This window comes from Micropterus salmoides, unplaced genomic scaffold (genome assembly GCF_014851395.1).
Source record: "Micropterus salmoides isolate LMB-PRFRI ecotype aquatic unplaced genomic scaffold, ASM1485139v1 Ms_hic_scaffold_20, whole genome shotgun sequence".
NCBI lineage: Eukaryota > Metazoa > Chordata > Actinopteri > Centrarchiformes > Centrarchidae > Micropterus > Micropterus salmoides.
In genome coordinates, this window is record NW_024041151.1 from 12,576,989 (window position 1) to 12,719,960 (window position 142,972).

At 39.2% G+C, this 142,972-nt stretch overlaps 9 protein-coding genes and 3 long non-coding RNA genes across 20 annotated transcripts in view; 9 read left to right on the top strand and 3 right to left on the bottom strand.

The window, feature by feature from the left end:
* The window catches only part of lman1 (lectin, mannose-binding, 1), an 11,647-nt gene extending 5,715 nt beyond the window's left edge, over positions 1–5,932 (top strand). Inside the window, exons 8-13 of the mRNA XM_038734009.1 lie at positions 1–109; positions 378–565; positions 925–1,004; positions 4,938–5,100; positions 5,191–5,315; positions 5,410–5,932. The exon at positions 1–109 is cut by the window's left edge and continues 24 nt beyond it. Coding sequence (XP_038589937.1) covers positions 1–109; positions 378–565; positions 925–1,004; positions 4,938–5,100; positions 5,191–5,315; positions 5,410–5,446 — 702 coding nt within the window. The 3' untranslated portion in view covers positions 5,447–5,932. The remainder of the gene's footprint in view (positions 110–377; positions 566–924; positions 1,005–4,937; positions 5,101–5,190; positions 5,316–5,409) is intronic.
* A 4,859-nt stretch (positions 5,933–10,791) lies between these two features.
* cplx4a (complexin 4a) lies at positions 10,792–16,951 on the top strand. The gene is made up of 3 exons (XM_038734375.1): positions 10,792–11,073; positions 13,392–13,479; positions 15,819–16,951. The coding sequence occupies exons 1-3, from the start codon at positions 10,910–10,912 to the stop codon at positions 16,044–16,046; spliced, it is 480 nt and encodes a 159-aa protein (XP_038590303.1). The 5' UTR covers positions 10,792–10,909; the 3' UTR covers positions 16,047–16,951.
* Positions 16,952–19,791: 2,840 nt separating this feature from the next.
* Positions 19,792–22,916, top strand: rx3 (retinal homeobox gene 3). The gene is made up of 3 exons (XM_038734278.1): positions 19,792–20,198; positions 20,559–20,794; positions 21,710–22,916. Exons 1-3 carry the CDS (start codon positions 19,940–19,942, stop codon positions 22,151–22,153), a joined length of 939 nt encoding a protein of 312 aa, XP_038590206.1. The 5' UTR covers positions 19,792–19,939; the 3' UTR covers positions 22,154–22,916.
* Positions 22,917–24,130: 1,214 nt separating this feature from the next.
* Positions 24,131–25,926, bottom strand: LOC119914769 (gastrin-releasing peptide). The gene is made up of 3 exons (XM_038734266.1): positions 25,232–25,926; positions 24,552–24,787; positions 24,131–24,421 (listed from the first exon to the last, which is right to left on the bottom strand). The coding sequence occupies exons 1-3, from the start codon at positions 25,383–25,385 to the stop codon at positions 24,368–24,370; spliced, it is 444 nt and encodes a 147-aa protein (XP_038590194.1). The 5' UTR covers positions 25,386–25,926; the 3' UTR covers positions 24,131–24,367.
* Positions 25,927–31,019: 5,093 nt separating this feature from the next.
* znf532 (zinc finger protein 532) lies at positions 31,020–46,940 on the top strand. Of its 3 annotated transcripts, XM_038734104.1 has the most exons (11): positions 31,020–31,288; positions 32,382–32,717; positions 34,044–34,104; positions 37,269–39,602; positions 40,510–40,691; positions 41,638–41,814; positions 42,610–42,772; positions 42,957–43,271; positions 44,276–44,388; positions 45,295–45,433; positions 45,563–46,940. In XM_038734104.1, exons 4-11 carry the CDS (start codon positions 37,299–37,301, stop codon positions 46,058–46,060), a joined length of 3,891 nt encoding a protein of 1,296 aa, XP_038590032.1. In that variant the 5' UTR covers positions 31,020–31,288; positions 32,382–32,717; positions 34,044–34,104; positions 37,269–37,298; the 3' UTR covers positions 46,061–46,940. The 3 variants fall into 3 exon arrangements, with proteins under 3 accessions (XP_038590032.1, XP_038590031.1, XP_038590033.1); XM_038734103.1 differs by having other exon boundaries at positions 32,382–34,104; XM_038734105.1 differs by lacking the exon at positions 34,044–34,104.
* A 2,465-nt stretch (positions 46,941–49,405) lies between these two features.
* Positions 49,406–59,962, top strand: LOC119915043 (O-acyltransferase like protein-like). Its single transcript, XM_038734600.1, has 15 exons — positions 49,406–49,517; positions 51,613–51,746; positions 51,827–51,905; positions 51,992–52,127; positions 52,272–52,469; positions 52,671–52,873; positions 52,960–53,062; positions 53,165–53,266; positions 53,402–53,567; positions 53,662–53,741; positions 53,899–54,009; positions 54,178–54,301; positions 54,480–54,666; positions 59,458–59,600; positions 59,742–59,962. Exons 1-15 carry the CDS (start codon positions 49,451–49,453, stop codon positions 59,844–59,846), a joined length of 1,938 nt encoding a protein of 645 aa, XP_038590528.1. The 5' UTR covers positions 49,406–49,450; the 3' UTR covers positions 59,847–59,962.
* Positions 59,963–67,482: 7,520 nt separating this feature from the next.
* Positions 67,483–76,162, top strand: LOC119914745 (O-acyltransferase like protein-like). Its single transcript, XM_038734229.1, has 16 exons — positions 67,483–67,548; positions 69,671–69,761; positions 70,240–70,373; positions 70,454–70,532; positions 70,619–70,754; positions 70,907–71,109; positions 71,308–71,517; positions 71,604–71,706; positions 71,812–71,913; positions 72,041–72,206; positions 72,301–72,380; positions 72,538–72,648; positions 72,840–72,963; positions 73,122–73,308; positions 75,363–75,505; positions 75,635–76,162. Exons 1-16 carry the CDS (start codon positions 67,483–67,485, stop codon positions 75,722–75,724), a joined length of 2,025 nt encoding a protein of 674 aa, XP_038590157.1. The 3' UTR covers positions 75,725–76,162.
* A 3,171-nt stretch (positions 76,163–79,333) lies between these two features.
* LOC119915139 lies at positions 79,334–93,644 on the top strand. Of its 3 annotated transcripts, XR_005446899.1 has the most exons (5): positions 79,334–79,674; positions 84,876–85,207; positions 91,506–91,704; positions 91,792–91,955; positions 93,213–93,644. It is a non-coding gene; the product is annotated as an uncharacterized LOC119915139 (long non-coding RNA). The 3 variants fall into 3 exon arrangements; XR_005446898.1 differs by having other exon boundaries at positions 91,792–93,644; XR_005446900.1 differs by lacking the exon at positions 84,876–85,207 and having other exon boundaries at positions 91,792–93,644.
* Positions 93,645–102,713: 9,069 nt separating this feature from the next.
* Positions 102,714–105,896, top strand: LOC119914763. Its single transcript, XR_005446839.1, has 5 exons — positions 102,714–102,782; positions 102,941–103,053; positions 104,296–104,406; positions 104,785–104,831; positions 105,036–105,896. It is a non-coding gene; the product is annotated as an uncharacterized LOC119914763 (long non-coding RNA).
* Positions 105,897–109,719: 3,823 nt separating this feature from the next.
* LOC119914536 lies at positions 109,720–129,153 on the bottom strand. Its single transcript, XR_005446789.1, has 3 exons — positions 128,866–129,153; positions 118,589–118,718; positions 109,720–110,447 (listed from the first exon to the last, which is right to left on the bottom strand). It is a non-coding gene; the product is annotated as an uncharacterized LOC119914536 (long non-coding RNA).
* Positions 110,870–128,009, top strand: alpk2 (alpha-kinase 2). Of its 2 annotated transcripts, XM_038733886.1 has the most exons (11): positions 110,870–111,815; positions 113,593–115,661; positions 116,915–118,445; positions 118,587–118,734; positions 124,247–124,374; positions 124,468–124,512; positions 124,621–124,919; positions 125,381–125,469; positions 125,575–125,792; positions 125,894–125,942; positions 126,026–128,009. In XM_038733886.1, the coding sequence occupies exons 2-11, from the start codon at positions 113,769–113,771 to the stop codon at positions 126,231–126,233; spliced, it is 4,608 nt and encodes a 1,535-aa protein (XP_038589814.1). In that variant the 5' UTR covers positions 110,870–111,815; positions 113,593–113,768; the 3' UTR covers positions 126,234–128,009. The 2 variants fall into 2 exon arrangements, with proteins under 2 accessions (XP_038589814.1, XP_038589815.1); XM_038733887.1 differs by lacking the exon at positions 110,870–111,815 and having other exon boundaries at positions 113,165–115,661.
* A 1,909-nt stretch (positions 129,154–131,062) lies between the features above and the next one.
* Positions 131,063–142,972, bottom strand: part of nedd4l (NEDD4 like E3 ubiquitin protein ligase) — a 48,833-nt gene continuing 36,923 nt past the window's right edge. For all 4 annotated transcript variants that reach the window (XM_038733090.1, XM_038733089.1, XM_038733088.1 and 1 more), the window contains 14 exons: positions 141,279–141,333; positions 140,624–140,682; positions 140,157–140,222; positions 139,081–139,310; positions 136,351–136,472; positions 136,095–136,165; positions 135,711–135,806; positions 135,513–135,586; positions 135,333–135,393; positions 135,094–135,153; positions 134,784–134,891; positions 134,104–134,200; positions 133,577–133,649; positions 131,063–132,987 (listed from right to left, as the gene is read on the bottom strand). In XM_038733090.1, coding sequence (XP_038589018.1) covers positions 132,885–132,987; positions 133,577–133,649; positions 134,104–134,200; positions 134,784–134,891; positions 135,094–135,153; positions 135,333–135,393; positions 135,513–135,586; positions 135,711–135,806; positions 136,095–136,165; positions 136,351–136,472; positions 139,081–139,310; positions 140,157–140,222; positions 140,624–140,682; positions 141,279–141,333 — 1,275 coding nt within the window. In that variant the 3' untranslated portion in view covers positions 131,063–132,884. The remainder of the gene's footprint in view (positions 132,988–133,576; positions 133,650–134,103; positions 134,201–134,783; positions 134,892–135,093; positions 135,154–135,332; positions 135,394–135,512; positions 135,587–135,710; positions 135,807–136,094; positions 136,166–136,350; positions 136,473–139,080; positions 139,311–140,156; positions 140,223–140,623; positions 140,683–141,278; positions 141,334–142,972) is intronic.

Consider the following 142,972-nt stretch of genomic DNA (forward strand, 5'->3'; position numbering starts at 1 on the left):
AAAGAAGAGAAGGACAAGTACCAAGAGGAATTTCAGAACTTCCAGCAAGAGCTCGACAAAAAGAAAGAGGAGTTTCAGAAAGAGCACCCAGATGTCCAAGGAGAGCCAAGTTAGTTTTCTGAAACCAAATGCCCCAATCATAAAGTGATCATTAAACATAAAATTGTTGTTTTTATTTTAAGTGTTTATTATCAGATTTATATTATCTGAATAAACCAAGTTAGTTTGTGTGGAAAATAATAATATGAATAAAAATATCCTAATATACTCAAAGAGACACGAGCATGCCCAAATTTTACATTTGGAATACCTCATGATAGGTTTGTAGGTTTTTATCTTAATTGTGTTTTAATCTTGGATGTTTGTATCCTCTGCAGCTGAGGACTTGTATGAGAGCGTGAATGACCGGGAGATCCGTCAGGTGTTTGAAGGCCAGAACCGGATCCACCTGGAGATCAAACAGCTGCACCGGCAGCTCGCTATGATCCTGGATGAGCAGAGGCGATATGTTTCGGTCATCACCGACGAGGTCGCCAAGAAAGGGATGAACGCTGAGTCAGGACAGGTGAGCACGTTACTGCCAAGAGACGAGTTCACACCAGAATGCACATAGTTATGGGTACACGATTAATAAATTAGAATTGCATGTTTAACACAAGCATAATTGTAGGAATCTGAATAATAGAGGGTCCGTCTACAAAATTATATCTAGTCAGTTGATTTTAAAAATGTATTCAAATCATAAGAGACCACTTGCAACCTGCTCAGATTTATGTTTGTTCCGTTCAGTGTAATTTCTTACTCTAGTTGAAGTTAAGTTTATGACATTTATGAGAACTATTAAACCTTTTTAATGACTGCTTTATCAAATGTCAACACTGGAGTGTTTAACATTCAGACCGTTATGTTATATTTCTCCTTTAGCTGGACACTGCCGGTCAACAACAGTTGAGCTCTGTTGTAGCCACCCAGCAGGAGGTTCTCAAAAACCTGAATGAGTTGAGGTAAGTAACGACAGTGTCCGTTGTTGTTGACGTTTGCTCAGTGTTAAAAACTAGTTGTTGTTTTTGCAACAAACATAAAGACGGATCCGTGATACTTCAGAAAAACAAGGGAAATCCTGGCGGTTAAATCCCTCAAATCATATTTAATCTCGGGATGCAGTCGCCACACAGGTGTGCTGCCAGCCCGATAATCCAGCTGCAGTAACAAGTCCCTCCACAGTCAGTCACGTGCATGTGCGCGCGCGCACACACACGCACGCTTAAAAGCCTCATCCCTAAATGGGATAATCATCACACTGTAAGCTCTAAACCATTTTACTCATTTGTTTGATAAAATAAATAGATTAATTACATTTTAGGAGTTAAGCAGTTGCATACTGTAAATTAGACCTGCTGTAAATACAGGACTTCTTTGCAGAAAATTGGACATATTCTCAAACTTTTTATCAGCAGCCTAAAGACCGGGGCCATGTGGGGAAACCCAAAAGATGACTGAGTTAGAGGGTCTGTTTTGAAAGATCTCTGTGAACAAGAATTGTGTCATTGCTGAGGCATACAGTAATTACTGCATGATAGGCATAGTAGTAGTCTTCTTCTCCTTTTTCTTCCTCAAGTTTAAAAATGGTCTCTCCTTGCCACTCTCAGATGACAGAGTGCACAGATAACACAGCTTAAGAGATTTCATTATGTTGTGCCTTCCACGGCAAAAGATTCAAATGATTCACAATATTTTTATGTTTAGAGCTTGCATTTAGTCCATAACATATATGAGCTTTTGTATTGCTTTTCTAAGGTGCCTGTGGACTTATTGTGAGCATGCAACAGAAAAGCATGACCTTTTTAGAATTTCCAGATTTGTATTCATTATTTCTCAATTACACTAATGGTTAAGTTATGAATTATGTAACTAGTCTGCTTATGTCAACGTTTCTGACTTGTGCGTTTAGCTGTTAATTGAAAAAAACTTACAAATCAACTGTTCGGACAGAGAAATAATGGCATATTTTTGGGCTGTTGCTGCAGTTTGATTGTGTGTCTTAATTTGAACACACCATCTGCATTAAGAATTAATCAGAATCACACGATATTAAAGATTTTATTTTATGTAACATTAATCTCTTAGTCGCATGTATCATAAAAGAACCAAGCTGTTTATATGCCCTAAATCCAGCAGGACATTCATCCTCAAAATTATTTTGCATACATGATTTTCTTTATTATATTGTTGACCCATAAGTCAGATGAACCCAGACTCTCACTTACACATGTCTCAATTTCTAATTCCACCCAAACGCTTCTGTAAGTGAATTATGTTGTGTAGATGGCAGGGAAAGACAGAGTTTCTTTAATGATTAAATTTTAAGAAAGCACATTATCAGAGTGGTGCACGGGAGTAAGATGATTTGACACAGTGAATAAGTTCAGACCCTGGCAAAAGGCTGCAGCTGCTCCCTCGAATGTGCTAATGTGTGCGACTGATCTGTATTACTTTGTAGATTAAGCACTCAGTTTATCCTGACCCATCTTTTAAACACAGAGTTTATGATAGGACCTCATCTCAGACTCTCCAAATATCCAAGGAGGGCTTTCTGCTCATAAATGGGTCACTTGTAGAAGATGAAGATTAGATGTAGGGTTTAATAAATGCTCATTTGCTTTCTCAAGGGAGATTTTTTTCCCTCCCTCTCCGTGAAACAAATTAGATTTTGTTTATATGTCATCCCTGTCCATCCTTTCAGACCTCAGCCATGTGGCCGAGCAAGAAAAGGCCAAATCTTAGCACCATTTTGTCCTTATGAGATTAGGAGTCTTTAAATACATCTGTCATATGCAGGAAAAACATGGGTTACCTCCAATTGAGTTCTTGTCACAATCCCTTCTTTATTTGTCAAGTCACTTTTTTCTTTATAATCGTCTTAGATGTGTTTAAGATGATAAGGGAAACTTATTGCTTTCTCCCTGTAAGTAATCAACTTTCAGAAATTGCATTTTGTTGAGAAATATGATCCAGGCTCAGACGTCTTCATTCTCTTCTGAGAATGGTTTAAACTGTAGTTTTACTTCATTTACTGATGAAATTGAAAGTGAAGATACAGATTTACGGACTTCACATTTTCTGACTGGTGAGCCGTAATGGTCTTGGATTTTATATTTTGATGTCTTTTTGAGGGAGTGATGTATGGAAATTTCTGACACTACCATCTGTAACTAAAAGAAAGGCACACACACCCAGATGGATGCAGTGAACCAGGAAAAAACAGCACCTATCGTCCGTCTGAATGTGTCAATATCTGAAATGACTTTTTGGCCCCTCACACTGCTCAGGTTTAGTGTGAAATGGTAAACGCATACAAACTTAACAGGATTTCTCTACCCCGTTAGCAGGATGTGGTATAGATGTTAGGGCAGTGACTTTTAACCCTCTCGACCATGAACTCTGCTCTTTTTAATCTTTAGGATACTTAAAGGAATAGTTTGACATTTTGGGAAATACGCTGGAGTCTCAACTGGGTGCCTTCAATGACAAAGAAATAACCCAGAAAATAACCATAAGTTGTTTTTAAACTTTTTGGTATGGATTAAACAAATAGAACAGATGTAATGGGTTAATTAGTGAGCATTAGAGGTGCTGGTAGGATTTTTATACCTTTGCACAGAGCCAGTCCAGCCACGTTTTCAGTCTTTATGCTAAGCAAAGCTAACTGGCTGCTGGCTGTAGCTTCATCTTTAGCGTACCGACTTGAGATACATCTTCTTATCTAACTCTCAACAAGAAAGCGCAAATGTCTTTCCCAAAACTCTCGAGCAATTCCTTTAAACTTGTAAGAAAGTGAGTTGTTACAAGAAAGTTCTAAAAAGACAATAAAGAACAAAGCCAATCTAAGGTAACCTTTCATGTCATTATGTCAGCTCACCAGTCTAAATATTATAACAACCACCATAAATTAGACAAAAACGTAATACAGTGTTTATACTGGATTAAGTCTGGTATTTCTGGTAAATGTTGGCCGATAACTAACGAGGTACTGCAGCACAGAAATGTCTAAATATATTTAAGCTAATGTATAAAATGACTCCATTACATAGTTTGGCAATCAGAAAGTTTATTTTTCAACTGCAAAACGTTAAAACTGTTAAAATAACAAAACACTTATACGGGATCCTTCTAAAAATCCAAGATGTTTGTTTGTTTATGTTAGATATTTATGAAAAGCAAGGTGTTGGAAAGGAGTAGGTGGTGGTCTCAATAATACAGTATTGATTTGGCTATACTGCATATTAAACTGGTTCACTAGTTTATTTAACAGCAGTTGTTATTCTTCTTTAGTCCACAATCAAAACCCAGCACAGACAGAATGAATGTACATGTGTTTATTCATTCTCACCCATCACACCACCCTCTGCACGCTGTTTCCTGTTCTTATTAAAGGATAGGTTCACTCTTTTTGTATTTTTTTTTATCTGTCTCTGGATTCCATATTGCAGAGAGCGTTCCTCTGTTGTCTGTTTCTTAACCTCCTGTACTTGTAATCTGTTGTAAGAACATGTTTTTATAAGGGATTAATTTAGCAATCATGACCTCTTTTATCAGATGGTAATTTTCTGTTTTTCAAACTTTGTGAATATGTAGCCTCAAGCAAATAGGGATTAAAAGATTTACTTTGGACAATTTGTATTACTGTAAATAAATGACACCCCACAGCATATTTACTGGACATCATGTTTCCCAACATGAATTCTTGAAATTGTATGAAATTGTGTGCTGAGGAAATATTTTGATTAAATTGTGAGGTATTTATTTGGTATTAAAAGGCTGTTGCAATATAGATGATTTGTATCAGTCCTTTGGGGAGCCAGTTGCAGTATTAATGTATATTGCGCATTGCTCTTACAGGGACTGTCACTAAGTGTGTCTTCTTTTTATTACTGCAGAAACTCTTTCTACGAGTCACTGAAACAGATCGGCTCAGCCCAACACCAGGGTAATGCAGTCGGTATGGGAACGTATGAGACCATTCAGCACTTCAACGAAATTAAGGAACACCTGCACACAGTCAAAAGGGACGTGGAGCACCTGGTCCAGCGTAACGTTCAGGTGCAGATCAGAGCATGCAATCTCTCTTTGAGCGGTTTATAAAATAGATCTGCTGACTGAACTCTCTCTTCTGTGTATGTCCACACACAGAATCCTGCTGAGAAGGTTATGAAGTGCCCTGAGGTTCCTCCCATGCCTACCTGCTTATCCACTGTTCACTTTGTGATCTTCATAGTGGTCCAGTCGGTCCTGTTCTTCTGCTACATCATGTACAAGTAAGACATCACTGTTTGTATTTGGCCCATACGTGTGCGTGTGGATTTAAACAACTCTCTAATGCTTTGCGTCACTCCTTCTTTTCTTTTGTAGGAGTCAACAAGAAGCAGCAGCAAAGAAGTTCTTTTGATTAAATTAATTTCTGAAATGAAAGTGTGTAAATGAGGGAATGTCCCTTTTGGTAATTTGTTTTTTTTTGGTCGGATTATTTTCAGATTGTAAATTATTGTACTTGGAAAAATTAGTTTTGTTAAAGAAGTCCGTTTTAATTAATTGCAGACTTTTAATTTGATCATTAAATCGTTGTGTATGAATGCTAGTGTGGATTTCAAACGTGATGTAATATGTTCCTTACAGTATTTTTGGTTGGTCAGATTCTTTAGATTTTGTGTTCAAAAGTTGAAATCTGCCACTGTCCCATTTCAGGAAACTGAACTGACAGAAAAAAACAACAAACCTGTGTTTTGACATGTGCAATTTTGTATAAAATAATGCTGAACTATTGGTGATGAAAACTCAGAGCAGATGTCTGCTTCTGTTTATCTGTTCTGATTAAGTCAAACATGTCAGAATCTGACATATCCTCTACCTGAACAATTTACATAAACAGAAAACACAAATCACTCTGTGATGTCTGCTTATTTCATCACGTGAGATACACTCCACACAGGATGCATCTTCATTGAATAATATTTATCTTATATGAATCTCTCATGATTACAGTTTATTCCAGTTAGAAGCTACAGTTCAAAGATTTGTAGTTTGGAATTCATATTTACACAAAAGTAAAATTGTAGAAAAAAGAGCAGCCAAGTGATTTGACGATAACACAGTATATCTAATGGATCAAATGGTGACATAAAGGCAATAATAAATTCTTTCTTTCTTTCTGAAGTGTTTGGGCAGCAAAAACTGCTGGAAAACTCACCAAAATTGGCACGTAGGTTGCAAATTTCACCCACTACTCAGGCAAAAAAAATGGCCCTCATGGTGGCACTATAACGATCAACTTTACGTTTTTGGCAATTATCTCAAACAGCTTTGTTTAGAGTAAAACCTTTTTCATCATTTTAATCTCTGGATCTCTGCATCTTTGCTTCAATGGTCTTCTGCTCTAAAAATGTCAAAGTATGTGACTTTTTATCACTTTTCTCAAAAACCTAGTTTTGCAAACTCATCCTAGATGTCGCCAATTGATCTGAAACTTTGTCAGGATAATCTATGGACATAGCTGGTCAAAGTTATCAAAAGAATTTTGATACGTCAATCCATTTTTTTTTCATACATTTTTATTTTTGTGTCTTTACCTACAATTTTACATAACACTACATACACTAGGGGGTGCTACACTTGAAAAAAGTTTATACCTCGTAATTCGCAGGATGGATTCGTACAAAATTTGGTTTGTACAATCTAGCGTGACTATGCAGTTGATGTATAAAATTTGGTAATAATTGCGCAAAGTGGGCGTGGCTTATTACAAGAAATGTAAATTTCAAAACATTTCTCATTCCAAACATCAAAAAATCTAAGAATCACCCGTATGTCCTAGTATGTGTACATCCGTATGTGTCCACACATCCATGGATATGTGACAAATGTTTGCCTCACTGCAACCTATGATCATCTCAGAAGTCAGTCACTCTACATTTTTCAGAATATGTTAATTCAAGTCTTTCTTCAAATGCTACCAAAATCAACACAGACATTGTGTCTCAAAGGGTTTTTAAGATCGGTCAAATGGTGAGTCTGCAGTGATCTTCAAAATCTTGCTGTAACTTGTACAGTATGAACAACTTTTTGTTGTTTTCTAACAAATACCACCAAACTAATTGACAACACACACAAAACCAGCAGAATGATTTGTGATTTTTTTTCAGAATTTTCATACCAACATCTTGACTGTTGTAAGCTGTTTAAGTTTAACCTGACAAAACTATCCAGGTATGGTACATGTGACATCACTACCTCAACTTGTGAGGTGATGTGTAAAAATGGCCTCTCTAATGAGGAGTAGCTCAGTCAGTAAGTCACCTACTCTGCAGATCCAGGGTTCAAATCCCCAGGTAACCGTGAGACTTGCTGACCATAAGGGTTGTTCAGATCTCTATTTTATTTGGATCGAGTGATTTTCTCTGCCTGAAAGTGTTTGTGCAGCTTAAACTTTAAATCTTGGGAAAATGAGTTGAACATTTCACCCAGTAGTCAGGTACATATAATGACACTCTCTGATCTCAAGGCTATGCTGTAAAAATCAAATTTGTGTTTCTGCAATTATCTCAAAGGCCAAATTCTTTCATCACTTTAATCTCTCAAGTCATCTGCATCTCTTCTTCTCCTCTGAAAATGTCAGATGTTTCGTTTTTCACAACTTGCTTGGATCCCGATCATTGCCGCTTGCGCCTACATTTAATTATTTATTTGTAATTTCTGTGTACAGTCAAGTTTTAACCCCAAGGATTTGCAATTATAGGTAGGGGCCCTCAGTGGTAGCACTTTATTTTAAAGGTTCAGTGTTTAAGTTTTAGGCCCCATCCACACTCTGTTTTAGTTTACAAACGGAGAATTAAAACGAATACGATCTCCGTCCACACCAGCGTTTTAGCTGCGTTTTGGAGTTGATCTCCTTCTACATTAAAGCAACTGAAAACACACAGTTAGTGGCCTCTCAGGTACACTGGGTATGCGCGTGCCGATGTAAACATGAAGCAGATGTTAGTTCATAGTTACAGAAGATTTGGTGAAAGATTAAATACAGACAAAGAATCAGGTGCATGCACCAATAATGACCTGGGACTGCTACTGAATTTAACATGGGAGTGTGGCGTCAGAAAACAAACTGGGAGTCGTTGCAATGTAAACAGCGACATGCACAGTACAAGTGTAGGCAGATAAGTGTTATTTGCAAAGTACAGAATATTTTAATAAAAATACCATGTCAAAAACCTAGCCAGTAGCATAGTGTTTCTGCTTTGCATGACTTATAATGGTGCTTTCAGACCAAAAGTGAAGCAATCGTCGGGGGTGGTGAGTTTACATACAAAGTCAATGCAAAGACAAGTAGAGCTGCGATTTCCTGTCGGGCGGCGCTAAGCGTCGCTTCGTATGTCTCCGAGGTTTCAGAGCGTGTGGAGAAGGCCAGGCAGAGCGGGGGATTGAAAATCTGCTGGCCGGCTGAGAGCTGCTAAACTTGTTCGCGCTCGGTCCCTAAATATTTAATAAATATAAGGCAAAGTATTAGACAAATTAAAATCTTGGGCACCAAACTTTTACAAGTCATCCTGAGGGAAATGGAACAGAAATGTCTGAACCAGATTTGATGACAATCAATCCAATAATGGTTGAGGCATTTCACTAATTGCCAGAAATGTCAACCTCATGGTGGTGCTATCTCAGTAGGATTCAACCTCTGGGGAACATGAATGTCTGTACTAAATTACATGGAAATCCACTTGTTGCTGAGGTATATGAATCTGGGCCAAAGTGGTAGACAGACAGACCAACCAACTGACATTGCCATCAAACATTCAGTTTTTGCTCAGCTGACAATAAACAGTGATGGATGAAGTACACATCCTGTATTTAAAGTAAATGCACAAATACCCTTGTCAAAGTATCAAAAGTAAAATGTAGGCTGCTATTAGCATGGTTATGTTTGTCATTGGTTGGTGACATGACTAGGCCAATGACTAATTTAAAAATACAGTAGATAAACTATTTATTAAACAATGGCATTCATCATAAACAGGTTGCCCTGTTGTGTGTTTGTGTGTGTGTGTGTGTGTGTGTGTGTGTGTGTCAGTGATGAACGATGCATTCAGGTTCTTTACTCCTTTAATTAAAAGTATATATAGTAAAGTATATATTAAAAAAATGCTCATTGCAGAAAATAAATGTCCTGTGACTGCTACACTATTATGAAGGTTCTTAGATTAGTTCATTACAAATAACTTAAAATAATTAAAGGGAAAAGCAGCAAATCTTCACCTTTGTAATGGAAAAATGTCTTAAACAATCAAAGTTGTTGCCAGTTAATTTTAGTTTCCATCTAATAATCGTGTCAGCTGTACTTTTATAAACTGTTGGGTACTTTAATTTATCACAAAAGATAATTTTTTAAAAACAGTTTTTTTAGTAAAAATCTTACTTTGTAATGTTATTAGTAACTAAAACTATCATATAAATGTGAAGTAAAAAGTACAATATCTCTCTCTGGGATGTAGTGGTGCAGAAGTAAAAAGTGCCATGAAAAGAAAATACTCAAGTAAAGTACAAGTACCTTAAATTTGTACTTAAGTACAGTACTTGAGTAAATGTACTAAATTACTGTCCACCACTGGAAATGGCATTAATTTTATTAGGAATTATTATGAAGTGGTGCTGTGAATTGTGGCAATATGCTGTATATAACCAGCCAAAGGAAACCTGAAAGCTTATCAGAGATTATTAAGACACTGAGGCTTTCCTTCAGTGAAAAACACAGAACTGTTTGTCAATCCTGTAGCCCGGTACTAGGCAGGTACAGTGGATGGAATAGATGGTTATTTAAATTATGCATTTCACTGTCAAATAATTAAAAAAAATGTGGGCCTAACGATCTAAGATGAATTACCTGTAAGGTTCAAATCTATGCTGCATGTCATTCTTCTCATATATTCCCCACATTTCCTGTTGACTGCGCAATCAAATTATCTCAGTAATATATACTTTATTTTTCTCTATACTCAATAATCAAACCCCTAAGAGTTGAAGGAAAGAGCATTGTAGTGTAAAAGGAGTTATCTTAAAGAGAAAAACATGCATTTACATGTAACATAACCAAAGTTATTGCAAGACATATTTGATTGAAGATGAGCATTTCTGAAATGTTTCAATACTGGGGTAAATCTACGTGCTTCGCCAAGCTTGCAGATTGTGATGGAGTCGTGGGATGACATGAGAGCTGTCTCCTCTCCACCTCTCATCCTCCTGTGTCAATCATCCTCCCACTGAACAATAGCACGGCATGAACGATTGCTCCACTGGGGGATAAACAAGACTCTAATCCTGCTCCTCTCTCTCTCTCTCTCTCTCTCTCTGCTTGGTCTCAGCAGAATAAGCTGCGCACGAGCCGGCCCGTACTTTACTAATATGATTACGCACTAGTGGGCGGAAGCAGCATATGTGTTCCCAAACTGAGGACACCCATCTCCAAAACCATTTTTACGATGAGCGCTGCACCTCATTCCTCCAAAGAATGAACAAAGTGTCAAAATTAATAAAGAGAAACATCTACAAAGGTCTGCATGATTTAAAAATAGAAAGAAAACAGGCCATCTGCCTCTTAGCATAGTGGAGCAGGGAGGATTAAATCCAGATTATGGCCAAAGCAAAACGTTGTGTGTGTGTTTGTGTGTGTGTGTGTGTGTGTGTCTGTTGCTTGTCGTCAGTGTGTCCTTGGCTCCATAGTCAAGCAGCAGGTTAGCTAGAGAGCTACCACTGGATTTGACAGCTATAGGAAGGCGAATCGGACACCATAAAGGGGAGCAGCATCAGTTTCACCTACGAAAAAAACCTTCTCATCGTTGCAGAGTAAACCCTCACAAAACTCAAGATGGCTTTCTTGATCAAGAGCATGATTGGGAACCCCCTGTCAGGAATAGGTCTTGGTGGTGGAGGTGACAAAGAAGAGGAGGCCACCCCCTCAGATCCAGCCAAAGCAGCAGGGATGACACGGGAGGAGTATGAAGAGTACCAAAAACAGGTGGTGGAGGAGAAGTAAGTAGCAACATGGACAGTACTCCACTTTATATTGATGCCATTGGCCCATTGAAAACATTATGGCTGCAGAATGTACAATCTGACCTTGACAAGCATACAACCCTTCATTTCTTACCTTTTCCCTCTTTTCCATTACATTTATCCATATATTTTATTTTACTCAAAGCCTAAAAAAATGTAAACATGTATTTATCATTTTTATGAGTTCACAACTAGCAAGCTGTTTCTTAGAGATGCATCTGTTGCTGAAGGTCACAGCAGAGATAGCACAAGAGGATCTTTTCTTTTTTTCCAGAATTTTCCACACACTGAGGCTAAAGGTCATGCTGGGCCTGGATCAATAATCTCCCATAATCTGTTTATGCATCATGAGCAGTTAGGGGTAACATTTTGAGGTCCTTTCTAGTTTTGAATACAGCTGAGTAAGCAAATGTAAAACAGCTGTTTTATCACACCTCCAAAACATGGACTTCAGGGCAGTAAATGTTGCAATAGTTATGAGGAAACACTAAAAATCACGTGGTTAAGGATCTGTGCTCATGCAGCAGGGAAATCATTCACAATCACAAGCAAAATAACATTCATTTATTTGTCATATGAGGTTGCCTGAGTCTGCTTCGGAGGAGAGTCACTCTTCTTTTCTTGTCTCTGGAATATCTTCTGAATTTATTTTTTTTAAACTTTTAAAACTCTACAGTAATATGAGCTGCAGGTAGCTTGGTTTGGTCCACCACAGTGTTGTTGTCCATAGTGTATTATGATCAGTTTGTCTTAAATAAAATAAAATAAAGTTCCAGTTTCTTTCACTATATCAGACATGGAAATAATAAAATGTACACTTAGCAACAATGTGATTAATCCACTCTAAATTCAGTTGTAAAGCAAATTATATTTTCTTTTAAAAATGAGACAAATCTGGAATTTGCAACTCTGTGATACAAAGTAGATTTTGCAGCATCCCGCAGATTCAGGTCGGCCTGTATTACATAACAAGATGAATGCATCCTCTTCCCTCTCATGTTTGGAAAATGACTATTTGGAAGATGACATCAAATGATTGATTATAGGTCTTTAGTAATGTATTCAGATTTCCTGATCCGGCCAGATCAAGAATTTTAATGAATGTATAGTTTCATTATGGTTTTGTTAGATACCTAAGTCGACTGTGTTATTCTGTGTTTGTTTGTTGTTTCACTACAGTTCAAGTTGCGGCGTCTTGGCTTGATTGCAAATCTGCTGGACTCAGTCTGGCCTAATAATCCCACCTTTAATTAGCTGAGGGAAAGTCTGGCCTTGAAAATGCAGGGTCTGAAAAAGTGCAGGCTGCTGGTAAACTCATGTGTAATGAATGTTGAATTATTACCTTAAATCAAATTTAATGCCTAACACAGAATACAGCTTTGGTGTATTTTCTAAATGAATGGATCTAAAGCAAGTAAACTAACACTGGAATAACTGAAAGTACATTATTCATCATCATTATATTACTATGCCAAAACAATTTAGGGGATTTCAGATCTAAGTAATATTATATATTTACCAAAACTGCATATAACCTTGTTCAAACTCAAACTGAATGTCGAACCAAATGCTACATGTTTTGGATTGTTGCCAGATACGTTTATCCAAAAGTAAAATAGAGTCAATGTTTATAACAGTCATATAAGTAGACAACAAAACCCAGTTTGTGTATCTAGCATGTAAGTTTTAAAAAATATGTTTACAGCAGTTTTGGGAGGTTAATATTAGTTAATCTTGAATGAAAAGCCAATGACGATACACCTATTTTTGTATACAAAACCTTACTTTCTTTTAAAAATATATTTTTAATGTTTTCTTTATGAATCTGAATCTTAGTTGTCACCTCATTGGTTAAACTGAAATCTTTTTTTGCAGACATGATCTCCTGTATTAATGATATTCAGGTGAACTGGAGGATGTTGTGTTGAGCTAGACTGTCTCTGTTGTTTGTTATCTGATGTGGATGTGTGTACCATTCTGGATTAAGATACAGTAAAAGCAATACAGACTGAGCCATTGAGAAGAAACAATTTTTGTTATGAAAATCCAAATGCTGAAAAAATCTATTATGCTTCTCTTGAGCCGTTGAGACACAGATGGCAAACAAGACAGGCGCAAACACATGGTTATAAAATTCCATTTTGCTGGTATTTTCTTGTAGCTTTTCCCTTTATGTTTTACAGGAAAGAGATTAAAATTATTAATATTTTGTTTTAACTGACCTGGGATGTTCTTCAACTAACAAGACCAACAACAAAGGTTACAATGTTAATTATGTTTTTTTTATATTTCAGGATGGAGAGGGATGCAGATTTCTTACACAGGAAGGCAGAGAGGGCAACACTCAGGGTGTGTCTCAGAGACAAATACAGGCTGCCAAAGGTAAGGAGCGTTTATTCCTATACAGCTCTAGTGTAATTCCTATTTTATTTAAATTATTTTAAAGGTAACACTTTACTTTAAACCCCGCACTTATAAGCACTACACAGTATGAATATTTGTTATATGGTTTATAACACAATATAATGTAGCTGATATAAGGCAATTTTTAGAAGTGTTTATTAATGTACCACATTTGTCAACAACCATAACTTCTCCTATGAAGACATATTTCATATTATTATAACATTTTTTAATGTTAATGTTTCATTACTGTACTATTCATTATTATTCATCACTGTATATACAGCAGCCTTCCCTTGGGGATGCACACAGGAGGAGTTACAAAGACATTATAGTGTGTTTTAAATGATTTATTAAATGTTTATATACTACTTGCTAAATGCTAAACAGGCGACTTTAAAGTAGATTGTTACCAATTGCTTCAACTCTACCTATGATGCTGTTTCTTTATCAGTTTCCTTTTTCTTTCATCATATTAAATACTACTTTTCTCAGTCTTTTAATAAGGACTGGTAATTATAATCAACAGTCTTATTAAATGGCTTTTAAAGTGTCCTGACTGAGCAGGCAGAGCATCAACTAGCTGCTTCATGGTTGAGGTTTTCTTTAGCTCTTGGCAGCTACAGCTTGGACAACAGGAGGTGGAAGCCATGCCAGTAGATTAGTGAGAAAGACGTTCAACCAGTGTCCGGGAGATGTTAGCTTGTGTGTCCCATATTGCACCTTGAGTCTTATAAAGCCAAAGCTGAGCAGGTGTCCCAGGCTCATTAGAGAGCACCAGGCAGTGTGAACTGACTTTAAGAAAGAACAACATCTACTTTAGTGGATGTAAAACGAACAATTTGAAAGGATATTTTATTTGCTGTAATGGCAGGAGCACAAAAGGTATGTTGGGGTTTTATTTAAGCCATTTATAGATTAATACCAGTAGAGAGTCTTCAATGCCTGTAAATTAATCTGGAGGTGAAAACGTGCTTGTACTGAACTTTTTCTTATGGGAAATACTAAATCAATTTCTAATGCAGGTTTTCTTATAGCTGATTTTTATTCATCTGAATGCAGTGGTGACCTTGGCTGCTGGAGGCGTTTTTCTAATAGTCTGATGCAACAGACCCTCTATTGTTCAGTTTTCTGCTGTAAACAATGGGCACATTTCTTTTAATTGTTTGTCTTTTAAATTGAAACCGCATATATATAACGAGGACATGAGCAGGAGACTATCCATATAAATCTAATTATGTTTCATTCTTGCCAGCTTAAAAAAACAACAAGCAACAAAGGTCTAAGTGTCTTCATTAGAACTGAAATATGCATTTTAATTGGATTTTCAACAACAATAAGGCACCTGAAGGGATCCTGTTCTGATTATTTTCTTTCACTGGAGAAAAGTGAGGACAGATGTACATGCTTTCAGGTGTGAGATAGTAAAAAAAAAAAAAATATATATATATATATATATATTTAATGGTAGTATAAAGTATACAGTATGAGTAGTTGGTGCAGTTAGTCTAATGGCATTAGAGTCTCGTGAAATGCTATAGAAGATATCTTTAGCCTATCGTTGGGGTTCTGAGAGGAAAGGCTAAAGCAGGACTGAGATAATCCCACAGATTGACATTTAAAGTAGTCACAGTCTAACCTATTGCATGACTATTCTGCATCTATAAGTGATTAGACTGAGTTTGTTGGAAAAGCTTTAAACAGCACATGAAGCGCGGACATTAAAGTAAAGGAGATTCTGCTTCACAAAAATGTAGAAAACACAGACAGCAAAATATCCTCGAGTGCAGCTACTTGAATGGAGATTAAGATCCTGGAGTTCACCCGATTGTTTTTTTCCCTAGTTTGCTTGTTCGCTTGCTTATAATTTGAATTCAAAGCCAGACAATCTCATTTTTGAATTAATGGATTACATTACATGCACCTCTTATTTTATATTGTTATAATCATCATGTCTGTTACATAGTTCATATACAACCTGAAGTGACATTATGGAGAATTATGTTAAACTAATCTATTACTTTAATTAATTTAAGAGAAGAATGTGTGACTGTTTTTGAATAAGCGCTGTAAATCTAAAAATGTCTCAATTTAATTACCCATCATCTTTTAAAACCCTTTGTAAAAGAAGACTTTCGTGACCTGTTTCATGTTCTGAAGATATTGCAAACCAAATAAGGACAATTGTGTTACTTTATAGTAAAAAAAACTTGTCAATTTCAATATCAATAATCACACTGAATGTAAAATCCACTCCTGTCATAAGTCTGTGTTTCTGGCTTCTGACTTTGTTTTCCACCCGATGTTGTCGTCTGCAGAGCGAGCAGGATGAGAACATGATTGAGATGGCCGGGGACGACGTGGATGTGCCCGAGGAGCTGCTCAAGATGGTGGACGAGGACGCCACGGAGGAGGAGGGCAAGGACTCCCTCATGGGCCAGTTTCAAAACTTGCAGAACATGGACATGGACCAGCTGAAGGAGAAGGCCTCGGCCACCGTCACCGAGCTGAAGACCAAAGCAGAGGAGAAGTGCTCCGTCATGTGAATGGTCTGTGTTTTGAATAATGAAGAGGAAGAGGGAGGGAGACGAGAAGAACACAAGAGAATGAATTTCAACACTTTCTGTGAATCTGCAGTCTGGTTACAGTTTCACTATAAACAGCCTACAAAGCACTCATTTTTATTATAAGCACTAAAAAGGCAAATTGTCTTTCTGTAATAAAAACAACACTTATTATTACTGCTACCAGTCTGCATCTACTGAAGTATATAGTGTAAAAGTTTCCCTGTTAGCTTGTTACTGAATGGGTAGTCATTTACAACTTATCATCAAAATACTTTAAATGACAACCAGGGTGTCCCAACTCTCACTCATGCCCGTTTTCTTTAGATAAATTAAATAGAAAAGTGATTTCCCCAGCCAAGTATTGCTTTTCACACCACGCTCATGGCCACATTACATTCACAAAATCTAAAATGATGATTATTTGTGACACAGTGTTCACTTTTTTCTCTGTTTGTTGTGACATGAGACAGTACGGTCTCTAAAAGTGTGATTTTCAGTCAAATAAATAACTAAAATAAATAACTGCTTAAAATCTAACTGCTTAAAATCTTATTTAAGTTATAAATTCAATCCTGTCTGAGTGTTTCAACTTCCCTTTTGATCTGTTGGTTATTTTAGGGTTTTCTTTTGTATGTGGTGTGAATTAATCATGATGTTTAGATTTTTTTTTTGTTTCAGTGTTATCACCAAGCAGACAATCTTGACATGTCGATTTACATTCACCTTTTAATCGTAATGAGCCTGAAACATTTGCAGAGACATTTGCACAACTCATGATTTTAAAATATGGAATGATTTAGTCCATAGAAATAAAAAAAAACATGTACATAAATACTGATGAAACAAATGAAGGTACTTTGAAGTGAGAAAACAAATGTATTGTTCAAATAAAGATGTATATTGAATACATGAAATAAGTCTGCGTGTGTTGTGAAGCTGGGTTCCTGGAAAACTTGTTTCTTCATGTGTCCGTCAAATGCAGCTTTACAAATGTTCAATCTTCATGTCTTTACTAAGCTACATATGTAAGCCAAATGTGATCAATTAAAATTATCAAGGATCTTGATTCTGGAACAAGACACCTTGTTATTAACTGTAATGTTGCTGTATGGGGTATGATTTTGGATTTCTCATTCTGAAATCCTCAAAATGGTCAGTGACACAGAACAACCATTAAACATTTAAGATTAAGCAACAGTTAATAACCTGAATCAGGGTTAATGAATAAGTGAATAAAGAAATAGGTCTTAATTTAATTGGGCATTATCCAAACACTTGTTAGCAATGGTTAGGCGGGGGGGGGGGGGGGGGGGGTGTTGTACATGAACCGAAGTATAAACGGATGTGGATTTATAAAGTCTGGAGATTACCATCTAATAGGATCAGCATAGCCCAGGTTGTCAGCCAGTGTTCTCTCTCTCTCTCTCTCTCTCTCTCTCTCTCTCTCTCAGATGGGAATACCACAGAACAAACCAAAGTCTTACAATACCAGATATCTCATTCTTCTTTCTTTGGGAAAGGAAGTTGATTTACCATCATATTCTTCTTTGAATAGTCAACAATTGCATTTGTGTGTGGTGTTTTGGGGGTGCAAGGTTCAAGTATTGGCCAAAAAGACACCCTTTAAAAGGGCAGTTAGACATTATTTGCTTTCTTGCAGAGAGTCAGATGAGGAGATTAATGTCACTCTCATACAGTATCTGTGTGGTAAATACGAAGCTACAGCCCATGGACCGTTAGCTTAGCTTAGCACAAAGACTGGAATCATGGGGAAACAGCTAGCCTGGCTCTGTCTGAAGGTAACAAAATACACCTACCAGCCTTTGTTTTATCTTTACAAAAACAGAGTCACTGCTCTCAATACAGAAATGGTCTGAAACCTGTAAACACAAAATATTGTCATTTTTATGTTTAGTTTTTTGTGTGGCTTAAAATAAGATATAATGTTAATTAATGAGCTTGAGAGGTGCTGGCAGGTGGATTGTTTTTAACCTTTGGACAGTCACCACACAAATACAAGAGTGGCATCAATCTTCACATCTAACTTTACGCAAGAAGACAAAAAAGCATAGCTCCCAACATGTTGAACTGTTCCTTTAAAGCTTCAAACTCTTATGTAGAATGATCACTTTGCACATAGTTGGTCACTGCCATGATCTATCTCAGATTTGGAAAAGTTGTTTGGACTGAAGGACAAAGACTTTCAAATGAAGTTTGAGCTGAGATGATTTTACCACACATACTTTTGAATAAGTCTAAGAAACTTGCAAGATATTTTTTGTCTTTGTCTTTGTTGTCTCATCAGTTTCGGTATTGTTAACACTGGAGGTTATTATACTGAAGCTTCATTCAGCTTGTGTGTGGGATATTTTCAGGGCTAACTGGCAGCTGAGCACTGAATTAATGAGAAAGAAATCTCTAGATATTTTTTATATATGGGTTTCTCTTCTTAAAAAAAAGTTTTATGTGTACTGTCTGGTTTTTCTTTTGTTGCCAGAATGCTGCAGACAAATTTCCATTTTATGTAGGCCTACATTTAATGGACAATAAACTTTTCTTATCTCTATTTGACATGTTAACAATAAAACTGAATCACTTCAAACTTTTCCAAAATTATACAGCTTAAGCAATGATCATGCTCTGTGTGTGTGTGTGTGTGTGTGTGTGTGTGTGTGTGTGTGTTTGTGTGTGTTTGTGTGTGCCATAAATCATTATCTTCAGATGTAAACAAAAGAAAAGGAGAGTTTCTTTAAAGAGTTTTGCTGTAGACTATAAAAAAGTCAGCCTCACAACATTTCGGTGCTAATTAAAACAGTGCTCAGTTAGCATCTCTCATCTCTGACCTCCACCCCCACCCCACTGCCTCACTCAAACAAAGGATAAGGTCACCTTCTGTAATTAGGAAAAGCTAAATAGTTTTAGGGGTTTTTAACTCCTTTGAGTAAAATAATGTAATCCCCTTAAGCAGGATTACCACACTGCTGTCAATCTTTGTTTGCTGTTAAGTGGTTATAGCCCAAATTTGTTATTGTTTGGGCATTGTTACCCTCTTTGACTCAAGCCTATAAGAAACTGGTTTAAAAAACTCCTTGTGGTTTAAGTTTGTGACCAATTAGTAGGCTGCATGATGTAGCTAATTGATTTTTAATTCGCCTATAAATTTAAATTCCTTTCATTCAACATGTGTCAGGTCGGTGAATGATGTTGGTGACGCCAACCCGTCTTTCCCACGGACTTGGGAGATGGAATATTTCCTTTGGATTCATAAAACAAATAATTCTTCAACTAAGTGAAATGTCTATTCGGTTTTGCGACAATATCTCTGATTAAATATTAAGCTGTCATTTTGCAATCCGTGTCCTGACCAGAAATCTTGTAATTATGATTTTGTTGTACCTTAATCTGTGGGCCTAATCTTCCTCTTTTTTCCCAGACTGACATGAACGCGACATCTGGAGGAGTAGAAAGATGGTTTTAAGATTTATGTAAGTAGGTTTAGAGCCAGCACTGACTGATGCACTTGAGATGGGGAGGAGGAGTTAGGAAGGGTGTGCGCTTGTGCCTGCCAGCCCGGGCCCCTAAATCCAGGGCCAAATCCAACAGGACGGCCCCTCTCTGACGTGCAGCGGGGGTGCCGCACGAGGCAGGGGGGGTCTTAAAGCAGGCACTACTTTAAAAGCCCCCTCTGAAGATGCTCCACATCCACTAAGCGAGATCGGTCTTACTGGTGTGTATCTTGTGCGCAAGTTTTCCCGCAGCCCTCGGCTCTGATTTGACGTCTTCCAACTTTACCAAACAAAAGAGCGGCGACACATTTGAAAATAAGTTAGAGTGTGTGTACATTTGTCCATCTTTTTGGACTTCACCGATCAATGTGGCTTCTTGGATCAACTTCCCAAGTGATGATGATGATGGATGAGCGCGTGTCTCCCTCCGCACGCTCAGTCCAGAGCCTCGGGGACAACGCGTCCACCATCCACAGCATAGAAGCGATACTGGGATTTAAAGAGGACACCATCTATCACAAGTCAGCCTCCTACAGCATGACAGAAAAGGTCCTGGTCAAAAATGCTGAGCGGAATGTTATAGTGACCCCAATGAAGAAAAGTCACTCCTCAGAAAGTTTTGACAGTAAGTGAATTTAGTTTTCTGCAAATGTCAAAGTCAATTTAAGTGCAAACATTTTAAAACCTTTAGATAATATAACACTGTTTATTTTTTTCTCAAGAAAATCATCCAGTAGGCTAATTATTTTTCTTGAGTCAGGTGTCATTTTGAATTTTGCGCAAACTGTTTAATCGTTCAGCAGATTGACTGCCTATAAAAATCCTCAAATTAATAAATAAACACATTGATAGGCAAAATTGAAAAAAAGAGTAGTTTTACTTGAAATCGTCAGAATTTGATTTCAGGAAACATATTACAAACATATTAAAACTTGAAACTCGCAGGTCTCTTCTCTCGGTCCTCACTCCGGTCGTTTCTCCGCAGGTGTGTGTTGCGCCAGCACCACCGCTGAAGCCTCTGTCTGTCCGGACTCACCGGACAGAGACAGCAGGCTGTCCGATGATGAAAGCCCCAAGAAGAAACACCGTCGGAACCGGACAACATTCACCACCTTCCAGCTTCACGAACTGGAGAGAGCTTTCGAAAAGTCCCATTACCCGGACGTGTACAGCAGGGAGGAGCTCGCGCTGAAAGTCAACCTGCCGGAGGTCCGCGTGCAGGTATATGTCCCCAAAATATGACCACTTTCATTGCCTTTTTTCTCAGTGCGTACGCATATAATCGGCCCATAGGCCTGCAGGGCTGCATAACAAATGGCCATATTGCATTTCCATCAACACAAACACAAAAACGTCTGTAATATATTTAATAAAAAGGTCTACAACAATAGAAGAAAAAAATCTTTCCAAAATGACATCCTTATAGGTTTGCATTAAAAGTTTCTTCTGGGTAGATCTGCCAGTATGACAACATATTTATTAAGAGATAAATCAGAAATTTAGAGACACACATTGTAACGTATTAGTATTATAATTAATATAATTTATTGCTCACAAGAACTTGATTTGTATGGATATTTAACTTGACATGAAATTCTAAACATAAAACTGAATTACTTTTTTTCAGTAGAAGAGCCCATCATTCACACATTTTCACTGTGCAAGTCCACAGTTACTTAAATCCTTTAGCTCAGTGAAGACTTTTGGAGGAACTGCTCCTGAGATCAAAATTTTTTACAGAATGTTTTACTTGCTTCAGGTATGGCTCTTTTCACAGACATTGAACAAAACTGAACTTTTTTAAAATCAATTTCTTATAATATTATGTTTGTGACAATCACTAATTATTGATTATAGCTTTACAACTGAATGCAAAGTGCTTCATTTAATAGCTAAAATCCTCCATTATATATCTCATCCTCCACATTTCTATACATTTAAATACATGCAATATTATATTTTATATAATACATTAAAAATGCTACAGTTTGTTTTAAAGCTTAAAGCCTTTGATAGGTTTTAGCTTTAAGAGTGTTTTATTCACTTCTCTCCTGTCTATTGTGTGTGCACATAGTGTCATTGCAGGGATGTATTGAGTTGAACTGGAAATAACTAATTCCTTCTCTTTTTTTTCAGGTGTGGTTCCAAAACCGGCGGGCCAAGTGGCGTCGGCAAGAGAAGCTGGAAGTGGGCTCCATCAAGCTCCAAGACACCTCCACCTTGCTCTCCTTCAGCCGCTCTCCCACCAGCTCCCTGGGCTCCAGTCTGCAGCTGGATCCCTGGCTCTCCACCCCAATCACCACCTCCACCTCCCTGCAGTCCCTCCCGGGCTTCATCACTGGCTCCCAGGGCCTCCCGGGCACTTACACCCCTTCTCCTCCCCCCTCCATGCCCTCTTCCTTGCCGGCCTCCTTCCTCAACTCCCCGCCGCTGGGACATAGCCCTCACCTGCCCCACATGGGCTCTATATGCCCACCGCCCCAGGCATACCAGTGTTCAGCTGATCCAAGGAACTCCAGCATTGCCTCACTGAGGATGAAGGCCAAGGAACATATTCAGTCTATTGGGAAGACGTGGTGATGCTGAGTGGAGGTTAAGAACGGACATCAAAACCCAGAATACATCATTCCGCATCTTTTGAAAGACTGACTTCATCCTCATGCTGACGGGATTGTTACTTTGGAAATCTACAGTTGGCATCCAGGATTAGAGACATCCTCGTCACCTATAAGGGTAACTCTTTCCTTTAACTCCCTTTATTTAGCATTCATAAGCAGTAAACACACTACAATGTGGTTGTAAGTTGATATATGTTTGTTAAAAACTATAACTCCTCCTGTTAGCTCCCATAAGTGGAGGCTGCTGTATACACAGATAATGAATGACAATATGGTAAAATAATAATATAAATTATGTTGTTAGCAAGTACTGTACATTAATAAATGTATGACTACATTCTAATGTGTTATAACCCATCTATTAAATGTTTGGATACTGCTTATTAGTGCTAAATAAGGGGACTTAAAGTAAAGTTTTACCCTTATAAGCAACTATCTGAAAATCTGTGACACTAACTGTGAGATTCATGTAAAAATATGAAACTAATGAACACTGATTATATAGTGTTTTTTTTCTCCTTTATCTTCTCTGCAAGCTGTGTTTTACTGTAAAGTTTTACATTCATTCAGCCCAGTCTCATTCTTATCCAGTGTGATGTTGCCAGTCCATCAGTATGCATCAGTATTTATTCTACTTTTGTAAATGGAGCACTGCTCATTTGGATATTTCTTCTTCCACTGCTGGATTTTGATCTTCACTAATGAAAGATTTTAACAAATGTGAATGTTTTCTCTGTACAATAAACTTTATACGTAAAATCCTTGAACAAAATAGTGGCTGATCAAGTTTTAAGACAATTTGTCACAGTTGAGACAAATAAACATGTCGGAAATGTCTCACAGAATGGGAAGATATGTGTGTACATCAGGAATGATATAGCAGAAATATATCAGAATAGCATGATCTGTTTGCTGGGTCAAAGCTCAGCCCACATTAGTTGGGGTAAAATTTGAGTATAGCACCCCTCAGTGGTGGATTCCACTAACATTATCAGTTTGGGAAAAAAGCATTTTTCAGAAAGAGCAAGTAACTTAAATTCAACACTAAATGAAAAGCGGGTGATCAAGGGAAGCCTGCTGACATTTTCAGCTGTAATTTCTCAAGAATAATTATTTTATACTTAAGTAAAATTGGAAATGCAGTCTAATACACTCAAACAGAGCCACATCATACTGTAAATGCAACTTTGGATCATAAAATCCATTTACTGTCTTTATGGTTTCAAGTTTTACACAGCCATAACATTTAGTCATTTAATTAATGAGCATGAGTGTGATAAAGAAGAAGCTTAAACTCCCAGACTTCCTCCCTCTGTTTTACAGAATGAGTTTGTCAGCCCACTTATTTCCTCCTCATTAGCTCCTGTAAACTTTATCCCATTCGCTCCTGGGATTAGACTCATAATGACGGGGTGAAAGTGGCTTGTACCTCTATTGTTCGCCAATCATCCGTGACAAATGAGGGAAGAGGACAGAAGAGAGAACTTTCCTTTGGCTTTAAGAAAAACGATGTGTGTAACCAAATTGTTTCAATTAGCATTTCCTATTGTGTGCAACCCCTGAGGGCTAATAATAGTCCCCATCATCATCTATCCTACTGTCCTAAATACACACTTGGGGGTGTTTTGTGTTTGTGTTGTCCTGATGAGAAAAGACAGCACCAAAGCTCACTGAATGAAGCATAAACTGCGTTTGGTTATCTGTTTTCTTCTGTTATTATGATCATGTTCACTATTCATGCTTCACCTTACTGGTAAATTACTCAAAATGTCACATGCACTAAAGATGCTCTCGTAATGGATATTGTGCGCCATCTGGTGGTACAAACTGGTTCCTGTACAGGTGGAGTGAACTTCATGAGCGTCACATCCAAAAAATTAAATGAAAGGCCACTAGTGGCGTCCAAAGCACGATTAGACATTCACAATGCAGTTATCACAACGTTAAATTTATTCAGCATTCTCTGCTCATGTAGGCTACACCTTGTCATGTCAGGCTGTAATCAAACTCCCGCATGATATGCAAATTACACATTAGAAATTGCTGAGACAATAAACTTAGATAAGCTTAAATATTAGATTTCCAGTATATTCTTACAGCAGAAACAAAGTGAAGATATGTAATTACCGGAAATATGTTTATTAGATAATGATGACAAACATAATTCGTCTTGCATTCAGGTGGAGTCATTGTCTTGGAGTTTCAAAGCCAGAAGAAGCAGGTCTGACATCTGTAATGCAGTGATGAAATGGAGAAATAAATGTAACCATATAATGTTGTTTTTTTTTAAATGGTAACATCTGAAGGATTAGACATTAGACAATAATAAGATAACGGAGAGGTACAATCCACAAACTGACCTCTCTGAGATATTTGTCTCTGTCCTCTTCTCTCCAGCCGCTGCGCAGCCGGAACAGCCCGTCCGCAGTTTGAGGCATCATCTGTTTTTGGTTCTTTTGTTGCATCAGAGCCTCCATCAGACGCTCGTACAGGTCCGGCTCTGTGGGCCCAGCTGTTTCTGGGGGTGTGAGGTAGTCACTGTTTGTCTCCTGCAGTTCAGGCAGGCTCTCGATGCTCTTCTTCCCCATCAAATGACCTGGGGAGTTGGACATGATGGGATGAATAAATGAACTGGAATACATCTGGGGTTTAAACAACACTGAGACGATAGGCTCTGTAATTAAACTGTAAATTAAAACCTAATGCAATGTATTTAGTAGGCTATGTCTCTCATGAAACGGCTTTCTTATCTAAAAGAGGTGTGTTTGTTTGCTGTAATTTAATAATTCAGTTTTTCTCTATTAGTTATTAGAGCTGATCATTATTGTTATTAATGAGCAAATATGCTTTCAAACGAGCAGGATTTGATGGAGTTCTAAACATGTTTAAAATATTTGTTATAGCCTATGATTTGATCTAAATATTATCGCCAAACATGGAGCGTATTTCACAAATAAATTAAGCAAATGCACAATCAAATTTTCAAAAGGAATAATAATTTTCTTTACACATCCTACTAAACATGTTGAGTTTCTCTTACCTACTGCCCAGTGATTGCCGCGTGGATACATTTTGCCAACAACCGCTGCTGGACTATCTGAGCAGTACAACACACAAGGCATTGTAGCCAGAATAATAAAAACTGCCCACGCCGGTCTGCAAGTCCATGAAAAGCATATGCACGGTCTGCCCATGTTCTCAGGGGAAAATGTCAGATCTAAACAGCGGTATAATAATCCTTTGTTGCAATTAATCAGCTTGATCTAACTTTAGAAAAGCTCCACCATAGTCGAGTTTTATTTCTGTGAACCAATATCGCAGAAGGGGGACGGGCTGCAGTTGTAGACTTGTTGAAGTTTCACTCCCGATGCCTTTGATAGAAATGACTATTGATGAAAGTTAAATGCCCCTCCTGATACAGCTGCGCGTCAGCGGGTGTTTTTAAAAGTACCACGGTGCCGATACCAGGATGAGAAAGTCATGATGACAAATGATCATCCATCGCCTTTAATTATTATTATTGCTCGCTATTGTTGGTCCTGAGATTGCCGGGTGATTGCAGGAGGTGTCAACGTCATTTCACGATGACGGACGTAATTGGGTAATTGCTTCCGTCTCACCAGGCATGTGAGGGAAAGCTTGGCAATGGCAGTGAAAGAAGTAGCCTATTCAAATCCAGTGAATATGAAAAATCCTTATATTGTAAGTATTATCAGCAAAATGTTGGCTACTTAAAGTCGGCTGTCAGGAGTTAAAGCATGCATCATGCACAATAGTCCCTTTATATTATTATAGCATAGGGTAGGCCTACTATGATTTAATTATTACTACTGAGCTAACATGTAAGAAGCATTTTAATGTTGAAGATGGTTGAGGTTGAACAAGTTTACTAGTTTGGGCGGTTTAATCAATGGTAATACATCATATTTTATAAAGTGATAATTTTTTTTCAATGTTAAATCACAATCTACGAAGTAGCCAGAAACTACAGCTAAGATCCAGACTCAGATAAACCTAGTGGAGTAAAAAATTTTATATTTTATTCTAAAATGCAGTCAAGTATAAGTTTAAAGTAGCAGAAAATGGAAGTCAATGGCAAAAAAGTGTAGGCCTACTTAAAGGAGTACGCCACCGATTTAGCATTGCTCTCCTGTTACACTATTAAGCTCAGGAGGGATAGTTTAAAAAAAACAACAGGCATATAGTCGTTTATCTGCCATGCATTCTTTTTCCTTCACAAAACCCAGTGCCTATATTACCCACAATGCAACTCAAGCACTGACAGATTTGGGCTGTTATGCTAGTAGTGTCTAATGTAGCCTTGAGCCGCTAGCTTCAAGCAGAGCTAAGGAGGTGTACAGACTTCACTTCTTTCAAACTCCACACCCTCAGATTTGTTTTTCATTTTCACACTTGTAGTCATCAACTCCAACCACGCTGACTCAAGTGACATCACTTCAAGCAATTCATCAGGAGACACAAAATACTTTATACAACTTTTTTCACAAATGATGACCTGTTTAGTCAGGGTTAGCACGACTTAACATTGACAGTTTAAAATGGGAAACATACAGTGGTGTCCTGCTTTAAAGTATGTTTTCCATCCACCCCAAGCCACCTAACTCTGCAGACTTTTTTGCTGTGTAATAAATACCGTTACAAGTCCTATTAGAATTCTTACATGAGTAAAAGTACACAGGTGTTGTCAGCAAATAAAGTATCAAAAGCACCGTATTGTGTTATTATATATCATATTATGGGATTATATTTCGGATGCATTAACCTGTTACCAACATTTTTATTATGTACAATCTTGTGCTTCAAAGTAACTAGAAAGTACAGTTGTCAGTAAAACGTATAGTATTTGTCTGTGAAGTATATTGTAGCATAAATTGATTACAGTACAAGCACTAAGTAGTCAATGTTACCTTCTACTACTGGCTATAGTGTATATTTAACCAATAAATGTTTTAGTCAAAGGGGCTGGGGAAACCTGCAGATAAGGAGCCAATGAATCAGAAAAGAATAGAATAGAAAAGCCTTCTAGCGCAGATTAGACCCCAAAGACACCTCTTTTATTGTGATTTCATTGTGACATCCGCTGTGCTGCTACAAATAAGATATACTCACGTACTTGCACCACTGCAGTTTCCTAAACATCACCTTGTTTTCAGAACAGAGGATATGATGCAGAAGTAAAAACCAAACAAACAAACAAAAAAAAAACAGTGATTGTGGAGGAACACAAGTCAAACAAGATGCCATGATCGACGATGACAAATAATTTTGCTGCAGACAACACCTGTCGCTTGCTCAGTTACAAGAATTTGACAAAGCAGCATACCCCCTTGTAAGGCGTAGTCCACATCATTTATTGGTATAGTTTATTACAGTGTATTTATCCCTTTGGAAAGATCAACAGTGTGAATTAAGCAGTCCTTCAACACAGTAAGGCCCCCACGCATGTGCCTGTGTGAAATTGTCATACTTGACTGATCCCTTTCATGACAGTATTGACAGACAGATTGCTGGAGGAAGAGAATAGATGAGGAGAGATAAGGAGACCGTGCAAGTAAGTAACATTTGGAAATGTTTCCTTTGGGTATTTGTCAGGTCCCCCCCCCCACACACACACACACACACACACCCCAGCAGGATATTAGAGAGTATCTCTGGCTCGTAACGTATCATATCCTCGTACAAGGATGACCTTAACAAAACCAGATGAGTCACCTGTGGTCAAAAGGCAGTATCAGGTAGGACACACAGAGCAGTGCCATCTGAAATATTTGTTGGGTTATGGGTTATTTTTATGTGAGACAACAAGATACTGTTCATGTACCATGAAAATGTCTTGAGAATCCACTAAATTCCAGGAATATTAAATGTACCACTAAAATTAAAGATTGAAATAATTCATGCACACACTGATAAAGACTTATTTTATGTTTCATTTAAAACATGAGACCCTGGTATGACGATAATGGGGAAGTGAATTTCCACCTTGCACCCTTTACTTAACAATGAGTAAGACTTCAAACATGTCAAATCCGGGTTACCTACAAAATTTTTACTGAAAGTAATAGATTCTGTTGGGCCCCATTTGATCTCTGTTTTCAACAGCTCCCTATCTACTGGTTGTGTCCAAACAGCTGCTCACTGTGCTGGAAAATAACAAATTATTTGAAAAGTTTCAGTCTGGTTTTAGGAAGTACCACAGCACTGAGACTGCCCTGCTTAAAGTCACCAATGACCTTTTAATGTCTGCTGATGAAGGTATGTGCTCAGTCCTTGTACTCCTGGACCTTAGCGCTGCTTTTGACACCATTGATCACAACATCATGTTAGACAGACTGAGGCACTGGGTTGGGATCTCTGGTACTGCTCTGGTTTTCATCCTACCTGTCAAATAGGAAGTTTTGCGTGTCTGTAAACAACTATGTCTCTTCATTCTGTCCAGTTAAATATGGTGTGCCTCAGGGGTCGGTCTTAGGACCCATTTTGTTTTCCTTTTATCTGTTTCCCCTTGGACATATTATCCATAAACATGGCATTTCTTTTCATATTTATGCTGATGACACACAAATATACTTGCCCGTCAGATCCACAGACCCTGGAATGCTGAGTTCACTTAACAACTGCCTTTGTGAAGTTAAAAAATGGATGTCAAATAATTTCCTCCAGCTGAACTCAGACAAAACAGAAATCCTGGTCATGGGTCCCAGCAGATGGCAAATCAAATACTGCCATCTGCTGGTTCCCTAGTAAATCACATTAAGCCTGTGGCAAAGAACCTTGGTGTTTGGTTTGATAGTAATTTAAATTTCGAGCAGCACACCACAAAGCTTGTTCAATCATGTTTTTATCAACTTAGAAATATAGCTAAAATTCGATCTATGTTAACTTTTAAGGACACGAGACCATTTTACACGCCTTCATCTCATCACGCCTGGATTATTGCAACAGCCTTTTCACCTGTTTAACCCAAAAATCTATTGATCGACTCCAGACTGTCCAGAATTCAGCTGCCAGGCTTTTAACCAGAACAAAGAAATATGACCACATTACTCCTATTTTAGCTTCATTACACTGGCTCCCAGTATGTTTTAGAATTGACTTTAAAATTCTATTGATCACTTTTAAAGCTCTTCATGGCCTCTCGCCTTGTTATATTTCTGACCTTTTAGTCCCATACGCACCAGCACGTACCTTGAGATCCTCGGGCAGAGGTCTGTTGTCTGTTCCAGAGTCTCGACTGAAAACTAAAGGGGACAGAGCGTTTGCTGTCAGGGCCCCGAGGCTCTGGAACAGCCTGCCCGAGGAAATCAGGTCGGCTGAGTCAGTGAACTCTTTTAAGTCCCTTCTTAAAACATACTTTTATAGGAGAGCTTTTCCCGATCTTATTTGACTTTATTTTATCCCTTTTATTTTATTGTATTTTACTAATTTTACATTAAATTTTCATGCTCTTATCTTTTTTGTATTATTCTTTACACTTGTTAAAGCACTTTGTAACTTGTTTTTGAAAAGTGCTCTACAAATAAGGATTATTATTATTATTATTATTACCGCATACTGAGAGGCCAAGGAGTTTTTAATCATTCACCCTCTTAGTGAACTCATGCCACTCGTGTCTGATTGCCAGCCAACCCTTGATCAGTGAAATAATTTCATGCCACACAATTAAACAGTAATTATAGTGTTTGAATAGTGAGCTTTTCCAATTTAATATTCATTTTTTAAAAACTATTGTTCTCCATACATTGGTATCGCCTGCTATGTATAATCCATTAAAAGTAAGACAATGGTACAATAACTCCAACTGTAGAGTGGAAACAGCAGATGGCACTGTGCGGTGAATTTAGGGAGAACTCAGTCAGTGTTGTGTGTGTATACTCTATCTATCTATCTATCTATCTATCTATCTATCTATACATCTACAAATCTTTACAGTATTTTATGTTTTATTATCATCTTATCTTATAAAACAATATTAATACGTAATACAATAATTTTATAATGTTAATGTTTCTTCAGACTAATTTGATATATGTAATGGATGTCTAAGTGAACTTTAAGTGATCTCATGCTGAAAAGCTCTCTATTTTTGAGCTGTTAAAATAATGTCCTTTCTATTTTCTATTCTTTTCAAATGTCATGATACATTAAGTGTTCTGATGGTGGTGGCATGACTGTAATAATATTGTATTTATGAAAAGTAAAAGCCATTTAAGGAAGGCCTTTCAGTGGGAAAGTGTCAGTTAAAAAGGACAGATTGTCATTATGAAGTCTTTGCTCTTCGTCACAGTTTTGACTAATTCACCTGGCATCTGTCCAATCAGGGACCTCAAACGTAGAGCTGTGATTTAAAGAAACATATTGTTTTACTTACATATTGCGACACAGAGGAGAGAGCATGTAAATGATTACTTCTATTGTTTGCCAATGGGTTGATTTGACACAGAATGTTTAACTATAACCCCATAACTCCTTAAAATCCAGCTTTCCCACTTATATTTCCCCTTTAAGGTTTTTAAAAGCATCTTATTCCACATTGTGTGACAGTATCACATTTATATTCTGTAGCAGCTTGTTCCAATTCTTCATCAAAAGCTATGTGTGAAATATTCAAACCAAAGGTTCCATGCTTTTTCCCTTAAAAGTTTTATCTTGGCAGGAAACTGGAATTTGAGGGAAATGACATGCTTACACCAGCTCCTCTTTGTGTCCTGTAGCTGACATGACTGGAAACAACATGATGTCATGTGACTGTGTCTCTGTTCGGGGTGGGGAGCCCGGCAACCTCAGACTCCTCTACTGCACTGAAATCAGTCACACTGTAGAGAGGCAGGAGGCGCCATGAGGGCCTTTTATAATATATATGCACCAATCCAACTGCCTTACAGTGTGTAAAATGCATTTGTGTTGTCTAATCAGTAAATCTGGCAAGGTCCCTCATAATGAAGGCTAATTAGTATGCTGCAGCACTCATCTGGCTGCATTTGAAAGGTCTGCCAGATGTCAAGGACCGGTAGCAGGCCAAAGAGAGACAACCTTAAGCAGCTGAAAGTCTCTCTCTCTGTCTGCAGTCTCCCAGGTAGGTTATGAAATACTTCAATTGATCTTATGTTGTTTATCACATGCACTGTAATGTGATGCCATCTTGTTACTTTGTGATTGCTTTGTTGTTAGCGTGTTATTTCGATGTCTGTACATTGCTGTACACAAATTATCGAATCAGGATAATCCTGCATTTGTGTTTGCATTTGTGAAGTAGCTTTGGTATTGTCACAGCCTGGCTCATGGACTGGACAAAAACGGGAGACACACGGGTAAACCAAATAACAAAGTGATTTATTAATAAGAAAATAATCGAAAATGTGCTGCATGGATGTTGTGCTGTAAAAACAAAGACAAGAAACCAAACAAACAAAGGACACCATGAGATGAGGAGGTCCAACCCAAGACTGAGTGCTGCTCTGGCTTATATGCATGGGGCACACTGGGCCCAGGTGTGTCCCATGCCACTGATTAACCTGTCAATCAGGTCTGCAGCCCTGGAGACAGAAAGCACACCAACAGCAGTACAAACCCTACAGAGGGGCCGTCACAGTATGGCTTACAATTCTTCACGTGCAGGAGAAACTGATACCATTACTGTGTGTGTTATGTCATACAATCTTAGACTGAAACGTAGCCATATACTTTTACTTTGTGCTTTATATGCATGCATGTGGGTATTTGTCTTGTGCACTTGTGTGTAAAACAGGCAGCTGGATTGACATCAAAATTTACAAAACTTCCATCTTAAAAAACAGAACAGCAGACACAAGACTTGTTGACCTTGGCATACACAGCATGCAAGTGGCCACTTTGGTCTAAACAAAGGCCATGGCTATTTGTACATTATTTTATTAATATATAATATTATTATATTGATCCCTGAAGAAAATTGTGCAGGATTTTTTTTTTAATGCGCAGGATTGAAACTAGTTTATTCACACAATCCTGAACCAACATTTCCCACTCGATGGCACAGGCCTAAAATATGAGCTAAGTGTATATATTCAACCCCATTTCATACTCTTCTCCTGCTCATTTCCTTTTTTTCCTCTCTATCTCCCTTGCCTCCCTCTGCCTCCGTCTCCCTCTCTCTCACTCTCCCTCTCTCTCTCCTCTCTCTGCACCAGCTGCTGCTGCTTCTGCTCCAGAGCCAGAGTGAAGAGTCCCCTCACCCCCCTGCACAGACATAGACAAAAGGCCTGATTCGCCTGCTGAACACTGCCCCCTTTCTCCATCCGTCCCTTCATGCACGGCTGTAATGGTGGTGGTGGTGGTGGCGGGGGCTTCCGGAGAAAACGAGGCCTGGACTGGGACTAAAATCTAGGACTGACCCAGTGAAGGAGAGTGGGAAGAGGGGGAGGGGAGGAGGAGGATGGGGCTGGAATGGTTGGGGCTGAGTAAAGGCTGGTGCTGAGGCCTCGACAGGAAGACTGATTTTTCCTCTCTCAGAGTGGGAAAAAAGGGTATGCCACATTTACCTCTATATGTGCATGAGCATGCATGTTTATGTTTATGTTTGTGTCTGTGGTGGCATATGTGGGCATGGGTGGCATATGTTTGATGGAAATCTGTGGAGGGAGGTGCATGAATGGCCTGTGTTGCCCATGTCAGATTGTCTTTATATCACAGTGCTGGGTGTAATGCTGCTTGGAAGTTTTCAGTTTTCAGAGACTACCAGTGTGTCTGGGGGTGAAAGCACTGGGGGATCTGGTTGAGAAACAGGCCAAGGCACCGGACTGAGCTGCTTCTACCATCATGGTTACCTAAATTTGCTTCTTCTTTATGTATTATGTTGAATATCAGTTGCTGTCATCAGTCATCATTTTACTTTATGTGTTAAATTTTACCTCATGTAACCTATTTGTGTTTATATTGTTTGTATTATTTATCCCATTTTCTTTACTATTGTCCTGTTTTATTATGTGTCCAGGTAACTGTGCTCACCCAAACATCATCTTTTTGTGAATTTTTGTTGTTTGTTATTTGGCCTAATTTTATGGCACTGAGACCAACCAGAGTAGTGACTCTTCTTTAATCATCTTACCACCTGTCTATAAAATAATGTGTGTTCTTATTTCACCAAAACTATCTATGGCAATATACATGTAGTATGGAGGAAAATGTTGCAGTGTTTCCTGGGAGGTGAGCATACTGCTTCTGCCTGTGTGTTTCTGAGGCCATACTGCAGCACAGGGCTTTATGTTGGGTGACCGGAACCAGCTGAAACCGGTTTGAGGCAGCCGCGAGGGCTGACAGGAACAATACCGTCTCTGTGTTCCACTGAGGGATAGTGATAGCCCAGGCTGCTCCATGGCAGCCCTTCACTACTCAGCCACTGGCTACGATGGCACAGGCACAGACCCTGCTCCTGCTGCTGCTGCTGCTCCTGCTGCTGCTGCTAGAAGTCGGTACACAGCACGGCTCATAATGAGGGGGGCAGGGAGATTCGGGAAGGGACGAAGGCAGGGGGACGTGGCTGGCTGGGAGCCTGCCTCACACACACACACACACACACACACACAAACAAACACACACACACACACACACACACACACACACACAGAAGCATGATCTCTCTGTTTGTATGTCTGTGTGCTGCTAGTGGTGCACAGAATGACTAAGGAGGATCCTTACCAGGACCACCACCACTCACCAGATCCCTGGATGTAACCTGACCCTGTATTCTGGGCCTTTGCCTGGTTAGGAAGAAACAGGACTTTCCCCCCCAGGCAGGGTGGGTTGGATGTCTTCTTTGTGGGTTAGTGGTGTTGTGACTGTGTTTGTTACAGGATGGAAGGAAGGAAGGAAGGAAGGTTTGGCTAGTGGCTGGAGGGGGACGGAGGCAAGAGGGTGAGGAGTGGCTCTTGCATGTTTCCACCATTGTTATTTTACGTTCACTTTACTGAGATTGTAGCAGTCTTTTACACAGTGTGTGGATTTCAGCTGGTAATGATGCATGTTATTAAACTGCTGTTGCTGAGATTGGTTGTGTGTTGTGTATTTTTCATCTTTGTCTGTATTTAACATTCATTTACTTTCTACGTCAGGCTGCTAAGGCTGTGACTAGCTGTCTTTCCACCAGGCCTTTCTCTCTCTGCTGCAGCTTCACACAGCTCAGCAGCCATTTTTCCCCTCCTTGCATTTCTCGCCTGCCCTCTCTCTCCGTACCATGTTTCTCTCTGTCATTTTATGTTTACTTCATTGTAACAATCATCCCAACATCTGGATTAAGAATTTTGCTTTTTGAAACTAAAGACAGGACAAGATATGGGTCTCTGTGTGTGCAGATGCGTTTGCCATGCATTTCGATCAAAGAGCAGTACTGGTTTAACTGCATGTACTGTACAAGCAGAGCAGCTCCATGGCTGTGCCTTTTGTCCCCAACACCCTTAATACAATCAGACACAGTGCATATCAGTCCCATCATGTTTTATTTGCAGTGTTCACGATTAAAAAAATAAAGATTGTTTTTTTCAAGAGTTATAACCCACTGAAAGCAAAGTATTTCTGATGTTTAATAATACTGTACTACTAAAACATTTTGCTTATAGAATTCACAAACAAAAACATCTTGAATATTGGTTGTCTTTTGTTTACATGTTTTATTCACCCTCCAGCTGACGAGTGCCAGTCTGCTGAATGTAAAACTCATTGTGATGAGTTGTAATTTTAGTACTCAAAAAAAGTACTAAAATTACAACTCATCTTTTGTATTGTACTAATTATTTGGACCTGATCCATTCATCTCCTGAATCAGAAAATATACATAACTTAAATATACTTAACAGAGAAACTTATTGGTGTAGTCAGGACATGATGCAGGTCCTTGTCTTCCAGCAGCAACTTATAAAAATTGTAAAATACATTTAATTATCACATTTGTATACTGTCTCCTATTTAATGTCATCAAAATTTCACATCTACCACCCATGGGAACCAGCATGTGGGTTCCCAATAAAGTTAGCTAATATAAGGATGAATAAGGCATAACTAGGACTAATTGTACATTCTTGTATGTATGTAGGTCAACTAAACTTGCATAGTTTGATCTGAAGATGTAAAAGGAGGGAGCTCTAAGCTCAGTCTGCTAATGCATTGATAAAACATCATGCACTAGAAAGCAGTGAGGGTTAACATGGTAGTTCACACGGGTGTACTGCTTGTAGACACTGGCACACCATGTGGTGGAACATGAAATTGAAAAACAAAAGAAATATTTATGTGCTTAGACCCAAATCCACCAAAAAAACATACTGTAATTCACAAAATATAGGTACATATGTACATATTGCAATTAATTACCATTAAATATGACAATGAGCAAATATCTCCTAAAATTATGTCAAGTAAGTTGATCTTTCATTTTCCCACATTTCTAAAAAAAAAAATAGTTTTCCAGTATTGTTGAAAGGGACTTAACACAGAAACAGGACTGAAAATGAACATGTCGTATGCTTACCACCTCATCTTATTTAAAAATATAATGAGCAACAGCCAAAGCTGGTCACTCTTTCAAGCATATATACATTTGTAATACAGAAACATAGTGTAACTAGTGTATAGCCAGAAACCTCCCCACTCACAATAAATGAGAGACCACTTTCATGAACTCAAGTCTTTAATATAATGCCTATATGTTTTTTACTTTGTGACATTTTGCAAGTATAAAATTAATGCTTTTAATCAGAACAGATTTTTTTCATCACATTATTGTTTATCATTACTATAATTACCTTCCTTTCTTTTCCCTTTGCATGTTGAGCCATAAATGTGTACAATCGTCAGTAGGGGCGTGTCAGATATTTTATGTTTAATCACATAAATCACACAGGACATTTGGATCTTTTACATTTATCTGGACTATAATCTAACTCTTGTCCGTAATATAACATAAATCAATCAGACATATAGCCTAGATCTAATGCTCTGTGGTCATGCTTGGCAATATTGATAAGTATATAGGTACATACCTGTATATTGTGTTGTATTGGGCTTAAGACTTCTTTTATTTAAAATCCAACAGTACAGCGATAAACAGGACTTCTAAATAGCCTCATGCAATCAGTGTGTGATTAACTCAACTTTAAGAAACGTGTTTAAATGTAAAGGGCACTATTAATAATTTATGCTGACTGGAACATACATCCAGCCTACTTCATCATATCATCCCAGAAATTCAATTACATTTGTACCTTTGAAGAACTTTGCATGTTAATTTTCTTTTCTGGCTAAGACAGGATTATTTATACTTTTGTCATACAAAATGTAGGAATACAGATTTTTACATTGTTGCCAGTCACCCTACAACTTCATCAAAACTCAAAAGCTGAAATACTTATGAACACAGTTATATTACAGAAACATTAGTCTTTATTGTCGACCCTGTATGTAAATTCAGTATGAAAAGGTGTGCTTCCAAATTTTGAGAGAATTACATGGAATTGCCCTCAACAATTTATCACTTTTGAACCTAAGTAAATTCTGCTTTCAGTATGAATTGCCTAGTTATTGTCCATCCCCAAGAGAAAAAATGTCATTTGGGACTAAAGATGGACTTACCATGTCAGTCAGTAAAAAAAACAAATATCATACACACAAGACATCTCATAATCTAAAACAGATTGCCATGACTAGGATAATTTAACACCAGATCACAAGGGAACAGCAGTGTCAGTACACTGTGTTGATCTCTGATCTGCTATGCTGAATTTTGAAACACTGAGAAATAAGTAAACAATTTTTGTTTGCTCTCTTACCATCTCATACAAGACAGTATGTAAAAGCAGCAATAATAAGAACGTGATTATATTGAATTCTGTTTTTCATCACTACAATATTCTGATTCTAAATTAATCCAATACAAGTGTAACTACTACACAGACTATGAACAGTTTCATTGCTAAATGTGATCTCTTATAGCAGGTTGAAGAACACATCATTAAAAATTGTTAAAATCTGTAGAAAACATGTCTTACATTACTCATTATTCCTCCATTTAATCTGTGTTCCCCAAGTGATCTCCTCATCAGAAACGGAGCAGTACCATGGGAGATATGAAGACGCCAGACTTCGATGACCTGCTGGCAGCCTTTGACATCCCTGACATGGTGGATCCTAAAGCGGCTATTGAATCTGGCCACCATGATGATCATGACGGACAGCTAAAGCAATCCAGTGGTGCGGTGAATACAAATGAAGATGATCCCCACAACCCCTCAACAGGACATGACATTGGCGTTAGTGTCATTGTTAAGAACACCCAAAAAACAGACAGTAGTGAGCTTGGCAGAACAATGTCAGAGAAGAATGAACAATGCCCCTCCCTACCCCTTTCTGGCAATGGACTTTATAATGGACTCTTGCATGCAATATCACCAGGTACTCATTACACCAAGAATGGATGGAAAGCTCCCAGAGAGGAAGGACTGTCAGTTAACAACCAATCATCTACCTTTAATCAGTTTAGCCCCATCTCCAGTGCTGAAGAGTTCGATGATGATGATAAAATTGAGGTAGATAGCCCCATGGACAAACAGAGAGGTCAATCATTCTTTATGTCCACTACTAAGAGAGATGGCCAGAATCCCAAATCTCCTGTATCAGTGGACAATGTTTCTAAGCCCAGAGCAAACAGAGACCAAAAACAAGACCAAAACAAGAACAAGTCTAACGACCCCCCTGAATCAAGTTTGCCTAAGAACGAACTAAAGCAAACTGCCCTCAAGTCTGAAGGTCAGGAGTACAAGGAGGCTGGAGAGCCATCAGGGCTTGTTAATGTGTCCAGTATGTCTCAAGTCAAAGCCAAGTCCTCTGCAAAGCTTTCATCTTGTATAGCAGCCATAGCAGCCCTCAGTGCCAAAAAGGTTAGTCCTACAGACTTGGATTCTCCTACAACACAGAAAGAATCCATCCAGGCCAATGAAAATCCCAGAGCTCCAGAGAAGTCGCAAGAGCAGGATTCAGCCCTAGAATTTGCAAAGAGACTGCTAACAAGACAACCAGACAGCCCCTCTAGTGTCACCAGCGAGGTTAGCAGCAAAGGTTCCCCATCCTCAAGCACAGACACCACCGCGGTCATCCCAAAAGTCAGGATCAAAACAATCAAGACCTCATCCGGCCAGATCAAGCGTACTGTCACCCGAGTTCTACCACAGTTTGATGCTGAGGGTCTGAGAAAAGGAGAGAATAGCCCACCTGTCATGTCAACCCCAAGTGCAGCTTTTTCATCTCCAACAAGATCCTCTCAGTCAACCACAGTAGTGGCCACCACTGGAGGGCCTTCAATTGAAATAACCAAGCAAATGACTATTAAACCTGTGGCAACTGCCTTCCTGCCTGTCTCAGCAGTCAAGACAAGTGGATCCCAAGTCATCAACCTGAAGCTAGCTAACAACACCACCGTTAAAGCAACAGTAATCCCTGCTGCATCAGTGCAAAGTGCCAGCAGTGCCATCTTGAAAGCTGCTAATGCCATCCAGCAACAGACTGTCATGGTACCTGCCTCCAGTCTGGCTAATGCCAAAATTGTGCCAAAGACAGTCCATCTTAGTAACCTCAATCTTCTTCCTCAGACTGTATCCTCTGCTGTCTGTGATCTCCAACAGGCCCTGTCCTCTTCCAAACAACCACAGCATCAACAATCACAAATCAAACAGAAAACAATTCTCGCTGGCCGGGCCTCAAAGAAAGTCTCTAGGGTTCAAGTGTTCACTAGCACTCAAAGCTCTGTAGTGGACGCCTTCAATAAAGTCCTGAGTAGCATAAATCCTGTCCCTGTGTATGTCCCAAACCTCTCTCCACCAACTTCAGCTTGTATCTCTATACCCTCACGTGGCTACAAGTGCCTGGAGTGTGGAGATTCATTTGCTCTTGAGAAGAGTCTGGCACAGCACTACGAACGTCGCAGCGTGCGGATCGAGGTCACCTGCAACCACTGTGCCAAAAGTCTTGTGTTCTACAACAAATGCAGCCTCTTGTCTCATGCCAGGGGCCACAAAGATAAAGGGGTTGTTATGCAGTGCTCACATCTAATCCTAAAACCCATCCCTGCAGATCAGATGATAACCACATCGCCCTCTTCAGGCCCACTCAATATCACTAGCACCAGCTCCACATCCCAAGCGCAAGCACCCACTAGTCAAATCCCAGCAAGAGCTACTGGTGTTGGGTCCCAAACTGCAGTGATTTCAGCTCCAAGCAGTGCTCCTCTTGGGGCAGCCATGCCCTTGGAGGATGATGCATCAAAGCTTTGCAGGCACAGCCTCAAGTGCTTGGAGTGTAACGAAATATTTCAGGATGATAGCTCACTAGCTATGCATTATCAACAGCCACAGGAGTCCAGTGGGCAGGTATGTAATGTGTGAACTGACACATAAAATAGTTCAATTTAATTTCTGAAGGTGAAGTATATTGATTAACACAGTATCATGGGCTTTAAAGTTGGGAGGAGTTATTTTGAAAACCACTGGTTCCAGAAATAAATGTCCTATTTGTCTCCATGACAATGTTTTGTGACTCATAGTTCAAGCACTTCTGCAGCTTACATTGGCATGGAACTCAATAGGTTGAATCATCACTATAAAAGATTAACAACTGCAGTAGCAAATGTTCTTTGATAAAAAGTTCAAAGTACAAGATTGTGAAGATAAAAACTTGGAGGTGGGTATTTACTCCCAAGGTGTATTTCAGCAAGAAACATCCAATCACCAAGCATAGCTCCATTAACGGTGGGGGGGAAGCTAAAGATTATGTTGTCAAGAAACATTGAGGATTTAGTTAAAGAAAACTGAATGGGAGAAAACACCTCTGTGACCAGCGACCCTCAGTTCCCAAGCCAAGTCATGGACTGAGCTAATGCCACCCCTTTGTACAGTGTAAAGGTCCATTATTGCTTATTTTAAGTGCCAAAATTTTAACTTTTGAAATATCCAGGGCCGTTCCAAAGAAAACTGTTTATGTAACCAGGACTTTCTTTCTGAAAAGACATGTCACTGTTGAGTTTTTGTTAATGTAATTTCTCAGTTCTAAGGCGCACATATCCAAAATTATCCACGTGAGTAGACATCTCTAGATGTGACGATAGCTGTTGTTTTTTTTGTAATTTGGCTGATCCGACTCTTCACTGTATATTGGAGAGTGGATAACAGTATTGTTCATGCAACAATAACCCCTCATATTCTTGGTGCAATAATTGCAAGTGCTATGATAAAAACAATTAATGGTTTTCTTTATCTCCTCCTTTCTCTCTGTCTCTAGAAAACATGCACCATCTGCCAAATGCATCTCCCAAATCAGTGCAGCTTTCTGTCACACCAGCGTATCCACCAACACAAGTCTCCTTACATCTGCCCCGAGTGTGGTGCCAGCTGCCGTTCTGTCCACTTCCAGTCACATGTCACCAAGAACTGCCTGCATTACACCCGTAGAGTCGGCTACCGGTCAGTCTACTTCAACTAAATCATTACATTATTATTTGTTAGTCTTCCCTTGACCTGAGATATGGTTCCCAATGTTCTGAGATATCCCAATGTTCTGAGATATGGTTCCCAATGTTCAACTTTAATTTCCCAACTTTTTTCTCTGTTAATACCCTGATTTTTTGATTTGGAGCAGTGTTCGTTCATTGTAAGTGGCTATTCTCAGACTTAAAGGTCTCTTCCTCTTTATTCAAATTGTTACTTCTAATCACATTTATAATTACAGTTGTTACATTATGTTTGCCCTAGCTTGACAAGGAAGTGATGAAAGTTATGGGAGAAAATGTACAGTCATAGTATGAGTTACCCAAGATACAAGCCATTAAAACTAAAAACTCAGTATCTTACCAATTATGGTTTAATTATGAGTCTGGTCTATAAAAATGTTATGAAATTAACATCTTGTTTCAAAGTTAAAATCTGCAGTGTTGTCTGCAGAGTCTGCAGACTGTTTGCTTAGCTTATTAAGCTTGCCTGGCTCTGTTCAAAGGTAAAAATCATCCAAATACAAACAAGATAGTACGTCCTAATTAGTGAGCTTCACAGGTGTTGGTAGAACCAGACTAGCTGTTTCCCCTTGTTCCTAGTCTTTGTGCTAAGCTAAGCTAAGCTAACCATCTCTGTAACTTGATATTTAATGGACAGTCAAGGAAGTGGTCTCAGTCTTATTTATCTGACCCTCGACAATAAAGCGAATCTGAGTATTTCCCAAGAAAAGTCTCTCATAGTTTTGATCCCATCAGTCCTGTTCTGACCAGCATGCAAGACTCTCAAGTAAATTAAAACAGACAATCTTAAATTAGAAACACTAAAGCGCTTCCATCCAAAGGAAGTTAAACTGACTTTTACAGTTAAAATCTTATTGAAATCAGACTTTTTCAAACTCCTTTCCTATTCCTCCCTCCAGCTGTATCCACTGTAGTGTGATCTTCGCTGATGTTGCAACTGTAAAATCCCACATCCAGAGTACTCACTGTGAGGTCTTCTACAAATGTCCTCTCTGCCCCATGGCCTTCAAGTCTGCGCCTGGAACGCACTCCCATGCCAACACACAGCATCCAGGAATGAAGACAGGAGAGCCCAAGTAAGTCTTAACATGCTGCATCTACAATCAAAAACACTGTGGACAAGTTAGTTAAAATGCTAATTAATCCAAAATTATTTTAGTTTTATAATCTCTTAAAGACAGCAAAGTATATTGCTAATATTGTTGCAAGTGTATATGAAATACACAAAATTTGATTCAATGCTAATTTAAATTTAAATATTTACAATAAAAATGACATGCACATAATAATAAGCAAGCCTTTCCCTCAAAGAATTGTCGACCCCACACACACATCAACACACATTTAAACGCTCTTCCTTCCACACAGACACACATATAACCTAATACCTATGTCCAATTCATTTTTCTAAGAAAGATTATCCTTGCTGCTTCATCAGTAGCAGGATTTGTGGGTTTTAGACATGGTGGCTTAACTTGGGTTTGTTTTTTTCCACATGAGAACCTTTCACTGACTTACACACTGTCCATCATCAGCACTACTACAGGTGCTGAGGAGCAGGTGTTCTTGTACCATTGGGTAGGTTTGGCCCTTGCTGTTCCCCAAGCTTAAAGCTAAATAAACATCTGATGTGAAACAATATTCAAAGTACTGAACCGTCTGTTTCAGTATGATTGATTATGTGTATCTAAAATTACAGAGATAAAGATAATAGGTGAAACAATACAACTGAAACTTAATGTTTCATTTGCAATAACTGCTGGAATTCTCTTCATACACACTTTACATTTCATTTCTTTGTATTTAAATTAAGTCTCTTATATTTTGCAGTGAACCCAGTTTTAACGTCAGTTTTTTTTTCTGTCTTTCAGGGTGATATATAAGTGTTCCATGTGTGACACCGTGTTCACTTTGCAGTCCCTGCTCTGCACACACTTCGACCAGCACATTGTTAATCATAAAGTTTCAGTGTTCAAATGTCCAGACTGCTCCTTGCACTTTGCACAGAAACAGCTCATGTTGGACCATATCAAGGTGGGCATAATATGTAGTTATTTAAGGCATGCTTGATAATGATATACACTTTTTATGTATCCCGACTTATTTCAATATTCAAGGCTAATCTCATGAGTCATACTAATAAGTTTAGTCTAGAAATTTTCACATAGCAGTGCTTAATAAATCCTAACTTTCAATTCAATCTGTGAATCATTTCCAGGTCATCCATGGAACACTGAAGACCATCGAGGGTCCACCAAACTTGGGCATCAACCTCCCCCTCAGCACCAAGCCAACTAACTCCAACAGTACAAACAGCAACACCCCCAATAACAATACTAATAATAAAGATGGAGGAAATGTCATTGGTCAAGACAAGGGAGAAAAGAAGCCTTCACCAATAAAGAAAACAAACAGTAATTGCTCAGCAGACTTCAAGAACCCTGCGAGCTCAGGATACACATGTGAAGACTGCAATACCCTCTTCAGCTCCAGGGAGGTCTTCGTGGCTCACATGAGGCGCGAACATGGCAAGGTGAATACTTCTCATTAGGAAGTCTCCAATATGTCACACAGTAATTTTTTGGAGATTCTGCTTTCAGTTGCTAAGAGAGCACACATTAGGAAAATTTAGAGTCAATGCTTTATGTGTTTTTTTTTATTTAACCTTTATTTTAACAGGAAAGTCCCATTGAGACACAGTCTCCTTTACAAGGGAGTCCGGTATAGTGGTCGTGCAGTGATGGAGGAAGCATTTAGATGCTTTACTTAATTAAAATGACAAACACCACACTGTAAAATACTTCATTATAAGTAAAAGACTTGCATTAAAATGTTACATTAGTATAAACAGGAAAATGTACTGAAAATATCAAAAGTACTCAATGCAGAAAATTGCCGCTGTGATTGTTAGTATATATTATGTCATTAGATTATTATTACTGATGAATTATTGTGTAAGCAGCACTTCACTGTTGGTTGAAATGGAGCTCATTTTACCGGTTTTATATAAGGCTGCCAACTAATGATTATTTTTGTTATAGATTGATTGTTTAGTAAGTAAAAATGAAGAAAATAATGACACGTGTCCACCACAGGTGCCACCTAGAGCCCAAACTTGACATTGTTTGTTGTCCAACTATTTGACAAATAAATAAATGAAATAAGTAAAATTACTACAAGAAAAAGCTGCAAATCTTCACATTTGACAAGGTGGACCATTAAAAGTTTGACATTTCTGCATGAAAAACGACTTAACTGTTCATCTAAACTGTTTCTAAACATATTTTCTGTCAATCAACTAAGTAACTGATTAATCAACTTATTATTTCAGCTCCAATTATATAATACTGGATAGTTCAATCTTTAACAAGGTATCATATTTCATTTTTATTTTAGCTATAACTGTCAAATAATTGGAGTAAAAAGTAAAATAATTTCTTATAAAATGTAGTGGAGAGAAGTATAAAGTGGAATAAAAACTCTCACTTGAGTAGAAAGATCCATTGCTGCAAATATGAATTATGCTTTATATTGCAGATACTGAAGAAACACCCATGTCGACAGTGTGACAAATCCTTCAGCTCTTCCCACAGTCTTTGCCGACACAACCGTCTCAAACACAAAGGCCTGCGGAAGGTCTACACCTGCCCGTGAGTACTCACACCAACTGTGTTTTTGACAACAAGTCCTCCAAATTGAACTACAAAAAATGTTGTTGGTCCGTTCCCTACAGAACAACACATACAAGAGATTTGTGATCTAATGCCACTATTGACAAGACACTGTTTGTAAAACCATTGGTTAGGTTTTAGGGCTGTACCAAATATAATGCTTCACTGAAAACCTTAAATATAAAAAAATGACATTTAGTACAGCCCTATTAGGTTTGGGCACAAGAATAACTTAGTTAGGGAAATATCATGTTTGGGGTTAATGTAACCTTCTTGGTTAAGGATAGGAGACCTTTGCTATTATGGTGGTAACCACACGGTTAGCAAACAATAGCTGTCATGATTGGAAACCAACATTGACTGTAGGAAACGGGAAACAAACTTCAGTCTCCTGTGTTTTGCTAACCCATCCATCCACCCTAACCTCCTCCCTCGTTGTGGATTTTGTGGTTCCACTACTTCCTCTTATGCTCCTGACAGACAGACAGGGCTTTGTCGCTTTAAAGTACATGTGTTACTGTTTTAAGGAGGCAGAAGAGAAGGGGATTAGCTCGAGAGTACCACAGACCAATAAGCCAATTAACATTAAGGAGCCACACGCAGTCCACGCAGCTGCATACTGTGATGTATCAAATTTCAAGAGGCATGCCATGGGTCCATAGAACAGCCCCAATTACATAATTGTGAAGGTTTGGGGGAGCGAGTGCAAGTTTGCGAAGACCGGCATAAGAATCCTGCTTTACCTTGCTTACATACAGTCAAAGTGAAAACCCACAGTAGCCTTTAATAGTAATAAAAATAAAAGCAAATTGTATTTATGCAAATAACAGACAACAAAATCAGCTTGCAAGGGGTTATAATTGTTATTTTATTGTACTTTGACAGGCACTGTCCAACTCTCAGTCAGCCGTTCACTAAAAGAGTGCTGCTGGATCAGCACATTCAGCTGATGCACAGAGTCAAAGATCCAGAGGGGAATACTGTCAACTCTGATAATGTGAAGGCTTCAACTGACAAGAAAACGGTACTGCGACACAAGTTTGTGGACATACATTTATAAGGTGGAAGTGCTCCTTGTAAAGCTTTTCACCTTACAAGTCAATGTCATGGTTCTTCTGTCATTCCTAATCGATCATTTTAATCTCCTCTACAGACCCTTAGCCCCAAAAGGAAGCCAGAAGACGATGAGGGGTCTCCAGGCTTGAACACAAGGGGCCCCGACTCACAGCCGTTGAAGAGGCTCAAGGTAAACATCCTTAAAGTTCACAAGTGTGCTGTCTGTGGCATCACCACTGAGGACATTGCGGCTTTCCATGAACACATTCCCCAGCACAAGTCTGATGGCTCGTCCTACCAGTGTCAGGAATGCGGCCTGTGCTACACCTCCCATCGCTCGCTGGCCCGACACCTCTTTATCGTCCACCGGCTGAAGGAGCCACATGGTCTCACTCGAAACAACGGACTGGGCAAGGACGACGATGAGAGTCGGAGAGAGAACCAGCTAGATGTTACGGACGAGAACAATGACGGGACACCAAATACCAAGTGCAAAGTGTGTGGAAAGACGTTTGAAACGGAGGGAAACCTGAATACTCACATGAGGACACATGGGATGGCGTTCATAAAATCTAAGAGACTGGCTGAGAAGTGAGAGGAACACACTTTGAAACCATTCCATCTAAAGCAAACACTATTGTTTTAAACATATACAGTTTGTTAAATTGTTGCAGACAACCTACAGTATCTCACTTGGCTGTAGTCATGCATATACATAATGTACATGTAGGGTACTACCATATGTATCCAGTATACACACAAAGATATGTAATAAATGTTAAGTAAATTGAATAAGATAGTTTTTTGTACACACATAGATGTTTCTAGAGGCCTTGACTAGATCTTTTTTATAGAAGAGCTTTTTTATTTTAAACAGTCTCCATTGTTGTCTTCTCACTAGGACTAGATAATGTATGAATATATTGTTGTTATGGGATTAATCCTCATACAGTCAGCAGTGTTATGAATTTTCAATGCTGCTAATGTCCAACGAATGTCTGAAAGATGAAAACAAATACATAAAGTATATAAAACCACTGGAAGCCTAAGGTTTCCCCATTATAAAATATGTTACCCCTAACTGAGGTCTTCAATTTCAAGTTGAAAGATGAATAGAAGATTAGCATAAAACATTCTTATTTTGTTTTTATTTCATGGATAACTTATATTTCTCTCTGAGCCCGCCTTGGCTTCTTCAACAAACCCTGGCTCTGGTCTCCTTCCACTACATCATGAAACTACTGATCCTAAAACAAAATCTCTGCATTCATTTTGAGCTGAAATTACATGTAATAGCAGAAGATTGCAGACAATCAGACAAAGATGAAGCTTGATTTCAGCTGTTTCAGCAAACCACCATGTCGAGTTATTATCACTGACATATCAAATACATACACAATCAAAATTATTATAAAGCAAATTTTTTATAATTATCTCAAGCATTTAACATCAGAAAAAGGAGTCTTTTAAAGACAAATATAGGGCCAAATTAGAATTTTCTTTTAAAAATATTTTGTAAAGGATTGTGAAATTTTTTCATTCGTGTCTTAATATATATATGGCAGCTCTTTGTGATTACACTCCAAAAAAGTGTATTTACCTGAATATTTTAAATATATGATAAATAGCACTTGCCTTTTATTTAACAGTGGTCTTCTTTACAGCATAGTTCATCTGTTGTTGCAGCACAATAAAAATAAAATTGTAACGACCCTGTATTTCATAAAACATTATCATTTTCTGTCTTGTTTCTTCAGTTCAGTTCTTAATGAATGTTCACGATAGGAATAACACTGGGGAAAACATCATAACTGAAGAAAAATGTCTACGAATGTAAACTTGCTGTGAAACTGAATGATTTATACAAGACAACTAGTTTAATTGAATGAACAATAACTGTTTTCCATTACTTTCTTCGTTCCAAGCATTTCCAAAATATATCATTCAGCTTTGGACAGTAGTTTTTCTATTCCGACATTAAGACTTTAACTGTTTTGCGCTGTAAAACTGCATGTGAGAAACAGTCTGTGAATTGTTTGTTGAATTGAATGTGTTTTGCTGCTGCTGCTGTTTTTAGATATTTCTGATGTTGTGTACAAAGCTGTTCTTTATGTCAATAAATAATAAAACCTGCAGGGGCAAGATCTGATGTCGACTTGCACACGAGACATCAGCTCTTCTCTAAGGAAATATGTCAGGAATCCTCTCCTGATCGTTCAAACTCATGCTTTTGCTTAGAGCTGTTTGTGTCATGGATCATTATTACTATGAAGGTTGAAGTCTAAATACTTAAGAGAATTGATAAGATTTTATTAATACCAATGCCATTATCGGTTCTCCTTAATTCCTTGATCAATTTTCTGTGTGGAAAAAAGTAGGCAAGGCCTTGACAGATTTTCAGCATCAACGCAACTGTTGTATTATATTAGAGTCTGAACACTGTGTAGAAACAGAGTAGAAAACGGCCCGCATGTGACTCAGGTGTGCAAAAGCTCCACTGTTTTAACTGCTGTTTAATTTGGAACCGGTTCTCAACTGGAACCAGTCCTTGATTAAAGTCTCAATGGAGGTTTATACTTTGGTTTTAGTGTCTTTGTCATCTCCTTACAGATTTTGTTAATGAAATACTAAGCTGATTTGGATAGACTATCAACATGCAACTTGACAATCCTGATCTCATTTTAGCCCTCCATCCATCCATCCATCCAATCAGCTCTCACTGACCCAAAAAGGCTCTGATAAACCCACTGTACTCTACCTGGCCAGCACCAAACAGCCAACAGATCTGACACTGACACATATTTATAGATTCACTGTTGGCTTGCTCTTTCTGAGGACATCTTTACCTCTGTGATCCATAAATCTGCTTGGAAATCACAATGGTGGTAAAAGCTCCGTACAGCTCCAGAACTTGCCTGAGAATCATCACATATTTAAGTTTTCTTCTGTATTAAAATAATCCTCTGATAGTTACTGTCTGTACTTGAACTTTGCCATACCAACCTTATAAGGTAATACTATGTCAGTCAGTGTTGTGTTTAGAGCTGTGTGCCTCCAATTGGCCAAAAAAATCTTGACAAGGTAGAAAAAATTAATGTCACTTTAAGCAAAGTGTTTTACTAAACTACATGAGGGGAAACAAGACGTCTCTAGTGTTAAAAGTCCTGTGCTTTGTGCACCCACAATCAACCTCAACCACCTTCCACCTACATCTGTAATATAACACACCCTGGACTGCAAAACCTGCTCTTTAAGACAGAGACTCAATGTACAAATACTTTGTTCATCGTAAAATGGCTCATGGAGATGATCTCTCTGTAGCAGGAGCAAACATTAAATCAGAATTTAGATGCATCATGCTGAATATGTATAAATTGTTTCCCTCACATTGTGTAGGTTTTTAGGACAAGCTCACCCTCTAGCGGCCATTGCTGATTTATTCACATTACTGTCTGCAGGCGTTGCTTCTCCCTTATTTTAGCTTGAGAAAAATGGTTACAGTAAAAACTAATGTAAATGTTATAAATAAGTAAACATAAAAGTAATTGTAACTCACTAACTTGTAACTTTGTATACAAAATCAGACTGATACTACTAGGAAACATCTGCTGTTCCAGCGGTAAATGTTCCAGTGATGGGGCAACAACCTGACAATGACTTACTGCACTCCAGCCTAATTATATTGATCCTGTGTGGTGACATAATCACAGCCTCTCATCCTCATGTAACAGAATCCTGTTCACACCTGATATAGAATGCAGGTGGTGAAGACCCGTATTTGTTCAATCTATCCTGTGCAAGATGAATTTTACGCTACCTTCTTGATGATGATGTGTCCCTTCCTATGTTATTTAAACACCTTCTCCACTAACAAGATGTAGTCAGTCCTAAAAAAATGGCCCTGGGTTGGGTGGCATTCCTTCTGTTTGCAGCGTTTAGTGTAGTGCTGGAAAATATACAGGCCTTGAATGTGTCTCAAAGATGTATGGAGGATAACGATGCGTTCCTCTGGGAAATTAACCAGGACCGACCGAAGGAATATGCTGTTTCCAGTAAGTGTTGCTGACCTTTGAAAGGCTTTTTCTCACTGTTTTAAGTTGTAGAGACACTAGGGAGTCTACAGAGTCGAAACTGGAACCAGCTGTTCTTTTAGAGGGGCCAGTTATATTAAGTTGAAACTAAGCTCATTATAGCCATGGAGTGGATCAGAACCCAAGTCAAATCATGCCATCTAAAGAAAACAGCTATAAAACATTACAATAGCAGATTAGTACCTTTCGACTGTGGTGTAATGCAGCAAACAGCATTTTAACAGCTTTTAGATGAAAGACTTATGTTCACTTAAAATAAACAACAACAAAAAAAACAATGCACATATATTTTTTCTTCAATACAAAACATATACAGTTACATACTTAAAAGCTTAAAAAAATGTAAGTTCACATTCACATCAAAAAGTATCAAATACATGACTTACTGTGTCTTATCCATCTAGATGTAGGCCTACACAAATTGCCTACATAATAATAATAATAATAATAATATATTGCTAACTAAACCAATGATATTTAGTATTATAATTATTAATATGAATAATATTGTTCTATTCTTATTATTTGAATGTTTAAACTCTTTATTTTACATCCTTCCTCAGTTTAAAATGTATATTAATTATTCTTTAAATGGTCTGATTTTATTTTAGCTTTCTACAAGCACTTTGAGATACATTTTCTATATTAAAGTGCTATACAAATAAAGTACATCCTCATTATTAGTAGTATTATACAGAACAGCTTTACAAAAACTAAATTAATTAATTAATAATTAATTCTCAGAAGGAAGTAGCATAATTTCTCAAGCTTATTCACAAATTAGGCTACAAACACTATACAGGTAAACGAACAAACTGTCAGTTAACATTAAATGGAATAATTATTATAATATTTTGCAAGCTCTATCACTGTAACTGCACACTATAATAACACAGCTAAAGTGAAGATGAAATGAAATAAAATGAGACAGACAGCGGGTGTATCTGACTTACCATGAATATGAAGTACTCCACATCCATGTCATACACTGTAATGTCCTTTACACTTGTTGCTCAGATGGTCATTAAGTTTTTTGCTAACAGAACTCCTGGTCTCCTCTTTATCTAGCTGCTAGCTAACTTGTCTCCATAGACTGTATAAAACAAGCTTGTCTCACAAAAACACGGTAAAGTTAGCTAGCAATTATTAATTATTAAAAACAAGCGAACTTTTCGTTCATTTAAGTCTCTGCTGTTTGTTGTGAGGCCAGACCATAACTGCCTTCAATATTTACTTTTAACTTTTAAAGTTTATTTAACGGAGACCTGATATTTCACAGTTTTAAAATATAAAGTCATAGTGACCACATCTGATTGTTTCATACTTAAGCTAACTAGTGTTCAAATTATATGCCACCTTCACCTATCTGCCTTTCCGTATGGGTGCAACGCCGTTTTTGGCCACATTGGCTGGATTTCATAGACCGGCCGTTACAACCCATAGAGGCGCTGTTTCACTCAATTGAGGCGACTAGATGGAAAAAATCGGGAAGAAATAACGTGTGTGTTATGTGTCAATGACATTTTAAAATGTGAGTGGCAGTAACTGAAAGTGAAAACTTAATTTATGCTGCATGACATCTGGCCCTTGATTAGCCAATAGCCTGCAACAAGACACTTAACCCCTTGTTTCTCCAGAGGCGTGCAACCTCTGACATACATAGCAATTGTAATTGTAAATTGTAAATCGCTTTGGATAAAAGCTAATGACTAATTATCATTATCATTAATTATCACAACACATTGTCCCACTTATAGTCTAAAATAGTAAGTGCAAGGAGTTTGAATTTGTCTTAACTTTAAAAGGGTTAGAAAGAGTCACCAAAATTGATACTCTTGAACCAAGGAAAGTAGACAGCACCCTTGTTGTGCAATCACAATCAAGCATCAATATTAATTTGACATGTTTTATTTTAATAAGGCTCTCTTTTTATCCAAAGGGACTGTGTTGTGTTGTGTTGTGTTCTTTGCAAGTCTAAGTTGCATTGCTGTTTGGTGTGTGTGTGTGTGTGTGTGTGTGTGTGTGTGTGTGTGTGTGTGTGTGTGTGTATTTTCAGTGTATGATGCATTTGGAAAGATGGGTAGCAATGTTGAAGGAGGTAATGTCAACCGGCCTGGCTTGCTGCAGCTGTGTCGCTCTGCCCATGCTCCTACCTTCTCTGGACAGTACTGCCAGGTGTTCCTTAGACAGGTAACCAGAAAATATTTGTTTGTCATCCTGGCAGTTGGTTATAGTAGGTGATTTTGAACAAAGTGTTTTTACTACTGTAGGGAACAGTCCAGTACTTTGTGGGTGTTTGTGTTCCTGACTCCTGTGAAGAAGAGGAGGTGCAAATGCTGGTGCTGTACGGTCAGTGAAAATCTGTTTTTTCTGGACTCATTGCAGTATCATTCCAATACTACTTTGTTTAACTTGTTTTTCACCTTTTCTAACAGGGAGACTACAGTTTAGTCAGACGTCCCTCATTCCCCCTTTACCTCCCATCCTGGTCAATCAGTCCACTCAGGAGATGATCATGACTCACTGTTTGTCTGACACCATTGCCCCTGATGCATCAGATGTCACCTGCCTGTAAGTATAAGATTGGACTTCTTTTTTTTTTACCCTACTACTGTCTTATATGCATGTGCACTTGTAACTTAACTCACTCTGTTTTTGTCTTTAAAAAAAAAGGAATATTTGAGTCTCCTAAAACAGATCATTTTTCTCTGGCAGGTTTGTGTGTTGTGTAATGGTAGCAATTCCTCTTGTGGCTACCCTGTTTAGAGCTATGATGAGATGGCAACAGAAAAAAGAGGTCAAACCAACAGTAGAGTCATTCTGTTTAAACACTGGTCTCAACCTTTATGGGACCCTGAAGACCAACGGCTCCTCCAGCGAAATTAATAGTAGCACTTTAGAGGAAAATGGTAAGTATAATGTCCATCATATGTGAGTACATGGTACCCAAAATTTACTTTAAACTATTCAGTTCTGCTGTGATTGGAAGAAAAAATATAACTAAATAACTAAATGTTCAACACCGAAAAGTTATATACTCTACAAAAAAAAGTTATATGTGGAGTTTATATTCAGACATTGCTTAATTGAATATTGTCTCATAGACTGCACCAGGCACACGACACTGTGCTTTTCTCGAAGCTGTGTGTACCGGTACCTGCAGGTGTTCTCTCTACAAACTACCACCCAGGGCATCTTTAGCACCTCCTCATCCATCCCAGGAGGAGGCTACTCCTGCCTGAATGGCATCCGTGTTCTCAGCCTGCTGTGGATCATATGTGGACACTCTGCACAGTTCCCTGTAATAAACAACCTCGGTATGACAAGACTCACTGCCACTTGCTCACTCAATCTGCAAGACATTCACTTAATCACATATTACACTGTATTGCATCTATTACAGATAACTACAAAAACTGGAAGAACACAGTTGAAAGCAGCCCTCTGTATGTGCTTACCATCAGCGGACCTGTGTTTCTGGCTGTAGACACCTTTTTACTGCTCGGGTGAGAGTGACACAGGTTTAGGCTAAGTTTGAAACAATGATGGATTTACCATGGTGCGTCTGTAAAAAAAACAACCTCTTTACAGCAGATTGTGTGTTCTAGGGGTCTGCTTAGTGCAAGGTCTCTGCTGGGCTCCATCAACAGAGCTGAAGACAACCTGAGCACCAGTTTGGTGGCCAACTACCTCTTCAAGAGGATTAAAAGGTAATGCATGATGATCATTTCACCAAATTAAGTGATTTATTATTATAGTTAGAAACGGATTTAGAAGCTCTTCATTGTATGTGTGATCTACAATTAATATATATGTGAAATGTCTTTGTGCTTCCTTTGCTACAGGATTCAACCACTGCACATGTTTATTATGAGTCTAACCATTGGCCTTATCTCTCTGGTCCAGTGGGGACCCTACTGGTTCCCATTTATAGATACAGTGATGGATTGTAAGACTTACTGGTGGGCTAACTTACTATTGATAGGCAATCTCCTCCCAGTCCACGAGATAGTAAGTTAAACGGGTAATTTAGGCCTACATTCTATTTAGTAGCTTCAATTTATTTTGACATATTTGACCTATATCTTAACATTTACCTCCTCAGTGTATTCCTTGGACTTGGTACCTATCTCTGGACTTCCAGTGTTATGCCACCACTCCTTTGTTGGTCTATTTTTACAGACTGTACGTACTTTCATATGATTCGAAAACATTGCAACATTTTAGTCCTCAATCAGATTTCTACCTTGTCAAAAATACATTTTGAATCATGGCCACCACTGGGGCCATTTCACATTCTAACAATTTTTGTTCTACAATCTTCCTGTTGTTTGTTTATCAGAAACAGAGGTGTGTTTGCAGTTGTTTCTGGAGGTCTTCTGCTGATGACCACTGTGACCAGTGCTGTTATAACTGCACTTCTACAGCTGCCAGTCTTTCAACCGTCTACACTGTAAGACTTATATCGTGATGTAGTACTAATGCAAACTGCTAAGGAACCATGTGTATGAAATATAAGGTGACAAGTCAACTAATCTAATGCTAAAGAGAGCAAAGGCCAACTAGCCATTCCAATTGTTTTTTTTTTAATTGTTTTTTTATTTGTTTCTTTACTTTGCAGGAAATCTGAAAATTATGTCTTATATTACTATGTGAAACCCTACACAAGATATGGGCCATTTTTAATAGGTGTCTTGACTGGAATATACTTGACAACAAAGAAGCATCAGCTGTTAAAGCAAAAGGTGAGAACATCTGATAAGGTTGACAGAGATCCCAGCCAAACTCACTAGACACACCTTATTGTTTTAATAAATTTGAACATACAATGCTCTTCTGTGATACTATTGAGCCAGACAGACTCTGTACACATACAAGCTGCCATTATACGCATGTGCTTATTGTGTCTTGCTGTTGCTCCAGTGGCAGGCAATACTTGGTTGGTTCTGCTGTTTGTCACTCATGGCTGTGTTGGTTGGATTGGCATACATCCTGAGGGAAACCCCAGCCTACCCATCTGTGCCTCATGCCCTCTACCAGGGACTGCACAGACAGCTCTGGGCTCTGGCTGTGACCTGGATCATACTGGCTTGTGAGGAGGGTTACGGAGGTAAACAAATTTTTGGGATAAAACAATATAGAATTTAAAATAAACAAAAACTATTCACGTATTATACTAACAGCAATGACAGTTTAAGAGCTGGATACTGTACAATTTGGGGGATATTTTCATTTTTAGCCTTAGACATTTTTAACCCTCATCTACCTCTTTACATTATACAAAAACCAAATTAGTGATATTATCTACAATATGTTAGATATGGCTAGAATTTTAGTTTGACATTCAATAGACTGTAAAGAAGTAACAGTTATGATGTTATGTCAGAAACGTCTACATATTGTGTTGCAGAGATATATACTGAAGTTAGCATGCTAACACCTCCCAGAGGAAAAATCTTTTGTTCAGAATAGTCTTTTCTTTAACTCTTGAGAAAACAGATTGAGGTTTTGAGACTTAGGTAAAAACATATGGATACAGAATTGAGATTACAATAGGATAAATGGAAGTAACAGATGAGATCTCATCATTGTATCTTTTTGAGTTCATTAATGTCTTGCTTATTGCTCCTAAAAAGCGGTTGGGAGAACTGGGGAGATGTTTGTGAGCTTGATTGTATTACATTACTGTCTATGCATGGAGAACCGTGCTGCCCTGAACTGGATTTGAACCCGGCTCCTGCTGTTCAAAGGGCGACAACACTGCCGCTGCGCTAAAATTAACTGTAAAGGATTAACTGTCTTTAAATAGAGTACAATTTTCCTTTACTTAAAAGAGAAAAAATACCATATCCACAATTAAAGTCCTCAAAGTTCTACTCAAGTAAAAGGTATAAAGACAAGACAAATACATGTTGTATCTCAGTTCTTGCGTGCATTCGGTCCTTAATGAATTAATCTCTAAACATTATGTCAAAGTATTGGGTGTTCCAGTTATGCTGGCTGTGACCTTAACAAATTGGACATGAAATTTGAATGTCAAAATGTATTTTATTTTTCTCAGTAACTTTTAACAGATAATAAACAATAAATACAATAAGGATTTGAAATTAAGGCGAGTAAAAGTATAAACCCCCATAAAAAGAAAATCCTCAACCTCAACATTTGACGTAAGTAAAGTACTTGAGTAAAATAACCCCTCAATGGGGTTAAACTAAGAAATATGTTGGAGTTTTTTTTCTGATCCACATTCTAGAGACTGAAATTACACTTATTTAAGATACTGTAGAGATCTCATCTAAGACAGAGATGAGTTTTTTGCTCCTGAGGGGACTATGAGAAAACTAAGACATATTTGAGAAGAATCATGAGATCCCAGGAGTCATAGCTGAGTTTTCTTTGAGCTCTTTCTCTGATCTCATGGTCCAATGTTCAGGAGACTTCAATAAGACTTATTTAAGATAAGTTAGAGATCTCTTGTTTTGATCAGAGTCAGACAGAGATGAGTTTTTTGCTCCTGAGGCCAATATGAAAAAACTGAGACATATTTGAGCAGAATCATGAGATCCCAGGAGTCATAGCTGAGTTTTCTTTGAGCGCTCTCTGATCTCATGGTCCAATGTTCAGGAGACTTAAATTAGACTTATTTAAGATCAGTTAGAGATCTCTTGTTTTGATCAGAGTCAGACATAAATGAGATTTTATATTGTTGTTTCTCCTCAGATGAATTTGAGAAGTGGGAGAAAAGGCCTTTGGTCTCATCTTGGTATTAAAAGCAGCTCATTTGTGTCTAGGAGAAAAAAAGGAAACAACTATGAGATCTCATCTTGGATTTTGCTTTCCTATGGGCTAGCCCATTCCCATCCTGTCTCGTAATACCACTTGGGTCTTGAGAGGTGATAGTCCGATAGTATAGCTCAGGCTACCCCTGTCATTTCAGCTCTCTTAGTTTCAAAATGTCAAAAAAAGGAAATATTCTTACACCTATTTACTCAGCCCTCATCCATTGCTGAACCCCTTTAGGTGTGAGAGGGCGCTGGCGTGTCTGTCACCGCTTCTCATGCTCACTAAGAATACGCACAACTCCATCTACTCTGCGATTCTACTCCTGCAGCTTTTCTAAACTGGTTTTCTACGTTACGCTACTAGTTGGATTCACTTTCTCACACTCTGCAACTTTTTCTCTGTGTCCTCTGAGTACGCTACTGGATCTGCTAAACCAGTGGCTTTTTCCAGCTGCTACACTACCTTAAAGAGTGGTCAACAGGCTACTTCCAAACCTTGGCTTTATTTTGACGATCCCCAAACTGCCAACAGCTGTAATTACCACTGAAAAAGGCTTGATCCTCCACAGTAGTCTCTTTTGAAGCTTGGCCGTGATTCTCTGGTGGATGGCCTGTGGCTTGTAAGCTAACGCTAGCTAGCGTTGGACAAGGTAGTGGTCTCCTCCGGCGTCATGGCTTTCATAAGGTACTCCTCTTTGGAACTCAAGAATCTCACCTCGCACATCGTACCGAGTAATGTTAACCTTGAGGTGATTAGATCTCTCCGTCTCCTCCCTATGTGCACAGGGCTACCTGAAATAAGTTTGTTTACATGAAGACATCCCCGGCTACTCCAGCTATTCGGTGTATCACTCAGCGACAACGTCATCAGAGTAAGCCGTGCCTACATTCATTTAACCTACGGCCCTTGGAACAGGCTGTTGATGTCATCCCCCATGCCAATACATCTGTCCATAAGTCTGCCTCATTTATACTGCTGAACACTCGCTCACTAAATAATAAAGCGCCACTCATACACGACATCATAACTGACAGGAAACTGGATTTTCTGTGTCTGACTGAAACTTGGCAGAACCAAATGAACTTTCTTGTACTTAACCAAGCTACCCCCCAAGGCTATAGTTACGTTCAAAAGCCCCATAGTTCTGGACGTGGTGGGGGATGTCATACATCATGCAGATATCCAGATAAAATTTCCAGTACACGCCTCTTCATTTGAGTGCATTCACTTTGCTCTGTCTGTGTCTCTGCAGCTACAAGTGGTCCTTGTCTATTGCCCGCCTAGGGCATCTGCTGTTAAGAGCCAACAACATCAACCTAAACAGCTAATTTCTACTATCAACCGCCTACTCTGCCCACCTGACTCTCCACAACCATCTGACACTGCTGGCCTATGCTCCAGGTTCCTGGAATACTTCCATAAAAGGGTAGAAACCATCCACCAGCAACTGCAGTTGTCCAGCTCCTCCCACCCAACTACACTACCACTGCTGGACACAAACTCTTCAACTGTCTTTACACCGCAGGACTGCCTCTCCTCTTTCTCCCCACTCAAAACAGCTCAAGTTCTTGAGCTAGTGTCAAAAGCAAAGGCCACATCCAGGAAACAGGATCCTTGGTCAAGGCATGTCTTCCAACTCTGGTTCCCACACTGGTCAACATCATCAACACCGCGCTGTCTTCTAGGGTGGTCCCCACCAGCTTTAAAACTGCTGCGGTGATCCCTACACTTAAAAAACCTGGCCTGGACCCAAATGATCCAAACCACTACAGCCCAATCTCCAACCTACTTTTTATATGCAAGTTATTGGAAAGAGCTGTAGCTGCCCAACTCAACCACCATATGCTACATTACAACCTCTACGAGCCATTTCAATATGGTTTCAGGACACATCATAGCACAGAAACTGCCCTCATTAAAATCACAAATGACCTTCTCATGGCAGCTGATTCTGACCATGTCAGCATCTTAATTCTTCTCAACCTCTCTGCAGCCTTCAACACAGTCCCCCACTCCATTCTTCTCACTCGCCTCTCCGAACTCATTGGCCTCACTGGTACTGTGTATTCCTGGTTTCAATCCTATCTCACCAACAGTCAACAATACATCACCCTTAAGGGCATCTGCTCTGACTTGGTGCCAGTCTCACACGGCATGCCTCAAGAATCGGTGCCTGGCCCACTACTATTTAATGTCTACATGTTACCTCTTGGGATGATCATCCGGAAACATGGACTGCACTTCCACTGCTACGCTGATGACACCCAGCTCTACATCAGCACTAAAGCTCCTACTCCCCTTCCATTAGTGCCACTTATCAATTGCCTGAAGGACATAAAGAACAGGATGGACAGTAACCTCCTCAAACTGAACAAAAACAAAACAGAACTCATGGTGTTTACCCCGCAGTCACTTCTCAAAAAGGTTGGTGACATCACACTGGATGTGGATGACTGCTCAATCTCTGCATCCCCTCAAGTACGCAACCTGGGCGTCATCATGGACTCCACCCTCTCCTTCCATTATGTTCAGAACTCTGCGGCTAGGATGCTGACCCACACAAAACTTGGACTGCACATCACTCCCATCCTGAACAAGCTTCACTAGCTGCCAGTTAAGTCCCAGATCAAATATAAAATCCTCCTCCATCCCTACTCCATCCCTACACTCAGTCACGGTCCCTGCAGTCCTCTGACACTGTCCCTAATTCCAGACTCTGGACATTTGGTGACAGACCCTTCTGTGTCGGTGCACCATCACTCTGGAACAAGCTTCCTCTTGCAATCTGCTCTGCCTCCTCTCTAATAACCTTTAATATCCAGCTTAAAACATACCTCTTACTCACCAAAACTATCTTGGTTAGGATCAGGACCGCTGAGCTAACTAGTTAACAGTTGTTAGCAGCAGTTATGACCTGATATGCTGCACCCTATTTGTTTTTGTATGAATTCGACAGGTGGAGTGTAGTCTCAATTTTTACACATTGCACCTTTAACAAATGTGAATACAAATACAGTAGCAGCTTGCTACTTGCTAAATGAGTAAAAGCTAGACTTTTATACATGAATATGTTTTATTTTATTGTTTAAATCTTCTAAATCTCTCACTGTTTCTCCAGGTTTTATCAAGAGCCTGTTGTCATTGGGTGTCTGGGTTCCTCTTTCCAACATCAGTTTTGCCTGCTATCTGACACATCCTGTCTTCATCATCCTCTACATTGGCTTGCAAGAGACCCCACTCCACTACACAGACATCAACTTTGTAAGTACTTAGACAGCACATTTCATTCAATTTCATCAAGCCTGATTCTGAGGTACAGTATTTCAGATGTGACCACTATTTGGCTGTGTTTCTGCATGCCCTTTTTAATGTAATGTATGCTATTGTATGTCTCTTCTTTAGATGTACTTGTTCCTTGGCCACCTGGTGCTTACGCTGGTGATCAGCTATGTGTTAACTGTGCTGGTGGAGAAGCCCTACCTCCTCCTAAAATGGAGTAGTACATAGAAATAAATCCAAACTACTTGAAGGATCCAGTTAACGCCCCTTATTGTATATTTCCTTGTGCCTTGTAAGCTATGCCAGTGTGCTTGTTCAATTCCTCTTTTGTTAAAAATAAACCTGTTTGCTGAATGGTTACTATTTTTACAGTGTAACTGATGTTGTTCAAAAGTTTACAGAGGGCAACACACTGCAGATAACACAAAATTAAGTTGAGATTATCTTTGAAATCAACAGCATTCAGGGAGAGAATCAAAATCCATATTTTGTGAAACTGAATTGGTTTTCAGGTTTATGATTTCACAGATATAACATTATATCATCTGCATATAAAGATATTTTGTGTTGTCTTGTGTTTTTTTGGGTTGTCTATATTTTGCCCATCACCACTGAATCAAAGATAAGATTAAAAGGGCAAATAGTTGTGGAGAAATGTGGCAGGCCTGACCTCCTATTTTAACCAGTAGCAAAAAGCTTATTAAAATTCCTATTAAAATTTCGACATGTTATGTATATTATTTTGTAATTTATTAACTGCACAGATGATCTTGAGGAGTCTTTCAGAAGATCAGAATTACAACTATACATGCTGCTCTTGAATATATCTACATAAATGGTGGTGAAAACCTGTGCGCCTGAAAACTGACTCACACCATTCCCTATGTGACAAACTCTTCCGATAAGATACTGTATAGCAATGAGTACATTCATTCTTCTAACTTCTCAGTTTATGTTATACAGGTCAGAAACACGGTCTTGTCACTGTCATGGAGAGCATTAAAAATTATTCACATTAGAAGTTATGAAAAAAGGACTGAGATAGCAAAAAAGTTCTGCCCTCTTGCAGAGGACAAGACTAGTGTGACTGGTTTCCAGTTTATCATATTCCCTTGCCATGACCTAGGTGCATATGTGTCATGTCAAAATTTTTAATTATTATATAAAAACAGAAGCAATCATCCATTTTAATAACAACTAGGGCCAAGAAAGCAGAGGAATTAGAGCGAGCTGTATAATACGGCCCATTATACAGTTCAGGAACAGGACCACACCTCTCTCTCTCTCTCGGACAGCGATCTATACGAACATCAGTCTGATGGTCTCTGAATCGCCTCTGTCCATATCCACATCCACTCCTACTCATCAACGGAGACCACGCTCCGTTATCCAAGTTCCTCAGCACCGCATTGTCCACTATTCTTCATCCAGCAGCTCTAGAGCGACTCCACCTAGCACATACAGAGGACATATCACCCCATGTGCCTGCTCCCTCTGTGTGTGATTTTTCCCATTTGTTTTCCCGTTTTCTCTCATCCATGTCTCAGCAGGCTGCACACCCTACCCTTGCATATGCATCCCTCTATTCCAGCATCCTTTCTCCTCCCCTTCCCTCAGTTGTTGCTAAAATAGCTCCTTCAGCTTTCTCCACACCACAAACGTTGCCGTCCAATCTACATCAGCCACAACAAGCCATGGTGTACCACTAACTGGACTCACTCCATTTCCTCTTTTTCTAGCTAAAGAAGTCGCTGGCAGGGATAGGTCCCTTCATCATCCCCTTCCCCATTTACCGTATCAGCCCTATCAGCATTGCCACCTGAAATGACCTGCAAAAACTTAGTCTTATTACAGATTTTTCTTCCTCTCATTGCACCACCACTCCAAGCATCAACAGCCTCATCGCCAGTCCAGATTTTTCCAGGCATTATGCAACCATCTCACAGTGAGACAGTGAGCTGGACTTCATCAGTGGTGCTGAAGTTAACGTGTGTGGATTTGTTGTGAGATTTCTGCCTGATCAAAGGTATCAGTTACTTTTGGTTTCACATGCAGCATGCAGTCCCAAACTGTGTCGGTCAAACTACCAGCGGAGCAATAACATAATGCACAGCAGAGTAGGCCTATAGGGTAGGTAGATAATAATAGTAAAATAATATTCTCATTAAATGATGACATTAGTCTCGTAATATTCTGACTTTTTTCTGGACAGAAAACACAGATATGAGGGAGATATTCTGAATGTGCAGAAAGTTTTAAACATGTTGCAGAAAACCTGCTGAAACAAAGGTGCTATTAAAGTGAAGAGTAACTGAATTAAAATGAATTAATTTATCATTGAGGTGAAAATGTGACAAATTACTACAATAGCTACAGAATGCCTGAAAGCCTTACAGCTTTATATTCTTTTTTTATTTTTTATTTAGAATTGACCCTTCGCTAAGTTACTGTTGCTAAGTCCAACAAACTGTTGGCGCTGCCACTGTCTATTACTGCACTCCCCTGAGAAATATTGTCACATTTGTTGGAAAAAGCTTTCTCAGAAAGAACCAGACAGTTTTGCCGTTGCATTAAACATTTGAAGGTGGTATTCAGGCTGTCAAATTGACTCAAGCGGACGTGAAAAAAATGAAAAATAGAAGCTGAAGCCTACCGATCACATAGTACAAGTGAACCACCGCATCCCTCGATGACTGAGACAACAACAATGTTAAGGATCAACACTAAAGCTGGGTAGGCCTCTGTTCATTATTACAATCATTAAAAAGCAGAACAGTTGGGATTTATTACGTTACATTCAATAGGAAGTTAGCTAGCATTAGCTAACTAACATCATATTAGGAACAACCCACAGCCGACATTTTTCTGGATTTATTTTAGGTTTTGGAAAGAGAATAAATCATACTTCCCCTATCAATCATATCTTGGAAAAATACAGCAGAAGAAAGCTAGAAAACGACTCTTTTTGCATTAGAGCGCATCCATGAAAGTGTTGGACCACAGTTAGAGTGAGTCCTATACTGCGCTGTGATTGGCCTGCTGTGTATTTGGGGCATGGCTTAGCGGAGGGTCAATTGTCCCCTGCTACCTGAATATTGTTTCCCTTTATATAGATAAAGACATTTCCACCATAAATTGGTGCAGAAATTTTCACCAGAATGCAGGAAATTAAGTCTTTTCTGGGGAGGACCCCCAGACTCTCCTCTTTATTTTTGTCCCCTCCACCGTTGAAAATAATGGGGGTCGCCAATTAAAAATCTTGCCTAGGCTCCAACATTGTGCATCTTAAACTACCTCTTTGCCCACCAATGTACCAAGTGCCAGCTTTTCTCCCTTGTTGGAGACCTAAAATTCGCTATCCAAATCATCCCACAAGGCCAATCCTTCCTCTCCCACTTACTGTCCCTCACCACTGCAGTTCTGTCCCTTTGTGATCATGCTGTACTGGCCGACGATTCTAAAATGGAGCTGAGATTGTGGCACAACTTCCTTTCTTATTGGAACAGCATCTCTTTCTTTTATGATGACCACATAACCGAACCTGAATTGCAAATTTGGTGAAATGTTGTGGCGAAATGTTGTGGTGTTGCTCCACCTGCTCCTTTCATCACTCACCCCCACGTCCTCATGCTAATCAAAAGTCTTCAAAAAACAAAACCTCAGCTCACTCCAAAACCATTACCCCTGACATCGGACCTCCTCGCTTGTTGCATCCAAGATCTCTGCGCAGGATACTTATCTCCCTCTGTCGATTCAACCCTCAAAGCCATGTTTCTCCTTGCATTCTTTGGTTTCTTGCTCGGAATTCTATCTAAATCTAGTGTAGCTACTAATTATACTACTGTCAGCTGTTTCCCCCACCTTGTGTTGTAGTACTCGATACCGGTCTTAAGATCACTTTTTGATGGTCTTGGTCTCGTCTCGGACTCAACCGCATTTGTACTCGGTCTTGTCTCGGTCTCAGACATTGAGGACTATTATTTCAAAACCATAACTTTGGGAATATCAATAAATTGCTTTTGCATTGTCTGATTTATTTGTTAACATCTTAACTTTGATTGGATGAAAAACATATTGTTTCAAATGCAACCAATAACGCTAAGTAAAAATGTGTTGTTACTGTTAACATCTGTCCCCCCTTTACATAATGGTAAACATGGAAAAGGAGTATTGAATAAAGATGCTTGTGTTGATTTTTTTAGCTCTTAGTGTTTGTATGTGGGTGTTTTAATGGGAATGTGGATCTTTCAGATCAATTTGAGAAGTACGTTTTATCTCGTTCCACATTTTATCGTGGGTGATGTAATGTGGGGCACTGGTGTTGGTCTTGACTCTGTCTCTCCCTCCCTCGGTCTTGGTCTCAACTTGGTCTCAGCCCCTAAAATGGTCTTGGCCCTGTCTCGATAAACTCTAGTCTTGGTCTTGACTTGGTCTCGGTTAGGGTGGTCTTAATTACAACACTACCTCCACCTGCAGCCAAGGGCTCCCAGACCACATCATCAAAATCCTTGGTCCATCCATTGATATTCCCATGCCTACCTTAGCTATGTCCACAACAACCTCAGCGACATTCAAAGAGCCCATCTCCCTTTAGTCCAGTAACTCATTTTGGGGGATGATAAGCAAGCAACTTATCGAGATGAGCCCCCACTCTCAATCCCAACCCCTGGGTTCCTTGCCGCTCCAGCCACCAAAATCCTAAACAACCTCCTTCATTCCTTCTACTCTCGACCCCTCCTTCATAAATACTTCAAAGGAGGGGTCGAATTCATTGTGTTGAAGGCTGTGTTTGATGATTCAATTCATATTTAAATTAGGGCTCAATCAATTTAACCACAATTGCAATCGTGATGTCACCCTGTGTAATTAAATAACCACAAAAGGTTACGATTTAATTTTTAAAAAAGGTATGCCGTATATGTGACACTCTAGTCTTTGTGTACAAAAGTCGCTTAGTCACATAAATATTGACAGACTTGTTGTCACACTTTCTACAGTACTGCTAAAAACATGCCACCTTATTGAGGCTAACTGGCCCTCGGCCAGCAGACACTGTGGATTCACCCATAAAACAGCAGGGAGAGTAGAACTTGTAACTTTGGCAATGCACGTCCATGAACTGGCGGAGCACTGAATGGAGGGGTGTATTTGTTTGGCAGTTGAGTTCAAATATCAACAATCTTTCCGCAGAATCTCTTTTTATTCCTTTTTGGGCATACGCTGTACGTTTTGAGCCCTTTTCTGACTCTAATTTACTGTGCAGTGTACAAGGGGAAGTAAGGCCCCACCAAGTGCTCCCTGTCAGACATTGGACGGTCAGAAATTTTGGTTGACCGTCGTCAGGGTGTCGCACAGTTGAAGCAGACCCACAAGTCGATTCCCCATGATCAGTGCCTTTTTTCTCACAATCCCTGAACGAAATGGTAAACGCTAGCTATCAAGTTAATCTTTATAGTAAACATAGCTACCCTCCCTCTATTTCTCTCTGCAAAATGGAGAAGCCATACTGTCCGCATCTTCACAGCCACTTTTGGCCTTTCTCATTTCAGTTTGTACCTTCTCGACTACTTGCTTCGCATCTTAGTCCCTCCTACTCAAGATGCGAGAGGAGGTGTTGAGGAGGCAAGGAGAGAGGAGTCGAGGTAAAAGGCATTTAACGAAATGAGATGTCCTTGCCTCGGAACCGTCATTTTAAAGCGAAATCAAAAAAATATGACATTTTGCACAGTTGAATCATCTGTACATTATTTCAGCCTGTTGCTGTGATCTTTGTCAGATGAGCAGACCGGCTGTCAGCAATAATACATAAAGGCTACAGATCATATCTTTACGACCCAGAAACATGTACAGTATGTCAACCTTATGACATGTAGAAACATCTGGAAGTTGCAATAAACATTATATCGTATGTTGAAAACTGTCACAGATTACAGTATCCTACTATCATTCACTACACAGAAATCCAGTAACCTTTTTGGGAGGTGCGCCCTTTGTCTGTAAACAGGAGATTATTTCAGCCCTCATCTTGATGAGATGAGCGTTTAATCATCAGTCCCTGTAAGAAATGACACACAATTATCTGAATACTCATGTAGGCTACGCATAAATCATCCACACGCCCCCTACCAAACTAATTATTTTCTCAGATTTAGACACCAGCACTTGCATGGACATTTTACCCCACCTCCACCGGTCAATTTAGCTTTCCAGGAGTTATTGTGTCTTGTCTTGATGTGTGATGTGATTTACTTTATTAAGCGTATCCATGCGCGCACTATGTCACAGCAAATATCGTGTAACAAAACAAAAAAACGGCAGTAATAAATTTGACAGGACAGACAGAGGAAACTCTCCAGAAGAAGTCTATGAAGATTCTCAGTCATCCAGGTCATAGTTATCCAACGAAGGTTAAATGAAGGGCAACTGGACATCACTTTCATCACTTCCCAGGAAACTCAACAAACGTAACCTATTGGCCTCAGGTGAAGATACCAACGATGGTCGTTCAGTCTTGGCCTCAGGTAGTCTTAACGACTGTAACGACTGTCGTCACAGCAACAAGGAACACTAACGAACCAGCGGTATCGATGACCCGGGTTAACGACCCCACTGAGGTTAAATAGCTGAGTTTCCCTGCTAGTCAGTCAGAACTGAAGAAGTTCTTTGGATAAGGGACGAAACGTCTTCCATTAGCTTCAACCAAGTCCAGTTGCCCTTCATTTAACCTTCGTTGGATCTCCAGAAGAAACAGAACTATTAGCTTCCGAAACGTTTCGATGCTTTGAAGGAGCACAGGATTTATCAGGAGGACGGCTGCTTTACTTCAAACAGTTTCACTGTATGAATCTGGACTGTGTGTGAGACCTTTTGGATGTGTTGAAGAAGATTAACATTAGATACTGACTGATCCCGTTGGCGTGTCGGGAGATTTAAATGTTTTATGTAGCATTTATGTTGCTATGCCTCGTGTGTAATTGCGCACAGCATCTCTCTTAATGGGGAAATGCGTCACCCTATTTCACCCAGCCGCAGTGTTCATTTTAAGATCCTACCTGCCCATCTACACATTGCATTCCACATTAACAACATCAGTGAAAGTGAAATGACATTAAGGAATGTGGTTAGAACAGCGCTTAGTGACACGTTACACAAAAGGTTAAGGAAAGAGACTTTGATTGCAACAGGAACACTGTAGCTTTAAAGTCCAGTCACCTGTCACTGGGAGGCATTGACAAACTACCTACTGTGTTGTTTAGGTAGGAGGACAGGTTGGTTTGTCAACACTAAACCACAGAGATGTAGCTTACAGGCAGCTTTCAAGTGGCCTAGAGCATGGTGCTAATTCTGCTAATCCCCCAAATTGTGTTGAAGGCCTTAGTATTTGGTCAAATTAGCCTATTCCAATAGACATCTGATAAACAAATGTTAGTTTGGTGGCGACATCAGAAATAATTATACTAGGTCTAACAAACAGCAATGCTGATGCTTATAGAAGTAGCCTAGTCACTTTGTTCCTTGGTTTTATTCTTATTAATGATGAATTTAGGGTACCTTGCAGAATAGAATTGCACCAAAGAAACAGTTAAAGAATATATTTTTTAAACATTTTGGAGACTTTAATCGTTTTACCTTATTAATCAATATTGAAGTCTGTTGCCATTTATTGACACAGCCTAATAATAAATGAAGCTATGATAACAAATCATAGGCTAATACATCATATCAAGTATCAAGTAGTGAGCGACCATAGCAGCAGCAATACACCGACGCACGTTATGCAAATCAATGTATTTATTCCCCCCAGTCCCATCTCCCCCACTGTTATTTAAACACCTTCACTAAAAAGATGCAGTCAGTCCAAAAAATGTCTCTGGGTTGGGTGGCGTTCCTTCTGTTTGCAGGGTGTAGTGTGGCGCTGGAAAATACGCAGGCCTTGACTGTGTCTCAAGGATGTACGGAGGATACTCACACTCTCCGCTGGGAAAATAACCAGGACATGCCGAAGGAACAAAGTAAGTGTTTCTGACCTTTGAAAAAGGTCTCTACATACTGCATTGCAGGTTTATCTGATTGCTTAGGTACAATTTTTGAAACTATTGGCTATTTTTGCAAAACTCTACACACTAATCGCAAAACCTTTCAACAAAAAAACAAAACACATCAATACAATACATCTCTTGCAAAAGCAAATAATTCTTGAAAGGCTCTTCAAACTCTTTTGAAAATTGTCTTTTTGCAACAATACAGTAGGACTCAAATGTCTTTGAGTAAGCACACGAAGCAGCAAATACACACTCATAGTAAAAATGAAAATCACTTGAGGACACTTTTCTGTGTGTATGGCATTGCTGTTTGCAATAAAGTTTTGTCATGCATGTAGCGCTAAAAAAAACTGTAAATTATGAACTTTTATCTTAAAAGTTTGAATGATTATTCACATAAATTAGTATTTCATTATAGAATAAGAATAAAATATTTTCACTTTAGTGACTGTACTTAAGTATATGTCACAAGAATGAATCAGAAATTTGCTTACAGTTTTTTTTTTATTGCTTTGGTAGGCTACTATTATACTATTATTAGTATGTGATAAAATTTCACAACTCTTAGTACAAAACTCCAAACTCATCAGACTTGTAACACAGCCAGTCGCTCATTCAAACCACACAACGATTGATTCAAATTACAAGTTTCTCATGAAATGTCACGAGAACATATGGTTTAATCACCAAAACACAACATAATGTCATTTAGTCATTTAGTCTATCAGTGAATCTAATAACAAACAATGCAAGATACATGTTTCAAATCACCTTAGAAGTGCTGACAGAAGTATGCTACAGTATACTGTAAAAGACAGATTTTCACATTAAGCAATATATTTACATTATCCAACATTTACAGAATCTATCATTTCCATAATATCTATCCTATTGTACAAGTTGTGATCAATGAAGACATCCTCTACAATCACTGATGCAAGAAACAAACTTTTACTTTATTTTACTCTACTGCAACAGATAGGTTTGTCTATTCAAATGTAACTCTAAGCCTGTCCACAAGCTCTCTGATCAATTCCACTGCCTTGCTGTCTTTGCTGCTCCATGTTGAAAGGACATGAGAAAGTGTCCACATCCCCTTTTACAGTATGTGGTTACCAACTGAGTTTACCACCACGTGAAATTAGCAATGTAATTATGGATGGTAATCATGGAATGTATTTTACAGTACTGTATTGTACATACTGTAATTGTTGCAGTGGTCCTTTGTGGCTCTGTTTGTTACAAAGAGCACTAAGCTACTTGCACTAAGGTTGTAAGTTTCAATCCCAATGATGTCACATTCAGTGAAAATCTCAAACCTAGGGTGGTGACTTTGAATCTGACTATATCAGGCAAATGAAACAGACATGTATATTACTGTAAGCAATTGTTTCAGTGATGATTAATTAGGAACGATGAGCATAATGATAGTAAAAGGTGTTTTAACAACAGAGAAGAAAATCTCAACAAACATTCTGCTTTTACTTTGCATGAACATAATGTATTATGAATGTACTAAGAGTGGTGACATATTACCACATAGTTGTGTGAACAGTTCCATAGCGACAGAAAAAAAACTGTAAATATCCATTACAGTTTTATTTTGTATTTCTTTGAAAATAGGAAAACATAAAATGTACGTAAATATACTGCTACGGTTTTCCAATCATTTCAGTCTGCTGAAATGCAAGACAGTTGCCATAATTAAGTTTTGAATGTGTTTTTAACTGTTTTGAACACAGTGTGTTAGCAAAAAAAATGTGCAGCAAGTATATAGTGTTTTGCAGGTTGTGGAGTAAGAATGAGAAAAGAGTTCATGGATTTTGGAGAAAGTGGTCATTGAATGCATTTTATTTGAAAGCAATGAAAAGTTATTCACAATTTTGCCCAAATACTGTTTCGTTGACTGTGAGAAGATTTTTGATAATGTGACTTCAGTTTTGACCAGTGCATGTCAGCAATTTGGTGGCATTCCCTCTGTTTGCAGGGTGCAGTGTGGAAAATACGCAGGCCTTGAATGTGTCTCAAAGATGTATGAACGATACCAACAGGTTCCTCAGGGAAATTAACCAGGACTGGCCGAAGGAATATGCTGTTTCCAGTAAGTGTTGCTGACCTTTGAAAGGCATTTCTTACTGTGTTACGGTAAGTTGTAAAGTCACTAGATAGAGAGGCCACACTAGCCAACTGTTCACTATAAAACTAAGTGCTAATTTAACTAGAAAGGCCATCTATTAATCATGACTTGTACTGCAATATATCAGTATTTTATCGTCAAAAATAACTACCCATGTCCCACTTACGGGCTTAAATAGGAAGTATATGCTATTAATATCTGTTTGGATTTATAAGTAGGCTTTAGAATCCTTTAAAGAGTCACCAAATCATTATTCTTGAATCAGGGAAGCAAATAAAAACCTATATTGTGCAATCACAACCAATTATAAATATTACATTGTACAGGTTTTATTATATAAATTCAGGCTCTCTTTTTATTCAAAGGAACTATGTTGTGTTCTTTGCAAGTCTAAGTTGCATTGCTGTTTGGTGTGTGTGTGTGTGTGTGTGTGTATTTTCAGTGTATGATGCATTTGGAAAGATGGGTAGCAATGTTGAAGGAGGTAATGTCAACCGGCCTGGCTTGCTGCAGCTGTGTCGCTCTGCCCATGCTCCTACCTTCTCTGGACAGTACTGCCAGGTGTTCCTTAGACAGGTAACCAGAAAATATTTGTTTGTCATCCTGGCAGTTGGTTATAGTTGGTGATTTTGAACAAAGTGTTTTTACTACTGTAGGGAACAGTCCAGTACTTTGTGGGTGTTTGTGTTCCTGACTCCTGTGAAGAAGAGGAGGTGCAAATGCTGGTGCTGTACGGTCAGTGAAAATCTGTTTTCTCTGGACTCATTGCAGTATCATTCCAATACTACTTTGTTTAACTTATGTTTCACCTTTTCTAACAGGGAGGCTACAGTTTAGTCAGACGTCCCTCATTCCCCCTTTACCTCCCATCCTGGTCAATCAGTCCACTCAGGAGATGATCATGACTCACTGTTTGTCTGACACCATTGCCCCTGATGCATCAGATTTCACCTGCCTGTCAGTATATGATTGTACTTCTATTATTTTACCTTCTCTACTGTCTTACATGCATGTGTAGCCTACTTGTAACTAAACTCACTGTTTTTGTCTTGTTTTTAGGTAATATTTGTGAGTCTTCTGACCTAAAACAGATACATTTTCTCCTGCAGGTTTGTGTGTTGTGTCATGGTAGCAATTCCTCTTGCGGCTACCCTGTTTACAGCTATGATAAGGTGGCAACAGGACAGAGAGGTCAGCCCAACAGTAGAGTCTCCGTCTTTGAACACTGGTCTCAAACTTTATGGTACCCTGAAGACCAATGCCTCCTCCAGTAGCAAAATTAATAGCAATACTTCAGAGGAAAAAGGTAATAGTAAGTATAATGTCCATCATATGTGAGTACATGTTCCCCAAAATGTACAGAAAATATTCAGTTCTGCTGTCATTGGAAGATCTGTAGAGGGATGATAATAAGTAGATATAACAACGAAACTTGTACTCTGCAAAAATAAGATTTAGATTGTTTTTATATTCAGACATTGCTTTATTATTATTGAATATTGTCTCATAGACTGCACCAGGCACACAACACTGTGCTTTTCTCGAAGCTGTGTGTACCGGTACCTGCAGGTGTTCTCTCTACAAACTACCACCCAGGGCATTTTTAGCACCTCCTCATCCATCCCAGGAGGAGGCTACTCCTGCCTGAATGGCATCCGTGTTCTCAGCCTGCTGTGGATCATTTGTGGACACTCTGCAGAGTATACATTAAACAACCTCGGTATATCAAGACTCACTGCCACTTGCTCACTCAATCTGCAAGACATTCACTTAATCACATATTACACTGTATTGCATCTATAACAGATAACTACAAAAACTGGAAGAACACAGTTGAAAGCAGCCCTCTGTATGTGCTTACCATCAGCGGACCTGTGTTTCTGGCTGTAGACACCTTTTTACTGCTCGGGTGAGAGTGACACAGCATGAAGTTTGAAATAGTGTGTCTGTAAAAAAAAACAACTGTATTTTGAGTTTTACGTTGCCAGTTATAGCCACTAGCTTTTGTGTTTAGGGGTCTGCTTAGTGCAAGGTCTCTGCTGGGCTCCATCAACAGAGCTGAAGACAAACTGAGCACCAGTTTGGTGACCAACTACCTCTTCAAGAGGATTAAAAGGTAATGCATGATGATCATTTCACCAAATTAAGTGATAGCTATAAAAAGTTATTCAGGAGCTCTTCATTGTATGTGTGATTTACAACTAATGTTAAAGTGAATTCTCCTTGTGCTTCCTTTGTTACAGGATTCAACCACTGCATATGTTTTTTGTGTGTCTAACCACTGGCCTCATCTCTCTGGTCCAGTGGGGACCCTACTGGTTCCCATTTAAAGATACAGGGGTGGATTGTAAGACTTACTGGTGGGCTAACCTATTGTTGATAAGCAATGTCCTCCCAAGCAACAAGATAGTAAGTTTAAGGGGTAATTTAGACCTAAGAGCTGCATAGTAGCTTCAATTTATTTTGACATATTTGACCTATATCTTAACATTTACCTCCTCAGTGTATTCCTTGGACTTGGTACCTATCTCTGGACTTCCAGTGTTATGCCACCACTCCTTTGTTGGTCTATTTTTATAGACTGTACGTACTTTCATATGATTCTAAAACATAGCAACATTTCGGTCCTCAATCAGATTTCTACCTTGTCAAAAATACATTTTGAATCATGGCCACCACTGGGGCCATTTCACATTATAACAATTTTATTTCTACAATCTTCCTATTGTTTGTTTATCAGAAACAGAGGTGTGTTTGCAGTTGTTTCTGGAGGTCTTGTGCTGATGACCACTGTGACCAGTGCTGTTATAACTGCACTTCTACAGCTGCCAGTCGTTCATCCATCTACACTGTAAGACTTAGTGATGGTGATCTACTGTAGTAATAATAGTAGCAAACAGCTTAGGACCCAAATGCATGAAATATAAGGTGTTTGTTTTATTTTTTATAACGTGAAATCCAACACAAAATAGAGCAAAGGCCAGCTAGCCATTCTGGTTGTTTCCTAAAAATAAAAAATACAATTTTTTCTTTAATTTTCAGGCAATTTGAGAATTATGTCTTGTATTACTACAAGAAACCCTACACAAGATATGGGCCATTTTTAATAGGGGTCTTGACTGGAATATATTTGGCGACAAAGAAGAATCAGCTTTTAAAGCAAAAGGTGAGAACATCTGATAATGTTGACAAAACTGCCAAATTCACTAGACACACCTTATTCATTTAGTAAATGTGAATACATCGTGCTCTTCTGTGACATTATTGAGCCAAACTGACTCTGTACACATACAAGCTGCTTATTGTGTCTTTCTGTTGCTCCAGTGGCAGGCAATACTTGGTTGGTTCTGCTGTTTGTCACTCATGGCTGTGTTGGTTGGATTAGCATACATCTTGAGGGAGACCCCGGCCTACCCATCAGTGCCTCATGCCCTCTACCAGGGACTGCACAGACAGCTCTGGGCTCTGGCTGTAACCTGGATCATACTGGCTTGTGAGGAGGGTTATGGAGGTAAACAAATACCACATGGTGGAAAAAAACAACAAATTAAAATAAGCAACACATTTTCAAGTATTTGTTTCTTCTGCATTCAAAACTCTGATGTTAGTCAATGAATAAATACACTATAATACAGTAACTTGCCGTTATGTATAATAATAGCAATATCAGTATCCAAAACTTTTTAGAATACATTTTTAACCCAAACTACATCTTATATATTATGCTCAATTTCAGGTTCAAAATCTTATATAGGGGTTGTACCAGAACAGGTTTACATGGTTTAATTTTCAAAAACACCAAATTTTTTCAGCTCCTCTTTTCACCCTGTGTTGAAGGCTTTGTTTTAGCTATGGAGTGATACATCTTGTCTCTAAATGATCTTTGCTGGGAGTTGCACATGCGCAGTTCCTAGTTAAGGACTACTAGCCAATTAGAAGCTGAGAAGGGCAGGTCGACGCAAACACAGCTTCAGTTCAGCTTTACATGTTGCCGACCAGCTTGGCAACATAAACTGGAGCAACAGTTTCAGAGTGGTGAGTTATTAATCTGTAACAAATGTATCTTTCATCCATAAAGTTTTAACTGAGCTCTGTCTCTACATCACAGTAACAACTTTATGTATATTAGTCCAACATCGCCGAGCCTGCTAGCCACATTAGCAGCGCAATATGCTAAAGCCAAGTTAGCTAACTTTCAAAATAAACTGTAAAACAACACAAAACACGGCAACACTTACAGCTTCCAAATCGGGTCACGTACAGCCCATGGCGATCTATCCATGAACCATTACAGAGCTCGTTAGGCTTGTGGAATTTTTGAAGCAATAATTTATTATTTTAACACACACTGAAGTGTAAAGTATGACCATTGGAGTTGTTGCAGTGCTTGCCATCCTCTGCGGCAGGCTTGACCAATAGTGTGGTATTTCAATTTTGAGGTTATCGCGACAGCCCTAACCAAAACCATCTTGGTTAGTCTTTCCACTGTTCCAACAAACATCAACTGTGGTTTGGTCGAAATTATGGGTGTCATGAGTATAATACTTTGGTACCAAGTCAATACCAAAATTCTTGTAAAAATACTTGTTTTTCTAGGTATCATAAATAGCGGGGATCCAACTCGTATAGATGCCAACTAAGTGTAGCTGCAGCGACAGCTCTGACTCAACTCGTTGAAAAGAACAACAGTTAAGAATTGTAAATGGTTAGGTACGTTGCGATACCATTATTTTTGTTTGAGACAGCTGGCATTGCTGTGTTGCCTGGCCAACTATGTTCCATTTTCAATCGGTAAACACTAAAGTCTACTGTAATGTAAACAAAGCTCGCAGTAGCAGGCTACTGTCCTTACCGATCTGACTGTGTCATCTGTCGTTTGCGTATTAAATAAATATTTCCGGAATAATGGTCAGTAAATTCAAACTGCTGCTTGCACTTTGAGTAGAGGTATTTGTGTGTGTGTGTGTGTGTGTGTGTGTGTGTGTGTGTGTGTGTGCAGTTTCTGCTGTTTTTGTTGTTTTTTCACAGTTATTGAGCTATAGGCCTACCTGATAATTTATTAAAGTGTGTAGAGATTATGTTGAAGTACATGGGATTTATAATTTTTGTTTTGTTTTTTAACATGGTATCAAATTTGGCAATGAGAATTGTTGAATTTTACTGGTATTGGTATTGACTACTACATTTCTGGTATTGTGACATCCCTAGTCAAAATAAACCCTTAATTCAAAAAAGTTAGATGTGAAAATACTCTCTGTACATGCTGTCGCTGCCTCTCTGATGCCCAACCTCCTTTTCACTCCTCTCCCGCTTGACGCCTCTCCTGAACCCACTATATCTTCTTCATCTCTGGAGGCAGACTCCTGGTGGAAGCCACTGTAAATCACCTTGTTACTCTATTCCCTTTCGTAGGCTAACTGACCTTTAACAAATATGGATACAAATGCAGTAATAGCATGTCTGCCAGTTTCCTGTTAATTGACATGTGAGTAAAAGCTAGACTTTCATACATGAAAGTCGTAATACATATTAAAAGTTCTTCACTATCTCACATTGTTTCTCCAGGTTTTATCAAGAGCCTCTTGTCATTGGATGTCTGGGTTCCTCTTTCCAACATTAGTTTTGCCTGCTATCTGACACATCCTGTCTTCATCATCCTCTACAATGGCTTGCAAGAGACCCCAATCCACTACACAGGCATCAACTTTGTAAGTACTTCAGACAGCACATTTCATTCAGTTTCAACAAGCCTGATGCTGAGGTATTTCAGATGTTACCATTTATTGGCTGTGTTTCTCGATGCCCTTTTTAACTTGTATTAAATGTCTCTTCTTTAGATGTACCTGTTCCTTGGCCACCTGGTGCTCACGGTGGTGGTGAGCTATGTGTTTACTGTGCTGGTTGAGAAGCCCTACCTTCACACATAGAGTAGTGCATAGAAAATCCATACTTGAAGGACTTCTCCAGTTAATGCCCCTAATCGTATATTTCATTTTAAAAAAAGATGAGATCTTTGAAATCAATGCATTCATCAACATTGACAGTGATTGAAATTTGTTAATGTTTTCAATCAACACCATCCAGAGAGAGAGAAAAAATATCCTTATTATGTGAAACTGAATTGGTTTTTCGGGTTAATGATTTAACAGATATAACAATATGTCATCTGCCTATGAGGATATTTTGTGTTGTCTTGTGTTATTTTTGTTGTCTATATTTTGCCCATCACCACTGAATGAAAGGAATTATTACATGGGCAAATAATTGTGGAGAAATTTTCAGCAGTACGATGAAAGCTATTTAAATTCCTAATAAAATGTAGTAAGACTATCAGAGTATTATTGTTTTGTAATTTGTTAACTGTACAGAGGGTCTTTTTTTTTGGATCTATCTATCTATCTATCTATCTATCTATCTGCTCTCAGACCCCAAAAGGCTCTGTATAACTCTAGAATTTCTACCGGAGAATCATAACGTTTTATGTTTTCTTCTGTATCGAAGTAATCTGTTGATAGTTGTCTGTACATCAATGGGTGCATTGCGAACAGATTCTGATAATATCTTATTTAGAGTTTTTCTTGATTGCTAAGACATGCCCACAGTTTGTTTTTTTTTACAAACGCTAACAGCCTTTTGTCCAGTCTGTAGTCACATTTTCAAAAGACCATACCATTAACTCAATTCATGTTGTTTTGTCAATTAACCCACTTCTAAAATATTAGATTTTTCTTTACGTACATGCTTACCCAATATTATAGATGTTTCTTGTCTTATTTACAAATGTTTGCACACAACATGTCAGAAATGAAGACATCGGGGGATGTAATCGATTACAAAAAGCGCATCTTTGACACTGCGCCCCATGTTGTTGTAATGCAGACCATCTAAAGGTGGACAACACGGTGGAAAATATTACTTCAAAACCAAAATAGCAAAAAGGCAGAAAGGGTAGCCTACCAGTCACCAAATAATGGAAAGGGTTGTCACATTGAGAATGTTTGCTCACACTCACTCTCCTACCCACATTCATCAACATGAATCCCAATTATTGTCTGTAAACACAGTGTTTCCCACAGAATGACAGCGTAACTATGGCGCAAGAGAGAGAGAGAGAGAGAGTGACGGGGCGAGAGGAAGTGCTGAGTGAATATAGGCTGTGCGCTGCGAGGAGCGCACAGCCTATAGCCTACGATTTTACCCATTTTAAATAGTAGCCTAACAAAAAAGAGCGTTGATAATGTGTCAGACCGCCACAAATAAATCAGTGTGTGGGAAACGCCTACAGTAGAGGTCATCCAGCTTGATCACTGCCTTTATTAAGGCAAGGGTGTCAGCATCTGTGACTGAAGTAAATTGAAATTTATGATTTTGCTGAGGGCTGCAGTACATAACGTGAGACTACACGCTGCAACATTATCCTCACTTTGATCACGGTACAAGACTAGTAACAGCTCGCATGGGTCTCAGTTATTGTTGACAGTTTCAGAATCAGAATCAGAATCAGAATCAGAAATACATAATGTGCATCTGTATTGGAAGGATTTTGCTAGATGTGGTAATGGATTTTATCATTTGAGTTTGAGAACATGCGTCTCTTTATGTTGCCGCCGCAAGAAATTGTGGGACGGCATTCTCTCCTTTCTTTTAGTAAAGGATGGTCAGGTGTAACCTATACTAAAGGAGACATGAAAGGAAGCATTGAGGCACCTTTCATTAGCTTTTAAAGAATTCAACCAGCTCTTATCATGGCTGCCACAGAAGTACTTCCGGTTTACTTCACTCAGTTAGGAACCTTCCGAAGCAAAAAAGACTTTGTTTCTATTGTCAGATTAAAGTAGAGAAGAAGAGTTTTTATCGTCCCCTGCTGGTGACCCATAGGAGCTACACAGACATCCAAGATATGTATGAATTTGTCTTGTTGAGACAAAGAGAAACAGACCACTTGAGACACAGCCTTGTAGGATGTTCTGTTCTCAAGCTGTGGCCTGTAAAGCATGGAAGTGCTTTTGGTCATATATATTGACTGTTATGAATACTTCAATGTTTTGGAAGCTTTATGTCATTTAGAATGTGGTTGTATGGAGAGAAATAATGTTTTGAAGATAACTCCCAATAAAAGAACATATAAACAATAAATATGGCCAAAACATGGAACTTCGCCTGGTATATTTTTGAAAGATTGTGTAATAACTGTTGTATATTAGTTTCTTTTCATCAAATTTACAGTTACAGTTGTATTCCAGGTGTATTAGAAGATATTTAGGTGCATTATAATCTATGTTATGATGGTTTTGATGGTTTATTACATTAAAATATATTTTTTCTTTCCAGAATTATGCATCTAGGCCTAATGGTTGAGGAGTTATTACTGATTTATTTTGGGTATGTTATTTTAGGCATTTTTCCTGAAAATAGGTGCCAGGGTTCATGTGGTAAGTAATGTATAAAGCCTCTTCTTCCGCTACAATAGCAGCTCAAATTCTAATTTGACACAGCTGATAAGCATTTCTGAATTAATGTATTGAAATATTGAGAAATAATTAATTTATTGTAATTTGGTTAAAATAGATCAAACACAGCTAATTCCAATCTCAACCAGAGACATAGACAGGTGTTGATGACATACACAATGCAGTATAAAGGGGACTTTCTGGAGTGAGTTTATCCAATGTGGGTACACGACAACACAAAGGAGGAGAGACAGAAAGAGTAATGTCTAGTCAAGGGAGAAGAATAGCTGGGGAGGAGTAGCAGAACCAGGTTAAGTGTTTCTATCCGCATAGCGAGAGATGACATTAGATGTGATGTGGACGAGAACATGTTGCCAAATGCGGAAGATCATATGGATTAAAACAGGACTGTGCATTTTTGTTTCTTTCTCTTCTGTGCATTTTTTTGTTTCACTGTGTATTTGACAATATTTTTACACATTTTGATAAAAAAAAAACCCACAGAGGTTGGATTATTTGTTGATTACTGGCTGCATTTCATATTTCCAATAAAGCTTTTACTTCTGCAATTCTGACGCTTACAAACTTTTTCTACCGTAAAATCTATAAAGTAAAGATAACTCATTACCAGTGGCGTTTTCTCCCAGAAGCCAAGGGAAGCCAGGCTTCCCCTGTTTTTATCAGACTCTATTTATCATTTCAATAAAAACACAATGTTTATAGTTTCGATAAATCTTGTAAGCTGTTGCGATAATTTCTTCCCCATTTCTCACTATCTTACAATAAGTGAAACAGCGCCCCTCTAAATGCTACGCGTTGGATGTGTGGTGAAACACTATATTGCACCACCGTAGACTGGCCTTCAGTCTGACTCTTTTTACAGTCTATGGTCTGACTACGTGAGGAGGCAGAGTTAGCACCCCTTTGTGAAAAAATTAAATGATTAACCAATCAGATGAGGCCACTGTCATGCCACTGCCTAACAATGATAAGTCAGGATGATGCCAAGGGAAGCCAGCCGCCGTCTGGCTTCACGCCAATCAAATCACAGCATGCGATCACGTCATTCAGATGAAATAACGGGAGCTGTTAGCATCTTTAGCTGGTGCAGTTATGGAGGGTGGAGATTTGGAATTTTTAGTTATAATAAATAGTTTTACTAAACTACCACTACAGCAGCAATTGAGAGATTAAATCTTATGGAAGACCAACGACAAAACTGGAGCTGGGCGTGGAGAGAAAAAAAGGGGTTTTGGACGTTCAATGAGGAAAACTATATCTGTACAGAGTGGCTAGCTAGTAGCGCCAAACTTTGACTGACTCTGTTGTCGAGGAGGACGTAAAAGCCAGTGGGAAATTCTATAACTTGGTTATTGACCACTTAGCCACCATGAAAGACAAGAGAATGCTCTTCCTTTTCAAATAGGGTGAGTGAAATGACACCTCCTTCTCTCTCTGAACTAACTGAACTGCAGCTATGAGTGCGATTTTTAATGTGGTTATATTGTTTATTTTTTTGCTTGCCTGGATTTAGCTGTGAATGAATAGTCAATTGAAGTAACCTTATTATTTTTACTGCGGTTGTGTGCGCATAGTTAATGAGCACCACAGACAGCTTCTGCCACAGGGCACTGGGCCAGGTTAGGCTACCTGAATAATTGTCTATACTCTGTTGGTCGGGTACTCGGTTGAGATTCTTCAGAGATGTTGTGTTATGAACATTTGGCCAAGTATTAAGAAGTATCTAGGTCTATTTGATACACGCACCACTGCTACTATGCAAATGTCTTCAGCCGTCTTCTGATTGAGCTTGTGAATGCTTCTTTTATTCTTAAAGAGGTGGTATTACGGTTTTTGGCTTTTTCCCTCTCCTTTATTGAGTTATATATCTTTTTTGTGCATGTACTAGGTTTGCAAAGTGAAAAAGCCCAAAGTCCACCCCAAAGGGAGTTCCCATCTCCCACAGAAAACACTACTCTGAACTGCCTGGAAATAGCTCATTTGTAGTCCAGGCTTTACTTCCCTTTCTTGTGACGTCACAATAAAAATACGTGTCATAATGCTCGCTGAACGACTAGTCCGACACGCCCTGAAAAACACCTGTGGAAAAACACTGAGCTGTGTCGTGGAAATTATATTCCTGGTTAGGGGTTGAACAAAGAATTGAGTAACAACCAACCGTTGTCTTTGAAGTATTTATTTAACAAAAGAGAATAAACAGAGAAGTATAAAAAAACACATATACAGCTGGTCCAGAGACCTGCCGCCTAGGGCGGCATCGGGCGTCTGGCCCCAAGCAAAGGGATGCATCATCATTTACACAGTCTAGGTTTCTATGTTTTAGGGAACAGAGATCCTTTCTCAGCCTTGAATGAACATTCCATGAGAGGAGAGGAACTACAAGAGAGGGAAAACACCAAAACAATCTCACAGCTCAGACCTAAACCCTAGTAAATGTGGACAGACCAACATAAGGAGTATAGGTGAGGAAAGGTTAAGGATAAAAACACAATACATATCTATAACAATAATAGTAATAATAATGATAATATTAAAAGATCATACATAAAAGATTAAATGTAAGAGGACACAACTGTCTGTCATAACAAGCTGCAGCACACCTCTCCTCTCCCTTCCAAACACCAGCTACCAAAGGACATGAAGTTGTTACTGTGATCGAGAGACAGAGCTCAGTTAAAACTTCATGGATGAAAGATACTTTTGTTACAGATTAATAACTCGCCACTCTGAAACTCTTGCTCCAGTCCAAATTGCCAACCTGGTCGGCAACATGTAGTCTACAGCTGAATCGAACCTGTTTACTGTCTTTTCGCTGACCCGCCCTTCTCAGCTTCTGATTGGCTAGTAGTCCTTAACTAGGAACTAGTTGCACTCATGTGCAACTCCCAACAAAGATAATTTGAGACCAGATGTATCACTCCATAGCTAAAATGAAGCCTTCAACACAGGGTGAAAAGAGGAGCCTCAGCAATGCGCAGTATGACAAAAAAATATGGTGTTTTTTGGATATTAAACCATGTATACCTGTTCTGGTACAACCCCTAAATAGGATTTTGAACCTAAAAATGAAACCTCTTTAAATTTTTGTAAAATTATACCCCACAATGCATTAGGGCTGGGCGATATGGCCTAAAAATAAAATCTCTTATTTTTTTTTCCGATTTCCCCCCCTACTTAAGGAAAGCAATAAGTACAAACGACAGACTACTTAAAGCAAATTTTGCTTTTATTTAATCAAAAGCAAGACAAATGTAACCCCTATTTCTGGGATGAAGTAGCACCATTTTCTAAAGCATTAACAATATATTAAAATCTGAGGAAAACTAGACAGTGACATTTTTCATTGTGTCTAGCCCAAACAATGCAACAACATACAGGGATACATGACATGAACATGCACATCTTACTCTTAGCAGAATTAAATTTTTCAAACCAAAAACAAAAAATATTCTCTTTTATTGCACTTTGCATAGAATTTTAAATAACAACCTAAAGAGGCAACACCTCTGTCTTGGGTAAAATAGTAATGTAAACAAAAATTTAGCAGAGTACAAAATGTGCAAAATAAATTACACATCAACTCCAACTGATAAAGTGCAAACTTTGCTTTAAAAAAAATATACCGTGCCATTTGTGTCCCTGAAAGTATGAACAGAAAAGAAAAATCACATTTTGACTGAGGTGCAGAACATGAGATATGTCTTTTCCACGGTATATATGGGTACCATGTCTTTGGCTATATGCAAAGCGACCGCTTCGGTGATTGTTCTCCACCGTGCCCCTTTCCTGTCATATGCGGTGCCTTGTGCAAAGGATTCGGCTACAGTTAGCTGTTTTTTAGCTAAGGTTTGTTGGTCAGTGCGGCTTTGTTCATCGCGGAGAGACTGGCATTTTTCATATTCGGCTGGATGTCTCTGTTTCAGGTGTTGGAATAGGTTTGTGGTGCTGCTACCTTTCACTGCGATAGGCTTTAGGCAAATGTTGCAGCGTGGTGTCTGTTGTTCCACATCTGTCGCAGCAAACCCATACCAGTTCCAAACAACAGATGACTTTATTCCTTTCTTGGGAACAAACTTCCCGCTCTCACCGGTAGCCATTTTGTCGCTTGCTGTTGCTGTTTAGTGTATGATGTTGTCGCTATGGGAAACGAACACTACGGAAACCCCGGGGAGCCAAAAATGTGCTATTACACAAAAACTCGATTTACTTATTTTTTAAATCGACCGCAACAAAAAATTCGAATTAATTCATTCAATCGATTTTTCGCCCAGGCCTACAATGCATTAGATAATTGCCCTCCAAAAAGGACATCCCCTCTCACTTGGCTTCCCCAAAAATGTACCCCACCCCCCACCACTGCTCATTACATAGTTTGTTGCCAAAAATGCACACATTCAACCCTCAAGTCAAAAATGTAGGATTGTCTACAGTAAAAGGAAACTGAATTGCCAAATACAACAGATTTCATACTGTTTGCAGGCAGAACCAAAACATGAATAGTAATGCAGTTTTTGTAATGCCATCAACTATTTGTATTTAGAAAGTTGTTCTGCTATGAATGATTGATCTATTTCTCTTGAAAAGAAAATGTGCTAGTGTTTGGACAGAATGATTTGATTTGGCTGTGTTTTGAATAGAGTTTGTCTGTAGAGAACATTTTTTGCATTTTGAAATGTAGAGTTGGTATTTAAAGAACAAAATGTGGTTTTGCGCACACCCTTGTTAGCAATTGAAAAAACCTGTAATGAAGCTGGGATCCACTTGATATTCATCATCACCTTAGCACAACAGAAGACTACTTTTGGAAATGTGTTAACACTTTTTCATTTGTTTCACACATTTTTAGATCTCATAGATGCATAGATGCATCTTGCAGAGCACTACACTGCAGCTGGTTGAGGTCAATCAAATGATTTAAGTTTTATATATTTGTAAAGAATTTATTAGTTTGTTCTGTTCGTTAATTCTCTCTCTTTAATAACATGGTGTCAAATAATACACTTTTATTAAGGCTAACGAGCCCTCAGCCAGCAGACTACGGATTTAGCCATATTTCAGCAGAGATACTTTATAATGGTCACGTTGACAATGAGTGTCCATGAATTTCTGAGGGAGCACTGAAGGGAGGGGTGTATTTGTTTGGCAGTTGAGTTCAAATATTAATAAACTTACTGCTTTTTTACTCTCCCTTTAAGGTCACCTCCTGCTGGGAGGCATTGACAAACAACCTATTTGGTTGCTTAGGTTGGAGGACAGCTTGGTATTTCAACACAGAACCATAAAGATGTACCCTACAGGCAACTTTTAAGTAGACAGCGTAAGATGCTAATTATGCTAATCCCCTAAATTTTGTGTAGAAGGAAAAAATTATTTGTTCAAATTAGCCTATTTCAATAATTAAACAACAATGACAAATATTAAAGCAAATGTTAATTAATTAATAAAATGTATATTTTTGTAAACTTGTTGGAGACTGTAATTATTTTAACCTCTTAATCAATCATCTAGCCTGATGCCATTTGTTAATGTAATAATAAATTAAGGTATCATAATAAATCATTGAATTTGACATGTTATTCCAAATGACCAAACAGTGAAAATGAGTTTTGTGTTATCTACCACAAATTGGTGAACGATGCTTTGTGAAAATACCATACACACTTCACACTTCTTCACACAAAGATGTGATCTGATTTCTGTCTACTAGCTGCTTTAACATAATTTGTGGCTTTAGTGATAGTCCTATCCATGTGACCTAGGAGTTGCTCCCTGGAATTCTCACATAGGATTAAAGGAAGGAAGGAAGGAATTCTATCATTTGTCCATCATTGTTTAAAGTTAGAACGGCTGCATCTTACAGGTTACCAAATTATTGTACAGTATGTGTAGCCTACAATTTACAGTGTGTGCTTGTTTTTTTGTGGAGTTGGCCAAAATCTAATGATAAAAAAGATTAAGTGCTATGAACAGGCTATTTAATATGACGGAGTATTAGGGCCACATTAAGAAAAACAAATTGAGGATGAAGATTTTGCATTTCGAGAATAAAGTCAACATGTCAAGAATATAGTAGAAGTACCATTTTCGAGAATAAAGTCGAAATGTCAAGAATAAAGTCAACATGTCGAGAATAAAGTAGAAATGACGAGAAAAAACTTGACATTTCAAGAATCAAGAAGTACTACTACTACCTACTAGCTACCTACTTCCACAAAATGCCTCATGTTCGTAAACTTATACTTCAGAATCGGTTTTAATAACAAGGAAATTCTTTCTCTTTTACCGCATAAACACGGCGTGGTAATAAGTATTAGGACTTTGAAGAGATTGCCGAACATTGCGTTTGTTCAGAAGGATAAATTACACAAACTTGGAAGAGGTGGGCGCATTCCTGCAAACTGAAATAGCGAGAAATGGACAGATGCAAGGGTATCGATGGTTAAACCTACGCGCAATACAGAGAGAATATGTGGTATCACAAGACACAATAAGACAGTTGATCATGAATTGGCATTCCTCCTACACTTGAAGCATACATACTGTATATCTCATATCTGCAACCTTGTATAATGAATAAAACTTCAGGTTATGTCTGTTTTTTATGCAGGATGAACTTGATGAAGTCGTGACAACCTGGACTTCCCATTGACAACATTCGTGTCAAGCCAGGCCATGGTGTGATAGGAGGTCGCCCTATTGTGCTACACAGTTCCAGAGATAGACAGTTGACATGGAGGAATTGGCCCTTTATAAGGAGTAGTGCACCGCCAAAAGCCAATACCCATGTGATGAAACTGTATTTGATCTCTGCTGTCTTCTGATGCAGGAAAAAGGATGGGATGCGCCCAGAGATGTGTTTTCCGCTGCTGAACTCTACACCTTATTGAGAACTGAAATAGGCCTACTGCTAAATATCTGAGGGGTGGACAACTCTCTGCAGTAAGGAGGATCACTGTGTGGCTACTATGTAGGCCACACAGTGAAAGCATAATTTCCTCTAAATGGGCCTGATGTAGACCTGCACTTATGCAGTACACATGTGGTGCCAAGACCATCTCGGCCAACTTGAGAACTTTGTAGTGATTATACACAGTGATCAGCACTCTCTTGCCAAGTGTCCACTTGACTGTACAGCCTTCATGCAGCATGTGTGATTGAGTCAAACAAGTAGTTTGAATGGCAGCTCATGAGTATCCTCACTTTCACAACATTTTGATTTTATTCCAAAAATATATTCAGTAATTTCGCTTGCTACCTGGCAGTGTGTTTAGGAGGATCTATTCAAATACACTGAATATTCACTTTGTTTTCATTAATTTATCACTTGAAAGCTGTTGAAAATAGTTTTTGAAAACTGTACTTGAATTGTCCTTATACAAACAGAGACAGAATAAGGGAATAAAGTCATAACATCTGACATTTGCAAAAAACATAGGGCCCTTACCGCATAAACGCAGAAAACCTGAAGACAAATTGCACCTATAAAAGGCTTTCAAAGTCAGAATAGCAGCTTTTTGTGTCAGTCCTTTTAGAAACCTTGGCTTGGCAACAGTATGGGCACAACTTTAAAGGGCCACATATCGTGCTACACAATGTCCACCCAGACGTTGCTCTCAAGGACTTCAGTGAATTCAGCACGAAAGTCAGGGAAATTTCCATAGAAGTCAGGTAGCTGTAGGAACATTCCACATGTCCGTCCAATTGGACGTCTTGTGAAATCAGTCATTTCTGTAAATTCAACAGTGACAGTGTCTGACACAATCATATCAGACCCTGTGCAGAATCTCAGAAACTTCCCAAGTTTTTCTTCATCCAGTTCCCTGATATACCTTCTGAGATGATGTTCAACCTCTTTTTGCTTTGCCCTCATATCCGCTGGGAACTTCAACAGCCTTAACACCTTTTTAGATGTGGGTTTAAGATCAGCATAAATCTTTGTCAGCTTCTCATAATTCAGACTGATCTGTGATTGGGTGATCTCCCTCCAACAATCAATAACAAACATTGGATTTTGAACAAGTTCTTTGTGGGAAATTTCCATCAGAATTACTGGAAGGGTGTCTGCTGAGGCTTTTCTTCTACATTCATAGTTATCGAGGACCTCCAACAGGTCATCAGGATCAACCAAGGAGAAATCTTGTAAAGCTTGCCTGAGGATCTCTCGTTCTTGGCAGCTTACAAACTGAAGAAAGGCTTCTGTCAGATCACTGTACACTGCTCCAAATAACATCTCCTCAACTAAAGGAGGTGCAAGCTTGATAGGAAGGTAGTGTCTTTGTATCCTCTCAGTAAAATTCTGCCGATGGCTTTCCAAGTGTCAGCCTTGAAATCATGTCTGATGAAGGGTACTTTCATTGTTGTCCCGAGTGTGCAACGATCATAGAATTCTTGCCAAAATGCACTTTAGACATCTCTCAGAACCCCTGACCCGCTTCCTCAGAATTATCTGGGAGTAATCGTCTCACTGCCAGTGGTCTGGTCAGAGTCTCGGGATCAGAAAATGCTTCAACTGTGTCACTGAAACCATTTGCATGGTGTATAGTAATCAGTTTTGTTTGAGGGGTGCTGTCAGGTAGAGGCATCTTCATCTGATTGTGGTTTGGGCTGAGTGGCAATGTAGAAACACAGCTTGGATAGTTTGACTGTTTCATAAATTTTGCCAATTGAGAGATCTTCAGAAAAAGAGTTTTGTTTAAAGTCCCATACATATAAAGTGAAGTCTGATTCATGGCCTTTACTTGAAACACCATTTGAACCAATGAAATTTCATTAAATCCACTATTGATGTCCATAAAAACCTTTGTCTGTGAAGATTCTCAGTCATCCAGGTCATAGTTATCCAACAAAGGTTAAAGTCGAGGGCAACTGGACTTGGTTGAATATACTGGAAGACGTTTCATCCCTCATCCAAGGGACTTCTTCAATTCTGACTGACTGGTAGGGAAACTCAGCTATTTAACCTCAGTGGGGTCGTTTGCTAGGATCGTCGATACTGCTGGTTCCTTAGTGTTCCTGGTTGTTGTAACGACAGCCGTTACGGTCGTTAGGACTACCCATGGCCAAGACTGTCGTTGGTATCTTCACCTGAGGCTAATAGGTTACGTTTGTTGAGTTTCCTGGGAAGCGATGAAAGGACGGCATTGTAAGTGGGTGATAAGTGGTGGCGTAGACCCCCTCCCCTGTAGATGGCTTCCTTGACACCTCTTTCAAACCATCCATCTTCTCTAACTAAAATGTGCACCTGGTGGTCCTCAAACGAGTGTCCTCTGTCTTTCAGATGTAAGTAGACTGCAGAGTCTTGACCTGAGGAGTTGGCCCTTCTGTGTTGAGCCATGCGTTTGTGTAGTGGTTGTTTAGTCTCCCCAATATACAGGTCTGTGCATTCCTGACTGCATTGGACCGCATACACTAGATTGCTTTTCTTGTGTTTGGGTGTGCAGTCTTTGGGGTGTACCAGTATCTGTCTTAGTGTGTTCTTGGGTTTTGAAAAACACAGGGATGTTGTGTTTGTTGAAAATCCTCCTGAGTTTCTCTGATACTCCAGACACGTATGGAATCACAATGTTGTTGCGTTTGACCTGCTTTTCTTCATCCCTTGTAGTTTTGTTCTTCTTGGATCTTGTGGCTGTCTTCACAAAGGTCCATTTAGGGTATCCACAGGCTGTAAGTGCCCCCTTCAGGTGGTTCTGTTCCTTCTCTCTGGCTTGGGCGCTTGTTGGTATGTTTTCCGCTCTGTGGTGCAGCGTTCTCATGACCCCTAGCTTGTGCTCCAGTGGGTGGTGTGAATCGAAGAGTAGGTATAGGTCTGTGTGGGTGGGTTTTCTGTAAACCCCAGTCTGCAGGCTCCTGTCCTCTTCAATGTGTACAGCGCAGTCCAAGAAGGCCAAACTGTTGTTGTGAACATCTTCTCATGTGAACTTGATATTACTGTCCACAGAGTTGATGTGTTCTGTGAAGGCTTGCACTTCCTGGCTTTTGACCCAGGTGTCGTCCATATATCTGTACCAGTGGCTCGGTGCTGTTCCTCTGAAGGAGTTGAGGGCTTTGTTCTCCACTTCTTCCATGCAGATATTTGCCACAATCGGGGATACCGGTGAGCCCATGGCACAGCCATGTTTCTGTCTGTAGAATCCTCCGTTGTACTGGAAGTAGGTGGTGTTTAGACAGAGGTCGAGTAATTTACAGATCTGGTCAGGGCTGAGGCTAGTTCTGTTGTCCAGGGTTTTGTCTTGTGTTAGCCGTTTCCTAACGGTTTCTACTGCCTCTATGGTGGGGATGCAGGTGAACCAATAAGTCACGTCATAGGATACCATGGTTTCATCTGGGTCCAGTTTTAGTCCTCGAACTTTGTTTACAAAGTCAATGGAGTTTTGAATGTGGTGAGGCATGTTTCCCACCAAAGGACCTAAGATGGTAGCAATGTGTTTGGCAATGTTGTAGGTGACCGAGATAATGCTGCTGATAATCGGCCTGAGTGGGGCTCCTTCTTTGTGTATCTTGGGTAGTCCATAAATGCATGGAATGGCTTCTCCAGGATACAAACGGTAATATTGTTCATGGTTGATGGTGTTGTCTTTCTGTAGCTGTTGTAGACATTCTATGGCCTTTTTCTTGAATTCGCTGGTTGGGTCTCGTCTCAGTGTCTCATATGGGTTTGTGTCCATTAGTAGTGTGTTGACTTTGTTCTGGTAGTCCGCTGTGTTAAGGACTACCGTGCATCTTCCTTTGTCAGCAGGTAGGATAGTGATGTTTTGATCCTTGCTCAGAGATGTCATAGCCATAACAACCTTTCTAGTGCCCCCTCCTTGTTTTGCTCTAACCTGTTTAGTTTCACATTTGTCTTGGTGTATCCAACCTATCTCAATAGTCCGTGTAGTTTGCCTTCGTCCGGTTTAGCGGTTTGAGGCTCCTCTTGCTTTTCAAGAAGACCCATTTTTCGCTTTGAGACAGGCTTTTGATGTCTGCAAAAATTGAAAAGTGCAATTCTGTCTCCATATGAAGGAATTTATTTGGCCAAAGCTGAATCGTCCATAAGCAGGATGACATCTATGTCGATCTGTGAAACAAAGGAAAACCATAATAAGGGAGAAAAAATACAAATCGACCAAAGAACAGCACAACATTAGTCTATTATTTGTTACTGTACTGGACTCTACAGGAAGCTCCATATTTAAGCTCCATCTAATTACTTTGGATATGAAATTACACAAAGCTTTGTCATTATAATGCCAATTACCAGTTTTAATTTTAGCCATATTATAATTATCAGTTTAATAATTATAGCCTATTTATGATCCATTTCAGGGGTCCAAAATTATCTTCATAAAGTAAATTATTTTGTAGTTATAATTTTGTCATTCTTTCTATTTGTGCAAGAATTTAGTGAGGTCTGCAACCCATTCACATCACTCTTGATAACTTATTCAGGTGCTCCTGCATGTGGCATGTCAGTGTATCTGTAAGTAATCAGCTGACTCTGCTTGACTCTATATGATCACACTATACTGCTGTATAGGATCAGTAAAGGGTCAATGTTATAAAAATCAACCTTGAATTCACACTAGAACTAATTGTATTGTGCAAACCATTCCCATCAAACACAGACAGATTGAAGAAAATGCTTTTTACGAATTTAAGTTGATTATTGACACAGGCCTGGAAACAGCCACTGATGTTATTTATGTCAATTCAATTCAATTCAAATTAGCTTTATTGGCATGAATGTGTAAGAACAATATTGCCAAAGTATCATACATATAACATAAGAACAATCAACCCCATACATTTCATTAAACAAGTAATTAAACCGTAAAGTAATCAAAGCGCATGTGTTTGTGTTTAAAAAAAAAAGAATAAATATTAAAAATTAAAATAAATAAAACAGTAAGTGTGTGTTTGTGTGTGTGTTAAAAAATATAAATAAAATATTTTAAACAAAAATATATATACATAAAATTAAAATAAAACAAATAAATGAAACAGTAACGTGTGTGTGTGTGTGTGTGTGTATATATATATATATATATATATTAATAGACAAAATAATTAATTGATTAAAAAAATAATATCTGTACAATTATTTATCAGCCTGAGGTTCCAATGGTTCTCCTCACTTCATGGCATGAGCAGACATATTTTTCAGCAATTATTTCACATTTGGGCATTTCTCCCAGTAAATAGGGGAGTTTCTATGTGTCTGATATGAATTCGAATTCGGGGTATATTTGGGAAATGTTTGCATTTGTTTTATATTTGGGGCATGAGGTTACGCACCTCCGTCTCTACCTGTCTCCTGTCACACTGGGAGCAGAGTCTCTCCTCTTGTAGACTTGTGTAGAGAGCCAGGACCAGATTATAAGTAAATACCAAAAATAATCTGTCACGGTGACTAACATTTTTGCCAGGTACAGGGAACCGGTGTTCTAGCGAATAATGGTCCTTGATATAACATTCGCAAGAGGTTCACATGATATAGTAGTTTATAGTTCAATGGTAACATATTAATGTCAAGCATAAATAAATAGGCTTTACGTTATTTATTTAATGTGGCTTTGTCTTACAGTTAAGAATAAGGTAGCATCTCCTCAAAAACTCACTTTTACACTCCAAGGATGTAGCCTAACCCGTGCCTATGGTGTTGCGCACATGGCAGCTGGCATAGCGGACAATCGCTCCAACGTGATCTGATGGACTAAAGGAGTTTACTTTATTCTCAACATGTTGACTTTATTCACGACATTTTGACTTTATTCTCGAAATAGTGCTTCTACTTTATTCTCGACATGTTGACTTTATTCTCGAAATGCAAAATAAATAAAAAAATCTTCAAACTAAATTTTTTTTCTTAATGTGGCCCTAATACTCCGTCGTAATTTAAGGCCTGGGGACCTTTACTAAATGTTTGTCGCGACGGAGGTTTGAACCCCGGACCTGCTGAAAAGCGATGACACCGCCACTAGTTTGTGTTACTGCCCCTGCATGCTGGTAGGATATGTAATGATTTCGTTTTGTGCTACTTGTGTTCGTGTGTAGTTATGCTGCTGTGACTTGCCAAAACCCAGAAACAGAGAAACAAGACTCAAAATACAGAGACGACACGGCCAAAATAATACAAACACAGACAAACTCAGGACAGGATCGTGACACTATTTACAATATTTTTGTTGTTGTTGTCGTTCTCTTAAAAAGTAATATTTGTGAGTCTTCTGACCTAAAACAGATACCTTTTCACCTGCAGGTTTGTATGTTGTGTCATGGTAGCAATTCCTTTTGCGGCTACCCTGTTTACAGCTATGACAAGGTGGCAACAGGACAGAGAGGTCAGCCCAACAGCAGAATCTTCGTCTTTGAACACTGGTCTCAACCTTTATGGGACCCTGAAGGCCTACTGTGGATCATATGTTGACACTCTACAGAGTATACATTAAACAACCTGGGTATGACAAGACTCACTGCCACTTCCTCACTCAATCTGCAAGTCATTCATTTACTCATATTCTTATGTTGCATTGCATTTATTGCAGATAACTACAAAAACTGGAAGGTGCCAGTTTTAGCTCTTTCTACAGCAGCTTTTGTGGTCTAGGGGTCTGCTTAGTGCAAGGTCTCTGCTGGGCTCCATCAACAGAGCTGAAGACAAACTGAGCATCAGTTTGGTGGCCAACTATCTTTTCAAGAGGATTAAAAGGTACAGTATGATGATAATTTCAACAAATTAAGTTATAGCAATAAAAACAGATTTAGAAGCTCTTCTTTGTGCTGACGTGCTGCGGTAAGTGACTCATTTCCGTTTCCGGTGCTTATGTGTTGGTAGCGTGTTTTGCTGCTCCAACTAAACACCAAATACCAGTTAAATTTGTTAGATTTGACATTACAGCGGCTAACTGCGCCAAACACTCATCCTCACAGTAGTTCTGCCTAAGCACTCACAGTTCTTTCCATCTTTTAGTGACTCTCGTTAAATTTCGTAGTTGCTTTCGAAAGTTTTGCAAACATGACGGTGCTCTCCAAGACCTTCTCAGAGCCATCTTACTCCCTACACAGATAGTAGTAATAAAATGCAAAGGATACCAAAACTCAACCTCACCTGTAGCTAAAGGAAATGATGCAGCAGACAAAGCATCTAAACAAGCAGGAGGTTATAACAGACAATTGATATGTCTACAGACAGAGAACAGCCCCAAACTAACCAAAGAACACATACAGAGAATGCAAGAACAGGCAGGCCCCTATGAACAAAATCAGTGGCTTTCAAAAGGCGCAAAACAAACAGATGAAGGTATTTGGAGAACATGTGATGGTCATTTGGTGGCACCTGCAGAACTCAGTCATTTGTTAATTAAAGAAGCCCATGGGCCCACCCATGTTGGTTGAAAAAGAACCACTAAAGAAGTGGAGATTCATTGGTGGTATCCTTACATGAAAGTAGAAAACTTTGTTAACGACTGTGGGAAATGCAATGCTTTCTATGACAGGAGACCTTACAAATGTCCAATGGGACGTTTCCCGTTCCAGATGCTCCATTTAAAGAAATCTGTATAGACTTCACAGACATGGGGGCAGATAATGTAGTAAGAGGGCACAGATACATTTTGGTTATGGTAGACTTTTACACCAAATGGATTAAAGCTATCCCATGTAAAAAAAGAAGACGCACACGCAAGAATTGGTGAAGGGAGCTAACCAAACATTGAAAAGAAAAATTGCCAAAGCCTGTCATAACACCATAATGAACTGGGTAGATGCACTGCCCCTGGCACTAATGTCCATGGGAACATCACAGAGTGGCAAAACTCACCTGTCTCCCCACGAGTTGTTGACAGGCAGGCCAATGCCAGGGCCACCCAGAGATGGAGGTCTGGGTCCAGTGTTGGACTTACGGCTGATAGAAGTAGGAGATTATATGAAGGCCCTTGCTAAACTTACTCGAGTTTTGTCTTCACAGGTCCAAATTGCTACCAAAGCACCGCGGAACAAAACAGAGACTCCTGCTGGGTCTGGAGAATGGGTGTGGGTGAAAGTTCACAAGAGAAAGTGGGCTGAACCCAGGTGGACAGGACCGTGGGAAGTGATTTGGCACCACCTTACACATTGTACACCCGCTCAAGCCCCCTCCTGATCAATAGAGGAGGTTAGAACTGATTTGGCCACGCTGTGAACAAAAATAGATTTTTGATTGGCATTATGAATTAGGATTATACACAGCAGATCCAGGAAATTTGACTCTGGTAGTTTACTTAAAACTGAATCATTCTTTGTTTATATTTTTTTATTTATTGTTTTTGTTTGTTTAGTTTTTCCTTCCACATTTACTGAAAACTCAATCATTCTTTGTTTATATTTTTTATTTATTGTTTTTGTTTGTTTAGTTTTTCCTTCCACATTTACTGAAAACTCAATCATTCTTTGTTTTATTTTATTTATTTTGTAGTGGACCTAAATTTATTAGTTATGAATTTTAATAAATTTATGAGAATTGATACCCAATTATGAATTATTCATAAAATCATTTTTCCTCATTAAGGGCACCACCGGAGTTGTTATAATCCTAGAGTCTCCGGACCTCTAGGTAGTTTTGAATAATTATACAATTATTACTAGTGATCAGTTAGTTAATAATCGCTCAATTATCTTAAATCAGTCAGTCAGTCAGTCTCATATCTAAAGGGTCAATTCTCTTGGCAGGAACTATAAATAGGCAACACACAGCTCTTGATTATATTACAGTGAATTTATTCTCTAACTAAGGTGATAAAAAGATGGTTGGATACAGGGAACATAAACATTTGCTGAACAATGAGCCTGGAGGTTCGATTGTGGGAAGCATTTGACTCATACGGCATAGAAGAACTAATGAAAGTAAACTAATGCTCTAGTTTAGGAGTTAAAATGGACATCTGATCACAGAACGTGTGTTAAGTCTTACTGCTTGTCGACAGCCTGCTTTTGGCCTGTTGCACGGGTCCCACGCTAGCTGCCGATCCTGGCTTTTTGCAAGGGATTCTTCGGGGTTCTCCGTGTCTGATTGAAAACGCCTCCTCCGTCTGGCAATTCGGCTGTTTGCAGGTTTCCTTGGTTGTAGCTGGCGAGACCACGTGGCTTGGTCTGACCTCGGTGAAGTTGGCTCGACGAAAAGGCTTAAAATGGAACTTGGTCGTTCCTGAATTAGTCCAGTGTAACTTAACGGACTCATAACTTTAACAAACAAAAGAAATAAAGAAAATAAAACAAACTGAAGGCAGATCGATGTCTCGGCACTTCAGGTGTGTAGCTTTAAGCGAACAAAGGCCTGTTTGTTTCGCTGGCCGAGTCTGGGCGTGTTGCCTGGCGAGGCACGCTACGCGCGTGCCGAAGCATCCAGAGAAAGGGAAGAGACTAAGAGTCTAGAGTGAAGAGTCTAGCGAAGAGGTCGCGTGTCGCTCTTTTGTTGCCTGGGGCGTGGTTCCCCAGGGGGCGTCTCAGGTTTCCCCAGGGACTGCCTTTCTGAACTTAATGTCTAAAGAAAAGAAATCTATTTGCACGTATTATAATCAAATATTTTCCACAATCGAACCTCAATGGTTGAACGGTTGTACTGTTCTAAGCATTTGGTAAATTGTCACATTATTGGTCAGGATTTTTATACATTTAACCGCATTTCCGACGAGGGCATGTAATACTTATTTCGTCCACTTGGGGGAGCTCAGGTTACATGAGGAAAGCTTGGATTAAATCAAAGATCGTCTCTCCTTAGGAACCGGGGAATATTGTTGATTCATCCTTAAATTCAAGCTGGCGATTAAGAGTATAGTAAAACATTTCTTTGTCATCATTTCTAAAGGGATTTTGTAAGAAAGTATTATGAACAAGCATTGATTACATCAGATGAAGGAGTGTCTTGCTGAAAATAAAAACATTGCACAAGTAACTTCTTTTCAGCACTAATATCAACAACCGATAGCAACAACAGTTAACATAACTACTCAAATAGAGGCAAACGTATTCAGGTAACTAAAGATTTAATTAAATTTAATTAGATGCTTTGAGTCTTTTGGAGAATGCAGTCCTTTGTCATCCAAAGTTCAGTGTCTGGAACATGTCACACTTAGGTGAGACAAGGAGTATCCTTTTGATGTGGTAATAAACAAAGAATAAGGTCAGTTTCCACGGAAACGTGTGTGGTGGGGTAAGTTTTGATAGGCTGTTCAGGGAGATGCCAATGGCTGGCTCGTGTCCCTTTGTCAGTTTAACAGTCAGGCCCCGCGTTATCAGCTTCGGAATCAAAATGGTGCCAGTTTTATGGTCGGGCTAGCACTTAGAGAAAGCAACTTTGACCCCCCCCATCTTCTCTGGGGAGGAGAAAGGAATTTAGGGTAGCTCCACATTTATTCCATGAAAAATGCACAAATCCACACTGTTGTTCACTACAATTTATTGTTTTTGTTTGTTTTCTTTTTTCTTCCACATTTACCTCATTTGATTTGAATCAGTTTCACCAGTAAAACAAACAAAAAATAAATAAATCAAGATGAAGAGTCAGATAGAGAGGTCAGAGAAGAGGAAGATGATTTCTTTGCTTAAATCACGATTTGATTTTACAACTTCTGTTTTGTTAAAATATCTACATTTTCGGTGTCATACTTTGATGTGTATAATGTTTTAATCTTCAATGACATAGTTGTAGATATGTGAAGTCTAATAGTGATTTGAAGTTGGAACGAAGTTGACCATAATGATGTGAAAGGAGGGATTGTTGAGTTTTAAAAAGTTACAACAAAACTTAATGTGTTTCAGTGTTTTCCTTCAAATGTAAACCTGCTGGGTTTTAGGCCAAACGATTGCATCAGAATGTTGATTAAACCATTGTTTGTATCCTCTTTGTAATGTGAAGAAAACTGACACCTCTTTGTTTAGTGCCAGAAGGACTGTTTTGTTTTAACTGTTTCATTGACACTTAAGATAGGGTGTCAGCCATTTTGTAGACAAGCCCTGTTGTTCTCTATGATTAGTTTAGAGCAAAAGACTGATTATTCCTGTAGATTGAAGGGGGTTTCACGTCTGGGATCGGCGTAACTCTGAATACAATAATGGTACACCCTTCCTAATTGGATGACGAAGAAACCAACCAACGACCAATGACTATGGACCTAAGCCATGCGGAGGAAAAAGGACCCGCCCACATACCTGGAGGATATAAACAACTCATTATGAGATAATCGGGACTGTAAGCTGTAAATCTGAAAAGAGGAACAACTTTCCAGTCCACTGCAGAGTTTTTGTTTTATGTTTGTTCTGTAATGCCATCTTTTATTCACCTATTTTTTAAATAAAATTTTCTTGTCAATTTTCATCGGATCCAGCCTCTCCTTTCTCAAAATCTGAAAAAACGCAACAGCTAACACTACCGTACTGTAGCTTAGATGTTAGCGACTTTAGCTTAGCAGCTAGCGATGGTTTCTCTTTCTCCTCCCCTGCTCTCTCCTGCTCGGTGTGTAAGATGTTCAATTACTCATCTGCCTCCTTTAGCGGTAATGGTGCGTGTAACAAGTGTAGTTTATTTGTAGACATGGAGGCAAGGCTTAGTGAGTTAGAAGTCCGGCTCCGCACCTTGGCAGATCAGTCGTTAGCTACTGTAGCTATCCAGCTCCCGGTAGTCGGTGCAGACCGACCTGAGTAAGCCTCTGATTGCTGTCCCCCGGCATCTCCTGAGCAGCCAGGAAAGGGTGGCTGGTGACTGTCTGAAACAGTCGTAAGCATTCAAAGTCCATGGGTCACCACCAACCTGCTCACGTTTCTAAGAGATTTTCCTCACTCAGTGCCACACCTGCTATTGGCACCTCCATTATAATGACTCCTGGTTATCGGAGGTCACTAAGATTAATGTTAAATCGGTGTGTACATATGAAAAAAACAATGTCGGACACCGTAGTTTTCTCTGGACCCCTGCCAAATCTTACCAGTAATGAAGTGTCCAGCAAACGATGTGGGCTGTTACCCACCCAAAACCCTAACTAGTCTAACACATTTCTCTGCTCCTCCATTTCAGGAGTTACCTAGCCAAAACCCCGTAGTGAAGGTGTCTGCCCCCCAACCATTGAAATTATTTAAATCAAAGGTAAACAGAAGAGGAGCAGTGCATAAAAACCTTGTAAGTAAGTAAGTAAGTAAAAGTTTATTTCTATAGCACCTTTCACAGGTATAGGGCCACAAAGTGCTTCACAACAAAAACATTAATATCATAAAATACACACAATAAAAGCATAGACAGTACATGATCATATCAACCCACAAGTAGCTAATTGAAAGCCTGAACAAATAAATGTGTCTTTAGTCTGCATTTGAAGGCATCAACAGAATCAGAAGAGCGCATAGATGGTGGAAGGTCATTCCACAACCTAGGGGCAACAGCCTGAAAAGATCGGTCACCTCTAGTACGGTAGCGAGTGCGTGGAACCGTCAGCAGGTTCTGATCCACAGACCTCAGAGCACGCACAGGGGTATAACGCTGAATCAGGTCACTAATATAGGGTGGAGCCTGGCCATGTAAAGCTCTGAAAACTAAAACCAAAATTTTAAAATTTATCCTATAAGACACTGGTAGCCAATGAAGTTCTTTTAGGATTGGTGATATGTGAGACCTCCTATTGGTACGTGTTAAAATTCTGGCTGCAGAGTTTTGTACTAATTGCAGTCGAGAGAGCTCCTTCTGGTTTAGGCATAAAAATAAACTATTACAATAGTCTAACCGCGACGACACAAAGGCGTGAATGATTAGCTCCAAATCATTTCTTGAAACTATATTTCTAAGTTTTGAGATTTTCCTTAATTGAAAGAAGCAGTTTCTCGTCAGCTGCTTGCAGTGCTGCACTAACGACATGTCTTTGTCCAGGACAACTCCCAAATTTCTAAGACTTTGCTTAGCAGACTGGCCTAAATCACCCAAGTATTGTTTAATTCCTGGAATTGCATCCTCAGGGGCAATGATTAATGTTTCTGTTTTGTCTGCATTTAGCTGCAGGGAGTTTTCACTAAAATTTAAAATAGTCCAAAAGAATAGGAGAATTCAGTGTGCACTCTTAAACATCAGATCCATCTCTTTTAAATGAATTAATATCATATTATTCTTACTGAAACCTGGCTGGGTGATGGAGAATTTGTTAGCCTAAATGGATCCACTCCTCCCAGTCATATACTCACATTCCTCGAGGCACAGGCCGAGGAGGTGGAGTTGCAGCTATTTTCGACTCTAGTCTTCTAATCAGCTATAAACCTAAACTAAATTATAACTTATTTAAAGGTTCAGTGTGTAATATTTCTAAGGATCTATTGACAGAAATACAATACAATATCCATAACTATATTTTTATTGGTGTATAAAGACCTTACCATTATGTTTTTATTACCTTAGAATGGACAAAACAGCGCCACAGAGCGCGTCCCATCATCACGGCTTTCTTCTTCTGCTTGTATAATTCCGGTAGTGTAGATGCCCGTCACTACATTGAATATGTACAAAGAAGAAGAAGAGGAAATAATAACAGTAATATACAGTCTCTGAGTAGTCTTCTGGTTTATTAGAAGAGAAGTGACATCTGGACAAATGAAGGAGTACACACGTTATTTAGCACGAGAGCCAACAGCCTGTGGATCTTTATACCATGAAGCCAGACGAGTCGGGACAGATACAAACAGCTGACGGCAGAAATCACGGATGTTGTGGATTTTCCCAGATGGAAGGCTATAATGTGGGACAGATTGTGCTGCTCAGAGCAGTGCTGAAGTTGTCTGTTTTCTGCTTAGCAATGCAAAAGAAAGCTGTTGTTTGATAGCTTTAGCTATTAGCTGGCCATAATCACGAGAGACTTGACATGTTTCCCCTGTTAGTGGTGTGAAATATGGATTCATTTCATGTCGCCTACTTATTCTCCAGCCTGTGGTTTGGCTTAGCAGGTTATGGTTACCTTAGCGAGACAATCAGCTGATCAGTAACATTAATTGCCAATAAAACCATAATGTTAGCTTAGAGCATGGAAGCATTAGCCAGCTAAACTTTTACAGCACTGGTAGAAAAATATGTAACATTAGTTGGATTGGTTTATTCTCCAGCGCTGGCTTTTGCTTGTGGTGTAAACTTCATGTAGTTTCTTTCTCTCTCTCTCTCTCTCTCTCTCTCTCTCTCTCTCTCTCTGGGCTTTGTCTGTTATGTTTGTGAGACAATCAGCTGATCACTAATTGGCAATTAAACCACAGCTTCCAGTATGGGAAGCTCAGATCGGCCAGCTAAACCTTTACTGCGCGTAGAAAAATATGTAGTTGGATTGTAATTTCATGTAGTTATTCTCCAGCGCTCAGTTTGGCTTTGTTACATGGACAGAAATGTGCCCTTACCTTCCTGAGACAAACAGCTGATGAATATTATTGGCAATAAAACGGTAACAGCAGAGAAGCTCAGATCAGCAGCTAAACTTCACATTTTACTGCCCTGGTGGAAAACATGTATTTCTTTTTACTGCTAATGGTGATATATAACAAGACCGTGTGCCTATCAAGTGACCAATAATGAATACTTTACAAATTTGCATTAAAAATTAAAAAATTAAAAAGAAGCATGTTTTTTAGCATATTGCTTCCCCACTGTGCACACAATGTGTAATTTGTACTTTCAATTAATGCTAAATGGCCATTAAAAACATTGAACCATTTTAAAACAAGCTGAAATTATGGCTGTCAGTACTACTTTGTGTTTCTGTTTTATTTCAAAAAAAAAAAAAAAAAACATTTTGGTAATATTTGAATTTGAATTTCTTCATCAGTGTGAGAGCTGTAGCTCTTTATTATTATTTATTCCGCCGTTTTTTGGCATGTATCATCTCTTGTACCGTTTGTCCTACAAACTTGGTTTCAACTTCAAATTGTACATCTTCTTCATGAGATGGTGCTATTACCTGTGTAGCTGATATCTGTAATGGTTGATTTTATATTAATATTTTTATGCATTTTTAAATGAATGGGTTCCGATGGGACTCCTCTTCCAACCTGGTGGGGGTGGAGCTAGACTCCCATGATGCGTGGTGGTGAAGAAAGTTTTGTTAAAATTTGCTAATAAGTCTCCTATTTGTTTGAAATACAAATGTTACTTTATTATGTATTTGTTAAACATGTCTGCTTAGAAAACAGTGGTTTTTGTTGGTAATTGTCATTCTTGTGGTGGTTTACTAGTGAAACCAGGAGTGAAGTGCCTGTTTCATTTGATAAGAACAGCTGCATTGGTAAGTACGCAATAGTGTAGTGGCAAAGAAACAGCTGTCAGAGTACTATTTCCTGCACCTGACATTGATTTGATTCAAGATGTTTATATATTATAGCTTGTGAATTTACAGAGCTGTTTGTTGTTTGAACTTTATGCTAACAAAATGTGGTGTCCTTACTGACTTTCAGTGGTTATTTTCAATGTTGTTAGATTTTCTAAATGCAATCATTGTTTACATGATATTAAGTCTTTCACAGCATAATTATTTGGCTGTTTATTTATTTTATTCTTCAACAGCGGAGTAGACATCACAGAAAATATGTGTATACCAAAACATGCCTTCTATTGGTGCTTAGGAGTCAGAATGTGTCAGAATAAGACACATGATTGACAAAGAAACTTGAAAGCCTTCCCTTCACAGTGTATGAGTAGTCCGGTGGTTTAGGTCTTGGCTCTTGCTCTGGATCCAGAGATTGATGGCTCAAACCCCAAAACTTAACATATATGTTTGCTGAACAAGTGTGTAGCACATCATTGAGTCTCTTAGCTGATGGAGCCGCACATTGTACTGACAGTGGTAGCAATTGCAAAAAATAGCTGGCAGCTCTCACACACATTTTCTTAAGGAAATGCCCATTCTAGTTATTTATTTATTATATATAACCCCATTTTCGGCGTTTATCTTCTCCTGCACCATTTGTCCTAGAAAATTCGAACTTCAAAATGTACATCCTGTTCAAGAGATTTATGCTATTACTTTTATTGCTGATATCTGTAATGGTTGATTTTATATTAATATTTTTATGTGAAGAAAAATGAATGGGTTTCAATGGGAGAACTTTCTACCAACATACTCAACTTAAAGGGCTAAATGCACCGGCATATGTGCAGCTACAGACTCCATTTGAGTTGTAGTTTGTAGAAAAGATGTTGATATTTCAAAGTTGTATTTGGTGTTTGTTAAAATTTTTAGTTTAGGAGCTATGCCCTTCCAAACTGAAGGGTTTTACTGCTTTTAGCAGACTTTAGAGAGTGTCATGTGATTACATTAGCCGATCAGTCATATCTCATTATCTGAAGCATATCGGGGAATGAATTTGGCCGAATAGAATCAAATGCATTGTCGCGCTCGGGGAGTCATGTTGCTGTGCTGTGAGAGAGCCACACAGATACAGTTCAGGCAGCTAGTTCCTGTCCTCCTTCCCTCTGTCTTTGCGTGATTCACTACAGGTAACAATGTGCAGATTGAAGCTACATGGCAATCTAAGCTTAACAGTTAGACTACAGACAGCTTTCATTTAGCTCGTTGTACATCTAGCTTTGCCAAGCTAGCATTAGCGCGGTGTGCTTTTAATAACATAGAGGATGAGAGACGGGGACAGAGCAGATCGAATAACCCCTTGTACATGTTATGCTCGTTTAATGGATGTATCGATAAAGTCATCTTTTACTCTTGAGGTTTTGTTGCACATACTGCAGTGGCAAGGGTGGCTGTTGTCAACTCAAGTAGCTTTGAGTTACCTTCACTTCAACTTGTCCACGGCCTATGTCTGCAGTTGCCACTGTTTGTGCATGTGTGTGTCCATGTGCGGGAGGCGACACAGAGCAGCGCAGGCTGCAGCCTGATAATAAACAGTACAGTCTTCAGCCCCAGGCCCGTGGCCCGTTTAACACCATGCTTCAGTGCCCACCTAGTATCTGATTAAACAATCACATATGTCTGTTCTGTTCAGTACAGGGGTTCTTTACTGCTGCGCTCTTCCTCTGACTTTCCTTTATGGACATGGATGGGCAAGTTTTTCCTTGCCTCTGTCGCCTACTGCTTGCTCTTGGTGGGAATTGATGAGTTTCTGTAAATAATATCACAGAGTATGGTCTAGACCTGCTCTTTTATGAAAAGCACTATGAGATAACTGTTGTTGTGATTTGGCGCTATATAAATAAAATTTAATTTATTTTATGTACAGTTAATGTATTCATAAATTGTCTTTTGGCCTCATCTCTCTGGTCCAGTGGGGACCCTACTGGCTCCAATCTACAAATACAGCGATTGATTGTAAGAATTACTGGTGGGCTAACTTACTGTTGATAAACAATCTCCACCCAGTCAGTGATATAGTAAGTTTAAGCAGTAATTTAGACACACATGCTGTTTAGTAGCTCCAGTTTATTTCGACATCTTTGACCTTTTCTTAACATTTTATTCCTCAGTGTATTCCTTGGACTTGGTACCTGTCTATGGACTTCCAGTGCCACCACTCCTCTGTTGGTCTATTTTTACAGACAGTATGTACTTTCATATGATTCTAAAAAATTGCAACAGTTTAGTCCTCAGTTAAATTACCTTGGAAAAGATGCATTTTTGAATCATGGCCACCGCTGGGGCCATTTCACACAACGATTGTTGTTCTGTAAACTTATTCATCCTGTCTTTTGTTTGTCAGAAACAGAGGTGAGCTGAAACAGCTGTTTCTGGAGGCCTTCTGCTGATGACCACCGTGACCAGTGCTATTGTAGCTACACTTCTACAGCTGCCAGTCGTTCTGCCGTCTCAACTGTAAGACTTCGTTATAGAGATGTAGTACTAATCCAAACAGTTTAGGAACCAAATTCATGAAATGTAAGGTGACTTACAATTAAAGGGGCTATATGTATTTTTCAGTGGCGGTTTTCAGACTGCAACCTGGTGTGTGCTCGTACATGTGTTCGAACTCATGAGCAAGCATAATCTGACACACAGAGACTGAAACACCGGGAGACAGCTTCAGACAACATGACACATGACACGTCGACATTATCTTGTCTGCCCCGTTACAATAACTATTTGTGTTCTCTTTCACCAAAGGCTCAGCAATGTCAGCACAGCTCAATGTATTAATAACGATAGGATGATGATATGAAAACGGAAACGGTTAGTGAGCTAGACTGAATATCATAAATTAGATTGTAGATTAGTCTGTAGTAAGTGCTGAGTGGGTCTTCCACTGTAGTGTTGTCCTGCACCATTATGTTGCATTATTGTATACTGTGTGAGTCACGCAAGTTACAGTGACTGAGACGGTGGAGAAGCTGTATCTGTAAAGACAATAAATCTAAATTGAATGTAACAAAGCAAACAGCGGTAGAGCCACACAAATGTTGCATCACTATAGACTAGTATAAACTAATCACTCCACATTTGCTTTTTACTGATACATAACTTCTTGCAGAAAAAAATCAACACTTTGACATAATACTGATGGTACACTGTATAGTAATATGGATTGTGTTAGCTGGGGAAGTAATGTAGAAAGCCATACAACTGTAGTATTTTGCACATAACATTAGCAAATAGTCACCATTAGCCAACACGCTAACCTTAGCTAACTTGAGCCAACTAAAGCACAACATCACAATATATTTCACATGCAGTAATGTTAGTTTACCTGTCCAATAGGATGAAAGTCAACTGTGTGTGGGTTTTGTCGGTGTCAAAACAAAGCAGAGGTCTCTCAGGCATTTCCAGTGTTGACAGTGTTTTCATCAGACCCCAGTTTGTGTTGGAGTCTGTTGTTTATTGCTTATTGGTTTATTGTTTATTGGTATTAGCGGACTCCATCTCGTTAGCTGCAGATATTGATGTCTTGAGGTTTAGTCTCATTTTTTACACATTATACCTGTAACAAATATGAATACAAATAAAGCAGTAGCATATCTGTAAGCTTCCTGTTAAGTGAAATGTGAGTAAAAGCTGGACTTACATGAGAGCAGAAATTAGTATTAAAAATATGTGCCCCATTTTCTCTCACTGTTTCTCCAGGTTTTATCCAGACCCTCGTTCCAACATTAGTTTTGCCTGCTATCTGTCACATCCTGTCTTCATTATCCTGTACACTGGCGTGCAACAGACCCCAACTCAGGCATCAACTTCGTAAGTACTTCAGACAGCACATTTCATTCAGTTTTATCAAGCCTAGCTGATGCAGAGGTATTGATGTACTGTATGTTTCTACTTCAGATGTACTAGTTCCTTGGCTACCTTGTGCTCACACTGGTTGTGAGCTGTGTTTACTGTGCTGGTTGAGAAGCCCTACCTTCACTTAAAATGGAGTAGTACATAGAAACAAATCAGCACATGAAGGACTTCTCCAGTGAATGACCCTAATCATATATTTCATGTACCTTGTCAGTTAGGCCAGTGCTCTTGTTGAAGTCCTCTTTTTTTAGAAAATAATCCTGTTTGTTCTGAAGGTTTTTACAGTAATTTCTGAGTGTTTACTACTTTTCTATTGTAACTATTGTTCAATAGTTGACAGAGAGTTGATATGGATTACATCTTGCAGGTGACACAAAAAGGTGAGATCTTTGTACATGATGTAATCTACATATAAAGATTATGTGTTGTCTACATTTTCACGATTACCATCTAATCGAAGGAACGATAACAAGGTCAAATAACTGCATTCAAATGTCAATTGTTCATGCAGAAAAAATGTCTATTATTCAGGATTAGTTGTGATTTTCCATAAACATGATATTATTTACTGTTTCTCCACACAGTGTAATTTCAAGTTGGAAATTATTAAAAGAGGACTAATACAGCGAAAAGGACTGCCCTCTTGTGGAGGACAAGATTAGTGTGATAGGCTTCCTTGTGACCACAAATAACAACATAAATAACTCTGGCCACCATTTCACTGCACTTTCCATGGCAGTGAGTCAGAATTTACAAGTGACACCGACTTAGCTAATGAGATCATAACAAAGGGTATCTGTTTCTTATGACGCAACGCCCAGACCTTTCCATCTTAGCACTTGAGTTATGCAGGGCATGTGCTACGTTGTGTGTTGAATTATGTTGAGTAATGCTTGCCAAACAACCTCAAATAAATACCTTGATCCTTCTGCCACTGTTTTTGTTGATGTGTTGATTTTCACTGGAGTATAGTTGTTAAGCTCAGTGTTGATAACGTGTCTGTCTAAGTCGTTCAAAGTTTCTATCATGTTTGACACCAGGATGGAGATAAATGATATCCTCCCAGAAATTTTGGCCATCATTTCAAGTTTCAGCATTCAATCTGCTTACTTGAGTTATGTTTTATTTCAAAGTTTAGGCTAGACTATTAAATGTCTGGTGGTGTAAGCTAAATGCAAAATATGGTTATGTTGAAGATATTTTATTTAGCATTTAGCTGTTTGAATATTCCACATGCCTGTCTTGAATAACTTCTAAATACTAGGATAATGTTTAAGATGTTTATTAAAATGTTTATTATTACACTTTTTGTTATTATCAACTTGATGTCTTATTTCTGATGTCCCATTTCAGTCTTATTTAGAAGTGTCTTGTTGTTTTGTCATGTTTTAGGGTAGAATACACTATTGTTTTAATATTGAATATGTGTGGATGGTGGAGGTGAAAAAGGTGAGTCTTACCATAAGAGCCACAAGAGGAGGAGCAAGGACATATCAACCAATGTAATACAGAGCTCAAATACACATGTATTAGATGTATTTGTTTTATTTTCTTGAAATTATCAGTAAACTTTATACTACTTTAATTTGAACTTTACTGGAATCTGGAATCTGTGTCTCATTGAAAAGAATACTATTTGAAAGGACCACAATTCATCCAAGTTACAGTTACATCCAAGAGCGTAAAGTGTGAGAGTGTGGGCCTGTTAGGCCTCTGGTCCGGTCTGAGGGTTTTTCCTCACACGGTTTGCCGTTTCTTTCATAACACTTTGGCATTGTGTCTCATATCTTTTATTTGCCTGCTATGGCCCTCCTGCCTTAATTGGTTCTGGAAAAGCATCTTTTAGCTGACTCCGTCACATATCCACACAAACAAAGCCCAGTAGTGACACACACTTATTTCATGTGCAGCACCATTTTCCACCTGGTCCTGTCTGGGGAGTTTAGGTAAGGAGGCCAGACGCCAGGCCGAGAAAGACTCTGCAGCAACATGGTGTAAAAATATATCTTGCTTTGGTAAGATGACACTTCCCTCACTATGACTACAAGAGTCCACGTCCAATCCAAAACCCCACAACAGCATGCTCAAGATGGTGTAACATGTCTTGGACTGAGCATTTTCAAATGTTTAACAAGAACAACACTGTTTTGGAGAAAGAAAAGATTTAGTATTCTTTTTGTTACGACCTGGCTCAAAAGGCCACAACAAATGGGAGACACACCATGGTAGAAGTTTAACAGAATGTTTATTAAACCATAATTACCCAAATAAAGGCTGATGCCAAAGTAAAGGTGAAAAAGTATAGGGTATGAACATCAGTGGTTTCAGTCAGGTCAGGATGATGGATGCATGGAAAATGTGTGTGAGGGTGTTGTAATGTGCAAGAAATAATAACACAACTAAAACAGCATGTCCAGAAACCAAGGCAAAGGTGGAACCTGTGCAGGGAAACAGATGGTAGCAAGTTTGATCAATTGATCAATCCATCTGTCCGTCCGCAGCTCTTCCTCTACAAGGGAGAGAGAGGCCACACCCACTCATGACCCCACAGGGCGTCACATTATAGTTACAGAAATACTGATTTTGGCTAAGATCCTATTCAGTTAATCTCTGTATTGATTACTTATTGCCCTACGGTTCACTTGCAATCTTAACCCATCAGCACACACATACAGTATCCTTTAACATCTACAGTACATCATCATAAATCCTGCCTTCCTAAAGTCATGTTCAAGTGCTTCTTGGTGACTCAATTAATGTAATAGCCAGTCAGGTGATGTGACCCATAATGAATGAAGCTTTTTTTAAACAAAGAAAACACAGTAGGCTCAAATCCAATTAATACACAACAACTTCCCCACGCACATATGCACCAATAGTCCAATAATATAATCCAATCCAATCCAATAATAATCTGATGCTTAGTGGATTTACAAGCCACCACAAGAACAAGTGTTTGGATAGAAGTGTTACATAAATCATGAAAAGAGATAAAGGACATGACACCATTTTAATGGTTTGTGTCCTCATCCTCTTCTGTTTATTGTTCTCGAAATGATAAATTAAACCCTTTGTAGTGTGTGTGTGTGGGGGGGGGTTGTTCATTCATAAAACTCGTCACTGATTTCTCGTACACACACACTAACAAAATTGACAGTGGTTAGTACACAATAGCTGGATGGGTGCAGTGAGAAGTAGTAGCTAAAAATAGTATTATTTATTTATTTATTATATTTATTTTAATCAGACTTGAGACATTGCAGTTGTATTTTAGGGTCTCAGTTATTAAAACCACTATTTACAATGTGGTGATTTTAAAAAGCATGAAGTATCCACTCCCGCCACCTGTCACAGGAATGATGATGTCTGAGCCATAAATTACTCTTGGTTACAAAACCGGACTTCAGAAACAACATTTGGTAGCTGTAGTAGCTACGTTTCTGTATAGAGGAAAGTTTACAACTCTGAAACAATGTTTGATCCAACCAAATGATGATACCATTTCAAGTTTTTTCAAGCAGCTAAGGAAAAGGGTAATGAAAATTGCTAATGCTGTGACAGTAAGGATCTGGAGAGGCCTGTCGATAGTGACTGTTTCAAGGCAGCTTCAAGGCATGAAGTCATGTACAATAGCTTTGTAGCAGGAATAAGGCACTAAAAGTTGCCAAGCAGCAGCTTAACAGCATGGGAAGTAACTGGGAGAAATTGATGGGAAGATCTTGAGAAAATCCCCTAAAAGAATAAAAAGTAAGTAAAGTTTTATACAAATGTGTAATTACCACTGCTCAAAAAAAAAATAAAGGGAACACTAAAATAACATCCTAGATCTGAATGAATGAAATAATCTCATTAAATACTCCTTTCTTTACATAGTTGAATGTGCTGACAACAAAAACAAACAAATTAAAAAATGGAAATCGAATGTATCAACCCATGGAGGTCTGGATTTGGAGTCACACTCAAAATCAAAGTGGAAAAGCACACTACAGGCCGATCCAACTTTGATGTAATTTCCTTAAAACAAGTCAAAATGAGGCTCAGTAGTGTGTGTGGCCTCCACGTGCCTGTATGACCTCCCTACCCCGCCTGGGCATGCTCCTGATGAGGTGGCGGATGGTCTCCTGAGGGATCTCCTCCCAGACCTGGACTAAAGCATCCGCCAACTCCTGGACAGTCTGTGGTGCAACGTGGCGTTGGTGGATGGAGCGAGACATGATGTCCCAGATGTGCTCAATTTGATTCAGGTCTGGGGAACGGGCTGGCCAGTCCATAGCATCAATGCCTTCCTCTTGCAGGAACTGCTGACACACTCCAGCCACATGAGGTCTAGCATTGTCTTGCATTAGAAAGGAACCCAGGGCCAACCGCACCAGCATATGGTCTCACAAGGGGTCTAAGGATCTCATCTCGGTACCTAATGGCAGTCAGGCTACCTCTGGCGAGCACATGGAGGGCTGTGCGGCCCCCCAAAGAAATGCCACCCCACACCATTACTGACCCACCGCCAAACCAGTCATGCTGGAGGATGTTGCAGGCCGCAGAACGTTCTCCACGGCGTCTCCAGACTCTGTCACGTCTGTCACATGTGCTCAGTGTGAACCTGCTTTCATCTGTGAAGAGCACAGGGCGCCAGAGGCGAATTTGCCAATCTTGGTGTTCTCTGGCATATGCCAAACGTCCTGCACAGTGTTGGGCTGTACACAACCCCCACCTGTGGACGTCGGGCCTTCATACCACCCTCATGGAGTCTGTTTCTGACCGTTTGAGCAGACACATGCAGATTTGTGGCCTGCTGGAGGTCATTTTGCAGGGCTCTGGCAGTGCTCCTCCTGCTCCTCCTTGCACAAAGGCGGAGGTAGCAGTCCTGCTGCTGGGTTGTTGCCCTCCTACGACCTCCTCCACGTCTCCTGATATACTGGACTGTCTCCTGGTAGCGCCTCCATGCTCTGGACACTACACTGACAGATACACCAAACCTTCTTGCCACAGCTCGCATTGATGTGCCATCCTGGATGAGCTGCACTAACTGAGCCACTTGTGTGGGTTGTAGACTCGTTCTCATGCTACCACTAGAGTGAAAGCACCGCCAGCATTCAAAAGTGACCAAAACATCAGCCAGGAAGCATAGGAACTGAGAAGTGGTCTGTGGTCACCACCTGCAGAACCACTCCTTTATTGGGGGTGTCTTGCTAATTGCCTATAATTTCCACCTGTTGTCTATTCCATTTGCACAACAGCATGTGAAATTGATTGTCAATCAGTGTTGCTTCCTAAGTGGACAGTTTGATTTCACAGGAGTGTGATTGACTTGGAGTTACATTGTGTTGTTTAAGTGTTCCCTTTATTTTTTTGAGCAGTGTATATACAGCAGACATGAGCAACTGAAGAAATAAAGTGTAACAGCACAACAACAAGAAGTGTGAAACTATAAATAATGAAAGGTGCCTCAAGTGACTGTATTTCACTGTTTATACCCAACTCGGTAGACTCCTGAGGAATCTACTACCTTTTTTCCAGGTTTGGAGTCAAGTTAATGCTCTAAAACATAAAGAAATCTTTTTACACATTGGGAAATATACTTATTTTTCATATCTGTCTGTTCAAAATAGGGCTGTAGCTAGCAGATGGTTAGCTTAGCTTAATGGAAGAGTAAGTGATTCTGCAGAAGGATTGTTGATGTTTGAACTCACCTGCCAAACAAATAAAACCCTTCCCTTCAGTGCTCCCTCAGGCGCTAACCCCCCAACCGCCACCCCCCCAATTTTCAAATCTTACCTTCGCCCTTTCCTGGTCATATAACTGTCTTCTCTGTTCTCTTCATGCCTTTCCCTTATTGGCTGTTTTTGCCTGGAGTCCAGTACGTTCGAATGTGATGGTGAATAGAACTCTCTCCCACTGGCCCCCTCACTCCTGTGCACAAGCACTAACGCCACCTGTTGCTGATTGGCTGGAACAATGTTGTGTGGCAAGGTCCACACCACTTTTCAGAGTCAGGGCTGTGTAGGAAAACCAAATTTGTTTTTAGAACTCACACAAAACGGAGAGATAGCAAACCGTGAGGAAATTTTCGCTTCATTTAACAAAAGTGTATTGGATTATAATCACCTTTAACATATAAAGACAAACAGGTGGAAAAATTCCCAAACTGTCATACTATTCCTTTAAATCTGCATCAGAATCCAAGCAACTTAATGTACTTCGACTGAAAGTACGCCCTCTTTCCTATAAAGTATCAATGGGCACTGGAAACCCGGCAAGCTAAAGTGTCGTACAAAAAACGCACACAGACACAGGCCATCATGACAATCACACTTTCCAACTAAATTAGAATCATTGGAGCATTTGAATTATTAGAAACTGACCTGCCATTTATGTCATCAAGGATTAGTTTGTGTTCACTGCTTATGAAATGAGTAATTTGGCTAAATGAGAGGCAAAGTCACATTTAATCACTGTTACACCGGGGTGAGATAATTGACTACTAATAATTTTCTATAAAAGCCAAGAAAGGTCTGGCCTCATTATGTTGTTTTGGCTACTGACAACAGTGCATTGTTGCTTTGCCAGAATAGTTAGCGGGTTGTTACTGTTGCTAGAATTGTAACCCTGGCTGTCACAGGTGCACTGTAAACACATGTTTACATTTTACTAATTGTTTTAGTGGAAATATATTTTATTGTATTTGTTTTTCCCCAACTCCAAGCTTCAACCTTTTTTTATCTATTTGCTTCTTTGCAGCTGTTGAATGTAAATGGATATTCACACAGAATATAATTTACAAGCATAGTTTCTACAAGCCTATAGAAACCTTCAGAAAAGCAGTAGCTAGAATGATAGAAGGATTTGATTAGATGAATTCTTTGAAAACTTAAACATTTTATTAACTTAATGAAATAATTAACAAGCTGGCCAGTGCCACAATGGGTTGAGTTTGACAGTGAAATACACTTTTTTATTTTAATACAGTTTTTATTTCTCTGCATACAGGATGTCTAAATTTGGCAAAGTTACTATCTAAAGATTAATTATTACTCTGTGTGTGCTTGTCTAAGTTTCTCATTATTTCTCACTCTGCACGAGTCAGAAACTTCCGTTAATTAATTTTCCAAAACAACCTCAAGTCCAAATCTTCCTGAGAGTCAGTCTGCAAAGTAGGCCACCAATGAAACAGCCTGTAAATATAGATATCAAGTGTTAAATGTTCAAGACCGGCACATGTCCACAATATCAGATAACTGACTTTGTACTTGTGGGGGACAACAGTTAAAAATAGACTCACACCTCAAGACCGCCGGCTCTGCCTGAGCTCATACTGAAGTCCTACATCATAGGTCTATATCCTCGACCACACGGCTATGAAAAGGGTACGTACTACATGCATGGCTAAAAATCCCCTTCACAGGCTCAGACAATTGTTTTAATGCTTCAAGCCACAATACTACTTTTATTATGTGTGATTCAGCTGTGAGGTAACTCGTTAGACATTTGTTTGTGTCTCACTTTGGGAAAGGTAATTGTTGTCAATTACACTGCTTCATCTGTTACAGCACTGCTGATAGGTTGACAAACACAAACACACACACCCACACACACTGCTGTGCTGCATGATACACATGATATACTTTGCCAAACATCGGAAGTAATTCCTAAAAGTGATTTACAAATATAATGGAACTATAATGGAACTATTTGTTTTGTTTTAGTTTAGCTCATTTCTAACTCAGTGCTGAAAAAGTCTTATATTTTGAGGCAGCTTGTGTTATTTTCGTATTTTCAAAACTGTGTTCAGATTAACTTAGTACGTTCTTGAGCTCACATCATTCAAGCAAGTGGTTCACATACAGGAGCTTTAAAGATGCAGCAGGCTCTCGGGGGTGTTGTGTGACCGAGATGTGGATCTCTTTTGGCACAGGCAGTCGAGATGAAATCGAATTACTCTTTCTTGCTCTCAGTCACGCAGGTGCTGACAGCTTTGTTGTTTTTTTAATGTCAGTACAGATCAAGCCCTATCTAATGCGCTAATCAAACATACCAACAAGATTCATTTCAATTTAAAACGTCAAAGTAGGTTACAACTCAGATAGATATATTTCTATAATTATGCAGGCCATAATCAAATCTAAATATGGTGTCAGTTTACTAAATGTTTCTATCATATTGGGTTAATTTAAGGAAAACAGAGTATATATCTTTGACGCTGTAAAGATAGAGGATGCTATTAAATGATGTATGAGAAAGTGACTTTATTGATGTACACTTAAAAATAACATTGTCATGCTTATAAAAGATTAGTTCAGTGACTTTTAACTCTACGATTAGCATTTTGTTGGGTTTTTAAAGCTTTTGCAGCCTGAACATTTTGTGAAATTTGTTTTTATTCAAGGTGTATGTCAACAGACTTACTAAAGTTAGGACCTGTAGTAAACATTTCAGGCTTGAGGGCTCAGCTAGGTGTCCTTCACTGCAGCAGGAATGTGACAAATGCAGGTCATGGGTGAAGATGTACTGGTATTTTTCCAGAGTCTGTTCCACCACTTGCCCTACTGCAGTCTTGTATATCAGGGTGCATGTTTTGAAGCCTCCCCTTTCAACACTTCGTATCTGGCAAATGATCAGGTAATGGGCAACACAGACAAGAGGATTTTAACTTATTTTAAACATCTTTTTACAAATTATAAAGTTTGGAATTTCATGAATGTTGAGGGAACTGGCAACAATTATACTACATAAACCTCCACAAACTGATTCTACAGATTGCTACAGATACTCTGCTCACTGGTTTTCAAGTGTGCATCAATTTAATTGTTTATAACAACTTGAATCAGAAGACTTGTGATTTTGCCCCTCTGTAACAACACAGCCACCACGTGCCAGGCATTTTTATCAGCTACAAAGTAACAACAACAGGAAGTTTTCCTGTTGATAAGATAAAGTGTCCTTCAAAAGCTTCTAAAATAGATGCAACATGCCATTTAAAGGCACATCTCTTGCAACTAAGATAAACAGCTAGGGGGAGATAGTGGGCCTTCCTTCAAACACTTTAGATCAAGGGGATCTGAGATTGAATGTCTGATTTTTCTAGTTTTGCAATTCAACTTTAACAGTGAAATATAATATATCTTTCTCTGATTCAATTTACAGGTACTGAATATAAAACAAAAGGATACAGTTGGACTAACAGGAAAAAATTACACCAGAAAAGTCAGACACAAATAATGTGCATGCAGAACTTAAGGCCCTTCATCCCTGAGGTTTCCGTTTGAAAGCTAGAGTCTTGCTGCTGACAAGCTCCTCGAGCAGCACAGCTAGAGGTCCCGATGGATCTGTCACTCCTTCACACGGATCGCCAAACACAGTCACCACCAGCTCTTACTGACAGTCAAAGTGGGGATTTAGACTCTCTTTCTATTCTGCACAGCCCCACAGAAAACATGCTGTCTGCATACCAGACAGGAGCAGACACTGTGCACAATTTCTCAGACCGCACTGACAAATCAACCGAGACTTTATCAAACATTTCCAAATGCCCCTCTCAGCAGAATAGCACTGACTCAGACTGTTTGAAGCCTTTATCATCCAGTAATAATATGTCGCTTTGCTCAGAGCCCGCACCTAAGGATGATGATTTCAGGGTTTGTAGCTATTTTGGCTCATCAGAACCTGTGTTACCTCTTCTACCTCACCTCTCTCATGATCTTATTTCCCCACTGTCTGGATCTTTTTCAGAATTTTACGTTAAACAAGAATCAGCTCTTTCCTTTTCTCTCATACAAGGGAATAGTACACCTCAATCTTTTGGGGTCATGTTGTCTACTTCTGAGGATTTGATGGAGCCATCAGTCACTGAGCCTCTCTCCAGCCGCGGCTTCAGTTCTGAACACAGTCAAGCCACTAATCTATTAAGGTCATTATCACATCAGTCAGATAGTTTAGAGAGTGACACAGCTATAGCACCTGTGTCAGACCTTTATATCTTTGAGAGTGAGACACAGGACTTCATCATGAACGTCGATGCCCAGGAGATTAAATGTCCTGAATACCAGCTGTTATCACAAACAGGGGGTGGAGAACCTGACTGCGATACACATGTCCTGATGTGTGAGTCAGAAAAGGTGGTGACACAATGTCATCATGGATCTCGTGAGGAACGAGCTTTGGTGGACTATGAGTCACATGCGAGCCAACATACAAGGATAACACCACCTGCTGTGGATGCTTGTGAGGCAGGCTTGATGTCAGTAAATGATGCGAGGCGAGGGAAAGCAGAGGTCACTAATTTAACCCCCCAGCCATGGCGAAGTGACAGCCCCATCGAGCTGTGGCTGGACGCATGCCAGTATCTGGTAGGTGAGGATACAGAAGATAGGGATGTTGATCACTCTGTGATGCAAGGAGGGCTCATGGCCACCGGTGACTTGTCTTTTCACGTTGGAGAGACGCAAGTGTCAGGTTACAACCCTGATGGTAGCGAGGGGGTTGGCTGGTCCGACAATGACGCCAGAGGCTGGGGGCCACCGGTTAAGAGGTGGTCGTCAATGGACAGCTGGGCAAGTGCACTCTCAGACTGGACTAATGTCATCACAGCTCCCCCCGAGGACTTTACAGCTGCCTTCACAGAGATAGGGGCTGAGATAGATGCTTTGACACAGGCTCTAGCAGAGGTAAACACTCATATAGATACAGAGGCATCTGTATCAAGGCATCAAGGAAAGGGTCAAGAGCCAGCAGTGCAGGCACAATCGCAGCCATCCATGGGTGTCCAGGATCAGCCTCTACAGGAACAAAACCTCCCGGAGAGCTCCGTCCTCTCTGGGCAGAGCCGTCTCTCTTTGTGCCTCGAAGCGGCAGGACCCGACCTCCAAGACAGAGAGGACTCCCAGAGTGTTGAATCTCTGTGTGATTCAACACCGACCACTCAAGGAGAAAAGGAACCGGAAGAAGTTAAGGTCAGTCAGGCTAAGAGCTCTTCATGCCCCACACACCAGCACTCATCCATGGGATCATCCGGTGCTACGGTGGCCTCTCCTGGAGGAGACAGTGTTGGTGTGATCCCTGGATCTACTTATTCTGCGGTTCTGGATCGTTCTCACTTTGGCGGATTTGTCGAGCGCATTTTCATCAGCAATGAAGAAGATCCAATCATACTGAATATTCTAGAAGATACAGATTTGGAGGGGCAAAATACACCTGCAGAGCTAATTATTGAGGAGGTAAGTTGACTTATTACATAGATTAGTACTGATTATTATCTCTTGTATAGTAAGATTTAGACTTATTATCTTGTACAATTTAGAAAAGTGTTTGAGAGAAGGAACGTTTGTGATGTGCTTTGATGTGAAGAGCATGAAACATGAGTCAATATTTCACTAAACTTGAGGACGATATGTTATTTATGTGTGTTGGTCCCACACATACAGACACAGAGACACTCTCAAACACATTCCACATTCCCTGAAGTGAAGAGGCAAAGAGAGAGAGAGAGAGAGCAGTGGAAAGATTCACCCTTCACGGAAGAGAGAGTAACAGCAATCACCTTCACATCAGTCGTGCTGGCCAACAGATAAATCAGTCATGTGCTTTGGAAACATGGCCAGAACATTAAGAGACATTCTCGCTCCTGCCCTTGTCAGTGTTGTCATACCTACAGTATTGATAGCCAGTCAGGAGGTACGTAGAGTAGTCCAGAGAGTGAAATCCACGTTTCTCACCACACATCAGTCCCTCGAGTATTTTCGCCTTGCTTTGGAGTGGAGCCACACATTTTGATTCTGTATTAGTGGTTAAGTCCTTTGGCTCTCATCTCAGAGACTGACAGGTGTGTGTGCTGAAGGAAATGGGAGTGCCTGGAAGGAAAACTTCAGACGGACAGAAATGGCATCTAATAATAGCTGAAAGTTCAAAGATAATAGCATGCATCCGTGCCGTGTCAGGGTAAAGGGGTGAGAGGAGAGCACAGCTGAGGACTGAAACATGACCCTTCCTTGCCCTCTCTCACTCTCTCTCTCTTTTCATACGCACCCTTTAACACACCCGTTCCCACCGCAGCTCCTTCAAAAACCCAGGACCCCAACAGGTCCACGGGCCTAGGAGACTGCTTTTGATGAGCTTAGTAGTGCAAGGATAAGCTGGAGTGTCTTGTCCATAACAGCGACTGTATAGGTTTCAGTTGCATGCAGGACATGTGGACTGTGGGACTGGATATAGGAGCATGGAGTTTCATAAACTACTGTTTTGTGGCTCTATAGAAAGGTATGTATTAATCAGGAAAAACTCAAAAGATGTGAAATGGCATGTTTTTGTAACCTACTACCTTTATACTGCATATAGATGTATAGTATGATATTACAGTGTCTCTGGAGTCTGACCGCCTTATTCTCAACGAGTATGACATATAAAAAACATGTCTCATGTCTCATAAAATTACCTCACATTTTTATTATTATCTGTCCATTTGCATTACCAGCCCTTTGGAGATGGACTGAGTAAAGTGACAGATGAACACAGTATCTCACAGCTGGGCTTGGTGTCCGAGAAGGAAGCTAAATGGAGCTGTGGGTCAGCTGAGGTTGATCGTGAAAGAACCGAATCTTCAACAGAGCTTAATTTCCTCAACGTACACACTCCGACAAACTCAAACGTGCCAGGTGTGGACACGCAACCTGGCCTTCATGTCAGTGTTCACACACACAAGTCTGACATTTTACCAGACCTTGACAGAGCATGTCATTTGGAGCCACAGTGGGGAAGTCCCAAGTTTATTATGCCCCTAGCTCCTCTCGGTGTCAGCTACTCCTCTGTCTGTCGGACAAGCAGAAGTTTGGAAGGAGATCAAACTTGTAGCAAAAGGTCTCTCAATGACAACAGAGACCTCATTTGTGATCACGTACAACCTTGCGTTCTCTGGCCGACCTCAGATAGGATTACTGACAAACCGTGTTTGGAAGGTAATGAGGAGTTGATTCATAAAGGAAATACAATAGACTCCTCTGAGAAATCTTCACCAGACGGGCAACTGGACTTCATCACTGCTGACACTGCAGATAATTTCCTCACTGCGAGAAAAAAAGCACTTGTGGAGTTTAATGACCTCAGTAGAGAACTATCAAACTTGGCTGTTGACCCTGCTGATCATTTCTTTATCTCAAAGAAGAACCGTGTTGCATTCATCACTTTAGATTTAAATGACCCCTTTGTGCCCAGGGCTGCAAAACCCATCGCCGCAGCCGTTAAATCTGAGAAGGCTGAGTTAAATCAGAACACAGCTGAAAAGATGCCTCACAAAACCCACAAGTCCACCTCAGACAGCAAAACACGCTCCAAAAAGTCAGCTGGTCATCATGGTGCACAAGCTTGCAAGAAACAGGAGAATTTGTCTCACCATGTTTCAGCTCAGCAGGTCTGCAAACAACAAGACTCTTGTCCTCTTACTGGAGAAAATCAAACCAGCGAGAACACGCCAGCTGGGCTTGAGGATAAGGAGGCTAAATTGGTGATTGAGACTAGTGTGACAACTGACAAGGCTTCAAGCAAGCCACATGGCAAAAAGAAAAAGAAACATGCTCAGAACGCAACAGGATTGAAAAGTGTAGAGGAGTCACTGGCCGAAGTGGAGAATGGAGCCAAACCAAAGACTGCAAAAGGAAGGATTGATATGTTTGAGGCCAAGCTGGGTGCTAAAGCTGGGAAAGCTCAAAAGGACAGTGATCAGTCACAACCACAGGCTAAAGCTTCCCAGAGAGAACAACCTCCACATCCTTCAGACCATAAAGACCACCAGCCAAAAAAATTCACCAGTCCCCTGAGCGATGATATTATTAAAAGACGACGCCTGTCAGAGGATAAGTTTGGGAAGATTGTCAGGGGTTTGGAGTCTAAACTACCCAAGCCAGATGTTTCTATCCAGGCAAAGGGAGAGGAGCCTGTGGTAGATGCCTGTCCAACTCATAAGAAAGCGTACAGTGAAGTGGTCAAACAGAAAATCCCACCTAAAGAAGGTAAAGGATATACATTTCCATTTTTCTGCTAGGAACTCTTCTATGACACAAAATAGGAGCGGTTCTAGCTGTTCTTCTGCATGATGGTATGTCAACACACATTATTTACCTCATAATAAAAGCATATGACAATGTCTACAGACCTCAAGGTGGTGCAGCCTATCCAGGCAGTGTCAGTGAGTGGGGACCCCCAGAGTCTATGCTTGTGGTGTCTGTTTGCGGCTGTCTTCTCCCACCACACTGTCACCTGGAGCAGAGGGGACGCTGTCCTGGCTGAGACCAAAAGAAGGTATTTAGATTAATTTTACATAATTTTTACAATGTATTTTCTCAAGTTTTACCTTCATCTTTACACAACACTTTCACTTAACACTGACCAGTCTCCTCTAGACAGTGACTTACCACATATCCCATTATCAAATTATCTTTGGCAAGTGGTGATGTGACAGTGGTTCTGTTAGCTAATCAGTTATACTGTCTATTTATAACTTTAGTTAACTTTTATATAACTTTATAACCTTTGTTTCCTTTATCCATTATCTTTAGTTAAACCTGCAGTGCAGAACATTTGTCTCCACTTCTGGCAATGAGCGTAATTACACAAACTCTGTTGACATGTGCTTATGAGGGTCAGAAATAGTTACAGAAATACAAAGAATAAGGGGGTCACGTTCTCAACTAACAGATGAACAAGTTAAACTGTTGGAAGGACCTGTTACAATAACAGAAATTGATAAAGCAATCTCCTCACTCCAGTCAGATAAAAGTCCAGGGGCGGATGGATTCTGTGTACAGTTTTATAAAAAGATGAAAAGCAAAATTAACAAACTATTACAACGTGTGTTCAACAAATCATTTGAAGAGGGTGAACTCCCAAAATCTATTTACTTAGCTCATGTTATAGATATTCCCACAAAGGGGAAAGAACTATGTGCTTCTTATTGCCCAATTAGCCTTCTTGGAGTGGGTGTAAAAATACTTTCAAAAATAGTGGCTAATGGACTAGAAAGAGTGGTGACTGATATAGTTAATGCAGACCAAACAGGGTTTATAAAAGACCATACTTTATCAAATAACACAAGACGTTTAATCAATCAGAATCAGTGTTATTGCCAGGTATGTGTACACATACGAGGAATTTGACTCAAGATTGTACATTGCTCACAATGTGCTTAAAATCAGACACAGGCTACAGTGTAGACAACACAAATATACACACTATGAACAAAAAAATATATAGACACATTGATAAATAGTGCAGTGAGCAGAATGCACAGGATACAGGAGTAAAATATTGTTTTCATTATTATGTACATGTCGGAGGTGGATGTGATTTACAGGTGCATACACAAACATGCATACATGTACACATGTATACAGTGTGATGGAGCACCGTGTGATGGAGCACCGTGCAAAGGATGCTGGAATAAATAAGTATTCTTGTGCAGGAGTTATGCTCTTGAGGTAGGTGGATTTAGTATATACAGTATATACAATATGACAACATAAACAGTATGAACATCACTGAAATAGAGAATGGTGAATAAATAATAAGTGTACGCCAGTATACGGGTGGCTAATTAGAGTTATTGCACAGGAGTTGTTCCTGACACTGTGAGTCAGAAATCAGCTGTTCATCAGAGTGATGGCTTGTGGGAAGAAACTGTTCTTGTGTCTGTTGGTTTTGGCGTAGATTATGTCCAAGGTGAGATGGATATGCAGTGATGTTTTCTCCTCGTTTCCTGACTCTGGATATGTATAAGTTCTGAATGGAGGCCAGGTTGGCACAGATGATTTTTTCTGCAGTCCTGACTGTCCGTTGTAGTCTGTCCCTGTCCTTTTTGGTGACAGATCCAAACCAGACAGTGGTGGAGGTGCAGACTGCATGATGGCTGTGTAGAAGTGGATTCCCAGCTCCTCCTAGGCAGATTGAGCTGCCTGAGCTGGCACAGGAAGTACATCCTCTGCTGGGCCTTCTTGATGATGGTATCCGTGTTGGGCTCCCACTTCAGGTCCTGGGAAATAGTGGATCCCAGCAACCTGAAGGATTCCATAGCAGACACAGGGCTGTTGAGTATGGTGATGGGGGGCAGAGTGGGGGGGCTCCTCCTGAAGTCCACGATCATCTCCACAGTTTTGAGCGTGTTAAGCTCCAGGTTGCTCTGACTGCACCAGAAAGCCAGCTGATCAATCTCCCGTCTGTAAGCCGACTCATCACCGTCCCGGATGAGGCCGATGACCATTGTGTCATCAGCAGACTTCAGGAGTTTCGCAGATGGGTCTCCTGAGGTGCATTTGCTGGTGTAGGGGGAGAAGAGCAGTGGCGAGAGCGCACACCCCTGGGGGTGCCAGTGCTAATAGTCTGGGTGCTAGATGTGATGTTCCCCAGCCTCATCTGCTGACTCCTGTCAGTCAGGAAGTTTGTGATTCACTGACAGATGGAGGCTGGCACTGTGAGCTGGGTGAGTTTGGTGCTGAGGATGTCCGGGATGATGGTGTTGAACGCTGAGCTGAAGTCCATAATCGATGTTGTCGTCTTTGTTGTCATGTACTGTATGTCAACTTCTTTGCTACTGCAACAAAACTAATCGTCTCTCGGGGACAAATAAAGGTCTTGAACTTGAACTTGAAACAGGATCCTTGCATATGTCCCTGGAGAGTCTAGGTGTTGCAGGATGTAATCCAGTCCCAAGTTGATATAATATTATTCACTATCTTAATTTCCAACAAACTCCAAGTGCTATAGTAACGATGGATGCAGTGAAAGCATTTAATCATATTGAGCGAAAATACATGCTTGAAGTGTTGAAAAGATTTGGCTTTCAGTCAGATTTTGCTTTTATACAAAATGCCCACTGTCTCGATCTCAATCATTTCTGCCCAATTCCAACTTAACAGAGGTACAGCTCAAGGGTCACCGCTATCACCTCTACTGTTTTCTTTAGCTATAGAGACATTAGCAATTGCTATCCGGCGAAATTCCAATGTTAAAGGAACAGGGATAGGAACAACACAGCACAAAATTCTATTGTACATGGATGATATCCTCCTGATGTTAACAGACCCACCAAACCCACGCTAATCACCTGTGTGAAAGAGTTCGGTCAAGTCTCTGGATACAAGGTTAATTTTACAAAATCTGAAATCATACCTCTCGGTTTATCAAATGAGTATGAACCTGACTTTGTAAAACCCTTTTGTTGGGCACCAGATGGATTCACATACCTGGGGGTTAAAATAACACCTAAAATTAATCAACTTTATGCTGAAAATGTTAACCCCATGGTAAAACACATCAAAGACAAGATGATGAGTTGGAAGAAGATTCCTTTTTCCTTTCTTGGCAAAGTCAATCTTATTAAGATGATAATTCTCCCCAAAATTATTTATCCTCTATCTATGCTCTTCATATCTCTGAAGAGAAACAATAAAGAAGATATAAATAGCTCTCTCTGACTTTATCTGGGCTGACAGAAAGTCTAAATTTAAATTAGATATTCCACAACTAACGAAAGAACAAGGAGGATGGGCCTTAATGCAAGCCAGAATTATCTAAACATGGGCAACTGTTCAACCAAAGCCACCATGGTTTGAAATTGAAGCAACCTTCTCCATACCGTATTCTCCTGTCAACTTACTTGATAAACGCAGGATGAGAACTACCAAGTATGATGAAAGACAATTTTAATTACTTGGAATTCTCTACGGAAATTATTTGTGACTAAACGTAAATTGAGTTGTTTAACAACAATGACTGATAATCCTGATTTAACTAGAGAGGGCACTGGATCTAACTTTCAGAACTAGTATGAAGCAGGAATTTACCATTTTTATGACTTTTGGGATAGGGGAAAATTAAAAGCATTCGATTCATTACAGGCTACATACAAACTACAAACAAAATAATTTTGCAAATACCTTCAGATCAGACTCTATGTATATTCTAAAATGGATACTCTCAATCTTCCAGATGACTTCAACTTACTAGAAAAGACCTCTTTTAGATAGCCTTAGAGAAGGCTACTTTGTCTTCCTAAAGAAATCATGGAAGACTCAGTTGAAAACAACAATAGACACTAAAATATGGGAGGAAATTTTACTTTTACCTTCGAAGATATCCATATGTAACAGATTCAGAGAAATGCAATATAATATCTTACAAAATGTCTATATATCCCCATAGATGTATAGTAAATATACAGCAAGGGCCTCTCCAAACTGCCCAAAATGTAAGAGTATAGCAGGGACAAGCTTTCACTGCCTCTTGGAATGTGAAAAGATTCAACCATTTTGGCAAACTGTATGTGATGAGGTTAGTGTGATAATCAAGCAGCAATTACAGCCTAATCCAATAGTGTGTCTATTGGGATATATCCCTGAATCACTAAGATCATATAAGAATACTGTACACCTTTTGCTTCTGTTGGGCCAAAATGCTGATATGACCGAAAGGGTGGGAGATGAACCTCCTTCACTACATCTGTGGAAGTCTATGATATCAGACTCTGGAAAAACTAAGATTTGGTATCACTTGTCAGAAGTACCTTTTTACAGCAAAGTTTGGCAAAGTGCTCGAGTACCTGGGAACTCAGAGTGCAAATGCCTGAAATGCCAGACCTAATAAGATCATTGCTGTGGGTGTATTCTGGATTTGCTACATATTTCATATAATCTTTATATACACTGTGCTGGACTGTTATAATTTTGAAATGTTCAATAAAAAGAATGTTCAATAAAAAGAATTTCTTCACTTCCAAGACAATAATTCATAATTTAGGTGGAGTAATTGTATTAGCACCATGGCGTACTCCAAATATTTTACAAATACTAACCTGTCTAACAGCAGTTATGCAAAGTCCATTTCTGCCCCCAGTCCCTTCTCTTCTCTCTGCCCTTGGGAAACTAGTCATTACTGGTTGATGGTGCAACAGCGTGGGAAGGTCCCCACAGACACCAGATAAAAAAACTCTGATATACTGCAAAATACAGAGTGATTTAACTGGCGGTTAATCAGCATTGTGTGAACTCGTTTGGCAAGAATTGAGTTTAACAGAAGTTCATTTATATGTAAAAGTCCTGCACTTCAGCTTTAACCTTTTAAACAGTTTATCTTTGACCTTTAGCTAGCTAATGACCGGTAAAGTTATTTCAACTGTTCATTCATCAGTCATCTATTTTACCATTTATCCATTACTTTTAGCTAACTAACTTTTAGATAAATATTTTAACTGTTAATTCATTACTTTAAGCTACCATTTATCTTTTACTTTTTGTGATCTATTTCAACTGTTTAGCCAATATTTTTAGCTAACTGTTTATTCATCACTTTTACTGTTTCAACGTCTCTGCTCACTTGCTAACTAGTTTTCACACGCTCTCAGTTGCAACACCGATGTACAGCTGTTAAAGTTTAATCAATGATGTGAATACATTTTAAAAATTAAATTGTAATTACTCTTTTTTCAAATTAATTAAGCTAAGGTTATGGCACAATCTTTCCACGTAACCCCTGGCAACTAGTTGGGAGTCACTGATTTAGATTTAGATTTAGATTAGAATAACATGGTGGAAAATCTGTTTGTAGAAAATATGAAAATATGGTTTATATCTACCACTTTTTACAAAGCAGTCAGATGTATAACATATACCTTCTACATATAGCCTGTATCTATCTATAATGTAGTTACCTTCACACAATAAAGTCAAATATCAGCAGACAGACACAATTACTATTGTAATTGCTATTAGTAGCTTAGTAGCTTTGTGTTGTGCAGTTTGTGACACTGTACCTCTCTCTGAAGTGCAGGGGATGAGAGCAGAGTGTCACTAACCATCTCCAACGCTTCTCACAAAGACTTGGGCAAGTACCAGTGTCGGCTCACCACTTTACATGGATCAGTCACTTTGGACTACCTGCTCACATATGAAGGTATAAAACATGATTTAACCATAACAACTATCTCAAACATGGACAAGAAAAATGTACAGTTAAAAATGTGTCTCCTTTTTTACTATTTAACAGTGCTCAGTGAGATTGTCATCCCTCCATCTCAAAAGACCATCTCATGTGAGTTGTGATCTTAGAACAAGGTTTATTACGTTACGTTTTAGTTTTTTTGTTTTGTTTGTTGGATTTTGACAGAAAACACATTGTGTCTGTCTCTTTTTTTTCTAGCTGCTCCTGTGCCGGTGAGCAGCGAAGAAGAGGATGTCCACTGTTCCAGGTTGATTTTCAAAGAGGATTTTCTAGCTAACCAATACTTTGGAGAGAACCAGCCTGCCAGCATCATCACTGAAAAGGTTCACTTTGGGGAGGGGATGCACCGGCGGGCTTTCCGGACCAAGCTGCATGCAGGTCACATACCCATGTTACTACCTGGACACTCCTGTGTGCTCAAAGTACACAATGCTATCAGCTACGGGACCAAGAACAACGACGAGCTTGTTGAGAGGAACTTTACCTTGGCTGTAGAAGTAAGAATGTCACAGGACTTTGATGTTGTGCTATGAAGTATAATGGTACAATTTGCATACTTTGGGAACCAAATACTACATTACATGCCATAACACACTTTCTCTGCCACAAAATTATGGAAATAGTTATAATATAACTGTAACACAATTACAGTTTTGTTACCACATTAACCTGTAACGCATGACACATGACACAACATGACAAAATGTTTTTTTTCTGACAGACATGTGCAAGACATTTTGCGACAAAATTACTTTTTTTGTAGAGAAATACCACATAAATGCTCACAAAGAAAATTTGTGCCCCAAAACATAATAGGCAAAATGTGACACGGAGTTAAATTACCCTTTACAAAAACACAGCAGATACTGGCTGGCTTTCCATAGATTAATTATCACTGTGCACTGAGATCTTCTAATGCATAAAGTAAATGTATTGTAATTGACTTTTTGCTCTGTAGGAGTGCCATGTCCAGAACACAGCAAGAGAGTACATCAAGGCGTACACCACTGCAGCCCAGTCTGTTGAAGCCTTCGGAGAAATCCCAGAGTGAGTGATGCATTTCACAAGATTTAAACTTTATCCGCAACAAAACTTTTTAGTATAATGTAAGATTCTCATAGCACAAGCCATTTTGTTTCATGCTTCCACTAGGATCATTCCCATCTACCTGGTTCACCGTCCATCCAATGACATCCCGTACGCCACACTGGAGGAGGAGCTGATTGGTGACTTTGTCAAGTATTCGGTCAAGGATGGCAAAGAGATCAACCTGATGAGACGCGACTCGGAGGCAGGACAGAAGTGTTGTGCTTTCCAACACTGGGTCTACCATAAAACTGAGGGTAACCTTCTGGTTACTGACATGCAAGGTTGGGAAAACATGCAAATATACAAATTCAGAATGTTTTTATCTGCACTTAAAATTACAATTTAGAGTACTAAATATTGTCTGATTTTTTGTGTTTTTCAGGAGTAGGAATGAGGCTTACTGATGTGGGAATAGCCACCTGTAAGAAAGGGTGAGTATATTTTTTGAAGGCGATAATAGATGCAAATTGTTGATACATGCAAATTGTTGTATTAATATTTTATTCATGTTTAGATATAGGGGCTTCAAAGGAAACTGTGCCACGTCTTTCATTGACCAGTTCAAAGCCTTGCACCAGTGCAACAAGTACTGTGAGATCCTGGGCCTCAAATCCCTGCAGCCCAAAGCTAAAAAGCCTGCATCTGCTCCGAAACCTAAACCCCAAACCTCTGCTGCACCAAAGAAGAAATCATTTGGGCCCACAGTGAAGGGCAAGTCATAATAGGAGAAGAATCTTGGGCTACGGTTTTAATTGTTATTGAAATGGTGAGGGTATTGATGATTAGATTCTCTCAAGTTGGACCTCGTCATGCAGAGGTTGGCCTGTAAGGAAGAAAGGTTTTGGGCTGCAGCAGGCCAGTGCATGGAGGAAACACATGCGTTTGACTGAACGGAGCAATCTTTAAGCAACCAGCATCTGTAGTTTCATAAGAGTTTTTGCTTCATCTCATGTTGAACATTTGAGAAATATATTTTAATTTAATGAAGATTTCACCAGAGATTGTTTCTGTATGAGAGAGTATAATCTAGGGGTGGAAACTTTATTTAGTTTTGGGAAAACTGTGACAAATTTAACGAACACTTGAAAATGATGATGAGAATGGTGAGTTTGTCAACAGTGTTGAACTGTGATGTCTTTGATGATTTAGACTTTATTGATGAGTGAGATTTTCATGTTTTTTCTACTTGTTTTCAAAATATTAGTTCATTAAATTAATGAACATGTTGATTAATTGATTGGAGGAAATTTCTTTCAAGTAGGTTGTATGAAAAAATACACACAGTACAGGACATGTATTATTTTTGGTTACACAGTATGAGTGGGTCATTTTTGTTTGGTGGTATTTCATGATCGTGTATTCAGTTCAGTGTTGCATTATTATTATAGTTTGTTCATTTAGTAACGGCACTGATTCAGGATGAGTTTATATTTTTATTCTGGAAACAACACAAAGACATTTTGTACACATAAAGCTCATGTAAAGTAGGCCTTTCAATGTATTCACTGAAAAATGTGAAGATTTATTGATTTGTCATGTTATCTAGGGCAGTTCTGCTTGTTAAATTGATTTCAATTGATTGATTGAATGTCTGGCATCATTTCAAGGATCTATACTTTATACGGTCTAGCTCAAACTAGGTGAAAGACAAATCTGGACCCAGTAATCACACCACACTAACCTTACATCCAGAGCAAAATCTACTTGCATACACAGTCCATTGGATGCTAGCTATGCTAACTGCAATCTCAAACAGTCTTGTATAATAAAACCCTCTGTCTGTCTCTCACTGTTGCCTTTTAAATCCTTGACCCAAATTGCTGACATAGCTCTCAGTTTGTGTCTATGGCCAAGAGTAGATCTTTGATATTAAAGAGAGGTTGCTGGTTGAAGATGCTGTCTATGTGAATATGCAAATATCTGTCTATCTTTGCACATGGGGCTGGGGTTAAAGGTCCTATTTAATTCTTAGGAATGCTTAATGTGCTAAAGTTTACTCTATAGACACAGATAAAAAGCAATGAGTTTATTTACGTCATTTGCATGGATGAAGACAATTGCGCAATCATAAAATATAGCATTATCATAGTTACAATTTGATTGCCTATTCACATGTTTAAAAGGTTTGAATGATGACAACACAAGAAATGACAGCTGCGTGAAAACAAATGGGCCATCTATTCTTACCTATGCTTATAGGAGCAGGTCTCCAGCACCAAATTAGCGCCTCAAACGCTAAAGTAAGTGGGTCACGCTCGGAGGCTCAAGAGCATGCACAATGTATTAACAGTCTGCATATTTATTTTCATCTCTGCCCCTCCTGCATGGTGTAATGTGTCCTAAGCCATAGGCACTACGAACAGACGGGGAAGTGTTGTTAGGACTTACAGTATAAAAAAGGAAACTATTAAAAATGAAAGGGGGGGGGGAATATACAGAAGCCACAAAAAACAAATGGCAGAAAGAAAAAAAAACAACCAATCAGCCAACCGGGAAACTGAGGAATATATCGAGGTCCTTTTCACACTGTAGCTATTTAGTGTGATAATGGCGTTTGATACACATGACACAAACACCATTGTCACACTCCATAGCTCTGGAGGACAGCATTTACTGTAGATTCTGGAGACGGAGAGCCTGATAATAAAAACTTGCGGATGGATGACCTGGTGAAAATAAGTAAAAAAGTCGTTTTGTGATGTGTGGACTCAATAAAGTGCAATGGAGAGATGGAAAGTGAGAAAAGAAACCCAAGTAGAGATAAACAAAGTACACATTGTGTTGGTGTGTGGTGTTCTCTGTGGAAAAAAACAGGCTTAAATCATATTAATGTAGCACTTTAAGTTTGTACTCATCAATATGTTGAAATAAAACATAAATGAAAAGCATTAAAAAAACAAAGAAAATAGGGGAAATAATGCTGAGAAAATACACAACACTTGTCTAAAGTGTCCAAAGTCCGGTCATGTCTTTTTCTACTGATTGTGGGAATAACTGCAGCTGTGTGCATTTGTGTGTGTGAATAAGAGAGTGTGTAAGAGAGAAACAGTGTAAAACAACTAAACAAACTAAACAACTGTGTGATCACCACATAGCAAGCATGTTTGCAAACATTTTTGTAAAATGTAGCTGAAAAATAGAACTGGTTCAGATGGTATGTTACTCTTGATTCAATACATCTTTATTGTTTCTGCTTTATTACATAACATTTCTGAGCTGAAAATGGCACCAAGAGTTTTTTTTACAATCGTTAAATGCATCATTGTTCTTTAATTACCAACTTTACTACTAAAACTGCGAGTTAAAAACATTATTAAAGGTTTCAGACATATAGCAAGACAACAACCAACTCACCTCAAGTTTCTAAAGTTTATCCTCTTTCCATATTCACTTGGTTCATACCCACTGCTGATTCTGCTCCTCCCAGCCACTCTTTTTTCTCTGCTCTGTCTCCGAGTCTTTCCAAACAGTTAAAAGTCCAGTAGTGCGTCCGGAGCTGCAGGTTCATGAGGTGATATGTGGTGCATTTGGGTTTGATGCTGTCCCATCCAAGTCTTTATGTAGACAGAGCAAGGTTTGGACAAACAGCCAGTTCCACATTAGTGATAAGCTAAAGGGGAGGTATTGATCGACCCTGACCAGAGGTAGAGGGGTGGAGGATGGGGAGACCAAAGAAACTGTCCTCGTGAGGCAACAGGGCCTTAATGCACATTTATACAAAAAAGTGTGATGCATATTTTATTTTTCCAACATTTCTACTGTTATTCGTATCTTGACATGCTTATTTTATCTATTAATTATAAACCACTATGTGATGAGCACTTTATTTTTCCCTTAATTGTACATTGACTTGTTCTATGTTTTATATATTTGTCGTTGTACACCACCCTGTGTGAAACAGCTTTTTGTTCGACTTGTCAATGTTTTGCATTGATTGCTGCAAAGTACTTTGTTACCTGTATTGAAAAGAGCTATATGAATAAAGTTATTATAATTATTATTGTTACTTTTGCTCGATGTCAGCTGGGATTGGCTCCAGCCCCCCTGCGAACCTGTACGCAGGATAAGCGGTTGACGATGGATGGATGGATGGATAATTATTGTTACTAACACCAAGGTTTCACTAAAGAGTTGAATTAAAGGGACTCAGGCGATGGTTCATGACAGTAAAATGAACTGAAAATGTATGTAATAAGATCTGGAGTTTAGGGGGTAAAAGTTCAGCAAGGTACACAACCAGCAGGCTGTATCTGGAGTTAAAATGGACACTCAGCAAGTCAACACACTTGCATTTTTGTCATGTGTTTATTCCTGAATTTCTTTCATTGAATGAAATCAAATCACGACAGTACTTCACACAGTGAATGTCCAAATTCTTAGTATTTAATAGTTAGCTAGCTAACAGCTAGCAGACACACTAGAACTAGTTCAGTTTCATAATAAAACCTGTTACTAAGAAATAGCTTCCCTTTTAACAAAAGATCTGTCAACTCTGCTCAGGTTTCAACATCTGAAGCGCTTAAATTAAAACATTCCCAACTAAGAATACTATCTCTAGGGATACTTCTGCATCCAAGATTGTGGATAAACTTAGTTAATATGAAAAGATGTGTGTGTGTGTGTATGTGTGTAAAATAAGTAACTTTTAAAGAAATGCGTTGCTTTCTAATAAATTATTCCGTTAACAGTTATGTTAACATCATTTGCACTTGATGACATTTTTTTCCGAGCAGGTGGAATGTTTTAAAAGGTAGCTCTACAGAAGACTTGGCTCTTGGTTTGTTTGTGACCAGACCGAGGGTAGGAGGGCTTGATAAAATGTCCCCAGACTGGCAGGGCGGCTTTTATTTGCTTGTCCTTGGAGCTGATAACTCCTAGATTGGGATTGTGTGTGAATGAACTGAGGTCCCTTCACCACGCTACATGCGCACACAAAAAGACAGGTAGGGAAAGTTATAAGTTTCACTCATTTCTGAAGGCAGGTTTTCTGAAAATTGATTTCATCAACAAGTATTGGGATGACAGGAAACTGTGCCAAGGTTGGCTGCCTTCAAGAATCCATTTATAATGTGGATGAATTAAAACGATCTCCGTCAGCAGTGAGGACCTGTGGGAGCACACCTTATCTAAAAACTTTGTGACCTCCTGTGAAAGGAATATGCTGGCAGAAGTAAAACCTTCTTCAGATTCCTAGCTATACAACAGCTACACTTATTGGACAAAGAAATTAAAGTCAGAAATTATTAAAAGTACCAGAGCACTGACCAAATATACATTTCAAATCAGTATATTTGAGTATTTACTGGCAATTATACATTTGAAGTCCCTTTTCAGAGTGTTGTATGCATTATATTAAATATTGGTTATAAGGGATGCAGGAATGAAAAATCCCTCATGAATATGTTTACCTCATGATGGAGTCCTATTATGCAGGATAATAAACTGTCCTGCAGGACCTTTTAAAAGCAGAATTAGTACTAGTTACTATTCTTGTTTCTACTTCTGGTATAAGGAAAGTTACAGTCCAGTTATATTAAGTCAAACAACACAATCTGAGGAGTTTTTTTTATTTGACAGAAGTTAAATTAACCACAAAGACTTGCAGAGAGTGGTGGAATCTTTAACAAAAGTGATATTTCCCATCATTCATTTAAAAAAAAGAAAAAAAAAACTCTTTAAAAAAGGACTATTTTTTATTGAGTCTGTTTGAGAGGTGGGATCACGGGAGGGAGGAAGAGAAGAGAAAGAAAATACAGAATACTAAAGGACGTGAAGTCTCCGCTTCACTTTTGTCAACTTTTTCTACCTTAGTAGCAGCACAGATTTACAGACTATTTATATTGCACCAGGTAAGTGCTCCGAAGGAAAAACAAAAAAAAAGAATCACATTCAAGTTAATAACAAAGACAAACAATAGATGACATGACCTCAGAGTGATCTATAAAGTGCCCTTTAGGTTCAATGGTGTTAGAAAAAGGAGAGAGAAACAAAAACATAAAATAAGATAAGAACTTTTTCTTTGTAAGAAATGTGCTGCTTTATATTCAGTGGCAATCACAGCTTTTCTCTCAAACACCCACGCACGCATACAGTTTCATTTTAGTGTTGTTGATCAGTAATACTTCTGTTAAATGTAGTTCATACATATATTTATATATCATGAAAGAACTTAATTTTTTGTTTGTTTTTCCAAGAACAATTTACAGCATTATGAACAGCAACAGGCATGAGAATATTAATATAATAATGATGCAAACATCTCAGAGAAACTATGAGTTTAAGTTTTCGTTTCTTGACCTCGAGACAGATTACACTTCCAAATTACTACCATGTAGTCAAAGCAAACACAAGATACGGTTTCATGCTGCTTTTATAGCACTATTTAAAAAAAACAAACAAAAAAAAAAAAACACATTTGCTATCACCATAACAAATTATATGGATTCATCATTTCCCAGACTAGCCAGATTTACATTTCACACACCATGTCATATAGAACTGTCAAAATAGTAAACAACATAGTTCATCAGTACAAATATGGTTAGAGTATTTTCCTGCAAGAATTATATCAATGATTAAAAAAATCTGTTCCATAATGACAAACTATAAAAAATCATCTTTGGGGATTATTTCATCCCCCCATTCTCGAATCCTTACCAGTGGTTAAAAAAAAGAAAGAAAAAAAAAAGAAATAAATAAACCAAAACATTGTTCTACAAAAGGCTGCAGTGGCGATTTCTGATCACACAACACATAGACAAGGCTCTATGGAGGGGTGTGGCCGATTTCCTGAAATGTGATTGGCTAGCATTCCTAAGGTAATCTGGTGTTGGTCTAAGGATTCGAGAGAGTTGTGATCATAGTGCCATTGCGGTTTCTTAGAGAAATAGTGCATGTAGGAGCCAGATTAAGGCCATGCTAGGACCCTTGCATTAAAGGGTGCTCAAATACTGTGCTATAGTGTACATAAAGGAGCTGTTGAAATGCATTAGTGTTTTCCAGCACTGTAGATTTTCACAGGACAAGGGTAGAGGGGAAAGAAACAGCGGATCAGGGGCCAGCTCATCATTCATAGCTCATGCCTGTGGATAATATATTTCAGCATTCAACGGTGCGTCTGTCCTGTTCTTTCCCAAGCACCTTTAAGGAGTGACCTACCAGCACTGAAAACATATAAAGACATAGGCATATTGGCTCGACAAATCGCTGTACAGTCTCAAACCACCGTGCTGGGGAGGTGGCTGATAGACAAGTATTACAGTACAACATGCTTGCACAGAACTGCTACAGCAGCTGGTTTGACATCCCTGTGGCTTTTTGTTTTGTTTGTTTTTTTATTGTTGGTTGGTTGAATGCAGTCAGAGGCTGCTATTTTAGTCGACTCCCTCGAAGCCCTGTGCGTTCTCCACAGCCATGAGGAGTTTCTCTCTCAGGTCCTCAAAGGATTCGTAAGTGGGCAGATCCAAGCGGTTGAAACTAGGGGAAAAAAGTGTTTGATTAACAAAAAACAACAACTTAACATGGTTTGGTAATTCAAAGTACTTGCTAGCAAGTTAGCATGATGGCTAAGTGGCAATGTCAGTCTGTTGACTCAACAACTACAGGACGGATGAAATTTTGTACAGACATTCATGTTCCTTGGAGAGTGAATTCTAACCGACTTTCATGATCCCCTGACATTTCCTCTAGCACCACTGGCAAGTCAAAGTTTTCGTTAAATGTTCATTTATTTTGTGAAATATCTCTACAAGCACTTGATGAACATTTGGTACAAACATTCGTGGACTATGTAATTTAGTGACTTTGATGATCCCCAGTCTCCAGAAGGTAAACTTTTTAATTTGTTATTGACCACATACCATCAAGCTCAGTTGTACTTTCGTTTAGTGCCAATAAGAAAATGTTAGCGTACTAGCATGCTACACTAATAGGGTGATCATGGCAAACATTACTCCTGCTTAGCATGAGCATATTAGCATTGTCATTGTGAGCATGCTGATGTTAGCATTTAGCTCAAAGAACTGCTGTGACTAGTACCAAAGTCCTTATAGGCATATAGACATACCACGTGTGAGCTCTTGGCAACTTATCTGGTGTTCCCCACTGCTCAATTGTGAACAGCTGCGGCCCATTAGAACCTGTAACAAACAATAACAACAAACTATGATGACACAGTTGAGATGTAGGAATACTTTCATTAAATCACAAATTTAATCTCTAGGTAAATTCATTAGGTATGGAAGGACAGCATTTGGCCAATTATTGTATTTTACGTAAATAATTTAAAATATTTCCCATTTTTAGTGATTCAATGATTTTAAAACCTCATACATAAATCTATAGTATCTATAAAATCTTAAATAATCTTATATTTCTGAACATTCCTCATCTGTTATACACATTATCTATCTCTATGTATACAGTGAGTTCTGGGAACTGTAACTATTGGCTCATCTTTTCACAGAAAGCAATTTTTGTCACTAGTACATGACGCTTAGGACTTGCAGTTTAAACAGATAATCCAGTAAATTATTTTAAAGACCTGGTAATGTTATATAAGCAAGAAATAAAAGGAAACCTAAGGTAACGTACCATAAAGCTCGGCAAAGCCATTCATGGGCACTCGTGACGTTCCCGTTACAAACTGGAGGAGTCGGATCCTTTTTTCCGCATCCATCAACAGGACAACCTGACGAGACAGGAAAGACAAAATCTCTGTGACAAACACTTACTTTATTTGTTTATTATAGTTAATATTTTAAATATTAATCACTACCCTGAAAAAGAGTTATTTAAAATTCACTATCCCCACACCATGATACTCATTTCAACAACAAAGAGAAGATGAAATGATTCAAAGCAGCAAAGCTTTTGCACAGTTTTGCAATCTAGCCTGTGTGCGTGCGTGCATGTAGGAAAACCATAAAATCAAACACAGCCCAAATTCAAACAGAAGCCGTTTGAGCCAGTTCACTTAATCAGATGACATGACACTGTTGTCTGTGTGTGTTGTTTGCCTTGTGTGTTAACGCTCAAGTCAAGACAGATGATAACCAGGGCCGGTACTACTTTAGGCTCTTTCATCAGAGCAAACAAGCCTGTTCTTCCAAACAGACTTTGATCTTCAAAAGCGAGGCCATCAAACCCGTTGCACGCTGGATGGAGGGAAAGAGGACTGGAACCAACGCGGCTAGACGATTTACACAGTACGTGTTTGCAAAAATCAGTTGTGCGTGTGCATGTGTCCATGTGTGGATGTATCACAGATGTACCTTCCAGAACCACTGTATAACAGGATGGTTGGGACAGTAGCCGTTCTTGTAAACAGTGTGTTGTCTCCAATCGTTGACGTCAACGTCACCCAGACCACACATGAGTAGCTACACAGAATCAGAAGGCGAGGGAGAACAGAAAGAAAGCAAACATTTACAACCATTACCACTTTCCGTCTCAAGAAATAATTCTGTTAAGTTAAAGTTAAAATGCTCCATGTCACATTCCACAGAGGTGTAATGTGCACAGATATGATAATTGCAGGAGAGGGTTAAGAGCTGTGAAACAGATTTAATAAAAAATTCATACCTCCAGTTCGTTTTCATCAAAGATCTTGATCAGATCTATGAGAATGAGCTCAGTGAAGCCCTGAAAATTAAAACAAAAAGAAAATAAATCATCCCTCTAAGTAATGTTTAAAAGCTCCAAATACTTATTTAGATACAGATGTTGAATTTAACCCTTATACTAAGGGTCTATGGCATGCCAACACAAAGTCTGTGGTCACATTGCCCCCAAGTGGTGATTGTATTACTGCACATAAATACCTCCAAGAAGGCATTCATCTGCTTCTGGACCCGATTGACAAACCTCCACTGGATGACCAGGCTGTCAGAGGGAAGATCATTGACATTGAATAATATTGTTTGATTGATTTAGCTTTATGATAATTGTTGCTAAAAGCCAGTTAACTACTCATCAAAAAACAAAATGTGTAATGTTCTCACTCAATGTATTCCTTTTTGTTCTCATTGGTGACCACCATGTCGGAGCCGCTGGGCTTCAGGTCGACCTGATACGTCTGAGAACGAAAACCACAAGAAAAATTAAAGGCCAAGAAACTCCTGATACCCAACTACATTGCTTTACTGAAATGAAAATGTGGATTTTAACAGACTCAAAGTGACCGATTGAAGCCTGCGCACCTGTCCAAAGTTGTCCTCGTCAATACAAAACCTCAGGTCCAGCTCAGTGGGGTCATTCTCCAGAATCCACTTCAGAGAGTTGTAGTATTCACTGTCCTGCAGGGATACAACGCAGCGCAGACACAAATTAAACACAAAGAAAATTAAGTCATTCATTTGCTTTCATTTGTGAGATTGCAGGGTTAGATTCAACACTGCATGAATGTAGAACAAGTCCAAATAAAACAAGTGTTGATAGCTCAATTGTTAATTTAAGAAATTGCTGACTTTCAAAATAATTCAAGTGAATTAGCAAATTAAAAGCATACTGACTAAATATACCTTACACTGCCCAGAATTGCAGATTTTTTTAAATAATGAATCAGTTTGGCAGTGAAAGCTTACCACAGACTCCATGTCATTAAGGGAGATCTGTTTTCCCAGCATCATCTTGTAGAAGGGTCGAATGAAAAAGCCTAAAGAAAGCAGAAAACAAAACTATGCTGTAACAGGATGTGTGTGGAGAAAAGTTTAAAAACATCAATGAAAATGTTGCTTAAGTGTTCTCATGCATGAGACCTGAAAATACACATAATAACACAATTTCCCCCCCCAGGAAATTTCTAATGTCAAAGACAGGATTCAGCATCAAGCAGCTTACCATCCAGTAGTTTGCCATGAAACACAGCCATTCCTGCCACACGTCCAATGAACTTGAAATAGGAGAGGTGATCCTCGTTGCACAGCCCAGAGTTGGGATTGATCTGGAGAGTGTAGTTGTCCCTGCACAGAGGAAGAAAGTCATTACTTAAACTTCTAAATATCATACTAGTATGCTAATAAATACATTTCAATGTTATTTGCAAGCTATGAAAAGAGGAAGTTTACCAAAAATGAAGAAAATGGATTTGATCAAAGTGCAGGAGGACTGGTAAATTAACACAACTGACCTAGATTTAATAGGGCATAAGCGGAGGTGGCGTGGGTACATGGCAAACTTACTAGCACATTTTAAGAAAACTCCCTTCACCCTCATGCATCATGGGAATTCTGAGGGACGGACGTAGGCTGCATGTGCACAGTGGTTTATTCACTGCATCAACTTCCACTGTAAGCCTCTCAGGAGCATTTCTGCAGCAAAGCGTGTAGCCTGCCCCGCGTTAATGACTTGCTGTTAATTGCCGGACTTTGCAGACATGTTTAGATTTTGTTGATTTGGTGATTATTGCTTGCTTTTTGTGCTTCTGCTATGATTAAGTAGGCTACATAGTAAATTTTCTTCCTTTTTGTTTGATTTAACTGTGTTTATTGTTGATATACGATCGAAAGTCTGTAATGGGTATTTTATTTTGATAATTGACCGTTTCGCTGCCGTTTCTGTGTCGGACTTCCTGCCCGGTTCATCTGCGCTGTGCTGCTTGATGCTGGGACGCTTCCTGGACGCACTGCAGCGCTTCTGGTGTAAGCAAAAACATTCAGTAGAAAGGCTGCTCCGGCAGCAGCGAAGCAGACAGACTCTGGGGACTTTCAGGGTGAGTCTGGGGTCATGTAAACTTGGTTAATATGTCTTTGCTGGAGGTGGGCCCACGATGAAGCTCTGCCCCCACTGTGCTGACAGTCTAGCTCCGCCCCCGGTTAATGGTTATCATATTTGTATGTTTTTTTGCACCCACGAGCAAGTGGACACAGAAAACGTCAAGGTGGTTGCTAAGCATTGGCTTTTCATTTAACTGCAGCTGCACTAGGACTGGGCGATATGGCCAAAAAGTCATATCCTGGTACTGTTAGGCAGAATTCCGGTATTTTCTGCTAAGCGGGCTGGGGAGGGGGGCGGTTTTAGCGGGCATGTTTTAACTATTTTTAGTAACTTGCTCATTTCACCGTTTAAATTATACTTCATTCCACGTCTAAAGTATCACTCACTTATTGAATTTGCCTCCTTAAGTTCTCTTCACACTCATAGACCTAACGTACCTCGACTACAAACACGTCTGCGTTCGTTTTTCCGGTATCAGCTCGACTAAACCCAGCCTCTGTTTTCCATTGCAGATAGTACCCAGAGATAGCACCCCTCAATCTAGGTGGTCGTCATAGCGACGCCACACACAACTGCCGCAACGCAATGTTCAATGCCACACACACCAGCGACACACAAACAGCTGTCTCTTGATTTAAGTTAAAACGTTTCAACATTGCTCAGAATGTAAAGACACATAAGACGGAGGTGATAAGGATAAAGTACTTGGTAGCAGGTTCAAGTACAACTTTTACACAATGGAAAACCAAAAAAAGGCGAGTAGAGTTGAGGCGAGTCGAGCTGGTACGGTGCATTGGAAAAGACGCTTTACCGTCTCTCTCCCTGTATGCCCGCTTCGGTGACTTTCTCCATCAGTGGTAGGCTAGGCTGTATAAAGTCACCAAAAAAAAGAACTTGTCTTCTGGACTTTTCAAAACTGCCGAAGTAAAGTGTATGTGTGGAAAACACTGAATGGATCGTGTTTTTTCTTTTTACAAGCCAGGTCTTTTAACAGTGTCGACCAGGACTGTCTCTCTCTCCATCCTGTTGAGACTGCGTGCGTGCGTGCAGACGGCTGCGTGCACACGCAGAGGGAGGGGCGAGGTTGCGCGGTGAGGGAGAGAGAGAGGAGCAAGTACTGGCAGGACTTTACGGAAACATTAATCAACTCAACATCAAACTATATCGGTATAAACGGTATTGTCTAATTTCATTTCTCTTTTGAAATTATATCGGTATACCTCATTATACAGATATACCGCCCAGCCCTAAGCTGCACGAGGATGTTCGATAAATAATTTCTAAAAATTGCTGTGATGAATAATCACTAAGTGGTTTAATATCAAAGGCTGAAAGTTTTAAGCATACTCTTATTTTCTATTAAATGGAGCACTCCAGAGTATTCTTAAATGTCATTCCCTTTTCAACAGCTTCATTCATATTATTTATTTTTGTTAGCTTTGCCTTACAGAGAATCAACTGAGCCGCCAATTATTGATGAGGGTGCCAAGAAAAGGAAAACAAAGTCGACTGTAATTATGTTGACGCATTTTGTATGTGGGAAAAATTTGTTCCAGGATGACTTTTTTAATGAGAGGAAAAGTTAATCAAAGTAAAAGGAAACTTTAACAAGTCTCACAGGGACACAATACAGAAGCTCTGCCCCTTACTCCACAAAAAGCCAACCAAAGATATGAGTGACTTTTGGAGATTTTTCCATGGTTGCAAATACATAGCAAGATTCCTTTACTACATCAGCTTTGCTCAACACTATTGCCTGTGTCCTGTATCATATCCCGTTAAAAGGGTTCACACCACTCTCTTCAGGTAAATCTAAAATCTAAAGCCAACACAAACAAACAAGCAGAGACTTACGTGGCAGAGTATTCAAACAGGCCGTAGTAAGGATTGAACATCTCCTTAGATAAGAGGAAGAACCATTCTCTGGCCACACCACCGTAGTCCAATCCTTTCTCCGACTCAAACTCGATCCACAGCCGTGCCTTCAGAACATCAGGCCTCTTCAGGGACATGATTCGACGGTACGACTCTTCAAAGATGTTGTTCCTGTGTAGCTTCATCTCGAATCGGTTGGGGATGTCAGCCTGTAATATATAAAAAAAAAAAATTTATAAATAAATTTTATTAAATTTTTATTTGATCACGAAAGGTGGAAGTGTGTGATCTTGGTACAAAGACAATACAATTATTTAGACTCATCAAGGAAGAGCAAGAAGTGTAACTGCTGCTAAAGGTGCTCCTACAAACCAGCGACTCAAGAGGTTGTTACAATATTGTTAAATGTAATTTACAACAAGCTTGTGAAGAATGCTTATTATTATTTTTATGTAAAATAATAAATGAAGATGCTGTAAATGCAGATTGACTCTGTGATTAACTCTGCAAAACACAGAAAAGGTCCAGGGTGTTTATTACTTGCTAGAGGGTTTGCAAGCCTATTGAAGTAATTATTACGTCAATAATGCAAAATTTATTACAAAAATAAAATGCATTTTTCCTTTTTAAAAACAACTCAGTGTGGACATTACCCTCAGTGTAGTAATCATGCTTGGTGACCTTAAACTGAATGCAGTGTAAAAGCCAAAGTCAGTGCAAATGAATCTCATCATCATCATCATTTCCATCTGTTATCATTGTACTCCACCTACCAAGTGTTAATCACAAAAAAAGTGAAATGATTGCAATGAATGTTTAACACGCAATAAAAATATCAAACTCTGTCACATAGTGCCAAGACAGTGTCAAGAAAGTTGAATAAGTATGCAATCAAGCATAATCAAAATAGAAGCAAATTAGACTGCCATCTTCAGCAAGGAGAAGCGGTGAGATTTTGGCCAAATATAGCTTTGCCCTGGCAGTGTTATGCAAAAGTTCCCCAGTAAGCACCCAGAAACCCAAGACAGATCTGTATTTTAAAAATCTCCTCTTACCGGTTTCTTCAATTTCTTCCTGAAGTAGTCGTATTTCTGCTTGAACTCTCTGGAGTAGGGAACAGCCTGCACAGAATAACAAACGACACACACGAGAGTCAAGAAATGGTCAAAGAGTGATCAATGTACTTATCCATATTTGGCTTGTGATGTAAATGTTTTACAGGGAAACAAAATATACTTCTATGTCTTGTTAAAACAGAGTGTAAGTTGGCAAAGAGGAAGAACAATATCTGAAGTAGAACAGAGAACGACACAAAGGTGTTGGCATGTTAAGCGACAACCCCAGTGACAAAGCGATTTATCTTTGTTGTACAAAGACACTGAGGCTAGTGTGTGTGTGTGTGTGTGTGTGTGTGTGTGTGTGTCAGATAGAGCCACAATGTTAAAAGAAGAACTTGTTTCCATGTTGTAGCACTGCTGTGGCAGAGACTGAAGTAGTGGGGCAGTAAGAGGAAACCACTCACAGGTCCTGTGATAGCTGGACTCTGCAGACGCGGGTCCTCCCACTGCGTGTTCTTTGTATCTGGATGACACAAATACAGCAAAACCTTTAGGCAACCATACCAAGACCAAGACTTCTTGAAATTAAATTTTTGTTAAAAACCTGAAACATTTGATGGTTTAAAATGGTGATGGTTTTTATTTGCTGCTTTTCTATGTTTTATATCGTTGTAAATTGAATTTCTTTGGGTTTAGACTCTTAGTCGGACAAAATTTGTAATTAGAAGAGGTCACCTTAGGCTCTGGGAAATGTAAAGGGTATTTTTCACAAATTTCTGAGATTTTGTAGACTAAACAGCAGAATTTATTTATGAAATAAAAACAGATTAATCAATAATGAATAAAATTCAACTTCAACTCTTATGACTACAGATTTATCAGTGAAGTGACACCGTTGCACTACACAAGGCCATAATACAATACATTTTAAAACACAACCTGTCGACTGAGTTTCTGCTGTGATGGATGAGGTGCTTTGCTTTCCCTGACACTGAAAAATCTGTTGCTGCACTGTAACCACTACACACTATAAAAAAATAACAAGGCAGATAAGTAAGACACACATGACCAAATACAAGCATGGAGGAGACAGAAAGTGGTAATATGGAGTCGTCTTACTGTGGTCAATGTAGAAGGTGCGTCCGTCTGAGTGAACTCTTTCTTCCCATCCAGGCTACAAAAAAAAGGGAGCAAAAAGAGAGAGGAAGAATGAGAAGCACAATCCCCATTACACAGCACTATTAAACAGGCCATGCTCAAATAGTAATTTAAATCCATCCACTTTCTTTTTCCTTTTTTAATTTGTTTGATTGAACTTGACTGACCATAAAAACGATCCAAACACTGACAGCCCAGCACTGCAGCCGTGGCAAGCTTAATCAAACACCGCAAAGGAACTGAAGGGATTTTCTCTCCTATTTGAGTCACGTCTGACAACGTCAGCAAGGCAGGGGTACGACCACAACACAAAGGTTAATTCACCACCACTAGTTCAAACCAGTACACCACCACTGGCATGGTGACCACTTAGTATAGTGTCACAGGCCACACACACACACACACACACACACACACACACACACACACACACTCCTAAGTATGCTGCTACTGTATGAGTAGGATAGCTAATAACGTATGCAGCATAAAACCTTCCTCTAACATACATATATAGCTTCTTTTGCTTCTCTTGAAACCTCCATCCCTCCCCCTGCCCCTTATTCAACCCTGTTCATTCTCTCTCTCTCTCTCTCTCTCTCTCTCTCAAATATGTGGTGCATCTCGCCTCGTTCCACTTTCCCAACTCGTCTATCTGCGCCTCAGACACTGAACCAGGTACACAGACAACAGAGCAGCCGGAGGGATCCCGGGAGAAGGGGGGGGGGGGGTGTTAAATCGTTAACAGAAGATGTGGTGGCGGTGCATGGATGGGGACACAGAGAGAGAAGGAAGTGGTGTAAAATACTCATGAAAAGGAAGGGAGAGGTACAAGTCCATCCATGCCGGTCATGACAAAGAGAAGAGATAGAAAGAGGGAAAAAAAATTTAAACGAAAGCGCAAGGCTGTCTTGCAGGCATTTGACCAGACTGCACCAGACCAGACAGGTAGGAAGGCAGGCAGAGGGAGGGAGGCACCAACCAACCTCCTCTGGTAGGTGCTGCCAAACAGACATGGCCAGGTGTAGAAGAAGTAGCATACATTAGATCCACCAGAACGGAGAGAAAAGAGAAAGAGAAAGGAGGGAGAGAGAGAACACACACATGCACACACCACACAAGCCTGTGAGATGTACAAACCCATGAAGCTTTGATTAATCAACAGCTACCTATTGTCAAGTTTGGCCCGCTTGTTGGGAGTTTGTCTGTGTCAAACAGATAATAGTGCAGGTGACAGACAGTCTCCACCTCCTAATTAGGTATTATCACATCCCCCAGACTCTGCTTTCTCATCCTCACCAGTTACAGTCTCCCTCTTTTCTAACAAGGCTAAAAAGAAGATGTCTGTTCACATAATGATGTCTCATCTTTTAGTGAAAAAAGCCACTTCATCTACATTCAAATTTAAACATGGACCACTCAGTTAGGCTATTTAAGCTGACCTGCAGTCAAAACCCACAACAAAAAAATGATAACTCACTGATGGTGGAGTAAGAGGAATAAATACCTGCTCTCATTCAAAGTTTAGCTTAGGAAACTGGTTCCACATTTATCTAATCTAACCATTTTAATGGCACTTTTGAATGAGTGAACAGAGATTATCGGGACCTAATGTGTGCTGTGGGCCAAAGGTTGAATATGCAGTTGGTGTAATTGTG

Coding starts and splice junctions, on each gene's coding strand:
- LOC119915043 (XM_038734600.1), top strand. CDS start 49,451: ATGGAGGATAACGATGCGTTCCTCTGGGAAATTAACCAGGACCGACCG. Junction 53,267..53,401: donor CTCTTCAAGAGGATTAAAAG/GTAATGCATGAT, acceptor CCTTTGCTACAG/GATTCAACCACTGCACATGT. Junction 54,667..59,457: donor TTGTGAGGAGGGTTACGGAG/GTAAACAAATTT, acceptor CTGTTTCTCCAG/GTTTTATCAAGAGCCTGTTG.
- cplx4a (XM_038734375.1), top strand. CDS start 10,910: ATGGCTTTCTTGATCAAGAGCATGATTGGGAACCCCCTGTCAGGAATA. Junction 11,074..13,391: donor AAACAGGTGGTGGAGGAGAA/GTAAGTAGCAAC, acceptor TTTATATTTCAG/GATGGAGAGGGATGCAGATT. Junction 13,480..15,818: donor ACAAATACAGGCTGCCAAAG/GTAAGGAGCGTT, acceptor TGTCGTCTGCAG/AGCGAGCAGGATGAGAACAT.
- LOC119914745 (XM_038734229.1), top strand. CDS start 67,483: ATGTCTCTGGGTTGGGTGGCGTTCCTTCTGTTTGCAGGGTGTAGTGTG. Junction 70,374..70,453: donor GCCAGGTGTTCCTTAGACAG/GTAACCAGAAAA, acceptor TTACTACTGTAG/GGAACAGTCCAGTACTTTGT. Junction 71,707..71,811: donor GACACCTTTTTACTGCTCGG/GTGAGAGTGACA, acceptor TTTTGTGTTTAG/GGGTCTGCTTAGTGCAAGGT.
- znf532 (XM_038734103.1), top strand. CDS start 37,299: ATGGGAGATATGAAGACGCCAGACTTCGATGACCTGCTGGCAGCCTTT. Junction 39,603..40,509: donor CACAGGAGTCCAGTGGGCAG/GTATGTAATGTG, acceptor CTCTGTCTCTAG/AAAACATGCACCATCTGCCA. Junction 42,773..42,956: donor TCATGTTGGACCATATCAAG/GTGGGCATAATA, acceptor AATCATTTCCAG/GTCATCCATGGAACACTGAA.
- rx3 (XM_038734278.1), top strand. CDS start 19,940: ATGTGGCTTCTTGGATCAACTTCCCAAGTGATGATGATGATGGATGAG. Junction 20,199..20,558: donor CTCCTCAGAAAGTTTTGACA/GTAAGTGAATTT, acceptor GTTTCTCCGCAG/GTGTGTGTTGCGCCAGCACC. Junction 20,795..21,709: donor TGCCGGAGGTCCGCGTGCAG/GTATATGTCCCC, acceptor CTTTTTTTTCAG/GTGTGGTTCCAAAACCGGCG.
- alpk2 (XM_038733886.1), top strand. CDS start 113,769: ATGGATCTGTCACTCCTTCACACGGATCGCCAAACACAGTCACCACCA. Junction 115,662..116,914: donor CAGAGCTAATTATTGAGGAG/GTAAGTTGACTT, acceptor TTGCATTACCAG/CCCTTTGGAGATGGACTGAG. Junction 125,470..125,574: donor GCCTTCGGAGAAATCCCAGA/GTGAGTGATGCA, acceptor TGCTTCCACTAG/GATCATTCCCATCTACCTGG.
- LOC119914769 (XM_038734266.1), bottom strand. CDS start 25,385: ATGGGCAGACCGTGCATATGCTTTTCATGGACTTGCAGACCGGCGTGG. Junction 24,788..25,231: donor CGGCAATCACTGGGCAGTAG/GTAAGAGAAACT, acceptor CCAACTCCCCAG/GTCATTTGATGGGGAAGAAG. Junction 24,422..24,551: donor GAGACAAATATCTCAGAGAG/GTCAGTTTGTGG, acceptor ACTGCATTACAG/ATGTCAGACCTGCTTCTTCT.